This window comes from Euprymna scolopes, chromosome 1 (assembly GCF_053919585.1).
Source record: "Euprymna scolopes isolate OS-2025 chromosome 1, ASM5391958v1, whole genome shotgun sequence".
NCBI lineage: Eukaryota > Metazoa > Mollusca > Cephalopoda > Sepiida > Sepiolidae > Euprymna > Euprymna scolopes.
The window spans coordinates 191,113,794-191,252,522 of record NC_136482.1 but is presented as its reverse complement, the minus strand read 5'-3'; the positions used below and the strand labels follow the sequence as shown (position 1 = coordinate 191,252,522).

General features: G+C 33.1%; 1 protein-coding gene across 1 annotated transcript; it reads right to left on the bottom strand.

Moving 5' to 3' along the window:
* Positions 1 to 17,341: 17,341 nt before the first annotated feature.
* Positions 17,342 to 109,537, bottom strand: LOC145278333 (plasmanylethanolamine desaturase 1-like). Its single transcript, XM_080130628.1, has 6 exons — positions 109,341 to 109,537; positions 29,971 to 30,090; positions 28,220 to 28,311; positions 22,578 to 22,796; positions 20,097 to 20,404; positions 17,342 to 17,940 (listed from the first exon to the last, which is right to left on the bottom strand). The coding sequence occupies exons 1-5, from the start codon at positions 109,489 to 109,491 to the stop codon at positions 20,144 to 20,146; spliced, it is 843 nt and encodes a 280-aa protein (XP_079986754.1). The 5' UTR covers positions 109,492 to 109,537; the 3' UTR covers positions 17,342 to 17,940; positions 20,097 to 20,143.
* Between the last annotated feature and the right edge of the window lie 29,192 nt (positions 109,538 to 138,729).

Here is a 138,729-nt window from a genome sequence, read left to right as displayed (position 1 = left end):
AAAACAATCGCGTAACCACAGAAAGGGGGGGGGGGTCACTAAAATTATAATAAAAATTCTTTTTTATAATATTCAACATTGTTTTTTTTTTTTTTTACTAATTTAACAAGAAACATTTTTCAATATAAACTGACAAATTTTAATATGAATGGGATTGTTAACTTTAAGACAGTGAAATAAAATATTTCAAACTTATGTTTAACGTTTCTTTTTCTTGTTTCATTTCTCAATTTCACATAAATTTATATGCACCTATACATATTGAACATATATTCACACACACACACATATATATATATAACATATATTCACACACACACACACACATAATATATATATATATATACAACACACACACACACACACAACACACACACACACACATATATAACAGGTATCACACACACACACACACACATATATATATATACACACACACACACACACATATATATATATAACATGTATACCCACACACACCACACATATATATATTAACATGTATACACACACAACACACATATATATATATAAATGTATAACACACACACATATATATATAACATGTTACTACACACACATATATATATAACATGTATACACACACACACACACATATATATATATATATTGTACATTTGCTTATTTTAATCATGCTTTTTTTTTTTTCTGTGAGACCTTTTATAAATAAATTAAAAAAAAAATTTTTATATTTCATGCTTAGCTGATGTTAATTTTTCAAAACAATAAACTTTTTTGCTGTATTAACTTATGTTTTTCTTTTATAAAAAATTTTGGTGGGTCGTGGAAAAAAAAAAAATTTCTTTGGGTCAAGGTGAAAAAATTTTGAAGAGCACTGATCTACTACTTCCACCAATGGAGATGATCGCAATTGTGGCCATGAAAGTTAAAGTTGAGGATACAGTGATATGAAAGCCTATTAAATTGATTGGAGCCAGATAAACACAGCTAGGTGGACAACCGCAACAATGACAAGAAAGCGAATCCTGTGGGTCAGTCATTAATTGACACTTAAAATGTAAGGTGGGTGGTTGGGGATAGGGACAAAGAAAAAAACTTAAGCAAACAACATGATCCCTATTTATTGGTCTCCCCATTAGGACACTATTAAACATGAGGGGGATATCTGGCTTGAAACAAAATGCTCCAGTTCATAAAAGAATTTCCCCTAGCTGAACAGATACTATACTTTGATCTTGGCTTGAAAGTCAGATAAAATAATCTTTCAGGCTTATCTCGTTTTTCTAACAAGATCTACACAAACATGCGCACATGAAATTCCTTACAGCTACATACCTAGAAAAATGGAGGTGTTAAGCCTGACAGTAATATGAGACAACAGGGAGAAAGTAGCAACCCTAGTTGAAGTAAGCTGAGAGAGAGAAGATAACGAAATACCAAGATCTTATGTACAAAAGGAAATTAAAATCTTAAGATCACCATTATAGAAGAAACTGGACTGATGAAAAAGAATTTCAAAAAACTATACCCGGTGAACCAAGTGCAAGAGAAATATGAACAATTGCACTCAAAGGAATGGTTAGAATCTTAAGATCTCTCGGTTGAAATGACTGAAATAGTTAGTGACTGATTGGCATCCAATAGAATGCCCCATTTCCAGAAAATCAAAATTAAAACAAGAGAAAATCCATTATGTCTCGTTGCCATCACTTTAATCTCATTTAAACTCGAAACAATTATATATATTTAAAGATTTATTATAAAAAATTGAGTCATATTTTCAAGAATATCCTAAAAGATGGTCTCCAAGAATAACAGAAAATCCGCAAACAATAGTGGATTCTCAAGAGAGAGGAATCACAATTAGAAAAATATTTTTAAATGTCCAGATTTAGCTCTCAGTTGAACATAAATAGAAAAACAAACTGGAATGTTCATATCTGAAGAATATTTTTGATGGTTTCATGTTTTTATTACCGTTTTTTTTTTGTCTGCTTAGTTACATATGTTTCCACTACCAGAATCAAATCAAATTAATGATCCGATAGTTTCTTCAGACTTGTCAGACTGAAGAAATATTATAAGGAAGTAGAGAGTGGAAACACAGGTAACTAAGCAGACAAAAAACGGTAATAAAAACATTTTGCTCTACAGTAGTACTGAGCATTTTTATTAGTTTTTTTTTACCATTTACTCAGTATATATATATATATATATATATATATATATATATATATATGCACACACATACACAAATCGTTTTAGATATTTCGGATAGACTCTAAAGAAACTCCTTGCAAATTTAGATTTATTATTATTTTGGAATTCATGCAGTTTATTCTTCAGAGGTTTATACCAATTCATATTATTGACTTGCAGAGTTCTTTCAAAACTACATAGTCTATTTCAAAAAAAAAAAAAAAAAAAAATTAGATGATTTAGTTTTTGTTTTAAATTTTAAAAAAAAAAAAAAATATATTTCTCACAAAAAATTTGTTAAGATAAGCCTAATCACTCCAGATGTTATAGAACTGAGAAAACTGGTCGGAGAGTATTTAAAACAGTGTTTCTCAACCTTTTTCATCACTGTGGAACTCATGAAATAGTTTTCATGTCTCATGGAAACCTCATATAAAAATTATAAATAGCTATTCATGAAAATCACGTTTGATGTAGCAAATTATTTAAGAAAATTAAATTATTTAAGTTAGGAAGTTCAAAATAACTTCATCTATATAAATAAAACAGTAGATGTATGCATATCTGTGTGTGTGTGTGTGTGTGTAAATATTTAACTGATAAACTCTTAAACTACTGATCACATAACACTGAAACTAATAGCTAATAGTAATCATACATCAAGGATGGTTTATACTGCGTAAAATCTTTGTTTGGATGGATGAATAACACATATAGAAATATATTGGCAAGTTGAAATGCAATCTGGTCATTTCAACTTGCCGACATTTTTACTTCTTTCTGCGCATGCCAAAATTCAATTAATTTTTACAAGTCGTTTAAAATTAAATTTTGATTATTTATTAATAGTCACATTGGTAATCATAGCAGCTGGAGCATGAAACGTTTTGGTTTCAATTCTAGCTGATGGCACCTAAGTCATTTTTTTTTTTTAACTTTTGAAATCACTACTATATATTATGTAATATATAGCATTCAATAGAGAATTGCCTCTATAATAATACGAAATCTGTATGAATTAAAATGTATTTAAGTGTATTTTATGACCCGACAAGGCAATGGACCCCCAGCTAGTTAAAAAATAAAAAAATAATTTGTGATATCTCTTGTTTACGCTTGCCTTAAAAACTGCTGCAGTATATTGCATAGTCGTTTTGTTATATTTTTCCTATATCTGGATATTTAATTTATTTTCATGTTCCATTTTAAGCATGTGTGTTTCGTTAAGTTAATAAGTGTTGGATGGAAGAAGGCTATAAAATGGTTCTTTCAACTTTTTGTCAACTTTTTAAAACACTGTTAGCTTGAGGAGAGCTATTAAAAAAGCTGCATACTATATTAAAAAAAATATTAATTTGAAGATGTTAATAAAAACATTATCATGAACAAAAAAAAAACAAAAACAACAAATAACATCAGTTTTGAATTTTTTTAGATGAGGAACGATTATATTATTAAGATTAATAGAACTAATGTTCTCATCTTAAGTGTTATTTGCACAAGATTTTGGTTGATGTAACTTCTGATGTTTTTCAGGTGTACAAGTCACAATGTTTGATATAGAGAAATATTAAACATGGTGACATACACCTGAAGAAGGATGAAGCTTACATCGACCAAAATGTTGTGCAATTAACACTCAAGATGAGAACATTACACCAATTAATCCAAATAACAAACTTTAAAAAATTAAATCAGTTTCACAGACATTTGATTTGTTTTGATAGAATTCCACTATGGAAGAGACCCTATTTTCATCGATGCCTCTAAGCTGTTGAGAATTATCTTCCAAATAATATTCAAAATTCATGCAAGAAGCTAAATGAATCGAGAGTGCAGCTTCAAGAAATCAACTTTTGAAAATAGCATCGCATCAAATCATCAAAATAATAGTTTATATGCGTGTGTATGTGTGTGTAAGAATTAAAGTTAAATTCTGTAGATTAAAATATACCTAAAAATATATTCAAGTTAAGCATTGTTTGTTACAGATCTATTCAACACATGCTATTTTCTCATCTAGCATGCTTTGAATAGATCTGTAACATCCACCATTTGACAAAGGGGCTTCCCTGAAACATATCATGGAATACTGTCACACATGGTAGACCTCTTCAAGTAAGACATATCTATACATAACATTTGATTTGCAAATTGTCACTAGTTTTCATCTTTCTTCCTCAAAACCGACTACATTCCATTCCTTGTATTGTGATAGGCTTCTAAATCCTCTATCTCACACAATGCTTTAAGCAAACTACACATATATATATATATGATTCCTGTTCAAAATTGAATTGCGATTGAATAGAGATTGTGATAAACTGTTTTCCAGTCATTGCTTCGAGCATAGCAGTTAAAGCTACATGAAGTATTACAATTTAGGCAGTTGGTGTTTAATGTTTATTGATGCCTGGCAAGGCACTAAAGCTCTGATAAATGATAAAAATATTAAAAGTGGTTTTAAACTAATTTCTAACAAATAATGAAAACAACTGTTCCTCCATTATTAATATCTCTTACAGCAAAGATTTTTCCTCACAGATAAATAGTAAAGAAAAAAACAAAAACTTCAATACTGACTTGACTAAGTAAATTTACGATCATTATAATTTTAATGTAGACAAAATGGTTGAAGGCTTTACTGTAATAAGCAAGGATTTTCAAACATGATAGTGGATGTGCATAGTAAAATTACAAATATAAAAAGAATTGTTAACAATCGCAATATTATTGTTTATATTCTCATGGAATCTCTACTAGCTGCAGAACTGTAGGATTTTTTTTGGAATACTGTTTGAGAAACATTGTATTAAAAGAGGTTAAATTTTTACCCCCTCCCCATGTTGTCAACAGAAAAATAAAAATGCAATTCCAATTTTTTGTGAAATTACAAATCAGCCTGATAATGTCGGGGGGGGGGAGGAGCAAAATGAAAAGAAAAATAATAAAAATCTAAAATATGCTAGTAGTTCCAAGATTTAAAATTATTTTTAAAATGGTTATTCGTTCTGTCCTACTCTATGTAACCAAGAACTGGGTGACACAATGCTTTTTGGCCAGTAAGTGATTTATTATTATTATTCTATATTTACATATAGCAAACATTAATTTTTTTTTTTTTTTTTTTTTTTTAGTTTAAAAACATCTTTTTCAGATAATTCAAAGATGAATGATGAGTTACATGGAGAAAAAAATGATTCTTATTAAAAATTAACTATTTTAAAAAAGTAAATTGCAAAATAATCTTTCAGATGTATGCACTTGTCATGAAACAAAGATGTCGTATTAAAAAAAATCACAGATTGATTAAGCATTATTTGATATATAGAAAATTATTTTTATTTTGTTTTACAATTTTTAGCAATTTTATTAGGAAATTGTAGCCATTATAAAGCTGGTTTTGATCTTGATAGTTTGAATTAAGTTGTTTCCTCTTTATTCATAAAACATGGCGGATGAAAACGATGCCTTGCTCAATCACAAGATCTGATTTTCTTTTAAAAATAAATCAGGACCCCCCCCCCAAAAAAAAACACACTATTATTTGATCAATTTACATGATTTTTGGAATATGACATCTTCATTCCATTACCAGTACATATATCAGTTTTTTAAAAGATATTTTTGCATTTTTGTTTTGGAAGTAGGTTTAATTCTAAATAAACACTAAAAATTCTTACTTATTTTTCCGTTGAAAGCACAGGGGCAAAGGGTAATATTTTACCAAAGAAAAATTATACATGTATAGATTTGTGAGATATGTTGAATGTCAGGTGAATCCTGATTAGGTGTTGATAAAAAAAAACAAAAAAAAAAAACAAATTAGATTACAAAAGTAAGAATTTACAAATATAATTGCTCACACACAAACTGATTTGGTGACAGACTAAAAAAAAAAAAGAAAAAAGAAACTGTTGAATAGATAAAATTTTTGAGTTGGAGGGTGATAATGAATTATTAAAATTGAAGGCAGGATGTGAAAAGAGCGAGAGTTAATTCACCTCAAATTTAGTCATTTTTTAACATTTCTGAATTCATCCAATTCTGGAAATTTCCTATACCAAACTTAAGTAACTTGTTCAAAAATATATTACTCCATTTGCAATATATATATATATATATATATATATATGGCACAGAGATGTGTTGAAAAGAAATTAGTAAATTAGCTCGATTGCAAATGTGAGAGCTAAAACAGAGTATTCAAAAACTTATGTCACATATTTCAAAGAAAAGGTCAATCCACATTAATGGAATATGTAACAGTTATCAAATAATTATATATTTAATTTATACATAAGTCTAAAGTCTAAAAAAGTCTAAAAAAAAAACAAAAAAAAAACAAAAAAAAAACAAACAAAAAAAACAAACAAAAAAAAACTTGTCAAAAGTGTTCAATATATATGTACATCTTTTATAAGTATAATTACATAAATTAATTTTACTTAATTTATGTGGAGATTTACTTATTTTTAATCTTTCACATCAATAAATTACTAGCGTGAAGAAAAGTATTTAAAAAAAAAAGTTTTGATATTTAGAATTTCTCATAATTCGGAGATATCAGTTAAATCACTTTTCATTCTTTCCTCTTGTAAAGTAGTTAAACCTAAGGATGCGAAAGTATTTTTTTAAACAGATTTTTCTTTTTAATTCAGTCACGTTCCTTTGCATAAGGAGATTTAGGAACTAAAAAAGTAATCCTGGCTTGCTTCCTTTACAAAGATAGAAAAGTAGAAAACATTTTATTACATTAAGATTCATCAAAAACATGTTCCTATTTACAATGCCTCCCCACAGGACAGAGTTAGACACCAGGGTCGTTTTTTAATGTGGAGAAAAGGAACAAAAATAAAAATTGTCTCAGTCATGAAGGATAAAATTTTAAATATATTCCTAAAACTTTTCAAACGGTAAATGTTGAAAAAAAAAAAAAAAAAAAAAAAAAAAAAAAAAAAAAATTGAAAAAGAAAACGGAAATGTTTAAGTGACATTGAAGAGTTCCACATAAGGCAGACAAAAAGCTGATAATTGAGTGGCTTAATCATGCACATTTCTTTTGATTACACCATGTTGAATTCAGGTGTTTATTGCATAGTCACAAACAAAAAAGATGAAAAACAAATCATTTTTAAAAACAATGCATGAGATATGTTTGTTGACCAGTAAAGATGGAGTTGGAGTTTTTTTTTTATATAAAACAGTCAGACAAGTTATTGCCTAAAAATTCACATTCCAATGTAATTTTTTAAAACCTATTTTAGAAGTAAATTATAATTTTTAAACAGTTTTATCCAATAATGAGCATAATTCAATTAAATAAAACTCTGATTTAACAAAAAAAAAAAAAAAAATACTTTGTCTCATGTCTATTTGATAAAAAAAAAAAAAAAATTCCAAATATTTATCGAATATAAAAATTTTGATATTTTGTATGTCATGCTATGGATTTATTGCAAAATCTGATATTAATAAAGTATTCCTTTCCAAAAAATGTAAATATTTCCTTACAATTAAAAAGGAAAGAGGTAAGAGGCACAATGAGTAAAGGACAAAAAATTTGGAGAAGCGTATTCAAAAGCTACATCCACGTTAGGAAGAAATGGAGGTCATTTTTGTAGGCAACTTTTATTTACGAATCAAGAAAAGCAAATGTGGACAACACAAAAATGTTGAAATATTTCAAAGAATGTTTTTGGTGCTTGTTTAGATTCATGATCTTTTAAACCAACGCATTTCAGGTGAAAACATTCTGTACTTACATGTCATGGCAAAATTAATATAAATTCCAAAAATTCTCCAAAACGGATCCAGTAGATGTGCTACATGTATTTAAAAAAAAAAAAAAAAAAAAAAAATCCACAACTGTGTTCGGTTTGAAAATGGTGAACCTTTAATTTAATTCAAGGGAGATAAGTCAGTTTGTCATACTAAATTGGTTGCACAACTTTTCCACATTAAAAACATGCGATACAACTAAATATTTCAATAAATTCAATTTTTACTTGTAATTATTTTTCTACTGGATATATTTTGTAATTTGTACTAATTTCACTGTGACATGCAAATACATAGTTTTCACTTGAAATGCGTTCGCTGAATAGATCACCGATGTAAATAAGCACTGATAATTTTTTTTCAACAACTTTCTTTGATCTTTGTGAAAGATGCCTTCTTGTTAACTCATATACTTATAGAGCTCCAGATCTACGTTGCAAGAAGATATAATTCTCATGAATGTTATGCAAGCATAATTTTATAATAAAGGATAATCAATTATACTTTAGTGCCAGTCATGCTAAACATTAGATTTCAAATGATTGTAATGCCATTAAACTGCAATAACATGTGAAACTAAATGCCATTAAACTGCAATAACATGTGAAACTAAATGCCATTAAACTGCAATAACATGTGAAACTAAATGCCATTAAACTGCAATAACATGTGAAACTATATGCAATTTATTATTTATCGATATAACTAGCTTCAGCTCTTCTTAATTCAATTCTGTTCAGATTTTGAGGTTGGTTTTTCATATATCTGGATAACTATAGAAGACTCCCTCTTCTTGGGTAGAGCACTTTGGTCAAATGATTTTCTCCGCTGTTTATTTAGCATAATGCGAAGCTCTTTGCTTGTAAATAAACAAACAAATGGAACATTTTAAAACTAACATTCAAATGTTTATATAAAGAAATTTGAAGGTATCATTTATGCGTGCCGATCCCATAGGTGAGATAGAACTAGATGGTTGTATGTTTGATTCCCGGCTCAGGATTTTTGCTAATCTAGCCACACTAATGAGCTGTGATACAGCGAAACAGTCTGTGGGTAACTATACATACATAACCGTCAGTTAAACTTTAGAGATTAGAGAACTGTTTATAAAGGAAAGTGTGTGTATCAGGGTTTAAAAGCCAACAAAGAACAAATCATTTCCACGTCTCTACATGCACTGTACTAAAACAGATACACTGCATACAAATGTGAAGTTGCTTAAGTGCTACTGGTACAACGAAATACAATATTAATTGCTGCAACTGACTTACCATCCCAAAACACACACACATACCAGATGTGAAACTCACCAACCAACAGAGCCCACAACATTCTAGAAGATAAAATGTTAATGTGTTTGGTGGTGCTGAACAGCTGATTCATCAATGAATTGAAGCAGTAATAGAGATACAAGTCAGTTGGGTTTCTTTTTGCCATGGGACTTTGCATGATCCCCCCCCCCCCGGAATTTTTTGTGAAAAGAGACAAAGAAATTCTTGATGCCAATCCAAGAAAAGAAAAATTTCTTTAGAATTAAAAGATAAAAAGTATTTGTTTCCAAAGTTGAACAGTTTGATTTTTGTGATCTGTCTGAAAAGGATTAAAGTTATTACAAAAAAATTTTAAAAATCTTGATTTCATTTGCTTAAAAAGGTCAAATGTTTCAACAGTTATTTCTAACTCCAAATTAAAATTTAGCACCAAACAATTTTAGCATTTCATCGCATTTGAGAAGGGAAATTTGGAAAAAAAACTTGTTTTTAATTATTCCTATATGAGAGAAAAAAACAATTTGTGCTTTTTCTATAAAAACCTAAAAAAATTATGGGGAAGTGCTGCATGTATGGTGAGAACATTTTTAGTGCTTATTTAGAATTAAACTTATTTTTAAAAAAATAAATTGTAGAAAAATCTTTGTGCTTACCTATCGCAGAATGAAGGTGTCATATTCCAAAAATTACGTCAATTAATTAAGTACTTTTTTAATATAGAGAATCATTTTTTAATGATTTTTAGTGATTTTAATAGTAAATCGTATCCATTACAAGGCTGATTTTAATAGTTTATAAGATATGGTGGATCAAAAGCTTTCTGATAAAATTTGAGTTTCTTTTTTATTAGATCAATTAACGTAAATTTCAGAATATGACGTCTTTATACCATAACAGGCACGAGCATCATATTTTTGTTTTGAAAAAAAAGTTTAATTCTAAATAAACACAAATTCTCTGTTATAGCTAGACAGTCTTATCATTTTGGACTCCGATAACCACTTCCAGCTGGTCTAGTAAAATAACTGCTTCCAGACATTCAAAGTTTCTATAGAAATGGGAAACAATATCTCTTTGTCCAAATTATATATGACAATGTGGTTATAGTCTACTAATGTACTTATTTCCAGCATGGCTGCTACTGGAAGCACTGACAAGGCAAATCAGTTACTTTATCTTTATTGTTCTTCAGTATTTCTATTGTGAAGTGATTCATTGAAATAAAATAGAAGAAAAGAACATTAGAAAAGTATACAATAAAAATTAACAAAATTATAAAAAGATAAAAATAACACAATTAGTCTTTATTTGCACTTTTAATAACAAAATTAAAAAATAAAAGTTTTTATTTGAAATTTTATAAAAATGTTTATGAAACTATAAAAATACGTTTTTTTTTTTAATTTAAAAATAAGTTTTTATTTGAATTTATATAATAAATATATGTTTATGAAAGTATAAAAATAAAATCATTGAAATCAAAATAACAAATTTTCAAACATCATAAAAAAAAAACGTATCCAATACATAATACTCCCAAAATAGTTTTAAAAGATTTTAAAAAGCGTTTTCAATAATTTAAAAAAAAACAACTAATTTCAATAATTCTTAATTAAAATAAGACTGAAAAACTTTTTAATAAGTATTAAATAAAAAAAGAACGGTCAAAAAAACATAAAAAGAAAGTACATGTACCGGGGAGATATAAGCATGAGAAAAAGTGATTTGCCTTGTCACCGTTTTCAGTAGCAGCCACGCTGGAAGTTAGGAAGTATGTTAGCTGACTATAACCGACATTGTTTATAAAGTAGAAAAAAAATGTAAAACAAAGAAAGAAAGAAAACTGTTGGCAAATTTTAAATAAATATTGATTAAGCTGTCAAAACTAAGCAGAAAAAAGTTGATAAGGTCGATTAAAAAAAAAAAAAAAGGTGTAAAGAGATTGAATAGGCTTAAACAAAAAAACAACATATTTTAAAAAATTTTTAGTTGGATGGAGTTGGTGTTTAAAATACAGTTCAATATAACACTAAGATAAAATCATCAATTTTTCAGCTAAGAGTGTGTGAAAATAGTTTGGTGGTTTTTCTTTTTGTTCACAAAATAATTAAAAAGGATGAGGTTTTGGAGAACCAATTTTACTAAAAAACAAAACTAATAAGCAAAACAATACAAAACGCATCCAGGTCAATTTTTTTTTATTTTAGCCTGTGTAGCTCAAAAAGTCAGTAATATGCCCCCCTCCTCCCCCCATTCAAAAACTTTGGAAATGCCTGACATAAGATGAAAATAATAAGGTGTGTGTGTGTGTGTGTGATAGATTTTATATATATATATATATATATATATGATGAACTCTCCTGTCGATTTCGACGTATGAGGTTTGGACAACCCATATTTTTAAAACTCATTTATGCTTTTGCCTCTGATGACTTTTTAGTCCAGCAAGGGACTCTTGCAAACAAGGCCACAAATAGAACATGAATGTGGATTTAATGCTGCAGATATTGGTGCGGCTTGTAGTCGTTTTGCTCTTACTCTGTTTTCTTTCAGTTGCCTTAAGCTTTCAGATTGAAACCTCTGGAGACCTTCAAAACACCTTGATCTCCATCCTTTTCGGTCATTCACCTCATCTTCAAGACTCCTGTATGGTATGTTCACTACAGACAAGTTACTCTTCAACTTGTCCTTTTACCTAAGCCAAGGACGTCCGACAATTCTTTTACCACCAAAAAAATTGACTGTACATCGCAATTTTTGGAATTCTGTCATCGGGCATTCTCAATACATGACCAGCCCACCGCAATTGCGATTGAATAAGGAATGATTCAATGCCAGATATTTTGCATTTTGTAATAATTCGGCATTTGATACCTTGTCGCAGAGGCTAAGACCACATATGGAGCGTAGACAGCTTTTGTGGAAAACGTCCAGCTGATTAATGTGATGTCTGTATGGGGTCCATGACTCAGATCCATAAAGAAGAATGGAAAGAACAACAGCACGGTAGACAAGGATTTTTGTGTCTAGTCGAATACCCCTTTCGTTCCACAAGCGATGACGAAGATTTCCAAAGGCAGAAGTTGCCTTAGCAATCCTGTTGACAATTTCATCATCAAGAGAACCGCCCTGGTTCACCTTGCTACACAGGTAAGGAAAGGACTTGACATAATTGATATCATGACCGTCGACTTTCAGCTTGCGCGCAGGAAATCTATACTCTAGTGGATTTTGCTTTACGCCTTCAACTTGTTTTGGAGTAGGGTGTGGCTGATGCACTACCTCAGTCTTCCTTATGCTAATTGTCAGGCCAAAGGCCTTGCACGCGGCTGAAAATCGATCAAGAAGAACCTGGGCTTCTTCAAAGGATGTGGCTACCAGTGCGGCATCGTCAGCGAAGAGCAAGTCGCGAATAATTTCAGTGCGAAGAAGAGTCTTGGCCTTAAACCGTTGATGGTTAAATAAGCCACCGGATGACCGAAATTGAAACTTGACACCAGTGTCCAAATCATCAAATGCATGTTTCAGCATTAGTGAAAAGAAGAGCGCAAAGAGAACTGGCGCCATTACACATCCCTATTTGGTCCCATTCGTAACATCAAATGGATCAGACATCATACCATCTGAGACAACATTGGCCTTCATCCCCTCGTGAAAGGAAATGATCACGTTCAGCATGTTTTCTGGAATACCAAGCCTTCTTAAAACTTGCCAAAGAGCATCGCGATTCACAGTGTCGAAGGCCTTCGTCAGGTCAACAAACACCATATACAATATATATATATATATATATATATATATACACACACTGTGTGTGCAAAATCAAGACTTCAAGACAAGGTGTTGATGGCAACAAAAAGTGTATTTCATTTTACGTTACAATTGTTTCAATGTCTAATTCGACAATTTCAAGCATTATATCATTTGAACATTTTCAAAACCCAGCATTTCTTCAGACTTTATGAATAAACACGCATTAGGCAATGCAGCATTTTTTGAATAGAAAGAAAATAAGGTGGGGGGGGGGGAGGAAATTCCTAATGGGAAAAGCATTAAAAAAATGCTACATTGCCTAAAGTGCGTTTATTCATAAAGTCTGAAGAAATGCTGGTTTTTGAAAATTTTCAAACTGGACATCGAAACAATTGTAACATAAAATGAAATACACTTTTTGTTGCCATCAACACCTTGTCTTGAAGTCTTGATTTTGCACACACAGTATATTAATGCTCAATTATGAAATGTGATAATTTTGTAGCTTAATCCTTAAGTCAACCATTTTTGGCTTAAAACCTATTGGTATATCGAAATTTACTGAATTACACGAACTCAGTATATTACATATAAGTTTATATATATACACACACACACTATCATATATTATACTATCATAAAATTATATTATACTATTAAAATAAAAATTCTCCAATTTTGTATTCAATTATAGATATTAATAACAAAGTTCATTACGATAACTCGATAGTGCAATACTAGAGCTATATCCTAAACTATCTACAGGTCAATGTGACTTTTATTGTTGTTTTATGCATGTTTATCGATGCTTGCTGATATAATAAAAACATGCATAGAACTATATATAAAAACATTAATAAATGGCTGAAACAATGGTATGCTTGTATATTTGATAAAACTGAATCTTTTTAAAACATACATAAAAATGAGTTCCAGTTTCAAGTGAAGTAGTATATATATATATATATATATATATATATATATATATGAGAGAGATAGAGAAAGAGGGAGGGAGAGAGAGAATATTTTTCTAAAAATAAAATCATAAAAAATGCCTTCCACTTTTTTGTTAAGATATTTTGGTGCTTCTTTGTTATAATAGCGAAAAATCAAAATATTGAATTTCAAGTAAAACCAATCATATCTACTTAATTGTAATATCACAGTCATGAAATTATCAAAAAATTAACAAAAATGATGAGATAGAAGATTAAATTTTAGGACAGTTTTCAAAGACAATTAGCGAAAATTGAGTTTTGCTAAATTGGCATACAATTTTGAAAGTTTTTAGAAAATAATCACCTCTCTTGTTACAATTTGAATTCTCTTGTTTCTATATTTAGCAAAACTTAATTTTTGCTAATTGTTTTCAAAAACTACTTTTATTAATTTTCTATCTTATCGGTTTTTGTAATTTTTAGATATGTTCATTACTGCGACATGGCAATTAAGTAGATACCATTGGTTTTGTTTCTGTTGCCTATGATTATTTTTTTTTTAAATAAAAATGTGTTCAGTGTTTTTACTTGTGTATTCTTTTAATTTTTTTTCTTTACATCAAAAAGGCATCAGTGACAAGAAAGAGGTTTTGGAGGCTATAAAAACATCCATCACAGAGGAAACAGAATGATAGCGACTTTAAAATACTAAAATTCTTCAAATTAAGATCTTTTTGTTTTTAATCTATTAATATTTAAATGTCCATTTAAGGCAGTCAGAATTCCATCTGAGTAAAAGCATTTAATAAATAGTTCATGAGGCAATGCGAAATGAGTGTTAACCTCCCCACAACAAAAAACAAAGCAAATTATTAAATGTTAAGTACAATGAAATAATAAAAAAAAAAGGTTTATTAAAATTCAGTTTACATGATTGTATCCTAAAATACACTTTCAACATTTCAGTGAAGTGAGAGATGAACTCTTCTTTAAAATCTTTAGCCATCTTTCATCACTTTTCCATTTTGAAGTTATGGAGGCAATTTATACTTCTCGTAAACAAAAGTGATTTGTTTATTCTCTTACAGTGTCATGGATAAATGCAGACCATGCATGACATTCCACAGCAGCCAACATAGTGATTGGCAGCCAGTCTTGGGACCAGCACCAAACATCAGACCTGTTGACTGGAGTCAGCTTTGATGGTGCTTAACCACGTCTTCAGCTGGCCTACCAGGAATCCATCATTTTATTATTCTCAATTATTTTTTTTATTCACTCCGTTCCCCGACTTCCTTTATCATTTTACCCTTTGTGATTTCATCCATTTTCAAATATATACATATATTTCTTTATGCACACAATGACAAGATATCAAGCCAGTAAAAAAGGTTCAGAGTTTTAATAGTATATTAGACTCTCAGAGTTTGAGAGCCAAAGCGTCGCATCTTGTTTCGATAAAACATCATAAAAGAATCCCACTCTTTGGTTTGATAGATAATATCATCCTTATGGTGACATCATTCACTATACACGATTATCCCCATTTGTTTTATTGAATGACGTCATCCAGTGTGTATATATAAAACAAACAAGATTCAGAATTTTAGTAGAATATAATGTAAAAACAAATTATTACCAAGATTTTGTCTTTCTTCAGAATTGAAACAAAATGAGAACAAAAGTTAAAAATTATTTTTGCTTTTCAAGAAAAAAATTTGAAAAAAGCCCATCAATTCTTATTTTCTTAGGAAAATGAGCTTACACGTAACATTTTGGAAACTCTTATCATTGCAGTTGTGGAAGATGATCAGATTTTTGTAGAAAATTTTTTTTCTTCTATTTCTTAAGAAATTTTAAATTTATAAATATAAACTTAAAAAAAAACAAAAAAACTGAGTTAATGAATATAGAAGACCAAGACTTTTTACTTCCAAGCACAAATACGGACGGACGCTCTATGGTGAATTGTAATTTTTAAAGGAACAAAAACAAAAAAACAAACAAATAAGGAGGAATAAAAGAAAAAGATTATTTTTATCGTATGAGAAATATTGACATGAATTTTATTTATTTTGTCATTCCAAAAATTATGTCAGTGAAAATTGCTTTTAAATGAAGCTTCGACTTGCAAGAGGGTTGTTGGTGGGAGGAGAGAAGCAAGTTTTGAGGAAGCAAAGAGACAAGGAAAAGAAAAATTTATTACAAAGTTTTTCATGTCAGAAAGAATTTGCAAAAATATTATCATGTAACCAGAGAATATTTTGAAACCTTAAACTAAAAAAACAAAAAAAAACACAATCTTTCAGTGTTAATAAAATATCAGACACAAAAAGATTATTTTGATATTATTTTAGGCACAATATATTTGATTCTTATGAAACTATCAAGATTTATACAATTGAAAAAAAAAAAGAATTCTTTCCTGGAAGGATTTGGATTGGCATCTTTGTGGTACACTCATAATCAATGGGGTAGGGGGTAGAAGAAAGAAAGAAAGGAGATATGAAGTAGACGTTTTCTTTTTTTGCATGGGCAGACAACTCTTATGTTCATACACAATGGCAGTTTGATGAATTGTTCATTTTTGTTTTTTCTTTTGTTTTATATCGTGTTTTAGCCAAACAAGACTCATTTCCCCATTAAAAAATCCCCCCCGGGTTAATTGATCTAAACAGAAACAAGTTTTATCTACTTCAAAATCTATTTGTTCTAAAAGCAATCATTATAACAGGTTCACTCATTCATATTACATATATATATATATATATATATATAATTCAAATGTATCATTGATATCAAATATATATGTATGCTCCTAAAATAGTTTTTTTTTTTTTTTTATTTAGTTGCCAGAAAAAAGCACAAAGTATTTACAATAAAAAAATTCGTTTTTTAAGAAATTAAAGAAATAAAAAAGAAAAAGAAAATCAAAGTGTTCGTCTGTGATGCTTTTTTAATATCACGGACGAAGGTTGAAAAATTGATATAAAAAAACAAAAACAAAAAAAAAAAACGTGTCATGCTTTTTCTTGATAAGTAAATAAAAAATAATTTTATCTTTTATATAATAATAAAATACAAATATATAGACAAGCCATTTTGCGGCTCAGACATTTTATTCAAGGAAACATTCTTGAATTTGATGAACCGTATTTAAAACTTGTTTTTTCATTAAAGACAACGTATCAAATTCAAGAATGTTCTATCAGATAATGCATGCATGTAATTATATAAATATAACAATAGTAAATTGGTTTAATGCTAACACTTTACTGCAGTTTCAGGATACATCCCAATCATCACAAATATATTATAATTCTTGTGGTTTTTATAAATTTGAATATAAATTCCAATAAACTATAACACATTTTTTTACCCCCCCCATCCCAACGTAAACAGTGTGACACCAGATTTCTGATTTTTTTTTTTCAATTACAAAGACAACACATGCATGACGCGGTAATATTCATAGTTATATTTCAACATATAAAAACCATTAGAACTTTAGCAATATATTTCTGAGGATTGGAATAAAACTTTATCAGAAACATTACCGAACCCTTTAGTCTACCGTCTTGGACAGGCTCTGTTCCGATTTTGTCAAGTTTTCATGTTATATAAAAGCTCTCAAGAAGCAGTTGGTTTTTACAGTGTGTTTACATGTTGGTTTCCTAAATTCTGTACATTTTTATCATGGTTGAAAATGTTTTTGTTTTTTTTTTTGATTTTGGACAACTAGGTAGCAATAGAAAAAAAGACTTTGAAATTATTTGGGTTTTCTAATTGGTTTCTTAAAGGAGGCAGGCATTTGATAAATGTGCACTTGATGTCATCTTTATTTAGAGATGAGGATGCTGGTGTGACATGATGGGTTATTAACAGTAAATCTATTGGAACATTACAAAAAGATGACAATCATCCTGCAGTCATTTCCTCCTCACGAGCCAAAAGTCTTTTTGAGGAAAAAAAAAAAAAAAAAAAAAAAATGGCTTGAACCCAGACAGATGTTTCTGCAAAGAAAAAGATTGGAAAACAAAAATAAAAACTTGAGAAATTTGAATGTAAGAAAATAAATTTAATTTATTGGATTTATGCATTTATTCAAGAGATTTTTTTTTTTGAAAAAAGACATTTAAAAAAAAAAAAAAATGTTGATCCTTATCCAAAATTCCCTCCAATCTAAAAACAAAAATATAGAAAAATCTGTAAAATGTGCATACCGTGACGAAGCAAAAAATATCATATTCCAAAAGTTACATAAATTGATCAAGTAATTTTATTTTTTAAATAAGATAACTTTAAGTGATTAATGGAAATTCATAGGCATTATAACAAAAATCTTACAAATTTGAATTGTCCAGTTATCTCCCATCGTTCAGACTGTTTTCAAAAATGGCACCACAAGGCAGTAACTCCTTGGTTATTCATAAAATTTGATTTTTTTTACAAATAAAACCACTGAATCAATTTAAGTGATTTTTGGAATATGATATTTTCATTTCGTCACAGATTTTTCTTTATCTTTGTTTTTTAATATAGGAAGAATTCTAGACAAGAACCAATGCATCCGCTGAATTTGTATGTTTATCCATAAAGATGATATTTAAAATAGACAATAGCATTTTCATTGATTTATCACATTGAAACTCCATCATTGTGTCAATATATTGAACCACTTTCGAATTATCTCTCTCTTGAATTATACAAGCAATGAGTGAGAATGACTCTTCAAAATTGAAATGCAAAATAAATTCAAACATTTATGATGCAAGATTCAAACTTGAAGTTTGATCCTTTTCTTGGTTGAAGGCGAGCCAACATATCTGATAGGCTTTCTGTTTTTATGATGCTGATGCTACCTGATCAAATCTTGCTTTTGTGCACTAAAACAAAACTCCCAGACAATTGATCATTTCAGAACAATCTCTTCCTACTGGTCGTAGCATTTCTGTGATTACAATACCACCTATCAATCCATGTTTTGACTGTGTGTATTATGTTAGGGATTATGTAATGTTCACAACCTTTTATGGATCATTTGTATTTGAAAACCTTTGGTACTTCTATAGAAATTCGGACTGTGCTATTTTTTTTTGATAGGAGTTTAAAGTTAAACTCAATTTTTATGGCACCTTTCATTTATATTGTAAGGTAAAAACACAGAATAGTTACAAAACACTCTTCCCTCTCAATGTTAAAAATGTGTTCGTAAATTCTTTCAGCAGGGTCCATATTCTGCATACTAAATACCAAACCTCCTACGCAAGGCATATATATATATATATATATATATATATATATATACACACACACATATATACACATACTTCAGAATAAAATTATCTAACCATTGCCAGGGGTGCTGCAAGGAAGGTGGGCTCTCTCTACCGTGCTAGAAAACTACTAACACCCGAAAGTACCTCTATAAGGCCACCATTCGGCCATATATGGAGTATTGCTGTCATATTTAGGCTGGTGCATCTGCTACTAGTCTCTCGCTCCTTAACAAGGTTCAAAAGAGAGTCGCAAATCTGATAGGCCCTGAAGTGGTATCTAAGCTTCAGCCTCTGTCCCATCCACGAAATGTTGCATCCCTCTGCCTGTTCTACAAGTATTTTAATGGTGAATGCTCTGACGAACTGCAAGCACCTGTGCCCCCACGACGTGAACACCCTTGACAAACCCGACAGGCTGCTAAATCCCACTCCTACACTGTAGAGATCCCTAGATGTAAAAGATATTTCTGCTCCAGTCCAGTAGTTTCTTCCCCAGAACTGCTAGATTTTGGAATTCCATTCCAGGTCCTTGCTTCCCCAACTGTACTGACGTGCAGAAGTTCAAGTGCAATGTGAACCGACATCTTGCTGCCTAAATCTCTACATAGTACCCCAGTAGTTGTTGCCCCTGATAGTAGCCCCCTACACCAAAGTGACAATGTGCCTTGTTTGGGGTGAAAATGTAATTAAAAAAAAAAAAGTGGCATTATGCCTTGTTTGGGATGAACAAGAGTCTAAATAAATAAATGAATGAACTTTACTTTATGTTGTAAGAGAATGTCGAGACATAAAGAATATTTTTTGAGTTAGATCCATCATTTAAAAGAAAATCCAATTTTGAAAAAAAAACAAACAAAATCAAACAAAGAATATCATGTTAATGTTTTCACCTGAAATTCTTTTTCTCTCTTCAGGTGAAAGAATTCTGAAATCAAAGTCAATCAACTTTCTTGGCCCATTTCATGTCATCATCACGTGGTTTATAGCCTGTCGCCTTCTCGATGAGATACTCCAGAATGGTCCAGAAATGGATTTTCTCTAATGTGTAATTCAGCCAACCAGTTGTAATGCAGAAATAGGTTTCATGTGGGGCGACATGATGGATACGATGATGTTTGCAGGGCAAAATAATGTGATACTTTTGAAGCAATTTTATGTACCAAGGTAAACCAAAGTAAGTGTGTGACCATTTATGGAACTAAAAAGAAAAGAAACAAGAAATGAATTTAAAACAAAAATAGTTTTAGTTGTAAATCCATTTCAAATTTGTTAGAATTTGAACAAAAAAGTTTACAACAAGAAAAACAAATCTGGAAATTATGACATTTAGCCAAATGTTTATTAATGTTTGGAAAATGCTCAAAAAGATTTACTGACAGTTGTATTAAAATGTTCAGGGAAAATAAATACGAAATGAAAAGGAAAAATGAAAAGGAAAGAAAAGAAACAGGGGAAAAAAAAAAAAAAAACGGGAAACAGAATAGAAACAGAAAAAGGAAACAAATGGGAAAAGGAAACAGAAACGGGAAAAGGAAACAGAAAGAAACAGAAAAAGGAAACAGAAAGAAATGGAAGAAGGAAACAAAGAAAAACGAAAAAAAAAAAAAATTATCTGCAAATTCTAGTTATATGATTTTGAAATGTTTCTATTTTAAGCAGCAAATGTCCAATTTATGCGTTCCAGGTCAAAAGAAATTCTAGCTTGAACATGATAGAAGACTCTTCTTGAAGTCAATCATACTTTTTCTCAAAGCCATCATAGTTTTATTTGGTGTGTGTAACCACATACTCTCTTCCTTGACAACAATTGCTGATCTCAATGCTGTTTCTATAGTCTTCTATTTCGGCTTCTCTTCTGTCAATGTCTGCCAAGGGGGAGTACAGTATTTCACAAGCATGAATAAAAAAAAAATGCAAGAGAAAATACAGAAAAGACAAACTCTGACACATTCTTTATATTTCAGTTGTACTCTGGGCGTGTGTGACATCATCAAGCTTATAAATGCTAACGTTCGCATCTAAGTTTACCGTAAGTTGATGCCAGCTCATCTTGATCTGCTCCAAGCCATAACCTGCGTTCAACCGTCTCCAATTGGAAACGGTCTGGAAACTGTTCCAAAACTAACTCTAAATATATCAACCTCAATGTTCTTTCTTTTGTCCTAGTCACTTTTCACATCTTGATTAATAATCCTATTTCATATTTATTTTGTATTCCTTGTTGAACAACTTCTTCTCCAATTCAACTTCTTATATTTTTGTTCTAATGATAAACTGAATTTTTTTTCTTTTGTTTTCACTTCCTAACACATTTTTTTTTTTTGGGGGGGGGGGGGGTCAATAGTATCACACATGTTAAATAGCTAATCGACTATTAGTGGATAATATTTTGTGCCAAAGGTATACAAAATTTTGTACTTGTTTAATGGTACTGCAGTTGATAGTGAGAATAAGATTGCCATGTAGATTGGTCATCATACATTTTGTTTTTTGTTGTCACACTAATATACTAAAAGCCCGAAACAAACTCAAAAGTCAATTACATTCAATAGTAAACTGTTCATATAGTATTCGTTGATTTCATGAAGAGTTTTGATAGCATAAAGTTATCAACTGTGGAACATCCGTGAGCCAACAAATATAAGCACATAATACATTCAGATCCTAAAACCTATGACGATTCCACTGCACAAAGACTGATCTTGTAATCAGCAGGTCATTTGAAATTTTTTAAAGGAATCAAGCAAGGAGACATTCTTTCAGCATTGCTCTTCTGCATTTCTAATAGCCACATGCATGTCAGAGTTCACTAACGATGCCCAACTAATTTCAAATTTCAATTGTGCTGATGACATTGTGCGAACAATTCTCAAACAATTTAATTTTAAATAAAGAAAAAAAATATATAAATTAAAAATTTTTAAAAAATTTTTTAAATTAAAATAAAACAAGGATAAGCAAAAAGAAAAGGAAAAAAAGGAAAAATAAAGAGGAAAATAAAAAATCGAAAAGAAAAAAAAAACTAAAAATAAAAGAAAATAAAAAGAAAAAAGAAATAAAAAGAGAAAGGAATAAATAAAAAAGAAAAAGAAAGAAATAAAAGGAAAAAGAAAAAGAAAAGAAATAAAAATAAAAAGGAAAAAAAAGGAAAGGAAAAAAGGAAAGGAAAAAAAAGGAAAGGAAAAAAAGGAAAGGAAAAAAAGGAAAGGAAAAAAAGGAAAGGAAAAAAAAAAAAAAAAAAGGAGGCCTATTTAATTCCTTCAATTCTACCTTAAAATGCTTCAATGTTATTGGCGAAAAAGGAAAGAAAAATATTTGGGCTTTTTTCATAAAATCCAAACAGATTAATCCAACAGAACAACAAATCTTACCTGATTTGTCATGCTAACAAATATTGCAAGTAAAAATATATAACATTCCCAGTTGTAAGTGTCTCTTATTTGGTCATTGGTGAAATAGCAAAACTTATACGAAGAGTATAACATGAAAGGAATTGTGACGGCAAATGTGTCACCATTGGTTTCAATAAAATCATGTCTGGTGATTGATGTTGGGTCAATATGATGCTCTCGGAATGGGCGGATAAAGGCCTACAAAAGAACAGAAAGACATACAAATGCTATTAAGGGTTCTTCAAAAAACAAAATAAAGGATATCAAAGTCAAAGATTAATTACATTTTCTTTTTAATAGAATATTGTTTGATAAAATTCTGGTCTGAAAAATGAGAAGTCTACAAGTGATCCCATAATAATTAGATAATGTTATTGGTAGCAATCTAAATATTTTGAAGAATGAACCAGTCCTGTTGATGAATTCTGCCAAATCTCAGAAGTAGAGTAACCATATAAAACTTGACGATCACTTCTATCGATTCTCTTCAGTATCAGCAAGAAGGAAATAACTTGTTTTAAACTGTCAAGCTTTCAAAATGAGGTGAAAAATAATTTGAAATGAAACTTAAGATACACAAAACTGAGATGAATGATGTGTCTATTAGTATAAGAAATGTCTTGCAAACAAACGTGTTTGAAGCCAACTTATCTGACACTGTTTGTTTAAATAATACTGTTTGTTTAAATAACATTTATGAAAGAATTTTCGATTTAATATCACAGTGGTAGCTCCGTAGAAGTGTCCCGTATGTACTAAAACTATTTCAAAAGATGACACAAATTAAGCTTTTTCGCTTTTATCATATTAAAATTAAATACCTGGTGATTACTCTTACCCAATCAACTGTTTCTTCTTTAAAATATTAATTTAAAAGATAATTTAATACAATAGATAAGGGGAGATAATCTGTGGCAAGAGACAAGGGCGGTAATTTATTTATTAAAAGGTTATCAATTTATTAAAAAACAACAAAAAACAAAACTGACAATTCTATGAAGAGTCAAGATTTTTATTTAAATACTAGTGAGATACTCGACCTTACCCGGTCGTAAAATACGCTTAAATATATTTTAATTCATGCAGACTTCATATTTATTATTACAGAGCCAATTCTCTATTGGATATTATATAGTATAGCTTTCAAAAGTTTATAAGAAAAAGAAAATGACTTGGGTGATATCAAGTAGAATCGAAATCAAAACATTTAGGGTTCTAGCCGCATTCCCTACCATCTGAATTATCGATACATAAGATTTAAAATTGAACCACTTCAATGAATGACTTTGCACATGCACAAAAAGAAGTAACAATATGTCAACAAGTTGAAATGAACATTTTGCATTTCAACTTGTCCACATATTTCTGTGCGCATTATTCATCCAAACAAAGATTTTACTCATTATAAACCATCCTTGGTGTATGATTACTATTTCCTGTTAATTTCAGTGTTATGCGGCCAGTAGTTTAAGAGTTTATCGATTAAATAGTTACATACAGACACACAAATACATTATATTATTCATACAAATTAACAACAAATTAAAATATAGCTATCCGATCATTACAATGAGCTAAAAAATAAATAAAAAAATAAAATAAAATAAATAAATAAATAAAAAAGGGAATAAGAAACTCTAAGAGAGCAGAATACTAATTTCAGCGTTCATAGTATGTGCTGAAGAGGATATGTCATAAGGCAGAGAAGATGATGTCTTTACATGAGATATTCTAAGTAGCAAATAGACAAACCAAATTCATTCTGGAATGCTTATATCAAACCTCTTCACTACTTCAATTCCGTTACTGTTGCATAGACCATACCCGAACATATATTTGTCAATTCAAATTATGAACAGGACCATCTATACTCTGATTCATGTGAGAAGATGTAATAAGCTCACTAGGAGTTAAGGAACCACAGTCTTTTTCAAGACATCTCTTAAAAGATTGTTGCTCTGCTGAGCATGATATCTGAAGTACTCTACACATCTAGTCTCCATATTGTTAGCGAGAAGATGAGGAACTTAAAAAAAATAAAAAATAAAAGACAAAAATATTGAAGCTCCTCAAAATTTAATTGAAGATTGGCAAATAACAATCAGATATCTATGTCGATAGACATTTCCTATGGGTCGGTAAATTAAGTTCTTCATAATTTGGGATTTAGCAAGCTTTCAGCTTACCGATGGGTTCCAAAAGTGTTTCAGCCTGATCAACAGAATCTCCGAAATGATCGCGCTTCAGTATTATTAAACCAAACTGAAAAACAATTTCTGGTGAAAATGATCAATTGAGATGAAACTTGGACACGCTAGTATGATACAGAGTCCAGAAAAAAAAACAAAAAAACAGTAAAAACAACTGCTCTCATACGACTCTTCAGGATCGATCAAGTTTCAATCTCATAGTGATGAACATGTTTTTCTGGGATTCATTCATAAATTAGCTTGAAAATCCAAGAACAGTAACAGAAGTTTACTATGTTGAGGTTTTAAAGAAGTTAAAGGATGCTTGGATAAAAAAAAAAAAAAAAACGAACAGGAAACTTTATGGTGGGGTAATTTCATCATGACGATGACGATGCATTCTTCAAGGATTGCATGAAATAGATTTGAGAATTTCTATGGGAAGTGCTTCCTCACCCACCATATCATACATATTTAACATCATCAGACTTCTTTCTTTTCTAAAACTCAAAAGGAACCCATTTTTATGACATAGATGAAGTAAAACGCTACAACTACTCCAGAATTCTTCAAATATCCCCAGAAGCGCATTGATCTAAATGGCAACTATATCAAAAAATAAGCTCATGTATATATGACGATTTTGTCGAATAAATTAATTTCTTTGAAAATTTCAAAATTTTTGGTCCACTCTCGTGTAATATATATATATGATGAACATTCCAAAAAGCACTGTGTGTGAGAGTTTGTTCCCTATGGACTCGAAAATGGCTGGGCTGATTTTTACAAAGGTACTTTATGTGCCTGGCAGTGTTCTTAGATAGGTTTTGTATCGGAATGACTTCAATAATTATTGATAATTGAATAATTCAATAAAAGAAGGAACAGGCAATTTTGACCAAAGTTAACACCTTACACAGCCTAACATCACAAGTGCATTTGAGAAGCTTTATTAGCACACAAGCCAAAAGACTGACATAAAATCAACAGTAGACTCTTTGATATGACAGGGGTGCATTCAAAATGAATGTTTCTGTTTAGAGCACAACTGCACCATGATATTTGACATTTTCATTTTTAAATCTAAATTCAAGCTATATATATATATATATATATATATATATATATATATAAATATAATTTCATAAAATCAACAGTAGGTTCTCTACAGTGCAATGTAGATTACAATGTATTATGGACTAAGTCACTGAGGAGAGGCATGTGAAGCTTCCTCCCAGTGCATCACAATGGGTCTCTAACTAGAGCAGGCAATTAATCAATTTGATTGAAAAATGGGCAATGTCATGTCTCCCTGTTAGTGTGTGTGTGTGTGTGTGTGTGTGTGTATATATATATATATATATATATATATATATATATATATATATAAAATGAGGGCCTTCCAAAAGTAATGCTTTCTATTTTATTCTATGTAGAAAAATAAATTCTGGAGCACAAAGGCAACTTGTTTTAATGGCACCAGTCATGTCTTTGTAGGTCTTGAACTTTTTAAGTTAAAAAATAGGCAGCTTTACTTTTGGAACAACTCTTGTATAATTAATGAAAATTTTATTTTTTATTAAAAATAACATTTTTTTTTTTTTTTTTTTTCAATTTATTAGTGAGAAAAAATGTATGAAGCAAAATCATGTAACAAACAAACAAATAAAACGTAAATAAATTGTTGCTTTTTAACATAACTTTGGTATATTTACATTTTACCTCATTGTTTTAAGGAATTTCTATATAAACGAACTTAAATCAACACCATTTGATGAACGCTTTTGATAATACATCTATAATTGTGCAGCCAATTACTTTTATGGTGTGGCTGTAGTCTTCCGTGCACTTTTGTTATCGAAACTTGTAATTGTAGCAGAACTGGGATGAAAAAAATATTAGAATTGTTCCATCACCAATATATATTTTTAATGTTTCTTAATATATACTTTCTTTGTTTTAAATCTGAATGTTATTAAACCAACTTTTATACTTTGTATTTTCTCTCCATTATATCTTCTTTTCTTATTGAGCTGATGATATAAAGTTATCTCATTTTTTTTATTCCTGATCTTTTATTTAATATATATGATAGTAGACGGAAAAATAGTTAAGATCTGCCGTATGGAGAGTTCTATTTCTTCATTTCAAAACATATACAAGTTGCAAGGAAAAACTCAATGAAAGGCATTTGTAGTAGTCATGAATAGTTGACGAGAAAAAAAAAGTTGTCAATCTAATATATCCCACTTTATCAACTAAACTCCAACCCCTGTCCCATGTTGCATCCCTGTGCCTGTTTTACAAATTTTTTTAATGTGTTCTGATGAACTCGTTTCACTTGTACCCTCTCGACCTACATATCCCCGACAAACCTGCTTAGCAATAAGATCTCACCTCTTCACTGTTGATATCCCTGAATGCCAGAAAGCTTTCTATTCTAATAGTTTCTTCCCTCGAACAGCTAGACTTTGGAATTCTCTTTCTGTTGCCTGTTTTGCTGGCTGTACTGATATGCAGAAGTTTAAATGTAAACTAAACAAATATCTTGTTAATCTTTCCTAGACATGGCCCCAAATAGTTGCCCCTTACGTCCAAGTGGCGATATGCTTTGTAAGGGGTGAACATAAGTAAAAAAAAAAAAAAAGAAAAAAAAGAAAAAAAAAAAAAAGAAAAAAGAAAAAAAAAAGACTATAGTTAGGAATTTAATCTTAAGAATACCAGCTATTATTTTGGAAAATTTATACAATCAATTTATAACAGCGCAAACCTAAACAAGAGAAAAAAAAATTATAAAAATATTTTTCCTATCTTTTTCATTAGATTATTTCCCTCATTCTATGCCATGCACACCATTTTTTTTGTTTTGAGACAATGAATGTTTTTGTTAATAGACTTTATTTTGCACGAGTGAATGAGTAGAACTTGATAAAAGAATGAAGGAAGGAGAGCTCCATTATTCAATAAGACAGGCAGAATTATTTCCCCTAAGACACATGGCTGCCTTCAGCAAAGGTAAAGATTTATAGATAACACAGAAATATGACTTAACTCTTCATGCGTTAGAATTTTTATACAATTAAAACATGAATAAAATAAATCTATCAATTGTAGTCAAGGGACTCCCAAAAGCTCCTCTTTTCATTAGCTACTACACTGAAATCTAGGGGAGATCACCACTCCTGGATTGACCCATCTCCCCACTTACCTTTGATCTTTACTTTGTAATGCCGAGTGCTTAGAGGTATTAAATATCTGTTTTTGAGTCTTTTGTATGCTTTTGCCTAGGATTGCCCTTCCAGTTCATTAGTGAACACAGTAACTATTACGCCAAATTATACAATCAGAAGTTTCGGTTAATTTAAAAAAAAAATTAAAAAAAAGATTTGAATATTAAATTAGAATTTTCAAAGAAAAGAAGAATGCACTTACTTTTCCAATAATGGGTAATTGTACACTTCCCCAGGAATCTGCACACCAGTGTACCAGACCACTGGCAAAGTCGGCTGTCAATATGCCAAAAACTGAGGAAGGAAAAGAATGAAGACGATCTTATTATTTCAGGAGATTTTGGCCTACATTCAAGGCATTTGGAACATAATTTACTTCTTTCTTGTAAAAAGAAGACAAATTACTTTCAAAAAAGATCAGCCGATAACTTATCACTTAAAACGAAAGAAAAAAAAGTTTAGTTTTTTTTGTAGATTTTAAAAGTACAGGGCTTTAGATTGTAACATTAAGTTAGCAAAACATGCTTTTGGTTGGTAAGCATAGGCGGTTAGGAAGTGTGATTGACAAGGCTTAACCACAGGGTCAACACAACCAGATATATGATAGCAAGTCACATGATTAGATAGATTTGGACATAAGTCGTGACTCATTAGTAAATGTTAAAAAAAAAAAATGATCACTGATGTTTTTGCCCTATTCAATTTCAATTATTCAGTAAATTTTTTACTTTTAGATTATTTATTAGCAGACATGTACAACTCTAAAATTGCTTATAATTAAAAAAAAATTTTTTTCTTTTTAAAATTCTTGAAATCAAGCATCGAGTTTTTTTTCAATAATTAAAGATTATTTTAAATATTAAGTGAGGGGGGGGGAAGAAAGCTTTGCAGTTTCATATAAAATGAGCTTTTTATTTCATTTTTTTGTTATTTAGCTAAAAAAAAAAAAAAAAAAAAAAAAAAATATCTATATTTTTCAGAATTTATAGATAAGACCTAAGAAATTTACATAGCAAATGAAAACTCCTTCCAAAAATTGGATGGTAAGCTTTTCAAATTTTCTTAATAAATCTGAAGATTTGTTTCACAAAAATTAGACAATGATTTTTAAAAGCTGAAGAAATGCTTCAACAATAAAATAACTACAATCACATCAGCACAAAGATTTCCATAAAATGACTGAACTAATGTTGATCTAGGACTTTGGTAAGACCAGGTATTATACCTAACAAAAAATTCCTTCAAAGCAATCTACAAAACAACCTTATATACAAATTGAATTTTGGCATAAAATGACTCAACGATGGTCAACATAATGTAAAAAACAGTGATAATTTGCTTATGAATAATTCTTTAAAAAATTTCAGAAAAAACTTTTTTATATTCTGAAAAACTGCTAAAAAAATTTTCAGAATAGAAATTTAGAAAGGAGGAGGGAATGCTGTACATGTCAAGAGAAAGAGAAAAGGATGAGGAGGAGGTGAGAAGGAGAAAAGGAAAAGAAGGGGAAACAGAGGAGGAAAAAGAAGAGAGGAAAAGAAATTTTAGTTAATTTTTGTATTTATAGAGACTTTAGCAAAACATGTTACAAATGTTTTTTTGCCCCTTTTTTATACCAGCTGATGTTCGTTTGATAACCGACTTGATCCATCAGAATCCCTATCTGAGATGGAGGTATGATTCAGCTTAGTCCTAGGAAGTGCCCCCTCGCCGTAATCATTTTTTTGTCACTGGAGAATGCAGACAGAGCCGTTCTCGGATATTTTTGTACCCAATCAGAGAATTATTTGGAGGAGCTGGTTTATTCCACCTTCCGACTGAGTGACATTTTGGTTCTGATGGCAAGCAACATAAATAGAGTTGTGAATGCTCTTCACAAAATGAGGCCGTAAGCAAAGGCATCTGTGAGATTGAGAGATTACTGCAATGGAGAAAAAAAAAGTTTGAACTTACTTGAAGATAAAGCAATGAAGTATAAATTATCAACTCTGAAGTATTTGACCAAATTAACAAAGTTGAAGATGAACAAGCAGATGGCAACCAGCATAGAAATTATTTCTTGAATTCGTTTGCCTGAAAAAAAAAAAAAAAATTTTAATTAAACAAGGAAACAAATCTGAGGTGGTGGTCATAAAAATCAATGAAAAGTGAAATTGAAAAAATTAAACATTTCTACAAGTTGCTCTCTCTCAATCAGCCAAGTCAATTAATTTCAGTTTTTAAATCTTATTTTTTAATATGTCATTGCTACAAGAGTGTGGACAGCTGAAATAGTCAGATTGAATCTCACTTTTACGGTAGGCAGGTATTGTGAGAGTCATGCGTATTGTTCACTTCTTTCTTTTCTTTGTGGGGAGTTTTTCCCTAATAAGCAGCTGGAATCTTATTTCAATGATTCAATGACTCGTTGGATCATCCATTGAACTTGAGTTAGAATGTTTGAATCTGGGAAAAAGTGAAAGTGCTTGTGCAGAATAGTGGATTTTGAGACAAATGTATTTCAGGTGAAAACATTCAGTATTTATGCATATCAAACATTCAGTCATGTCAAAATTAGTATAAATTTAAAAAATTATAAAAATGATCCAATAAAAGATATGCTAAATCCAGTTTTTACAAAAAATCATGCACAATAATGGTCCAACATTTTGTATTTTAAAAATGGTAGATTGTCAAATGGATAGATTACAATTACTTCCCCTGGATTTTGAAACCATTTCCACATGAAAACATGATAAAACTTGATACATTAAATAATCCACTTAACAATTTTCGATTTCTGAAAATACTGAACACGCCATTAATGATGTTTATGCAGAGAAGGTACTCTGCTACTTTATCGATTGTATTTTTTAGGTTTAATTAAAGTTTTATGGTAAGTTTTGTTAGGTAAATTGTTAGGTGAAAGTACAGAATAGTTACAAAACATTCACCTCTTCCTATGTTAAGAATTGATTTTTAAATAATAAAGATATTACTTCTACATAACTTCTCTGCACAAGAACATTTTATCATATGTGTTCATATAATCATACTGTATGTTTTTGGGGGAGGTTTCATCTATATATATAAAAGCGAAAATGTGTTGTGTGTGTGTGTGTGTGTGTATGCTTTTTTTGTATGTCTGGCAAAGACTTTTTTTGCAGAGGAGAGGGGGGCGAGCACACTAATTCTTACAGCTTTTTATATACTCCCTAGATTATAATATCTCCAATTTACAAAACAAGATCGTGTCTATCTTTTATTTGAGCGACTTTTATATGCTATTTTCGCGCTATTCCTTACTATCTGCGTGTTTGTTTGGCTTTTTCCTATAAAAAAGCAAAACTGAATTTGGAGAAAATGTATCGCCCTGGCACTCGTGCAGGGACGTCCAGAAAGCAATGAGCTTTGATCAATGCGGGGAAAACTGTGGCTACCGGGAGTAACTGGTTGACTGGTTGTTTCTGTTTTACGGCATATCAACCCTTTTCAGGTTATTTAATGCCAAATCCAAAGATTTTGAAAAAAAAAATTTTAATAGAATATATTTGTTTATTTTAAGTCGGTTTCTATTTAACCCATAGTTGTGACCCTAACAGGTATTAACCACTCCGGGTCAGAGTGGACTTAGTAGCAATGGCAATTAAAGGGTGTCTCCACACTCCCCAAAGCATGCAAGCTGAGGCCTCATTATCGGATATAGTTTAAGGTCATATCCAGGACCTACCGAGAGTAAGAAGAAGTCCGATGCACATGATAACATAACGTCACTTCCTGATTAATTTGTCGGTATAGACAGCTCCCAGTATTCAACCACGTGGTCAGGCTAACAGGCATAAAAAATATAGCTACCAATGCGTTACCGATTGTCCATGTATGTTCTAAAGAGAAAGAACAATTCTCCATTCGGATAATTATTATAATTGCACATTTGGGATAATTTTAATCAAAATATCATAAGTGAACACGTGTTTGAACTTATTTTTATCGGAGAAAGTCGAATATTTCATTTTATTTTTTTTTTCCTGCAAAACAAACAATCTTTATATAATATTTTTCAGTCTGTTCTTTTAATAATAAATAAAACTTTTCACTGAATATTTTCAAATATTTTAAAGTTAGCATTTTTCACAGCAGTTTATTTATTTATTTTTTGCACATTGGGATAATTTTAATCTAACAAAATATAAGTGAACTAGTTTTTGAACCTTTAATTTCTATTGGAGAAAGTCGAATATTTCATTTTATTTATTTATTTTTTCCTGAAAAACAAACAATTTTTATATATTTTTCAGTCCGCTCTTTTAATAATAAATAAAACTTTTCACTGAGTATTTCGAAATATTTTAAAGTTAGCATTTTTCACAGCAGTTTATTTATTTATTTTTTGCACATTGGGATAATTTTAATCTAACAAAATTTAAGTGAACTAGTTTTTGAACCTTTAATTTCTATTGGAGAAAGTCGAATATTTCATTTTATTTATTTATTTTTTCCTGAAAAACAAACAATTTTTATATATTTTTCAGTCCGCTCTTTTAATAATAAATAAAACTTTTCACTGAGTATTTCGAAATATTTTAAAGTTAGCATTTTTCACAGCAATGTTTTTTTTTTTTTAACGATCAGTGAATTTTCAATATTTTAGCACCGGGCGTAATTTATTTCTTTGAAATATATTTAAAACTTCAAGTTTTTGTTTTTTTATAACATTTTAACTGTGAATAATTTACATGACAGGTTTGTATTACTATATACATAGATTCGAAAAAGTTGTCAAAAAACAAATATAACAAATAAATGTTATCAAAGGCAAGATAAGTTACTTTTCTACCAAACATGGCAACATTTTTCTTTTTAAAATATATCGATAAACATTGTATGATTTTCGAAGCGAAAACACGTTTTAAAGGGAGTAAAACCACTAAAAACCTTTCCAGTGTTATTTAAGCCATTTTTCACGTAACGTTCATTTTTCTGTTTTTTTTTTTTTTTACTTCACTTATCCACCCCCGACCACACACCCAAAAACACCCGGGTACCCACCAAATTTTTTAATTTTAATATCGAAACAGGCTAAATAAGCCTGTTTCGATATTTAAATTTAAAAATTTGGTGGGTACCATTTTTCACATGTTTTTTTTTAATGGTTTTAACGTTCGTTTTTCTGTTTTCTTTTTTTGATTTTTACATTTAACATCGTTCGTTTGCCTTACGTTAGTTTTTTTTTTTTTTCGATGTTTCATTAACAAGCACACACACCTCCAAACACCCGGGCAACGCCGGGTGCTTCCCGCTAGTTTATAATATAAATCTCACTTGTCTGTTTTAATGTATGTATGTCTGCCTAAAGCTTTTGGCAGAGGCGATGGATTTTCACAAGATCAGTATCGTTTTGAAGCTTGACCCTTTGGATAACAAATATTGAAAAATTGGCTAAAAACATGTATTTCTTCACCCTCAACTGGGCACTTTTCTACAAACAAGGGGTTACTTTTTTTTCACCGATAGTTTTTAAAGTCATCCCCGCTTTTCGATTGACTAGCCTTAATTTAAACCTACGCCACTTCTGGTTTGACGATAGACGCAACGGCAAATACATCACATTTTTTTTCATGTTTTTTTCCTCCTTCGCGATACGGGTTTGAGCCTGCCTACTACTGCATTTTTTTTTTTTTTTTTGCTTAACACACACCGCCAAACACCTGGGCAATGCCGGGCACCCAGGCTAGTTGATTTATAAAAATTATTTTATTCAAAAGATTTTTCTTTTATCTATTTCACAAAAAACAGTATTTATACTATTCTGTAATTTCACATAAAACTTCAGTGAACAAAAATACAGTTAACAAATAAAGTTTGTTGTGTAGTAGTATACTAGTTTTGTATTCAATTTACTTTCAGTCACATTCCATTTTGTTTGTGTAGGCGGAAAGTGTTAACATTATCATATATAATTTTTTTTACTTCATTCGTAAGTTTATATATATATGTTTCATTTTCTCAATCTTATATATTGATTTGTTAATAGTTAAGATAGTCCCCTCCCTCATTCATGTTAAGAACGACGATCTACGTAATAAGATTATCAGTTCATCACAGACACTTAAAAGATTATTTATTAAGCCATTCTTAACATAGGCAGTTTCACCCAACAATTATCAAACCACAAGAGTAGTTGGGAGTTATTCCATTATGCACCATCATCATCATCATCATCATCGTTGTTGTAAGTGATGATTTTCGTCTTATTGCTGATACTTTTAGTTATATTTGGATTTTCTACATGATTCATGTTTTTTTACATGGAGGTCATCACTTATCAAGGCCCAGAAGCCACTCGGGGATAAGGGTTATTGTGTGTACAGTAATCAATGGGATAGTATCGTAGTAATAGTCAGTATTGGAGATTTGATAAAGTGTCATTACTTAAGGGGGGGGCGGTTCATCAGGAATTTGTTTGTGTTGGACTCGAAGACATCTAAGTTGAAGTCGAGAGGGAAACAGGCAAGCGTCAGAGAGTTCCACAGGCGTGCAGTTCTAAGAAAGAAGCTTTTTTCATGGAATCTACGTTTTGATTTAGGCACGGATAAAGAGTGGGGAAAATTATTGATAGTGGTTTCAGCTAGGCGGGTGTTTTTCGTGAAAGATTGGCAAGGGGGGGACCAGAGAATGGAGTTCAGACGTTGTTGTTATTTTGATTTATTATCATTGTTAGTAGTAGTATTTGTAGTAGTAGTAGTAGTAGTAGTAATAGTATTCTTTGTTCTATTATTACTATTCTTATTTGTACTATTCTCGATATTACTGTTACAGTTATTTGTATTGTTATCAATGTTATTCTTGTAATGGTTTCATTTATTACCCTTCTATTTAGTATTTTATTTCTTTTATTAGTTTATGGTACTATTTTATTGCTATGGTTAGTTTTATTAGTATCATTATGAATGTTGTTATATTTTCATTTGTATTATATTTTTCTCAGTATTACTATTATCAGTAACATTAGTAGTAATAAAATAGTAGTATTACAATTTCATCACTTAATCTAAGTTCCCAGACAATGCCAGGACACGGGTAAGCTAGTTTTATATAATTTTGATTCAGCCTCTATAGTTCAGACTATAATTAACCAAAGAGATATCTACCTTTATACGGAGTAACATGACTATCATACTAACTGCTAACCTAACATGTCACTACATACAATTCTTATTGTTAAAAGTTTTGCCCGTCGCACAAAAGTTTGACAACATTTTCATTTATAACAACATAGATTGAATGGACGTACCTTAATTGATTCATTTTTTAAATTTTTTATTCAGAACACCTCAATCTGGTGTAATCATTCTATCACTAAAAAGTTACTACTTATCCTCAAGTGGCCTTTAGCCTTGATAAAGGTTTTTTTTTTACATGGGGGTCATCACTTATCAAGGCCTGGAAGCCACTCAGGGATAAGGGTTATTGCGTGTACAGTAATCAATGAGATAGAATTGTAGTAATCATTAGTATTGGATATTTGATAGGGTGTCTTACTTAAGAGGGCGGTTTGTCAGGAGTTTGTTTATGTTGGATTTGAAGACATCCAAGTTGTAGTCAGGTGGGAAACAGACAAACGGAACAGAGTTCCACAGGCGTGCACTTCTGAGAAAGAAGCTTTGCTCATGGAATCTACGTTTGGATTTAGGCACAGATAAAGAGTGGGGAAAATTATTGACAGTAGTTTCAGTCAGACGGGTGTTTCTCGTGAAAGATTGGCGAGGGGGTGGATGAGAGATTGGAGCTCAGACGAGCACTTGCCATGGAAATAACGATAAAACAAGGATAGACTCGCAACGTCTCTTCTGTGGGAGAGAGGTTGCAGGGAAGAGAAAAGGGCATCCCCACTAAGCCACAAAGTCTATTTTGTACTCTGTCAAGGCAGGATAGGCTGTTTTTAGCAGCTCCTGCCCAGATATGGTAGCAGTATTCCATCCTTGGACGCACTTGGCTTTTATATAGATAGAGAATTGCATCAGTAGTGAGATATCTTCTGGAGCGGTAGAAGGATCCCACCATCTTTCCAACGACCTTGGCAACAGACTTGATGTACGTGTTCCATTTCAGATCAGGAGTAAAGGTCAAACCCAGAAGCTTGTCAAAACATGGAGCCTCCTCAAGACGCGAGCCATCCATTTCAATTGATGCCGGATGGGGATTTGGGAGATCATTGATGTAGATCAGGAAGAGAGTTGGACCCAGGATGGACCCCTGGGGGACTCCAGCATTAATACTGTGGGCCTCTGATTTCTGCCCATCAACCACTACTCTTATGAACCTATCAGAGAGAAATGATTTAATGATTGAGAAAACATTTCCAGTAATACCGTAGCTGGAAATCTTGTGAAGTAGGCCCTTATGCCATACCTTATCAAAGGCCTTCGATATGTCAAGAGCAATTGCCCTGGAAAGAAAACCTTTGTTAAGAGATTCACTAATCCTATGTAATATAACCGTTAGCACATCTGCTGTAGATCTTGCAGAGCGGAAACCATATTGTGCATCACTAAGAAGGTTGTTTCTGTTGAGGTGGTTGACTACTTCTTTATTTAATACTAGCAATCAGTGCCCGGCGTTGCCCAGGTGTTTTGAGGTTAATGCTGAGAAAAAAAAAAAAAAACGGTCAATTTTTTAAAACTTTGACCCCTATTATGACCTCTTAACATTTATTGTTTAGGGATCAAGTAAAGTTAATAAGTTAGATCCATGTCCAAGGAATCTATATCTAAAATATCACGTGTTTACTGTTTAGACCCAAAATTGTAGGAGTTTGGTAGAGTTCTCAAAGGTCAAATCGTTGAATATTGACCACTTAATCGCCAAATTTCTGTCGAAAACCTATCACATCGATTTTCCCAAATCTCAGTACCCTGTATATCAAATTTCGAATCTCTAGGCTTAAAATTGACAGAGTTTTAGCGTAGGGAAATGCACACAGACACACACAGACACTTAACATGTGTGTGGCATCCGTCAGTCGAAACGACTATGGATCAGCAGCGCCGTATTAAAATGTTGTTATAAACATAAACATCATATATATTAGGATAATAGTACGCCATATATATAACAAAAGACCATTATTTACTCAAGTGAAAGGAAAACCCGGGGGAACTTTACCCAAAAATAAATCTATATTTTTTTTTGTGTGTAATGATAGTCTTATAAGCGAGTAATTAATAATTCAGCCATCTTGATTCTTAACCAAACAGAAAGTTCAAGTAGGGGGAGTTCCCTTTTTTTTGATAGCGAGGCCAAATTTCGCGAATTTGGCCTTTTTTTAAAGCAGTTTGGCCTTCAAAATTTCTGTTTGGCCTTTTTCTTCACCGATGAAATCTGGAGACGCAACGGGAATTTTCGGCAAAGAAATGTTGTTACTATGCACATCTATGTAATGAAATACAATTTGTGGCAAAATTTCAGGAAAAACTAATGGATGGTTATCTCCCAATAGTCCGGACAATTCGCTAAATTATCTCGTCAAAACCTTAAATCTCGAATTTTTGTGCATTTTTTTTGGGGGGGAGGGGGGCTAATTTGGCATAATAGTGTCCATTTAATAGTATTATCTTGAAAAAATAAAAAAATAAGGAAAATTACCAAAAAAAACAAACAAGAACAACAAAAGTGTGCCGTATTTTTAAAAGTTTTATTGCGTTGTTTTTATTTGCTTTTTTTATTTCATCGGTGAAGAAAATGGCCAAACAGAAATTTTGAAGGCCAAACTGCTTTAAAAAAGGCCAAATTCGCGAAATTTGGCCTCGCTATAAAAAAAAAAAAGGGAAATCCCCCTACTTGAACTTTCTGTTTAATTTCGCTTGTAGCGTTGATTTTTTTCTTTTTTCGCTATAAAAAAATAACTACTTGATGAAATTACGTGATTTTTTCTGTAGGAAAACTTTATCCCATGACGAGTACGTACAATATATTTTTTTTTTTAAATATTTCCATTTTTTAATGTCAATGGAAAACTGCACAAGTACCCAAACCCGAAATGTAAAGACCACGAGTGAACGCGCGTTTTTTTTTTTTTTTAAGTTTAGTTTCATAATGGCGGCCGTGATGTCGGAGGTTCGATTGTTAGATTGTAAGTTAGTTTCGTATTTTTGTAATTTGTAAATCGCAAGTTAGGAAAAAATTAAACCCTTCCAAGATGGACAATAAATAAAGCCATAATATTTTACGGTAAGGTTAAGAGCCTACGAACCATAGTTTTTTAGGAGATGTGATTATTGGATTAACCAATCAGAAATCGTCTGTGGCACACACATCTGTTTTTATAGATATATAGATATAGATAGATAGATATAGATAGATATAGATATAGATAGATTCCAGCAACTTACTCATGACACACAGGAGACTTATTGGTCTGTACTTAGAGGGAGATGACTTTTCACCTGAATTCTTAAATACAGGGCATACTGATAAGGTTTTCCAGGGTGTTGGAAAGCACTTCTCCTTAAGGCAATGCTTAAACAGCTTTGTAAGTATGGGGGCAAGTTCTGGATGGAGTTCTTTCAGCACTATAACTGGAATGCCGTCAGGGCCAGTTGCTTTACTGGAATCAAGGTTCTTGATTAGCTTGGCGACCTCACGCACAGATATTTGTATGTTGCATAGCGTGTTATCTGTTATAGGACGAAATACAGGGAGTTGATGGCCATTGTCGCATAGGGTAGAATTAGCTGCAAAGTTCTTGGCAAATAGCCTGGCCTGGTCTGATGCTGATGAGATGACTTCAGGTCCATTGATGATGGTTGGAATAGAATGCACGCTTCTATTCAAGATCCTGTTTGCTATTTGCCAGAACTGGTGGGAACAGGTTAATAATGATGCAAAAGTCATCTCCCTCTAAGTACAGACCAATAAGTCTCCTGTATGTCATGAGTAAGTTGTTGGTATCTATATTAAATAAAGAAGCAGTCAACCACCTCAACAAAAACAACCTTCTTAGTGATGCATAATATGGTTTCAGTTTTATGATGAATATCTTGAGGATTGAATGAAATGAATAAAATAGGATAACTTAGGTCACTTTGACATATTTACGGACATTGAATGTAAAGATGACCATGTTGTATTCCTCAGGGAAGCAATCATGTAGCAAAGTATTCTACAGATATGTCCTTGAAAGAAACGCTACATGAAATTCTTAACCGAAATGAAACATTGTTAGAAAGTTTAAACAGCTACAAAGATGTGCATTCAAAAAGGCGAAAATTTTGATTTTCTTGAAAGATTGGTAGGTTTTAGTAAGGAAAGCACTTCAAAAAGAATAACCAATATCCTCTACATTTTGTACTTTTACGATTAGTAAGAAAAGAGAAGAGAAAAAAAAAAGATCTATCTTTCAGTGTGTGAGAGGTGAAAAGGAATAAGGTTGGAACATTTTCACTCACTTTGTCACTCTGCAGAGAATATCAAGCTAAAATAATTATATATCACACAATACCATGGGGCTGCTTCCCAGCTGACTATAACAATGCCATTTTCAAGTCCAATGAGTTCAATTGTTGAGCTGTTCTTGTTAAGCAGTTTTTGTTGAGCAGTTCACTTAAATAGTCAGTTTCTGATTAGTTACAACCATCGCTAGTAACCCCTTCAATGTGCCACTGTCTATATACAAACTCAATAACCTTTGTTCTTGGATGACCCCTGGGAGACTTAATAAGCAGTGATTCGTTTGTAAACAAATCTTGCCACAAACATAGTCAATGTCAGCTGAGGAGAAGTCTAGTTATAGATTGTGCAACGCTTGCTTTACTGTAAGCCTTTCAGGGTATATCCATTGTTTCTAGAGACAAGAGGCCAACAAAAGATTAATATCAAAATGTCTGACCAATCTGTTGATTAGGACTAAACATGACAGCATGACCAGAAAGAAATAAAAAAAAATTTAAAAAAAAAAAAAATATTTAAAAAATAAAGCAATGGAGAACTATTGTTGGGAGAGGGAACAGGATAAGGTATAAGCAGGAGAGTAAAAGAGGTGGACAGATTTAGGAAGCAATCATGGGCAAATTATGGGACTGCAAGTTTTTTTTTGTTTTTTTTTTGTATGGTATGCTTAATTTTACAAGGGAAGTGATATATCTAAAAATTTATTTTTTTAAATTTATTCTTTATGAAGTAAAAAAAAAAATCTAACAATTTGTAAATTTATGAATTTTAACTTAATCTTTGAATTAAAAAGTACTAAAATTAAATAATCAGATGATAAATATGCATGTGTAATTTGGAGTAAATAGTTTGAACAAAAATTTGATTTAGATTATGAAAAGGCTCAATTTTTATTTTTGATTCACAAATCAATTCAGTGATTTTTTTTTTTTTTTTTTTTTTACAAGGTGGTCACCACTTATCAAGGGCCGGAGACGTTCATTTTCCCCTTTTAATTATAAGGAGAGCATTAATGACATTGATATCAGTGATAACTGATACAAAGATTTCAGAGTCACCACTTAACAAGATTAAAAGCCACTCAAGGATAAGTGTTAACGAGATTGAAAACGAATCAAACAGAATTTGACTTCATAAGAGGACAGCTCAACAAGTATTTAATATTGTACTTGAAGACAACCATGTTATCTGTAGGAAAGCATTCCAGTGATATTGTGTTCCATAGATAGGAAGTTTTAAGAAAAAAAAAAGTAAAAAAAAATCTTGTTTTATGTACACAAAAGAAAGGAAAATTTTTTCCAGTTGTGGCAGGAGGACGAGTTTTTGCTGTAAATGTTTTACAGGAAGGAACCTACTGATCTTTTGTAGTCAAAATGGTTAAAATAATTTCAATGAAATGAATTGTGTGGTTTTATGATTAAGCAGATCTTATGTAGACTACAAAATAAATAAAAAATTTATATCTAGAAATTCTTTATAGAAATGCAAGGTCTTTTTATGGAATGCAAACATTGGAAATATTTTAACAAAACAAAATCTAATGTAATTCTATGAGGATGAGCTTATGAAGTTACCTGAAAGATGCCAAGAGAAATGAAAACATGAGAATTATAATTAAAAAAATGAATACCTTTTTATGATGTGTCCATTTAATTTGCACATTTAGTGATGAAAATATTTCACGTGTGACAGAAAAAAACAAAGCTTCTTCTAAAGATGCATAGACACATCTAATAAAAACGTTTAATATTACCCAATAAATCTAACAAACTTACCTAAACAATCGAGAAATCTTTCTGTGATTTGATCCAATTAAATTTTAAATACTTTAACTTTCTACAACTAATTAAGTGGATTGGGGCAATTCTAACAATCAAGATTTGTAAAAATCCAGAGAAAAACTAAAAAGGAATTCTGAATTTGACAGGTCATTGGCAGCCAGTCTGGTTGGCAAAGATTATAGCAAACTATCAAGGATAATAATACGTGTCGTTGGGAAACCAACATTAAGACTGAGTTTTGCATATTACTCTTTGTATTTTTAAATGGTCACCCATACATAGTGACAACATAAGCAGTTAATCCGAATGAAGAAAGACGCGTGCACACGAGAGAGAGAGAGAAAGAGATAAAGAGACAGGGGGGGGGGGCACGCATGATAGACAGAGGGTGGGGGGCGCGAAAGAGAGACGAGAGAGAGAGAGGCTAGTGAGAGAGAGAGAGGCTAGTGAGAGAGAGAGAGGCTAGAGAGAGACAGGCTAGCTAGAGAGAGACAGGCTAGCGAGAGACAGGCTGGCTAGAGAGAGAGAGAGAGAGAGAGAGAGAGACTAACAAGAGAGAGAGGCGAGCGAGAGATGAGAGAGAGTATAATTTATTTTAAGGCAGATAAACTTTTCAAATGAGAAAATATTATATTGAAAACAATTTAGGTTTGTTTTGCAATACACATTTGTACAAATTGGTCAAAACACAAAGTTGTTTATGTTTTTACTTACTTTAAAACGTTTATTCAGTTTGAAAAACTAGTGGTATTTAGCGTCATGTGAAAATAAAAAAAATGGCTGCAATTTGACAATGACTTTAAAAAAAAGAAAAAGAAAAAAAAGGCCTGTTAGAAACTCACTCAATAAATGTTACTGTGACATTTAGGTTACATTGAGTTAAAATATGAGATACGCAAAGAGGCATATCAAATATAATAAGCTAGCAGGACACTTGTACTGGCGTTACCCAATGGAAGTATATCACAAAATCAGAACTTATTTGATTTGAGAAAACTGAGGAGTAAATGCAGTATTATGGTGATTGATGATTCTAGTGAAGAGTAAGATAAACATTTTCTAGTCATGGTGACAAAGGATCATCAACAACACCCACTTTCCCCACACTTTTGAATGGCGTTGTGCCTAATTTGTTCAAATGTTTAAAACCTTCTGCAAATAAATATTTCAAAGCAGGGTTGTGAAGTCAGCTGGTAAAAGTCCAAGTCCGGCAATTCCTGGGATGCTGAATCAGACTTTTTTTTACAGTGGTCACCACTTATCAAGGCCCGGAAGCCACTCAGGGATAAGGGTTATTGCAAGTACATTACGTTAGTGTGGAGATTTGATGAAGTGTTTATTTAAGGGGGCGGTTCACTAGGAATTTGTTAATGTTGGACTTGAAGACATCCAAGTTGTAGTCAGGTGGGAAGCAGGCAGACGGAACAGAGTTCCACAGGCGTGCAGTTCTAAGAAAGAAGCTTTGTTCATGGAATCCACGTTTTGATTTAGGCACAGATAAAGAGTGGGGTAAATTTTTCACAGTGGATTCGGCTAGACGGGTGTTTTTTGTGAAAGATTGGCGAGGGTGGACGAGAGATTGGAGTTCAGACGAGCACCTGCCATGGAAATAACGATAAAACAAGGATAGACTCGCAACGTCTCTTCTGTGGGAGAGAGGTTGCAGGGAAGAGAAAAGGGCATCCCCACTAAGCCACAAAGTCTATTTTGTACTCTGTCAAGGCAGGATAGGCTGTTTTTAGCAGCTCCTGCCCAGATATGGTAGCAGTATTCCATCCTTGGACGCACTTGGCTTTTATATAGATAGAGAATTGCATCAGTAGTGAGATATCTTCTGGAGCGGTAGAAGGATCCCACCATCTTTCCAACGACCTTGGCAACAGACTTGATGTACGTGTTCCATTTCAGATCAGGAGTAAAGGTCAAACCCAGAAGCTTGTCAAAACACGGGGCCTCTCCCAGACGATTGATGCCAGATGGGGATCAGAGCATTGATGATGTAATGATAGGAGTTTGGTTTTAGATGCATTAAAGGTAACCAGCCACGTCTCCCCCCACTGAACCACGCGCTCAAAATCAGAGGAGAGAGAATCAGAGAGAACTTTGTCATTTATAGCTTTGATGTGTTGCCGTAAATGGTCGTGTCATCAGCATAGATGTCAACGAATGATTTAAGTATGTGTTTAGGGAGGTCATTGATGTAGATCAGGAAGAGAGTTGGGCCCAGGATTGACCCTTGAGGGACTCCAGCATTAATACTGCAGGCCTCTGATTTTTGTCCATCGACCACTACTCTTATGAGCCTATCGGAGAGAAATGATTTAATGATTGAGAAAACATTTCCAGTTATACCGTAGCTGGAAATCTTGTGAAGTAGACCCTTATGCCATACCTTGTCGAAAGCTTTTGATATGTCAAGAGCAATTGCTCTAGAAAGGAAGCCTTTGTCAAGAGATTCACTAATCCTGTGAGATATAACCGTCAGCACATCTGCGGTAAATCTTGCAGAGCAGAAACCATATTGTGTGTGTCACTAAGAAGGTTGTTTCTGCTGAGGTAGTTGACTATTTCTCTATTTAATATGGATTCCAGCAACTTACTCATAACACACAGGAGACTTATTGGTCTGTACTGAGAGGGAGATGACTTATCACCTGAATTCTTAAATACAGGGCAAACTGATGAGATCTTCCAGGGAGTCGGAAAGCACTTCTCCTTAAGGCAGCGCTTAAACAGTTTCGTAAGTATGGGAGCAAGTTCTGGTTGAAGCTTTTTTAACACTATAATTGGGATGCCATCAGGGCCAGTTGCTTTACTGGAATCTAGGTTCTTGATTAGCTTGGCGACCTCATGCACGGATATTTGTATGTTACCTAGCGTGTTCTGTGTTATAGGAGGAAATATGGGGAGTTGATGGCCTTCGTCGCATAGGGTAGAATTAGCTGCAAAGTTCTTTGCAAATAGTTTGGCCTTGTCTGACGCTGACGAGATGACCTCTGGTCCATTGAAAATGGTTGGGATAGAATGCACACTTCTGTTCAGGATCCTATTTGTTATTTGCCAAAACTGGTGGGAACCAAGCCACTGATCAGCTACCTTGGATTTAACAGACTGGGCATATAGCTCTCTTGCATTTTTTATTACTCTTTTACAGTGGTTGCTGGCAGTCCTGAAAGCAGCTTTTGTCTCAGTGCATCTATTATGTTGGTAGCTATGGAAAAAGTGATTTCTGTGCGCGATAGCAGCAGCACATACTGGGGAGAAACTCCTTTGATATCTTCGACTCCGACTCAACTCCCGACTCCTTGACCCCTATGTGGAAATCTATTCTGCAGATCCATATATCAGCCTCCCACACCTATTCAGCAAGTATTTTATAAATACTTTTCATGTATATTATGTTTAACATTCACTTGTATGATAAATATACTCACATATTCTCTAAAGCTAGTTGAGTGTATAAGATAATAAAGGGATAAAAAAATTTACAATTAAATTTTATTACACTTTTTTTTTTTTTTTTTTTTTTTTTTTTTTTTACATGGGGATCACCACTTATCAAGGCCCGGAAGCCACTCGAGGATAAGGGTTATTTTGTGTACAATAATCAATGGGATAATATCATAGTAATAATTGGTATTAGAGATTTGATAAAGTGTCTTACTTAAGGGGCGATTAAGCAGGAATTTGTTTATGTTTAAGACGTCCAAGTTGTAGTCAGGTGGGAAACAGGTAAACGGAACAGAATTCCGCAGGCGTGCTGCAGTTCTCAGAAAAAAGCTATGTTCATGGAATCTACGTTTTGATTGAGGCACAGATAAAGAGTGGGGGAAATTACTGACAGTGGCTTTAGCTAGACGGGTGTTTATCATGAAGGATTGGCGAGGGGGGACCAGAGATTGGAGCTCGGACAAACACTTGCCAGTTCAAAAGGGAATGCAGTAGTTAGGGATAAGGAAACCTCTTTAGGCCATGACATTTCGAAACCAAACGCTTCTTATCAGAAGAGGGAAGTAAAAAGACATATACAGAAAAGAAATTTTTTAAAAGATAATATTGCTTTTATGGAAAGAGGATCCTAGGAAAAACAGGAAAAAGCTATAAAGAGTTATAGTAGCATGAGTCGCTTATTATTGATTTAGGCCAGTTTTTTTTTTTTTTCAGAAAGATTGTAATTCCGGATCGATCTAGGAATAATCAAATTGCCAAATTCCATTTGATTCAGGAACTGGATAACTTTCAGATTACAATCCGATTGTTATCTAATGTAATCCACAATGATCTCACTCAAAGACAGAATTGTCATTGATCCTGTATGATGTCACTGATAAGACGAACACAGGATTTGCAGGGATCCGATGGACCGAAATATCTTGAAGTGGAAGCATTGTAGTACAGTACAAAATATATCTCCAAAAATAAAAGAAAAACCATACAAAAACTGGTAAATTGTGCAACTGGTAAAACCAAACAGGAAAACCATGTAAAAAAAAAAAAAAAAAAAAAAAATGTATTGGACTTAAGGAGTCAGAGTCAGATAAAAAATTCTGACTCCAACTCCTAGAAATTCGGCTCCAGCTAAAACCCCCGACTCCCTCTGACTCCATAACTCTGTTTCAAAGTATAGTATCTGTTCTGTCACAATCACAAGTAGCAAATAGTTCCCTAGTTTTAGACTTTTTTGTTTGTTTGTTGCAATCCAGAAGACCCCTTTAAGATCCAAATTCAAAGTGACTTATATAGCCTTTAGTAACATTTGCTATATATATATATATATTTTTTTTTTACCAATCTTTGAATCTCTGGATTGTAAAACAAACTTGGTATTTTTATCTTTACTTTTATGTAAATTACCTTGGTTGATAGTTTCAAAACAACTACAAATTTAAAATCTTAACAAAAAATATGATAACACTAGCAAAATTATACCTGTGCGTTGTGCAGAACTTTACTGTAAGCTTGGGTACCCGCTTCTTGGCCACCCTTGAAGTAAGTGGATGTTGTAAGAGCCCCATAAATATGACCTCAATCTTTGACCTTGATCTTGAAAAATGGTGTGCACCATCTTTAGGCGGGGGACCATCATCATGCCAGATTTGGTCATGATCGGTACAGTGATGTGGACTTTAGGAGAGTGTATGTATATATATATATATATATATATATATATATATATATATATATATATACTAGCGGGGGGGGGGTATCCCGCGTTGCCCTGGTTTTTAGAGGCGTGTGTGGTTGGGGGGGGGGGTAAAATGAAAACAAAGTGAAGTCATAACCCTGTTTAAATATTATAAAAACAAACAATTGTAAAACTATTTTTAAAAAAATTGTGTAAAAAAACAGTTAAAAAAATGAACGTGATGCAATACGAACAGTCCGGCGGTGCCCGTGTGTTTGAAAAATCCCAAAAAAGTTTGAAGGGAGGGGGGCTCGAAGTCGAATCATTGAGGCGGAAGCGCCAAAGAAGAAAAAAAAAAAAACGTGATGAATTAACTAAAAAGTGAATTAGGTCAAATATCAATTCTGCAGTGAAGTTTGTTTTGGTTTAGTTTCAGTAATCACATCACACTCGAATTCTAAATTAATTTTTTGTTTTCTCGAATTCTAAATGAATTTATTTGTTTTAATTTTAATGTAAGTGTAATGCAAGTGAAGTCACGATATCGTTGCGTTGTAATCTTTGTGTAAAAATAAATGTTGAGTTGCAAGTACTAATAAATAAAGGTCGTAGTTAGATTTCACGGTTAGAGTCGTTAAAACCGGAAGTAAAATCCGGTTAGTCTCGCAGATTGCGTCTTACACTAACGAAAAAAAGGAAAAAAGAAAAAGAAAACAATAATAGTAATCGCGTTTTCACGATTTTTGTTAAAAATTTTTTTTAGTTCTATTTTATTATGGAAAAAACAGAAAGCATAAGTCAGGGTAAAAAGATTAAAAAAAAAAAAAAAAAAAAAAAAAACGGTATCAGTAACCTAGTACGATTCCAAACCGGTGTGTTTCCTTGTAGTGTTCCTTGTGAGCGCATCTGCTGTGGTGTAAATGGGGAGAAGGGAAAGGAGGAATCTAATAGAGAGAAAAGATGTTGCAACTTCCATTGAATCTAAGCGATTTTGGCAGTGGACTCTCACCGGAAAAAATATAGGAATGTACCATTGTCGAGGAACTGTAGAGGTAATAGGCCTATAGCACATCTCAGATAATGTGCTACAGTTTGTACGCATTACATTTGTATGTTATCTCATGATTTTTAATCCTATTAAGGTCAAAGTCGGAGGGGAAAAAAATGAGTTCATTTTATTTATTTATTATTATTTATTATATATATATATATATATATATATATATAAGATAGATATAGATAGAAGAAAAATAGATAGAAGATAGATAGATGATAGATAGATAGAAGATGATAGAAGAGAAAAAGATAGAAGATAGATAGAAGAAAGAAAAAGAAGATAGAAGAGAAGATAGAGGCTAGAGTAGAGATTATATATATATATATATATATATATATATATATATATGCTATGACCTTGAACATTGACCATTACCTTGAAAAATTGTGTGCACCATCATCAAGATGCCAGATTTAGTCATGATTGGTCCAGTGGTACAGGCTGTAAGAGAGTTACAAACAGACACACACACACACACACACACACGATCGCTACTACTTTATATATAGAGATTAATATCCAATTCCAACACTCATTCTTAGGATTTTAAACAGGAAGCCACCCGAACTTTATGACCCCTATATGATAGTCAAATCTGCAAAGGATTATATTAATATGTTAAAAAAAAGGAAACAGCCTAATAACATTTCCGACAAAGTATAATGATTGTTTAGTTATTTAATGCACTAACAACACAAAATCGAGTTCAATGGAATTAGTTGATGTGCGATTAGAGATGAACGAAGTTGTAGACTTATCAGGAACAAAACTCAATTGGCTTAGATCTGGATTAACTCGATTATGGATTAGGCCAGTCTTTTGCCGACTTAGATCAAAATACATTAATCCTTTGTTATGTCATAAATGGAGTTACCCACAGTGCAGAAACTCACAACTGAACAAAATGCAAGCTTTATGTTATTGACCTTGCGACAATTGTTTTTATGTGATGCCTTTTCGGGCTTTCAAAACAACGTTTCATTATTTTATACAGAATTTTGAACAATGAAATTTAATTGTAAGAAAGGCGCATCTGCAAAATAACCTAAAACAATAAGGAAATTGCTGTAAAGCAATACGATATATTATTTAGAATAAGGCTATTTTTGTTAATTACCACAGAGAAAAACATAAGAGAATGATTTGGTTTCCGATTTGCAAGGAATCATGGCATAACGGATAAAGTACTAAGTAAAGTCAGTTTTAAGTTAAACTTATCTGGAGGTTGAAGGTTCAATCCTTAGTGTGGGCAATATGAAAAATACAACAGCAAATTACTCAAGACTTCTGCCTGATCATGACTAATAGAACGAGAGTGTGCTATCTCCATGGATTAAATAAAGAGTCCGTTTGAAATTCCATGCCAATTTGACAGAAAAATTCTTGAGTTCAACCAGATAGACCTGAAGGTTGGAGGTTTCCAAATAATACAGATTTAATTTTATTTGTTTTACGGCATATCTACCCTTTTCGGTAGATTAAATTTCAGAGTGTATGATTGATTGCAGACAAGTTGCTATTTTTTTTTACACAAAACTGTCAGAACGACAAATTCATACCTTTCCTAACTGTATTAGTGTGTAAACATAGGATCACCCCCCCCCTCTCCTTAACCAAGCACTTTTAAATTAATTAATAAACTTTCTTGGTTTGGTCACATTGCGTGCCATAACACGGGAGAGTTCATTCACGGAACAATAGCTCTAGAATCACTCCAAGATTGTTGATAATGCCTGGGAGGTCAGCTGAAAACATCTTTACACATCATTAAAGCTAACATTGAATCTACCTCCAATTTACAAGTCTTTGGCCTTCACTGTTGATCCCAGGACTGGCCGCCCATTCATCCAGGACAATGTGCGTTCTACAAGAGAAATTGACTTAACACATTCTGGGTGAATGTTGTGAAATCATTATAATATAAATTGAGCACAATAGATCAGATAGGATTTGAACATGGCATAGCAGGTTCCATAGGTCATGTGGTATTCATTACGCCAATCCCACACCCCCTCCTGAATAGAGGTTTGCTATAGTAAAAAAAAAAAAATTCATTCAGATGTTAATGAACCTCCCCTCCCTCAATTAAAATGATTTGTTTTGTAATGGTTGCTGGCATGAACTGTCAGGCCTGACACATTTTGTTGGCGTTACTGCCTCATTTTCATTAGTATCATTGAGAAAAGTATGAATCCATTCTATATGATAGATTCACAGCATTGTTTTCAGTTATAACTCCACCTCACTGTGTAAAACATCCACAAGAATAACTCGTTTAGCTACCACCACTATTAATAAATTTCCTCTCCTTTTATGTACCTAGAACTAAACAAAGTTTCTTTTTCTGAATATACCAATCACGCATCCTTTCCCATTTGTAGATTAGGCAGTTGTAGTGGGAAGTTTGTAGACTGTTACAAAACGTACCATTAAATTAATGCAAGTAACCTGTGATTGGTTGGTTGTTAGATGATGAGCCCCAGGGATTGATTAAGTAGTTTCTACTAATCTTTCTCTTACATCATTTTGAACAGGTTTCAAACTATTGTATTAAAAAATTTTTTTTTTTACTCTTTTTCAATATATATTGCCACTCGGAACGTAAGGGACTACTATTTGGAATCATGCCTAACAGAACTGTGGGGAGTTGAGCAGCTAGATGCCTGTTCACATTACATTTAAACTTTAGCAGTTTAGTACAGTCAGGTAAGGAGGAAACAAAGAGGGAATTCTGAATTCTAGACTGCTAGAATAGAAGGCTTTCCGGCATCCAGAGACCTCAACAGTGACGGGGTTGGATATTGCTGCTTTTCAGGTTAGTTGGGAGTATTTTACAAAAAACTTTACAAATTATTACACAAAGAAGCACTTAGGAGGTGTTCTATGTCTTGCCGAAACTTTGTTTCTAGCCATGCATGGAAATTTCGTAGAACTTGAATTCTACTTAAAGTTGGAGCAAAGAATTAACGAGAAGTATTAGAAGTTAATGAACTGTCTTGTAAACACATTTGAAACAAAAGTCATACAATAGTCAGTTATTCAATTCAAAAGTACTAGTGAACAACTATGAAAAACGAGTCAAAATAACTCAGATTTGTCATGAGAATTAGCAGTAATCTATATATTAATACGTAACAATTACATGTTTGTAAATACGTTATCTCCAACTTATTTTCAAAAAAGTTGTGATCACTCAATTGCCAAAGCTATAATGCAAAAAAAAAAATAATAATTTCATATGTTGTGTTGAATGATACTTTCCTTGCCTTCAAGATAGGATCAAAGTGCAGTATCTCTTCTGTCCATAAATAATACAATAATTTTGTGAGATCTGCACCAAACATCAATAGAATGGAAATGTGTCAAGCTCCTACAAGGGTTTTGGAAATAGATACTCACAAGGAAAATAATACAAGTGGAATTTCAATGGGTCCTGATAGTTGAATTAGGTTCAACAAGTAAAAATAACAGAGTTGTCTACTCTTGAATAATTTCATATTTAGAGAAATAATATTCAGAATGGTGGCGCTAGTATATAATTCGTATCGCAGTGACTGGTGATGTAAGCTCAGTTCTAGGACATCTGGACATGAATATGAAGACAATCAACAACTGGTAGCAGAGTATACAATATCGTATTATGAAGCCTTTTTCAGAAGAAAAAGATAAAATTATCTAGAATTAAAGCATTTTAAGTTGTTGATTATCATCACATCTAGCTTTTTAAACTTCTTTAAGATAAAATTGCATATCAACTGCAACTTTTGTTGGCATTTAAAAATTGTTTATACTTTTATTTCCTGATATTTAACTGAATGGCAGCAATGAATGTTTACAGTTAAACTGTACTAGGATTGGTTAGAAAATTTACTTCCGGAAATGTGTACACCAATTTGATGAGAATATATCAGATGGTTGTACAATTTTAAACTCCATATTCATTATTTATTTTTTTGAATCTTTTGAAATGAAGCTTCATAATTTGTGCAGCCATTTTGTGAAACAACAACCATGATGATGAGGATAACAGTCTGCAAAAAAGAATTCATCTATTCATATTACAAATCGGTGGGATGAGGGATCAATTTTTTTTTTTTAGAGTCTCAGAATCATATTTTTGAACATTTTTTTTGTCTTCATATAATCTTATAACTAGCAACATCTACCTGGCGATGCCAGGAAGTCATTTTAAGTGTTAGTTTTTATTTGCACATTTATACACGTTAATACCGTTTTCAAAATTAAGGACCTTTTCGCCTCTCTACTTCTTTTTTACAGAAGAAATGTTGAGTCTTCCCCATCATTAATTTCTCGACTGAGCTCCAATCTACAGTCCCTTTTTACAAAACGTTTGCAACAAATACTTATCTAGCTACTACAACTGTCAACAACTTCCATCATTTCTATTTGTGCCTAAAACTAAACGAAAATTCTATAAGCAGTTTTTATTTAATCAATTTTTGTGAGACAATTCTGTACTTTCACCTAACAATTTCATAAACGAAACAAACCCCAAAATATGACAAATTCAATTTTTTTTTTGGGGGGGGGAGGAGGTTACATTAGAAACAAAATAACGAAAAATTTAATTCCAATTGTTTTTGGAATTAATTTTTGGTAGATCTTCATTTTTCTTAGGGGTTAAACAATGCTGGGTTACATGGAAAAAAATACTACAGAATCTTTGACTGCTTCAAATTCAAACTTAAGTTTGAATTCGAAGCACACACTTTTAAAAGCAAAAAGGCTCCCCTCCACCTCAAAGAAAAAAAAGCCCTCCCTCAAAAAAAAAAAAAAAGTCAAAAATTTTCTTAATTTGTAAAAAAAAAAAAAGCCAGTTAAAAAAGTGCCCTTACAAAAAAATAAAATAAAATAAAAGCAAACGCGTGCGTTAATGTTTATAAACGTTATTTTTGTTAGGTTCACAAAATCGTGAGTTTTCTTAGGACAGTAAACAAAACAGTTCCCAAGTTACCCTTTTCCCTTGGCTAATTTTTTTTTTTGCGCGCGCGATCGCACGGGCATTCGCTTTTTTTCTTTTTTCAAGTTGTAAGGATTTATTTTTAATTATTTATTTGTTTTTTTTTTTTTTGGAGGGGGGGGGGGTCTTTCCGGTGCTCAATATTCAGAGAATAGTTTCTTCTCTTTGTATGCCTTCTGCCGAAATATCTGGTGGAGAGGGTATCAGGTTAATTTTTTTTTTTTTTTTTTTTTTTTTTACATATTTTTATCCGTTCTTTTATTTTTGAAATTGTTGTGGGAATATCCACGTTGCCCATGATGAAAATGATTATTATAGTAGGTGTGTTCCAAACGGAACTTCATGTCAATCCAGCCAATGCCAGGTACCCATGCTAGTAATATATAGTTCTTAAATGCACTTGTGATGTTAGGTTGTATAAAAGTGTCATCGGACTTCTTTCTCTCATTGAATTTTTTTCATTATCGATTCTCAATACAAAACCTACCGCCGTAAGAACACTCTCAGACACATCAAGTACCTTCATATGAAGAAAAAAAAAAAAAATAAATCGGTTGTTTCCGAGTCCATAAGGAGTGAACTCTCACAAAGTTCCTTATATATATATATATATATATATATATATATATATATATATATAGTGTGTATTGATATTCATATTAAAAACCCTTTTTTCTATTTATTTAAAAAGAAAATACAACTGTTATATATGGGTCATGGGATTGCATTCATCTGCAAAAGATCTAGCTAATTTGCATATTCATTTAAACATTCATTTTAATTAATTCCCTACTAGTTTTTTCGGTTTTCTTATGGTCATCTTCAGTTAACTATTACGTGTAATTATATTCATACAGATATTCTACATGATTTATACTTGTGTAATATTTGCATAAATGTTATAAACACAAACCTCTTTATTCGTTTAAAAAATTTTGCCTACCAAACTCCTGTCAGTTTTTTATCTATAAACATGAAACTTAATATATAGGGTATTCAAACCCATGCAAAATTTCATATATGGTTTTAGCCGGGAAAAAATTGGTGCAAAAGTGTGAAAATTAAAAAAAATGGAATTTTGCCATTACGAATATGCATGCATAACGTAATAGCTATTTGTTCAGGTTTTAATTTTTAGCCTTGCAGCAAAAATGTCTTCATAACTCTGGCATTAACATCAAAGGAAAAAGTAAATCATAAGCTAAACGTGTTGGTTCTCAGTGATGGGGCATTAGTCATTTGTTTTTTAAACTTTTAAATCATTACTATATATTGGTCCAATATATATAATAAATACGAAATCTGCATTAATCAAAATATGATATTTAAGTATATTTTACGACCGGGCAATGCCGAGCGGCTTGCTAATATATATGTACATGTATATATATAATATCTTTGTTGATTTGAACAAAGTAACAAAAAACTTAGCATGCAATTGCTAAATTACTTTTGTTCAAACCACTCAATACTATTACTAGCAGTGTCAGAAATTGCCATTAAAAATGCGTGATAGAAACTTAATTAGACTTACTATTTTTCAAAGCTTATAACTACTTGAAAAATGTAATTTAAACCCTAATTTTTTTTTTTTGCAATAAAAAGAGCAAAGACCAAATTTTAAAATAACAGGTTTCCCATCTCCCTGGAAAATCTCATCAGTATGCCCTGTATTTAAGAATTCAGGTGATCGCTCATCCCCCTCTCAGTACAGGCCAATAAGTCTCCTGTGCGTCATGAGTAAGTTGCTAGAATCTGTGTTAAATACAGAAGTAATCAAACATCTCAACAAAAATAACCTTCTTAGTGACACTCAATATGGTTTCCGTTCTGCTAGATCTACAGCAGATGTCCTTACAGTTATATCGCATAGGATTAGCAAATCTCTCGACGGTGGCAATCTTTCTAGGGCAATTGCTCTTGACATATCTAAAGCCTTTGATAGGGTATGGCATAAAGGTTTACTTCATAAGATCGCTAGCTATGGTATAGCTGGAAAAGTCTTCTCAATTATTAAATCATTTCTTTCTGATAGGTTCATAAGAGTAGTAGTTGAGGGGCAAAAATCAGAAGCTCACAGTATTAATGCAGGTGTCCCTCAGGGATCCATCCTGGGCCCAACTCTTTTCTTGATCTACATTAATGATCTTCCAAATCATATCCTTACATCATTTGTAGACATTTATGCTGACGACACTACCATTTATGGTACCACATCTAAGACAGTAAACGAGCAAGTACTCTCCAATTCTCTCTCCTCTGATCTTGAGCATGTAGTACAATGGGGAAAGGAGTGGCTGGTTACTTTTAATGCATCTAAAACCAAGCTTCTCTCTTTACATCATCAACATTTTAATCCACATTTGTCATCAATTGAAATGAATGGCTCTCGTCTTCAGGAGGCCTCAAGTTTTGACAAGCTTCTGGGCTTGACCATTACTCCTGATCTTAAATGGAACACGTATATCAAATCTGTTGCCAAGGCCGCTGGAAAAATGGTGGGATCTTTCTATCGATCCAGTAGATATCTCACTGCTGATGCTATTCTCTATCTATATAAGAGCCAGGTACGTCCAAGGATGGAATACTGTTGCCACATCTGGGCAGGAGCTGCTAGAAAGGACTTGTCCTGCCTTGATAGAGTTCAAAATAGACTTCGTAGCCTCGTAGGAGATGTCCTTTTCTCCTCCTTACAACCTCTATCTCACAGAAGAGATGTTGCGAGTTTGTCTCTGATGTATCGTTATTTTCATGGAAAGTGTTCAACTGAGCTTCAATCTATGGTCCCCCCTCGCCAAACTTTCACAAGAAACACTCGTCTAGCTGTAAACACTATCAATAATTTCCCCCACTCTTTATCTGTGCCTAAACCTAAACATAGATTCCATGAACAAAGCTTCTTTCTTAGAACTGCACGCCTGTGGAATTGTCTTCCGTTTTCCTGCTTTCCGGCTGACTACAATATGGTTGTGTTCAAGTCTAAGGTAAATAAGTTCTTGATGAGCCGTTCCATATAAGTTATTAAATTTACCAAATTTTCATTACTAATGATTACTATATTGACCAACTTCTACTGTACACTCTTTAACCCTTATCCTTGAGTGGCCTCTGAGCCTTGATAATGTGGTGATGCCTTTGTAAAAAAAAAAAAAAAAAAAAATAGCAAAATATGCAATATTTGTTTTTTTAAATCTGTTTTCTTTAAAGAAGATTTCAAGAAAATCCTCGAATTTTAACTTACTTCGAATATAATATATATATATATTTTTTTTTAAATAAAATCACTTACCTATAAAAAATACTAATCAATGGGTACTTCCATTCTTCATTGTTAAGAATTTAACAATATTTATATTTTATATTCCATGTACTTTTTAAATAAAATAATTTTTTAAACAAGGATTCAAAAATACCGCGATATCAGATGATCACAATTGGAAGAAAGGGGAGACAAACGTCTCCCTTTCTTCCAGTTGAGAACTTTGGTGGTCTAAATGCGTCAGAATTAATCTCCCCTTTCTATTTCTTACATGTGCTTGCTGTAAACAAAAATTTACAAATATGGGCTATCGTAGGTGGAAAATGATCACATTTCACTTATCAGTTTTTGCGGTTTAAAAAAAATTCCACTCGACCAATTTTCCATTTTTTTTTTAATTCTCTTAAAGAAAAAAATGAGTTTTTGATTTAATATATTTTATTTCTTCTTTATGGAGTGATTTTTTTTTAAATCTAAAAAAACATTAAAGCAGAAAAATTGTTGTAGGTATTCAATCTTTTCAGGACAAAATTTAAAAAATGTGAGGTTTCACTTTAAAGAAAATCGTGGTTAAAAAAAAAGGTTTTAAACTTTTGATTTTACAGGTAAATTTGCACAAAACTATTCTTTTTTGTTTTAAATTAGATTATTTTATTTATTGATCTTTTATCTTCAATTTGTGATATATAAATCTGAGGTGAGAAAATTAATTCTTTTCATTTTAATAGACATTTAATAACGGAGGGGATGGGGTGAATTTAAAAAAAATAAAAAAACGTTTGTCTAGAATATTATATTCGGTTTATTGGAAAGAGCATAAAATTTCACATTAAACCTGCAAATATTGTAAAAATTGAACCACTAGAAAAATTTTGATAGATTTTTAAATTCAAAAAAAATAGAGAAAAAAAATTTAACTTGTAAAATTCAATTCATTTTATTGCGTAGAAAAAAATGACTGCATGAGCACGCGCAGGCACTCTGTAAACACCTTTTAAAAAATAAAAAATAATATTTCTATTATTTTTCAAAAAACTTTAATAGTTTATTTTGGAAGTATATTCTATAAAGAAATTAAAAAAAACACTTTAAAAAGAGAAATTACGAGTTTTGTATATTTTATTCATAGTTTTGTTAAGGGTGTCAAAAATTCCCAAAATTCTGACACACATACACTATCACATCTTTATAAAATCAAGTATGTATAATTTATATATATATATATATATATAGATATATATACTAGGTGATGGCGTAACCGGCGTTGCCCAGGTGTGGTGAGGTGGGGGGGGGGGTAAATCAAAACAATAAAATGGAAAACAAAGAATAAGCAAACAAAATAACACTGTTTAAATGGTAAAACTTTAAAAATCGGGGTGAGGAGTGAACGTAATGGAAAAATAAAGAATAAACGAACAAAAAAAAAAAAATGGTATAAATATCAAAACTTTAAAAAAATAAATGTCCCATATGTCAGCGCGAACGTGCGATCGTAGAGTAGTGGTTATAGTGACAACGACGTTGTCACTATAACCACTACTCTACAATTGCGTTTTTTTTCTTTCCTATTTAAACTAATTCAAGAAAGAATGTATGTTTGGTTAAATTGTTATGAAGGAACGATTTTTTGCTATCCTCCTTCATTGTGAACGTCTATTTTTATAGGAAATAATTGACCGTTTTTTCTAATTTTCGCATAGTATTCAACCAAGACATCACCCTTTCAGACGAAACCGGTTTCGACCCGGTCCAATGCCACTGAGAAAAGTTTTAGACATACATACATTTAAACAGACAGGTGAGATTTATATAATAGATATATATAAATATATGTCTATATAAAAGATTCACTTCTAAACTAATTAATCAAGTATTTTATGAATTTTTGGAACAGAGCTGCTAGGTGTAAGGGTGGGTAATACGGGCTATATTTAGTTTAATTTTTTGCAAAGGGGGGTAAAATCCCAACTGTAAATTCACCCATTTCAGATTTTTTTATGAAACTTTAATATGAATTAAACATCAATAAATATTCCCCAAATTTCAAGAATATTTTGAATGATTATTTTTTGGGGGTGGGGGGTATAGTGTGAGCACAATCTTGTTTAAAAAATTCAAACCGTAACATTACTTGGCCTTTGGGTCAAGATCAAATTGTAGTATCTGTTCTTCAGATGCTGCACTTCAATTTCTTGTTCTGTCAGTGGAGGAGAAATCCTTCACGACTGAGACAATTTTTATTTTTGTTCTTTTTCTCCACATTAAAAAACGACTCTGGTGTCTAACTCTGTCCCGTGGGGAGACATTGTAAATAGGAACCTTAACATTAACCTCTAATTTCAGATTCGTATTCAATTCATAATCATTAGACACAAATTATGCAAGATTTTTTACTCCCGTTTTAAAAGTGCCCTTTTCAGAGGAATGCATGCTAGACCTGCCTGCACTCCACCGAGACACTTTTTTTTTTTTTCACTTGAGCACCTGCCCTGAAAAAGTTCTTTGCACATCACTGCTGGGATTTGTATTCAAGTTATAAGAAAATACAAAAACGTACGTTTGAAGAAACAAATCGCTTAAGCTAGTTGATGAGGAATTATTTCTAACATGGATATGTGAGGATAGTCAAGTTGCAGGGATTGTGAAGTCGAAAAGGCAGACATTTTTATTTTTTCCTGCAAAATAGGCTGATCAAAAGTGAAAATTGCAGTCAACAAATTATCTGATTTGTAAGGTCATAAACTAGTTTCAATTATGGACTTTAAATCCATAGGAGCCTTCAAAGTTTAGTGTTATCTTTATTATAGAAACTAGATTTATAAGGTAGGAAAGAAAAAGGAAAGAAAAACTCAAAATAAATCTATTTTCTCTAAAAGTTATTTTAGTTATAATCCAGTGAAAAGGCATTCCTATCATGCTTTCGGTTTCCTCTACTTTTCTGGAGTAACAAAAGGAAAAGCGAGCAGAGTTATTTAAAGGATTAAATAATCTATAGGTTTTGCTTTGTGTATACAGGAATTTGAGAGGATAAGTGCAGAGAGGGAGAGAGGGAGAGAGATGTGAAACACACCTGCTGTATCTGGTCACTCAAGCTCTGATCAGATTTAGTCAGGCAGTGCTCTTCAAATATCTCAGCTACATTTTGCTTCAAGGAAACATTGAGAGATGGAAGGCAGGGAGAAAATGGGGTGGTGGTAGATGCAATAAAGATTGGCTGACTTTCAACACTTAGGATTGGCTTCCTGTTATTGGAGGGACAGGAGAGGAGAAGAGAAATGAGAGTTTTACCTTTTAAGAAAATAATAATAAAAATAATAATAATAAACAACATTGGATCATTTCAGCAGTGAAAAAAAAAATAGATGTTAGAAATGGAAGAAACGAACTTCATTTAAAGAAAATGTCTATAGTCAAATATTGTTTGCAGGTGTCTAATAATTCATATGTAGAATTACAGCAAGAGTTAAATTACAAAACAAATAAAATAAAGCATCAAACACATGGGGTTTTCAATTTCTAATAAAAAAAAAAAAAAAATTTAAAAAAAAAAAAAAACCCACAACATGAAAATCAGAAATGTAATAAAAATAAGAAATGCAATCCCATGGTGATAAAAAAAAAAAAAAAAAATCTCGTTTCAAATTTCTGTCTGACCATCAACCAAATGGGGGGGGGGTATTTAAAACATAACTGTGATAAAAAGCTTATTTCAAACATTGTTTTGTGAGAAGCTCAGTAAAAAAAACAAAAAAAAAAAAACAGCTTGGAAAAAATTGGGTACATATTCAGATTGACACTTATAGTGGCAATTAAAAGTAAAGAAAATACGTTTGTATGATGTATGTACTAGTCACGGAACGAAGATGAAATATTCCAAAAATCACGTAATTTGATAAAGCATTTTTTTTTTTTTTTTTAATTCAAGAAAATCAAATTTTACTCAGTGTTAATGGGAGGGGGCACAACGACCATTAGGGAATCAAGGGCAGACAACTGACTTTGATTCTAAATTTTTTATTTTTTATAATGTCGAAAAGACAACCGAAATATGAGAATTAAAACCAAACAATAATTTATTAACATAATGTGTATTTATTTTTTATTTATTTTTCAGAAAATAAAATTTTCAAATTATGAAAATATTTTGTTTTTAGAAAGGTCAAGTTAAAAATGGCTTCAACTTTCACTTATTGGTGAAAACAGCAAATTTATTTAAAAAAGGATAAATTTTTGTGATTTTTGGAATATACCATCTCCATTCCATGACAAATAGAGACACAATAAAAGTTTTTCTTCATTTTCGTTTATCGCCATAAGTGCCAATCTGAATAAGCACCAAATATTCATATTGAAAATTTATATTTCATTACAAACATTTACAAATTATAATTTTCAAAATGTGCATCAACAGTGATAATAATGCGAACTAGAAACCCACGTTTATGTAGGAAAAAAGTTTTTATCAACCGGCGTTGCCCGGTTGGATATTATTGCTCATTGGAAATTTCTAATATAGTCACGTTTACAATGTTTGCCTTGAAAGAAAAGCCAAACTGTTAGCATAGTGGTGCTCTAACAATTAGAAAACTATTACTAAAATAAAATAAACAAAAATCATATTTATGTTTGTAATAAATAAAACTTAGTGTGGTGGTGTTACAAAAAATGTTTTTTTATAGACATAAAAAATAGCAAATGAATTTAACAAATTTAAATGGATTGAACTATTTAAAAATCAAATTATTTAAAAAATTTAAATATTTAAACCATTTTTTTAAATACATTTTTCACTGAAATATTCTTTCTTTAAATCTATTTTGTTTTGTGATACGAGAAAATATTAAAAAAAAAAAATGCGAATTTCATATTTTATTAGTTATTTTATGGAGCTAATCGAGAATTGCCCCTAGTAACCCCAGGTGAAATATTCCTTGAAAAATTTAACCCTTATGGGAACTTATTTAAATGTTTTGTTTGACATATCGATTTCTGTGACAAAAAATATTTGATCTGTGACACGACAATGACTAGTTGATAATAACTAGGGCTATGACAACAACATTCTTTTCATTGTTTTAAGTATATAAAAGCATATAAGATATCAACGGATACACACTCGAGAGTCAAAACAATGAAAAGAATATCTTGTCATAATCCTAATAATAACACACGTGCATAGCACACATACATACGCGCATAACACACACACATAACAGGTATAACACACACACACATATTTCATACACAAACACACACACACACATATATATATATATAGCCCCCACACACAAATATATGCTCCTACATCTTTATGAAGCACTATGTGCAATAAAATTATCAATTGTCCTTAGCGATAATGCAAAGTTATTTGTAAAAAGAAACAGAGCACCTTTGACTGCTGATATTGTTTATATCAAAAGTAAGTTTCCCTTTCTTGCTTGTGCTAATAGCGTAGTGGATAAAGGCTCAGACTGTCAACAAAATGAGCACATTTCAATCTCTGAAGCACGTGCGTGTTTAGCCATATTTATGAGATGCGATACTATCTGCAGACGACACATACACATAATTAAACCTTGATTGAAGCGGATCCCTTCCTTAAAAGTTGTTTTCCTACTGAGGTCATTTTTTAAATCTTTACATCAAATAACCTTTTGCATTTACTCAAAATTTCTAAACAGTTACAGCTAACTTAATACCAATGGACACACTATTGCCAACACACACACACATTTATAGGATACCCACTTTGCATGGACATCCCATGCATACATTTCGCCACCCAAACGCTAATATTACAACACACACATTTACTGAATATTTGACATTATCATATCCTAAGTGCATAAAGGAAGTTTTTTATATTTAATTTGAGAATGTTTGATCTTTTGAAAGAAAAATTTAATTTTGGTGTATCCTTGCATGTATATGATGCACTTATTTAATAAATAACATTTTCACTGCTAAATGTACATATTGAATGAATACATCTGTAGAATATCCGTTCTTGTTTATTAAACGTTTTCTTTTTTGTATCAGAATTTTTTGAGATGAGGATTGATAATTCTAATTATTCTGACTACAGTTCTCATCTTCACGTTCTAGCAGATGCTGCTTCTGACTTCCAAGTGCATCTTTTCTTCTAATTGGATTCAGATATCAAAGTTCCTTTAGATTAAAAATTAAAAACATCTTCTATATAACATTATGATTGCAGAAATTCCCCTCTGAACCAAAGTACAATAGGTTTGCAACAATAGATGCCAAATACAAATTTACTATGTCTAGACTTATTAGCTACTATCTTATGTAACTTTAGAACGATATTATAGACACAGTCGTTATAATAAAATCCTACATTTCATTCTAGGAGTAACACCATCACAATCGCAGCATCTTTAGAGGAAGTAGTTCCAATTTTTCCCTTTAAATCTAAAGTCCTCCAACTGCCTCCAGTCATCACTGGGAAAAAATATACACATACATATATTGTCATGGCACCTTTTTTAAGTAGATTATAAACTCATAGACATAACATCTTTCCATTTCCCAATTCAAAAATAATAAATTCTCCCATCTCAAATTCTGCCATTTCTCATTGGCTGAGAGCTGACAAATCCATTATTCTGGATTACACATCTTATTTCATAAAGGAACACTCAACACCTTTTCAAATATGGTGTTTCTCACTACACAAGATAATGATTTTATAAATATTAAACCAAATACAAAAATATTAACTGCTCATAATCAGAAATTTAGATACTGATACCCTTACGGTTACCTACGTACACATTATTACCACGCAACTACCCCCCCCCTACAAAAAAAAAAAAAAAAAAACAATCCCTGAAACAAAAAAAAAGATAACATTTTTTTTTCGCTTTCAATTCTCCTCCATGAACAGACAACGATGCTATTTTTTTTTCTTTTACCTTGTTTTATAACGGGGCGTTTCTGTTCTTTTATTTTTCCTATACTTATGCAAACCTTAACATCACGCAGATATCCCCCCCCAAAAAAATACTTGAAACATAACATTAATATTTATAGGTAGCATTTTTTTTTTTCAATTTAGATTCTCATTAACCAACCGACAATGATGCTGTTTTTTGTTTTTTCTTTTACTTTGGGCGTTTCTTTGTTTTTTTAATTTTATTTTTTTCTATACTTATACATACATTAACATCACAGATATCTCCCCCCTCCTCGCTAAAAAAAAAAAAATCAAAAACTCTGAAACATAACATTAGTATTTACAAACGAAATTGTCTATTTTTTACATTAACCACTTAGAATTAAGTTGATGCCCCATCATTTTATGCAGGTATGTATTAAACTAAATTAGTTTGCCTACGAGACCACTTATTTGTTATCTGATTATAGACCAATTGAGCTTTTTTTTTTTTAATAAATTTTTACCATAATTCTACCTACACACTTTTCTTTAAAGGTTTTCTAGTATGCTGATTAAGAAAATCTAATTTTTATTTGACGGATACAAGTACTTTCAGAGATATAAAGCCCTGTATTATGCACTTTAAAACAATGGCAGCCAGATTAGTACACACGGGCAAAGAACAAATCTACTTCTATCCGACCTGCCACCCCCCCTTTTTGGGGGGGGGTGTTTCATAGTATTTGCGTGTGAGGATCTTGACAGCAATTATTAAGGTTAAATTTGAGGCAAATATTTTGACCTTCCCCCCCCTCACAAAATGGGGTGAGTATTCTAAAGCCATTCTTAACTTGATCCTATGGGTGATCATTCCGAAAGCCGTTCTTGAACAACAACAACCATACTTTACTTTTTTTACAAGAGCGGGTGCATGCTTCCACTGGGAAACGCCGGTTAACGAGTCCTACTAGTTTCATATAATTTGTATATTATTTGGAAAATAGTTTTTTTAGTGTAAGGAATTGTACTTCATTATATACTAGCATGGCTATCCGGCTTTTCCCAGGTGGGAAGAGGTGATATACTAAGGCTATTGAGCAACCAACCCCCAGAGAAAATGTTTAAATTAAAATAGCAGCAAGTATCTGTGCGAGCGCAAAAAAGAATAAAAATTAGCCGCAGTAGGCAGGCAGGCTTGAACTTGTGACGCGAAAGAGGAAAAGGGGGTGAAAAAAGCTAACACACTAGCTGTCTCGGTCATGGCGGCTTATGACATCACGGACCTTCGAAATAACGTTTTATAAACATACGTTCAGATTAGTAGATATAGGACTTGCAAAAAATGTTGACGCAAAAAAATGAGACGAAAATTAGGTTCCCAACTTCAAACAACTAACTCAGTGTTAGATAAAGAACTTTAATGGAACATTCGAGTATCTATGTATCTTGTATAGAGTTAAAGTGTTAGTCGTAGGTAGACGACCCTTGATTTCTGAGAACATCGACTGGAGGAAAATGAAAAAGAGAAGACGGTGGATCTTGGGATTACTTTCTGCAGCCTTGTAACTCACTTCCCTTTTTGTTTCTTTAATCCTCACATTCCATGAGCAATGTTTCTGACAAAGAAGGAAGAATTACTGTTTTCTAGGTCAGAATCTGTTCCAGCTAACACTTATAATTAGCAAGTTTTTAATCTTGTAGTAGTATTTGGTTTTTTAGCTCCTTACATCAAGTGGCTTCATGCCTTGTCTGGAGTGATTTCGATAAAACAAAGAATGCCCAGATGTAATATTCCCGATGTCAAACACATGAAAAAGGTTATTTCCAACTTAAGCATAACACATCTCATTCAATATGTGCGTTTTGAATTGAAAAGGCTATTTCATAACTTAAAGATACCAGATTAAAGAAAACTAATCTCAAAACTCTCAAGTCAATCAAACCTATATATTCAGGGCCTTTGACATAATAGATCTATCGAATTTCTTTATTAAAGTTTAAAAAGAAAAAAAAAGAAAGAAAAAGAAAAAGAAAAAGAAAAGAAAAAAAGAAAAAAGAAAAAGAAAAAGAAAAAGAAAAGAAAAAAAGAAAAAGAAAAGAAAAAAAGAAAAAGAAAAGAAAAAAAGAAAAAGAAAAGAAAAAAAGAAAAAGAAAAGAAAAAAAGAAAAAGAAAAGAAAAAAAGAAAAAGAAAAAGAAAAGAAAAAGAAAAAGAAAAGAAAAAGAAAAGAAAAGAAAAAGAAAAGAAAAGAAAAAGAAAAGAAAAAGAAAAGAAAAAGAAAAGAAAAAGAAAAGAAAAAGAAAAGAAAAAGAAAAGAAAAAGAAAAAAGAAAAGAAAAAGAAAAAAGAAAAGAAAAAGAAAAAAGAAAAAGAAAAAAAAAAGAAAAAAAAAGAAAAAAGAAAAAGAAAAAAAAAAAGAAAAGAAAAAAGAAAAGAAAAAAGAAAAAAAAAGAAAAGAAAAGAAAAAAGAAAAAAAAAAGACACCACCTATTGCTTGTAAAATTTGAAAAAGAACAAATGCATTCTTGATTATGTCTCAATGGAGACAGAATTCAGCAGATTCCGATGCCAAAAATATCACCTGGCACCAATAAGATTGTGCAGTGATTAAAAAACACAAAATTACTACTTGATAAACTATTATTAAACCCTAGAGAGAAAATAAGATTATTTTATGTCAACATGAAAGTGATGCGTTGTAATAAAAATATGAGCATTTGATCCCAAAAGATCAGCAAAAGACACTCTTACAATTCTGTTCCATCATTTTGACGTATTATACTCATAACATCTGATCTCGCAACGTCTCAAATTTTATCCCCAAAAGATGATTTCATCAACCATCTTATATATCATGCACTTTCCATTTTCTGTCAGCTAAGATTCACATCTGGAAATATATTTAAATCATTCAAATACACAAATTAAAATTTACATCTCAAATAGTTGTTGAAAAGTGAATGCGTGCTTGAAAACCGACAATAGATTTGAAATTTAACAGTTTTGTATTTTAAATTGCTTTGTTTAGTTTGTCTTTTTGTGGCATAGCAAACTATTGGGGGGAGGGGGTTAGATAGTTTACCGAAACAATACTTGTTGGAAATGACACGATATTATTTCAACTATAAATGAGAGACGTGTTCACAAGGCTTTACATTGCGAATGAAACAGTCGCATTTGCGAGTGATTTTTTTCCAATTGGCGACTAGAAATAATAAAACGCTTATCTTTTGGTGATTGTGTTTTTTTTCAATGACAATCTTTCAAAACTCAGTGAAAAATATCTTTTCAACCATTATCTTTTTTAATAAAACGAGCAAAGCAAAATTATTTAAACAATAAAAGGTTTAATAGAACAATATACTTTTTTTTTAACAAAGACTGTTTAAAAAAAACACCTAAAGAAATTCAAATGTTTATACTTTCAAGTCTCAGCATAAAATTTGGTGTATATTTAGAATTAAACTTATTTAAAAAAAAAATCTTTATGATGTACATACTCATTATGGAATGAAGATGTCATGTTCCAAAAATCATGTGGGTTTGGCTAGTAACTTTTCTATTTAGCTAGTAAACGAAAATATTTAGTTGTCAAGGTCAACTAAAGATAAATTTGTTCGTAGAGCCTGGTTTCATACCCTTCAAATGGTATTTTAACTATAACTGAGAAAGAGGTGTTCATAACCTTTCCAATAGTATTGTAGTGTAAATGAATGCAATAGATCTAACTGGATTTGAACTCGGCATAGCAGACTCCATAATGTGTTACTATTCATTTACACCATATTCTTCATCTAAATACCTTGGATTATTAACCGTAGTTACAATTAAAGATTTTTTGTCTATTACATAAATATCACATGTCTGTTTAAATGTATGTATGTATGTCCCCCTAAAACTTTCGACAGAGGCGACAGATTCTTACGTGATCAGTATCATTTTGAAGCTCGACCTTTCAGACAACAAATATCGAAAAATTGGCTAAAAACATTAATTCCTTCACCCACAACTGGGCACTTTTCTACAGGGAGGGGTCGCTTTTTTTCAGATATTTTTTAAAGTCATTCCATCTTTTCGATTGACTAGCCTTAATTTAAACCTTTGCTACTTCTGGTTTAGCAGTAGACACAACGGTAAAGACGTCACTTTTTTTTCCATGATCTTTTCTTCCTTTGCGGTACTGGTTCGAGCCTGCCTGCCTACTACCACTTTTTTTTTTTCTTTGCTCAACACACACTTCCAAAAACCCAGGCAACGCCGGGCATCCAGACTAGTTTCATATAAAACATGAAACCGTGTTTAAAGAGATAGGAATCAGACATTGTACAAACTTTGAAGTGAAACATATTGTTAAACATTTAGCTGATTGATATGGAACGTGCTGATGGCATGATCATTGATAAAAATGACAAGGTCCAGTTTAAACTTCTACATATCCAGAAGCTGACATCGAAGACGCTTGGAGATCAATGTGGACAAGATAAAAGTAATGTCAGTAGGTATACAAATGGCCAGCTACAGCCCAATCACATTAGAGGCAGTGGGAATGTGAAAATATCTGGGATCTATGGTTACCTTAATGGGGCAAATCAAGAAATCAAAAAGTCCAAATTGCTTTTTGGCATATGAAACCTCCCCTGTGGTCAAAAAGATATGTCAATAAACTAAAATTTAGATCCATCAACTAAACAGGTCAACCTTATTGAACAGATATGAGACCTGAATATTTTACCGCATCTGATCTTCAAAGGATATAAGTTTGATCAAGATGTGTTCTCTGAATTAAGCAACAGGATCAGCACAGGAACATTGTTTAACAGAAAAAAGAAACTTTCTTCTGATCAGAAAAGACAATCAGAAAGCGAATTTGCTGGTTGAGTCAATGTAATTTGTCACTACACATGTGACCTGGAACAACATGACAAAAAAAAAAAAAAAAAAAAAAAAAAAAAAGAGAGGACGTTTTGCTAAAGATGTGGGACATTTTGTTTGCAGAAATGTTTCAATAAAAAATTTCTACAGTCATGAATAGGTACATTTAAAGAGTTTCTACACAAGCAATAACTATAAACCTATGTTTAAATTTTCAATTATGGTAAAACTTAAATACACACAATATGAAAGTTTTAAAAAAATAAATAAATAAAATAACCTTGATTATAAGTATAAACATTTAAATTTGATGAACAGATTTTTTTAGAACTCTATAATTAGCGATGTCCGTTGACTGGTTGGTCAACCTTAACCTTGCCCATAAAATTAATTTTTTCAATTAACAGTATGACAAATGATAACATTGATCTGAGAGAAAATTAAGCAAAGGTGAAGTTATGGGCTTGATTAAGGAAAGAGGGGGAATGATTAGCTGATGGACATCGATAATTAGAAAAATATCTGTTGATCAGATTCAATGTTTTCTTTCTGGAACAAACTGTTTAGTAAATTTTTAACTGAGCAATGATTCACTAAATAATAAATTGTAAACAGTGTTTCATATTTTTTACCGGTTTTTTTTGGGGGGGGGTGTGGATTCTTCGGATTACTGTTCTGATCTAAAGTATTATTTACATAACGTTTCTATCAATTTAACTTCCGACCTTCTTCAGGCGCATCTTGTTAAACTCAGAAATCTTTGTCAAACTCAAGAATTTTCATGGAATTTTGAACGGAAGTTTTATTTAATCCAAAAGTATAGCATAATGTTCTCATTCCATCAATTATGACTTAGAAATCCTAAGTAATTCACAATTGTATTTTAACTGTCGCCAGTACCAAGGATTGGACCATTAACATCCAGAAAAGTGTAACTTTTACAACTGAATTATATCAAGTACTCTATCAACTGTGCCACGGGTATAGTTCGTTATTAATGACACAGAGTTTTGGTGAGGGATCATTCCTGCATTATCCTCAAGGATGTGGGAAGGTGATTACTTTGGATTTGAATCTTTCAAACGTTTCTTTTAAGAAATTTCTCTAATGGGTCATTGTCATTTACTGATTAAAATAGGTGAAACTTATTTGTGTTTTTTTTTAGTTTAAATAAAATACAAATTTTATTTTAAGTTTATAACAGACACATTCATGTAAATAATAAAAACTTTAAGAGAATGGAGTCTTATCAATTATTTTTGTTGCCAGCTGTTTTGAGAAGAGCCATGCAACCTAAATATTCCTTATAGTGTACTGAATTCTACTTCAAATCATAGATATATATATATATACCGTTACTATATTCTATATTGAGTAGATACATTTTATTTTCTTTCTTATCGTCTTAAATATTCAGAGTTCGTGCATCAAATTTTGTTTTAATTCCTATTATCAATTAAATCATCTTATTCCTAAACATATAAACAATATTTTTAACCATATATTAACTCCTCTCTCTCAAACCAACCAGTTGCAAATTTAATTGCTTCCACCGCATGAACTTTTACTTACCCCTTTTCCAGTAACAACTGGAAAAAAAAAAAAAAAAATGAAAAAAAATTATGGAGTTTACCGAACTACATCTTCTTGAGTGCAGACATAAAATGATAGTATTTTTTTTTTTTAATTCTAAAAAAGCTTATGAACTTTTATAAAATAGCTGTTTGTAATTTAATAAAAAAAAAAACAAAGGTTTTAATTCATTAGATTAAAAAATCTTTTTAAATTGTTTCACTGATTTAATTTCAGGATAATTAATATTGTTATTTAAGACAGAGAGAAAAAAAATACCCCCCCCCAAAAAAAAAAACAAAAAAACTTAAGTTTTCTACAATTTAATGCTAAAATTTATTAAGAACTTAGTCAAAACACCATTCATTCTTGGTGGTGGGATACATTAAAAATCTACTTATGGATTATATTACGCTTAACTTATTTTCAATAATAAGTTGAGAGTCATGCTTGTGATATGCAAAGAGGAAATCATTTTCAAATGTTTATAATACAAAGCGAATTGTATTCTCTAAAGATTCGACTAACGATTTAACTTCCCACAACAATGAAAAATAGTTTTTAGTTCAAAAATATCTGTGTTGCTCTCCACCAAACAATAGTTTTTTTTCAGGAACACTCCTAATCAAGAATTAGCCAACTAGTTGCGTGTAGCACATCCAGACCACATTCCACCAAGAGCTTTGTCATCATAGGGGAGGGGTTGCATTAGATGCCATACAAAAATCAAAATGAGAATAAATGAATTCTTTAACAGCAAAATGGTCAAAAAAGATTTATTGTTATTCCGAATAATCTAAAAACAAATTCCTTCATTAAAAAAAAAAAAAAAAAAAAAAAAAAAAACAAGGCCATTCAACAAAAGCAAAATATTCTGGACAATAGTTTAACTTTCATTTCTTCCCCCCCGCATGCGTTACACATTCTCACAAGATTGTTTCCCTTCTAATCAAATGCCAATAAACATTCGTCATAAACCATTCGTATAAATAAACTTTTATTTCATTATTTTCAATCTTCTGATAATATTTATCATGGATCAACCGACAATCCATCTCATTAACTCTTATCCTCGGGTAGCTTTTAGCCGTGATAGATGGCAACTCAACAAATAAAAAATTGTATTATTTGGATTATCTAAACCACTGTTTCTAAATTTGTTTACATGAGGATTGATTATGTGTTTCTTTTTTCTCACGTTCACCCCCTAACAAGGCATATAGCCACTTGCACGTAAGGGGCTACTATTTAGAACCATGCCTAGGAATGATTAACAAAATGTTGGTTTACATTACATTTAAACTTCTGCATATCAGTACAGTCAGGGAAGCAGGTAGCAGGAAAGGAATTCCAAAGTCAAGCTGTTTGAGGGAAGAAGCTATTAGAGTAGAAAGCTTTCTGACATTTAGGGACCTCAACAGTGAAGGGGCAAGATTTTGTTGCTAAGTGGGCTTGTAGAGGATATGTACGTTGAAGTGCAACAAGTTCATCAGAGCACATTTCATTAAAATATTTGTAAAATAGGCACAGAAATGCACAAGTGTTGGAGTTTAGTTGATGAAGTGAGACCTATTAGATTGAAGACTCTTTTTTTTTGGACCCTATCCAAGAGATAGAGACTAGTGGTAGATGCACCAGCCTAGATGTAGCAACAATACTTCATGCATGGGCGAAAGTGGTTCTTGTAGAGGTACAAGATACTCTCAGGTGCGAGTAGTTTTCTAGCATGATAGAGGGAACCCACCTTCCTTGCAGCAATGTCCTTAATGTATTTGTTCAAGTTCATATTGCCCGTGAATGTTAGGCCAAGGTGTTTGAAGGAAGAATTCTCAGGTAGGGTGTTATTTGTCATGGATAGCGGTGGTTGGAGACGTGTCTTGTAATTGTTAAAGGAGAGCAGCTTAGTCTAACTAGCATTAAATGTTATCATCCATTTACGACCCCCCTTCCACTGCGGTCTAAGTCATTTTCTAATGATTCTGCCATTGCCTTAGATTTGTGTACATTGGTTCTTCCCTCATGCATGTTATAATGTTGTCTCATCAGCAAATATACTCATCAGACAACTATTCTCATTTTTCAGAGTTCGAAAAGCTACACCTGAAGAAGGCCAGAGGTTACATCAATTTAAACGTGAAAATGACACTCAAGATGAGAACAGTAGTTTGATGAATCTAAATACGAATTCAGACTACTATTCTCATAGTGGATGTTTTTTTTCTCACATTTTGGCTGACATAACCTCCAGCCTTCTTCAGGGGTATATTTTTCATTCAAAAATGTGTTTATAAAATGGATATGTTTAGATGCATCAATACATTTTGAATTCTAACAACTATAGTTTGTTGGAAAAAAGAAAACACTCTTTATCTCTCACCAATAAGAGCCATGCTCAAGTTAGACCTGAAGCAGGTCGGAGGTTATATTGGCCGAAATGTAAAATAACATCCACGATAAGAACACTAGTCTGAACAATACTAATAATACATACTAATACGGAATGAGAAATATATTCAATCAAAAAATTATGTTTTGATTAATATTGGGACGATTAATCGAAATTGGAAAAATAGGAGCTTTTTGGGATATCAGAATCGGTATTCGAAGAATTTGTGCCTATTTTCCGATGCCAAAACTGATTCCTTTAATAATCTTTTTTATTTGATTTAAGAAACATCTTCCACTGCTTGTAGTAATAAAATAAATATTTACTGATATAAACTTCCAGTAAGACTTAAATCTCTAGATCACCCCCTCACAAGTGTGTTTCTACATCTGAGAAAATATATTCACATTTAGGATTTGTTTTACAGTAATAGGGACAAAATAACACTTTTATAGATAAATATTTAGAGATTTATAAAGAATCGGAATCGGTAATTGTATCGAAATCAGGAAAAATATTGGAATCGCCCCATCACTAGTTTTGATAAGGTTGATATTTTTCTGGATAGTGCAAAAAAATAATTTTTTGGACAGAAAAATCACAAGCACACACCAAATATAAATTTATTAACATTTCTATGAAAATAGTGTTGATTCTATTTTAAATATAAACCGACTCTAATGAGATCAATAAATACTCAGAAAGTAACATTCTGCTACATAGTTCAATGATAAAATCGCATTGTAAGAGGTAATCTTTAATTTACTCCTGACATCCAGCACCTCTTGGCAGACAATGCTCATTTTTTTTGTCCTGTTTCTTTCGAATGTTCCCTTTTATTTTTTTTTACATAATGTTTCACTGACGTCTTTCTTCGGGGAAAACTTCTGTCGAAATTACAACTCTTTCCTATATTATTACACCAATGATCATGTACAAGGCTACATAAAATGGAGATAACTCTCATATACTTTTAAAGCCAAATTTTGCGAGTTTGGCTTCTTTTTTGGGGGGGAAGCAGTTTAGCTTTCAAAACATTTTTCAAAGAATAAAGTATGGACCAATTAAGGAACAAACAGAATATTATAGATTATCAATCCTCATCCAAAAAATTCAGAAAAAGAGAAAAACTCAAAATGTAGGTTTAATACTAAAGTTGGCAAATTATTTGAGGATTTTAAACAATTAAGTTTTATTTGAATAACGGTTTTAACAATAAGTGAATATTCCTAAGTCCTGACTATTCACTGAGCAAATTTATGTATAACAGACCAAGTAATAGAGCTTCTGATTGAAAGGTCTTGAGGCATTTACAAATAATTATAGAAATATAAGCTGCCAAGGCTCACAAATTTTTTTTTAATAAATATTTAAAAAGGATCAATCAGCCTTTGGAAATATGAACACTTTAAAATTATGGCTCAACATTCAATAACAAAAAACAAATATTCCTGATAAAATAATAAAATTTGATATTGTTGATGAATATCATGTATCTTGTGTTATGGGGTGAAAATCAATTAAAAAATTTGTACATCTCCAATGTGTATGAGCCTGATCTCACCCCTGCTATGCTAATTACGAAATCTTCAGCTAAGCTAACTAGCCCCCCCCCCCTCCCCAACAAACTCAACAACAAATGCTTTACTGAATCTTGCTTCCCTAATAGCCTGAAAACTGCCTCTGTGGTACCAGTGTACAAGAATTCTACTGAAAGAACTGACTCGCACAATTATCTTGGAATCATCTATATATATATATATATATATATATATATATATATATATATATATATATATATAAAAGGCAAAAAGTTTTTGTATGTCCAATAAAGGCTTGTTCTCGGGAGGGGGGGGGTACTATCGCTTAGAACTTCTTATATACTGTTTAGATCATAATATGTACAAATTGCGAATGCGCGTTGCAGCTAGATTTATTTGTGTCGACTTTTACACAGTTTTTGCTATTTCCGCTCCTCTTGTGTTGATTCGGCTTTTTTGTATAAAAGCGAAACGAAGGTGTGGTTCACAGCCTACGGGTCGAGAGCGTCCAAAAAGCAAATAGACGTTTGGTCAATGTCGGCTTTACCGTCATATCTGACAATTGCTTTCATTTGGACACTCCCCTAATAAAGGGGGAGCTGGTTTCCCCCAACATGTTGGGAAAACAAAACTAGACAAAACTGGCTAAAAAACTAACTCAAAAGAACTACCCCGCAGTTAAAATTAAATGCAGAATTTACTTTCCTTTGAAATAATTAGATTCGCCATGCACCTGCCATTTATAAATGTTAAATTGAAATTGTTTTCAGTTACTTTCCTTTCGTGTGCGAGCAGGTAACTTACCAAGTTTTTCGCCTCAATGTTCTGGGTTCGATCCTACCTACCTACCAAAACTTTTTTTAATTTTTTTCTTCTTTTTACATCAAGTTCGCTGTTTTTTTTTTTGTTTTTCCAATTTTTTAAAAAGTTGGACATGGATTTGGATCTACCCCCCCCCCTCAACACACACCTACAAAAAAACTTTATTGCTGTTTTTTTTTTGTTTTTGTTCATTTTTTTAAATATTTGTTTTCGATCCTACCTTCCTACCAAAACCTTTTTCTTTCTTAATCTACCCCACCCCCAACACACACAACTACAAAACACCCGGGGCAACGCCCGGTACCCCTGCTAGTCTATATATATAAAAAGCAAAATGTGTGTTAGTGGTGCATTTTTTGTGTATGTCTGGCAAAGGCTTTTTTCGGGGTGGTTCTAGGGTTGGTCGCTCATTCTTATAACTTTATATGCTAATATGCTACACAAATCACAATATCTAAGATTTATGAAACGACTCGGCGTGTATCTTTAATTTGGGAAACTTTTACGCACGATTTTAGCCATATTTATGTATGTACTCATCGTTGACTGGGTTCAAAAAGAGCTTAAAAAAAATGAACTGATTTATATAACAATGAACCGATTTATACAGGGTGACCCCCTCCCCCCAAAAAACGGGCCCCAACTCTAATTAGGCCCTGTTTCTTAGGGTTTTGTCAGAATGAAATGAAACTTTGGTCATAACTAGTTTATTATATTCAAAACATCACATCAAAACACAAAGGTCTTTGGCCTTTTTTTTTCTCCGTTCTACACCATATGTTCTAGATGGCCTTCATTTAGCTTTTGCCTTTTTTGGGTCACCCTGTATAAAAATGGACTGATTTATATAACAATGAATTAATTTATATAACAATGTAAATAACTTCTAAATTCTTTTAATCTGATATTTATTTTCTACATACGTTTTGTATTTTACAATTCCTTTTGTCCTATAGATGTACAGACAGACACACAGAAGTTGAGCTTTATTACATCGTCCTATAGACAGACAAACCCAGCATTGCTCGGATAATCTTAGTGGGGGGGGGGGTAACTGCTCAATATGCACCCCCTCAAACGAAAATGAGGGGGTAATAGTGGGAATCTTTGACACAAACATATGAACACTAATCAGGGTTCCCATTATAAGTGACCTCCACGGGGCTCCAACAGGGTCGGTGACAGTACAACCAGTCAAAACCTCCCCCACTCCATGGTGGGTTATCCTGCCATATTTTGTAACTATGAGTGTATATTAAGCAGTGTGAGTGTGCACAGGGTTTCCAGTTATAAGTGACCCCCTCCCCCCTGATGATGATGATGAGCTATGTAACCCGTCAAAACTTCCTCCTCCCCATGGTGGGTTATCCTGACAAATTTAGTACCTTTACATGAAATGGTATGAGGGTTCCATTGGGACCCCACCCTCATTGGTGGGAGGGACTTTATCATACCTATTTCAGATCGTTGATACAGCTATCATTGTATGCGGTCAGTTTAGTATAATAGTAAACCATATGGGAGCCTATTCGTGTATAGATAATGTTGAACTTTATTATATAGATATACTTAATTATAAAATTAGTTTATCTTTTTAAAAGTCACAGTCAATTATTAAAACACAATTGCTGACTCTATAAGCAGAGGTTATCTCTTGTTGAATAACCAAGCTAAAAGCGTGATCAATCTGTCACGTTTAAATGTGAAACATTTTCTTTGCTAAACAGGCAAACTGAATGGACACAATTTATGAATAGCTGTTTTCAACTTTGTTGCATGAAAGCGTTTTTCATCCGAGTGCAGAGAGAGAGAGAGAGAGAGAGAGAGAGAGAGAGAGAGTTCATTTCAGTATTTATAGGGTGAAGGATATAACAAACCCAGTTGACCTCAATGTGAAATTAGAAAAAAAAAAAAAAAAAAACTGAATGTATCACAGCATTGAGTGCGTCCCAGGCAATTTAATAAAGTTAATGAATATACAAAAAAAATAAAAAATAAAAATAAAGATAACGCATGCTCCAAGTAAAGACATGTGAATCTACTTCTTGAGTTTCGATGAGGTAGAATAGCGTCTACTGCTGAGTGGTTGCCAATGAAAACGTTTGGTTGGTGCGGTAGTAATGCACCAGTGGAGACAATTCATTCACAAACCTCACGTTAGAAGCCCATGTGGGTGGTACAATCATGCATACAGTTGGATGCACAGAAAACTAAAGCAGCAATGCAATAGTCGGCCACACCAAAGGCTAAGAAAGTAGAAAGAGGGGGGGGATAGAGGAGGTGACTTTCGAGCTCATCCCCACCTCCAATCCCTCCCCCACAGAAAAAAAAAAGAAAACTACTTTTCATATAAGGAGTAACCCTTTTCCAATAATATGCTGACATTTTTTTGAAATAATTCAACAAAAATAATTAAATAAGAGCACAGCGAGGACGGTGAGTTTAACAACTAATAAGGAGTAAGAGTTTTGTTGGGGCCCACTACATCAGGCTGACTAATACATTTGGGAAAAGTAGGAATTCATGTACTCTCTCCTCCCAGTAAAATAGGATGAACGAGACTGCATTATTATTGACATTGTGCAGGACACATGCAGCTGAAAATTATGCAAGCTGTGCTTCAATATAAACACATTTCTAAGGCACCCTTTCACACAGTATGTATCAAACTAACCATTGGGTCAACCTAGTTTTGTTAAATCTTAATTTGAATGAGCTTTAAAAAAAAAAGAAGACATTTTGGAAATGATATGGTTTTCAAAATTTAAATTAGTTTAAAATGTTAAAAATTAACAGAATCTACAGAGTCTATGTCCTCTCTAAAGAAACAATTTTGAAGATGGAAGAAAATTAAGATAAGTTTTGAATTTAACTTGGGGCAAGGCAGAATGGACAAACGGGGGAGGGGTAAAACTAGGGCAAAGCAGAACGAACAGTCTGTCTCACCAGTTTCAAACGGTATTGCCGTATATTTTGTCATGACTAAAGTTGGAATATTTTTATGTTTCTAAATTTTTTAGAAAAGAGTTTTGTTTTTTTTTATAAAGGAATCACCACTTATCAAGGCCTAGAGGTCACTCCAGGATGAGGGTTAATGAGTGTACAGTAGTCAAGGGGAAAATATCGTAGTAATTGTTAGTAACGGAAATTTGGTAAATTGGGGATGGTTCATCAAGAACTTGTTCACATTGGACTTGAAGACAACCATATTGTAGTCAGTTGGAAAGCAAGAAAACGGAACATAGTTCCACAAGCGTGCAGTTCTAAGAAAGAAGCTTTGTTCATGGAATCTACGTTTAGGTACAGATAAAGAGTGGGGAAAATTATTGATAGTGGTTTCAGCTAGATGAATGTTTTTCGTGAAAGTCAGGACAAGGGAGATCATAGATTGGAGCTCAGACGAGCACTTGCCATGAAAATAATGATAAAGCAAACACACGCTTGCAATGTCTCTTCTGTGGGAAAGAGGTTGCAGGGAAGAGAAAAGGGTATAACCCACTAGGCTATGAAGTCTATTTTTAACTCTGTCAAGGCAGAATAAAGTCTTTCTAGCAGCTCCTGGCCAGATATGGCAACAGTACTCCATCCTTGAACATACTTTGCTCTTATACAAGTAGAGAATTGCATCAGAAATGAGATATCTACTGCAGTGGTAGAACGATCCCACCATTTTTCCAGCAGCCTTGGCAACAGATTTGATGTATGTGTTCCATTTCAGATTAGGAGTAAAGATTAGACCCAGAAGCTTGTCAAAACATGGAGCCTCCCCAAGAGCCATTCATTTCAATGGATGCCAAACAGGGATGGTGTAAAGATAGAAGTTTGGTTTTAGACGCATTAGAATTAACCTGCCACCTCTTTCCCCATTGCACCACGTGTTCAAGATCCAAGGAGAGAGAATCAGAGAAAACTTGGTCGTTTACAACCTTTGAAGTGTTGCCATAGATGGTAGTGTCGTCAGCATAAATGTCTATGAATGATTTTAGGATGTGATTTGGGAGATTGATGATGTAGATCAGGAATAGAGTTGGGCCGAGGATAGAACCTGGAGGGACTCCAGTATTAATACTGTAACCTTCTGATTTCTGCCCATCAACTACTACTCTTATGAACCTATCAGAGAAATGATTTAATAATTGAGAAAACATTTCCAGCTATACCGTAGCTGGAGATTTTGTGGAGTAGACCTTTATGCCATACCCTTTGATGTCAAGGGCAATTGCCCTAGAAAGGAAGCCTCCATCGAGAGATTCGTTAATCCTATGAGATAACTGCAAATCTGCTGTAGATCTAGCAGAATGAAAACCATATTGCATGTCACTGGGGAGGTTATTTTTGCAGAGATGGTTGACTACTTCTCTATTTAACACAGATTCCAGTAACTTATTCATGATGCACAGGAGATTGATTGGTCTGTATTAAGAGGAAGATAACCGATCACTTGAATTTTTAAATACAGGACATGAGGTTTTCCAGGGTGTTGGGAAGCAATTCTCCTTAAGACAATGTTTAAACAACTTTGTAAGTATGGGAGCTAGTTCTAGTTGAAGCTTTTTCAGCACTATAATAGGAATGCCGTCAGGGCCGGTTGCTTTACTGGAATCAAGATTTTTGATTAGCTTGGCAACATCACGCATGGATATTTGTCTGTCACATATTGTTTTCAGACACAGGAAGAAATACAGAGGCTTGGCAGCCCTGATTACATAGGGTAGAATTAGCTGCAAAGAGTTTTTTTTGATGATGGTTGGGATAGAGCACATGCTTCTGTTCAGGACCCTTTTTGTTATTTGCCAAAACTGGTGGAACCAAGCTGCTCCTGCTCAGCTACTTTGGACTTGACAGACTGACCATACAACTTTCTTGCATTCTTTATTAGTCTTTTACAGTGGTTGCTGGCAGTCTTGTAGGCGCCTTTAGTCTTAGTACATCTATTACGTTGGAAGCAATGGAAATAGTGATTTTTGTGCACAATAGCAGCAGCACATTCTGGAGAGAACCATGGCTGGCTGTTAGGTTTTTGCTAGAATTTTTTAGAGGGTATGAAGCTGTCTATACCTACAATTAATCATTCCATCAGGTATGATACTATAGAGGATACTTTTATTTTTTTTTTTTGAACATGGAATGCAGAGGTAGATCTGATATAAATGTACGAAAGCTATCCCAGTCAGCCATAGAGTATCGATATACTGTAGGATGGAGAGGTATATCAAAGGACTTGGTTAGAGCAGGGCAGAGAGGGAAAGTAAGGGGGGGAAAAAAAAGAAGTGAAGAAAATATTTTTTTTTGTAAACCATAAGGTAAAGCCATAACAATTAACCACTAATATGGCATAGAGAAGCCCCACCAGAAGCAACTACATGGTCCAGAATCCAGTCATCAAATGGCAATACAGCAGCCCCAGTACTTTGCACTTGCTGATAGGAGGGCCTCCTCAGTGGTTTGTCCAAAATTCGGGTCTCTGTCTATCAGTCGGATAATGTCAGTCCAGTAAAACGTTTAACTCCAGCATCCTTATTAGTGACATGGTTACAAGAATAGAAACAGAAAATTTCCAACATCTCAGGCGACAGCTCACGCAAAAATACTACGGACTTAGAATACAACTTTTTCTTCTCCCTTTGTCTGAAAAATCACTTGTTCTAAACGAGGACCGAGAGACAAATTAAGAAAAGCGAGAGTTATAGGAGCTGCTGATAATGCATCCACAATGCATTGTCTACTTTCTATTAATAAAAAAAAAAAAAAAAATTAAATATTCTCCTTAATTTGGGTTTAATTGACCTGTTTAGGGGAAAGTATGGCGATAGGTTCCCCTCTCACTAACTGAAATAAAGAAAGAATTCAGTTGGCAAAATTAATGTTATTCTTGAGAAAATCGGCTAATTTCCTAGAGTCATTCCAAAATTGATTTGACTGGAAATTGTCTACCCCTTTTGCTAACATTTGGCACTAGGCAGCACATCTATTAGTATGACTATTTGAAAAGTATACTAAAATTCATATTATTTGGATTTATCAGATTATTCATCTTGAATGTTATTTTCACAACATTTTGGTCAATGTATCTTGTCGAACTTGAGAATTTGGATGAAATTTCGAACAGAACCCTTTATTTACTTCATAGTCCAAAGACTCCAAATAATATGAAATATTTTGTCAATAAATGCTACTTATTAACACATATTGTTTATTGCAAAACAACAATGACAGTGATAATATAACAAAAAATATGAAAACATTGTTATCTATAAACTCATTCAACGTGAGCAAACAAAACCAAAGATATTTATTAATACACCCATAAACAAAAGTAAATCAATAACTATACAACCTGAGGAGTTTAGATGTCGAAGTAGAGATTTTATATTTAAAGTGGAATGATTTGAAATATTCTTTACAAAAGTTACATGTCAGTCATGAAATTATCAAAAACCTACTGCATACAAACTCGTTTTATGTGAGTTATGCGCTGTTGTAAAAAAAAAAAAAAAAAAAAAAAAGACTCTTCAAGTAAGTGACGACAACTCAAAAGAGCAATGCGACAGACCCACCTGATCACAGGTGTTATGTTGGAGTTTTCTTACCCCCAAGGCTTCAGAGTCAAGTCTATTTCACTCATAGTTAGAAGAAGTATGATGTACAAGACATCAAGAAATAGCACCAACAGAGATCAAGCATGACGCAGTCAGCCAATACTACCATATTTTTGTGCAAAACAAAGAAAACCAGTGAAATATTGATATATTTTACATGATTTTCAAGTTTTATTTTGACTTGCAGAACAATATGAAAAATCTATATGAAAAGATAGAAAAGCTTGGAATGAAGTCACAAGCAATTGACAATATTAACAAGTGAAATGATGAGAAAGTTGACAAAATTAGCTTTTTTTTTCTTTTTTTTTTTTTTTTTACACAGTGATCATCACTTATCAAGGCCCGGAAGGCACTCAGGGATAAGGGTTATTGCAAGTACAGTATGTTAGTGTGGAGATTTGATGAAGTGTTTACTTAAGGGGGCAGTTCATTAGGAATTTGTTAACGTTGGACTTGAAGACATCCAAGTTGTAGTCCGGTGGGAAGCAGACAGACGGAACAGAGTTCCACAGGCGTGCAGTTCTAAGAAGCTTTGTTCATGGAATCCACCTTTTGATTTAGGCACAGATATAGAGTGGGGGAAATTTTTTACAATGGATTCAGCTAGACGGGTGTTTTTCGTGAAAGATTGGCGAGGGGGGACCAGAGATTGGAGTTCATTTAGTTGAGGTTGATATGACATGGATACCCCCCCCCCAAAAAAAACTTTAAATATGCACTGTATGGTCTACTTTGTCACCCTTCAACACGTATAATGGTCATTCAGGCCATGGTTCGGAAGTTTCTTGAACATCAATCTACAGAACCTATAACTGCCGTGTTAATTAGGCGGAAAACAAAATTCATGTTTTTTTTTCCTCACTTTTCTTATCAATTTATTCAAGCTGGGGATGGGGAATTCTACTGGATGCGAGACATTCACCCGCCATCTCATATTCCAACCAAGAGATCTTATTAAGTTTCTAACTGTCCCTTTAATTGCAATTGGTTGAATCTTTCTTGCACTTGGTTCATTGGGTATATTTTCCATGTAGTTTTTGAAATTCTTTTTCATGAGTTCAGTTGCTCCTATAATTACTGGAATAGAAATCTTCCTAAGATTCCAGTTTCTTTTTATATCATACATAAGACCTTGGTATTTTGTTATCTTTTACCTTTGAGCTCTATTTAACCCAGCATCATCCAAGTTGGAAACGGAAATCACACATTAAAGACAGCCATTACTTGACCTAAATTGACAGCATACAAATAAAGTATTTGCTTTGGCAATCTTTAATATGGCAGGTGTCGCATTGTTACTAAAACTATATTCTGAGATTGCCATTTGTGTGAACAGGTAATGAAACATTCAGGATGTACATGACAGTATATGTTAGAGATTACAAAGGTGCCTAAAAAAGCATAAAATACATCACTGCAAGACAACACACTTAACTTTAACATTTTACTTATGAGGTTTGGCTGTATTGAAATACTTGTATTATGAGTAACAATAAAAATATCCTTCATAACCGATATGGTCTTCCTTGCATTTGTGGCAGTATCCAGTCTTAGGCACCATTTATGGGTTAAAATAAAAAACTTGAGGTAAGATTAGGGTTCCTTCTCTTAATAACCCCAAAATAAACTTTTTTCATAGCAAATGTGCTATTATGTTTAAAAGTGACTGGAACGATTGGTCCATGCAGTCAATGAAATGCTGTGTTGTGTTAAAAATATCCGACCAGGCTTGGACGAATACTCAATAACAAATAAAGATGATAACCCCTATTATGGTAGTGGCAATAACTGACATTGACATGCTTAATGTATGCCTGGCAATGATTGAAATTAAGAAAAACGAGCTCCTTGTCCTAAGAATTTTCTGACACTGAAACCCGTTAACATAAATGGGACGTGTTGTAGTGGCAATAGAGTTGGTTATGGCGAGGAGTGCACAACTCGTACATGGTGGTGAATGCAGAAGTAGCCTCAAAACTTATGAGAGGTGGGAGTGGAAGGAAAAGGGACCAATATGACTCAATCAACAAAAACTGACATAATCGTTGTGAAAGGCATGAAGAAAGTGGTACACAAACTCTTGTAAGTGCAAGAATACAAGTCTGATTTTATATTTAAAAATATAAAATATTCCATTTTAAATATTATTATGTGCACAAAGTGGCAACAATTACGTTCAAGATAATCAAGATGATTGGTAGTCATACAAAATTTGACCAAGAAAAAAAAAAAAAAAAAAATGGAAGAAACTATTTTCCAAATGATTCAGAGTAAACTTTATTTAATAAAAATAAAACATAATGACATTATTTTTCAACTGTAACTAAGGTTAGTGTTTAAGTTAATGAAAGGCAAGTTTATTTCATTATTATTTCATCTTAAAAATATTTAATGCATGTGTTAGCCATATTTTAGAACTATGCGTATTAGAAACGTGTGGCAAGAGAAAATATTACAGTACATTTGATTGGCTAACAAAACAAATCATGGAATGCTTTCACTTGGGTTTCATCAATTGAAATTACACCTGCAAGATTGTTGTTTAAGTAACTTAAAATCATCAGGTTTCTATATTGGTTGATGGAGGACATTTTAATTTGTGTTTCCTTCTCTAAAGTATTCATATTGCTTTATCAAACACAAGATAACTGTAACCCTTTTGAAAGGTCACACAACCATTCTATGACTGCCTAGGTATCTTTCTTTCTAATCAAATTATAGTACATAGGAAGGGGTACAGGGGACAACAGAATAGATTCTTAAAAATATCAATTCTATCAGAGTTGAGCTCACAGGTGAAAATGTTATTTCAAACATACATGTTGCATATAAAGATATTTGGGGGGGGGAATCAGCAGAAATATTAGTTTTACTCCTTTCCATCTGCATAATTAACAGCAAAAATCATTAGTGCTTCTTTGTTATTAGAGTGAATATTAAAATATTAAATTTCAAGTAAAAAAGTATCTACTTAAATGTTGTGTCGCAGTAATGAACATATCTAAAAATTATGAACAAGATAAAAAATTAATTATTAACACAAATAGTTTCCGAAGACAAGTAGCGAAAATTGTGTTTTGCTAAATTGACTTAAGATTATCAAAGTTTACAGAAAATAACTAACTCTCGTTATGATTTGAACGCTCTTATTTTTTTAGCAGAAAATTTTGCTAAATTTCTTTGTAAACTGTTTTCATTAATAAGTAATTTTTTTTTGCATTTTTTCAAAATTTTTAAATATGTTCATTACTGTGGCATGACAAGTAGATACCATTAATTTTACTCAAAATTCAATATTTTGAATTTCACCTTAATAATGATAAAAGCACCAAATTATTTGTTCAGAACGGACATAAAACTAAAAAAATTCGAAAGCAGCAATGGCGGATCATGTAATTACCACTTTCTTTGGATTTATTAAACTCTTTACTAGTGGCATTTGTACGATGTTTAAAAATTGCAGTAAGAAATAGACAGCAACCTAATCCAATTAGTTTTGGTTTGATTTTAGGGCATATCAACTTTTTTAGAGTTATTTAATGCTGATCTTTTTGGTAAAAGGTTTTATGTTTTAATTTGTGTTAATAGCGTTAATAAGTTTTGAATAACGTCAAAGTGATTTCATATAGATCACATGACTTTAGTGCAACGGTCTTATATTTATGTAGAGTAGGTTAGCATGCCTGAATTGCACAGAACTACATCTCAGCTTGACAAATAAAAGGCTACCTAACTCAAATGGCTCAAACTCCATCTGACTCTGCCATGGAATTATAAAAATATAGAAATAGAAATTAACATTTGAGGCTAGTTTTGTTACATTCAACATTTGTTTTTGTTTGTAATTTTGAATATAATTTGCTTTTGAACATATGTTACCAAACAGAACAAATGGTATTTAATGAAAAAGTTTCTGAAATGGTCATAACACGATGAAAATAATGACTGTAAAAAATTGAACACAAGGTCAACTTTGGGGTGACTCTCTCCCACCCTGTCATGTGAAAAATTAACTCAACACAAAGAATTAAAAAACATATCTAGACAGTCTCAAGAAGACCAAAAATGGATAACAGTTTTAAAAGAGAAAGTAAGTCTCTGAAACACCCAATATAATGTACCTATTTACTATGCCTCCCCACGGGACAGAGTTAGATACCAGGGTCGTTTTTTAACGTGGAGAAAAGGTACAAAAATAAAAATTGTCTCAGTCGTGAAGGATTTCTCCTCCACCGAAAGAGAACAAGAAAATGAAGTGCAGCATCTGAAGAACAGATACTACACTTACCCAATATAATGTAACCGATAGAGAAATCAACTGTTAACTCCAGAAGATGGGGCAATCACCAAGAAAAAAAAAAAAAAAAAAGATTATGTTTTCTGAACATTTTGTGTTTCTGAATTTTCTTGTGAGACAAGGTTGAAACGATTGTATGTCATTTGAAAAATTACTTAAACAAAATACTTAGAAGTAATCTAGTTATAGCAAGATTACCCTGGTTGAAATCCGGGGGGGGGGGGTTACATCACTTTGAGACAGAACCGCAGTGTGGCATCTGTTCTGGTGCTGCACTTCGTCTTTTCTGTCCTCGGTCGGTGGAGAGGAGGGTCCTTCATGACCGAGACAATTTTTATTTTTGTTCTCATCCAGGGTGCCCCTTTTTTCAGGAGCTGGATTTTCCCAACATTAAAAACCGACCTTATATCTACTCGAGAAAGGGGAGGGGAGAGTAAATAGGAACATCACATGCAACACTTAAAGACCAAGAAATAATCTTTATGGGTACATTTAATTTAAAAATAAGTGGGGTTTTTACTTCCATCATTCCACTCAACAAATAAATGCAGAGAGAGGAGGGATGAACTTATCTTCTGCCCTTTTCATTCAGGAATAAAGTGGTTGATGGAATACAGATATTTTTGTTTCCATCAAGTGTACTCCTTTCTGAGAAGTGTTATTTTGCTCATCTTAAAAACCTATGTTATACAAGTATGAAAGAGACTGTCCAACTCATTCATGCCCACTCATAGTTTAATGTCATATTAAAAAAAAAAAAAAAAAAAAAAAAAAAAAAAGGAACGGAAAGAGAGAGAAAAAAAAAGAGGAACGGAAAGAGAGAAAAAAAAAAAAGAGGAACGGAAAGAGAGAAAAAAAAATGAGGAACGGAAAGAGAGAAAAAAAAATGAGGAACGGAAAGAGAGAAAAAAAAATGAGGAACGGAAAGAGAGAAAAAAAAATGAGGAACGGAAAGAGAGAAAAAAAAATGAGGAACGGAAAGAGAGAAAAAAAATGAGGAACGGAAAGAGAGAAAAAAAAATGAGGAACGGAAAGAGAGAAAAAAAAATGAGGAACGGAAAGAGAGAAAAAAAAATGAGGAACGGAAAGAGAGAAAAAAAATGAGGAACGGAAAGAGAGAAAAAAAAATGAGGAACGGAAAGAGAGAAAAAAAAATGAGGAACGGAAAGAGAGAAAAAAAAATGAGGAACGGAAAGAGAGAAAAAAAAATGAGGAACGGAAAGAGAGAAAAAAAAATGAGGAACGGAAAGAGAGAAAAAAAAATGAGGAACGGAAAGAGAGAAAAAAAAATGAGGAACGGAAAGAGAGAAAAAAAAATGAGGAACGGAAAGAGAGAAAAAAAAATGAGGAACGGAAAGAGAGAAAAAAAAATGAGGAACGGAAAGAGAGAAAAAAAAATGAGGAACGGAAAGAGAGAAAAAAAAATGAGGAACGGAAAGAGAGAAAAAAAATGAGGAACGGAAAGAGAGAAAAAAAAATGAGGAACGGAAAGAGAGAAAAAAAAATGAGGAACGGAAAGAGAGAAAAAAAATGAGGAACGGAAAGAGAGAAAAAAAAATGAGGAACGGAAAGAGAGAAAAAAAAATGAGGAACGGAAAGAGAGAAAAAAAAATGAGGAACGGAAAGAGAGAAAAAAAAATGAGGAACGGAAAGAGAGAAAAAAAAATGAGGAACGGAAAGAGAGAAAAAAAAATGAGGAACGGAAAGAGAGAAAAAAAAAATGAGGAACGGAAAGAGAGAAAAAAAAAATGAGGAACGGAAAGAGAGAAAAAAAAATGAGGAACGGAAAGAGAGAAAAAAAAATGAGGAACGGAAAGAGAGAAAAAAAATGAGGAACGGAAAAAGAGAAAAAAAAAGAGGAACGGAAAGAGAGAAAAAAAGAGGAACGGAAAGAGAAAAAAAAAAGAGGAACGGAAAGAGAAAAAAAAAAGAGGAACGGAAAGAGAAAAAAAAAAGAGGAACGGAAAGAGAAAAAAAAAAGAGGAACGGAAAGAGAAAAAAAAAAGAGGAACGGAAAGAGAGAAAAAAAAGAGGAACGGAAAGAGAGAAAAAAAAGAGGAACGGAAAGAGAGAAAAAAAAGAGGAACGGAAAGAGAGAAAAAAAAGAGGAACGGAAAGAGAGAAAAAAAAGAGGAACGGAAAGAGAGAAAAAAAAGAGGAACGGAAAGAGAGAAAAAAAAGAGGAACGGAAAGAGAGAAAAAAAAAGAGGAACGGAAAGAGAGAAAAAAAAGAGGAACGGAAAGAGAGAAAAAAAAGAGGAACGGAAAGAGAGAAAAAAAAGAGGAACGGAAAGAGAGAAAAAAAAGAGGAACGGAAAGAGAGAAAAAAAAGAGGAACGGAAAGAGAGAAAAAAAAGAGGAACGGAAAGAGAAAAAAGAATGGAAAAAGAAAAACAGAATAGAAAAAAAAAACCAGAATGGAAAGAGAAAAAAAAAAAACAGAATGGAAAGAGAAAAAAAAAACAGAATGGAAAGAGAAAAAAAAAACAGAATGGAAAGAGAAAAAAAAAAAACAGAATGGAAAGAGAAAAAAAACAGAATGGAAAGAGAAAAAAAAACAGAATGGAAAGAGAAAAAAAAAAACAGAATGGAAAGAGAAAAAAAAAAAACAGAATGGAAAGAGAAAAAAAAAAAACAGAATGGAAAGAGAAAAAAAAAAAAACAGAATGGAAAGAGAAAAAAAAAAAAACAGAATGGAAAGAGAAAAAAAAAAAACAGAATGGAAAGAGAAAAAAAAAAAACAGAATGGAAAGAGAAAAAAAAAAAACAGAATGGAAAGAGAAAAAAAAAACAGAATGGAAAGAAAAAAAAAAAACAGAATGGAAAGAGAAAAAAAAAACAGAATGGAAAGAGAAAAAAAAAAAACAGAATGGAAAGAGAAAAAAAAAAAAAACAGAATGGAAAGAGAAAAAAAAAAAACAGAATGGAAAGAGAAAAAAAAAAAAACAGAATGGAAAGAGAAAAAAAAAACAGAATGGAAAGAGAAAAAAAAAAAACAGAATGGAAAGAGAAAAAAAAAAACAGAATGGAAAGAGAAAAAAAAAAAAACAGAATGGAAAGAGAAAAAAAAACAGAATGGAAAGAGAAAAAAAAACAGAATGGAAAGAGAAAAAAAAACAGAATGGAAAGAGAAAAAAACAGAATGGAAAGAGAAAAAAAAGAATGGAAAGAGAAAAAAAAAAGAATGGAAAGAGAAAAAAAAGAATAGAAAGAGAAAAAAAAGAATGGAAAGAGAAAAAAAAGAATGGAAAGAGAAAAAAAGAATGGAAAGAGAAAAAAAGAACGGAAAGAGAAAAAAAAAAAAGAACGGAAAGAGAAAAAAAGAATGGAAAGAGATAAAAAAACAGAATGGAAAGAGAAAAAAAAAACAGAATGGAAAGAGAAAAAAAAAACAGAATGGAAAGAGAAAAAAAAAACAGAATGGAAAGAGAAAAAAAAAAACAGAATCGAAAGAGAAAAAAAAAAACAGAATCGAAAGAGAAAAAAAAAACAGAATCGAAAGAGAAAAAAAAACAGAATGGAAAGAGAAAAAAAAAAACAGAATGGAAAGAGAAAAAAAAACAGAATGGAAAGAGAAAAAAAAAACAGAATGGAAAGAGAAAAAAAAAGAATGGAAAGAGAAAAAAAAAGAATGGAAAGAGAAAAAAAAAAGAATGGAAAGAGAAAAAAAAAAGAATGGAAAGAGAAAAAAAAATGGAAAGAGAAAAAAAAGAATGGAAAGAGAAAAAAAGAATGGAAAGAGAAAAAAAGAATGGAAAGAGAAAAAAAAGAATGGAAAGAGAAAAAAAAGAATGGAAAGAGAAAAAAAAGAATGGAAACAGAAAAAAAGAATGGAAACAGAAAAAAAAGAATGGAAAGAGAAAAAAAAGAATGGAAAGAGAAAAAAAAAGAATGGAAAGAGAAAAAAAAAGAATGGAAAGAGAAAAAAAAACAGAATGGAAAGAGAAAAAAAAAGAATGGAAAGAGAAAAAAAAAGAATGGAAAGAGGAAAAAAAGAATGGAAAGAGAAAAAAAAAGAATGGAAAGAGAAAAAAAAAAGAATGGAAAGAGAAAAAAAGAATGGAAAGAGAAAAAAAGAATGGAAAGAGAAAAAAAGAATGGAAAGAGAAAAAAAAAAGAATGGAAAGAGAAAAAAAAAGAATGGAAAGAGAAAAAAAAAGAATGGAAAGAGAAAAAAAAAAAGAATGGAAAGAGAAAAAAAAAGAATGGAAAGAGAAAAAAAAGAATGGAAAGAGAAAAAAAGAATGGAAAGAGAAAAAAAGAACGGAAAGAGAAAAAAAGAACGGAAAGAGTTCTTGCTAACATCATGCTACAAGGGAAGAAAAAAAAAAACTTTCTATCCTGACAAAAGTGCCATGAACGCTGAAAATTAGATTTATAAAATAATGTTTATTCTTTAAAAACAAAATCTTGAGTTGGAAGCCATGTTTAGTTTCAGAACAGTTTCTGATGGTTAGTTGTTCTATACAAGTCCTGGAGATGACAAGTTCTCAGTAGACAGCTGTTCTGTACAGGTTCCGGATTTATAATTTTTGCAGCCAAAGAGCAAAAGATTCTTCCCGCGTTGACATGAAGAAAACACATGCAAGACTGCTAAATAAAGGTTTAATTTTTATGGAGCAACTCTGGTTTCTGATTGGTTGATAGCAGAACATGAATTTATTTGATTCGTCAGTTTCTAGCAGCAGTGTTTATAAATAGAATCTCCGAACTGTGAGGGGCCATACTCCCATTAGTAGTAAAAAATATTGCAACAATCTGCGTTAAATTGGCTTATTAATAGCATTTATAATACAATAAAGAGGCGACAATATGCAAAACAAAAGGAGACATAACTCCCTCATCGCTTAGAAAGAGAGATTAAAAACAAGCAGCAACATTTCAATACACAACAACCTGATATAGTGAAATGGAACAAAAAGGAGAAAGAAGCAACCTTAGTAGAAGTTAGTGTCCCCAATGATAATGGATCATTAAACAGAACAGAGTCGGCGTTGTTAAAAATACCAGTGGCAAGTAGAGGTTCAGTACGACTGGAAACAATGCTGAGATAAGCAGAGACCACATACGCTGAACCTGGCTAGTATCAGATGGATGACCATTTGAAAATTCTTGACTGTGCTCTCCGCTTATCTCGGCATTGTTTCCAGATGTCCTGAACCTCCACTTGCCACTGGTATTTAATCACGCAGACTCAGGAACGGTGTGGTTAGAGATTGTGCAACTCTTGCCACAAAAATTCCACGTGCAGGCACCATTACAGTGGGTATCCATAGTCTGTCAAGATTGAAGTAAGCTACAAAATATATTATATAAATATAGCATAATCATGTTCACACACTAGTTCTTGGCAGATCACTAAAGTTAAGCAACGATGAGTCTGGCCAGTACCAGATGGATGACCATTTAGGAATTCTAGGTGCTGTATGATCTCTCCACTTAGCATTGTTTCCAGTTGTCCTGAACCTCTACTTACCTCTGGCATTTAACAATGCGACTCAGAAGAGGTGTAGTTGGAGATTGCACAATTCTTGTCACAAAAAGTTTCACACACAAGTTACAGCATCATCAGTGATGTTCATGGTCTTTATCGACAATGATGGACAGTTTATATATATATATATATATATATATATATATACACACAAGCAGGAAGACCTGATGTTGTCGTGGACTGAATGATGATCAACGAATGTTTCACGCTGCTATATTTTCATTGTTATCGAAATTGGGGAAATTGCCCACCAAAACATGCTTAAAGTTGCATAATTTAATACTAGCAGAGACACCTGACGTCTGGAATTGAATGAGGATCAACAAACCTTCCATACTTTTATTGACATCGAAATCAGTGAAAGCGCCTATTTTTTTTTTTTTTTTTTTTTTAAATCAAATCGATTGATTGCCTGGTCTAGTTGGAAACCAACATCAGTGCACCAAGAGAAAGTTTCACATGACTTCCTGTAGTGACAGTCTATAATACAGTGTAGTCTACATTGCACTGTATAGAACCTAGTGCTGATTTTATAAAATCATTTTTATATAAATAGCTTTAATTAAAGTTTAAAATGCAAAAAGGATTCATTTCGAACATGCCCCTGTCATATCAAAGAACCTAATGTTGATTTTTATATGCAGGCCATTTCTGCTTGGATGGTGATAAAACTTCTCAAATGCACTTGTGATGTTAGGCTGTATCAGAGTGTTTACTTTGGTCAAAATCACCTGTTTTGTTTTTTATTGGAATTTTTCGATTATCGATGCTTATCAAAAATATTCTCGTAAAAAACCTATTTAGCAACACTGCCAGACATAGAAAATACAGCTGTGTGAAATTTGAAAAAAAAAAAATAAATAAAAAAAAAGAGGAATGAACTAACACACAACATGCCTTTTATATAACACCAGTTCTCTGAGGCGAAGACGTTAACCTTAATATATCGTTTAAAAAAAAAAATTAAAAAAAAAATCAACAACAAAACCATGTAAACAGATAAACGATAAAAACGAAGTAGTAAATCGTCTATGACATCATAGCGTAATGGATTAGGGCGCTGGACTAAAATATATAAGGTTCGAATCCTAACAGCAGTCAAGCTATGCTGAAGAGGAGTAGGGCTCCAAAACACGTGTGTCCGTAGATTACCGTTTTTAAAAAAATAAATAAATAAATATATATATATATATATATATATATATATATATATATATATATAAATATATATATATATATATATATATATATATATAAATATATATATATATATATATATATATATAAACTACTAAATGGCATATAAATGTCAATTTTCATGGGAAAAATAATAATAAAAACAAAAGAACAGCTGGTACAAGTAATTTTGTCTTAATCGTGAGAAATAAAAAAAGTATTTTATAATTTTTATTTGATACAAAAAGTTTATGAAATAAAAAAGTCTTTCTTCTGAGGAATGATAAGTCATATATGTTGTGCATATGGCATTGCATAATGTCAGAGGTAGAGTACCTATTTCAAAGAGTTCTTCTCACGACCGCAAGTGTAGCAATTGCGTTGTAGTTTCAATTCTTGAACAATTTACCTTAGAATGAACTTATCCAATGAACAATGTTTTTTTCAAATTTTTGAATCAATGATTTAAAATACCTCCAAAATGGTGACTTATATTTTCAGCATATATCAATTTAATAAGCAGAGTATACATTTTTATAGTATAATAATGCTGACACACCAGTTCTCATTAGATTAAAGTCAAGAAATATTGAATTTGGTCATTACCAGATGGATGGTGACCATTTTGGAATATTAGGCGCTGTAAGTAAGCCCCCCATCCCCATAAAAGTAGATTATCTATATATATAAAAATGTAAAGTTGGTTCGTTCTAAACAAATAAAACCATGTTTATACGTTACCAATTTATTTGAAATTTTCAGACAACCCATTTTTAGAGTCGAGGTATGTTTTTATGGTATTAAAATAAATTTACCTAATTAAAATTAAAATATTAAATAAAATAAATATATTTATTTAATCGTTTCTGCGAATCTGTTCTGTTGATAAAACTGAACTTCCGGTTCGATTCATTTCACAGCCACGAATTGACGAAAGGTTTCATTTTCTGTTAACTCGATAAGTAAAAAAAAAACAAAAAAAAAACATATTTCATTTGTTTATCTTCCAAATTTTTTAATTTACACATCTTTTCTTTATTATATAAGGCCAAAAAAAAAAAAAAAGTTTGTTGCTTGCTTTTGAGGTTTTTTTTTGTTTTTCTATATAAGATTACTCATGCAGAGAGTGATCCGTGCTGAAATAATGTTATTATTTAAAAAGTCATTCTTAACATGGGGAGGTAAGGATATTTTGTACCTATTCTGTACTTTAACCTTACAATTGAATAAATAAAAAAAAAAAACATCGTAAAACGTTATTTAAACGTGGAAATATGATTTAAAAAATAGCGCGGATCGCTCTCTGCATTAGCACCATTTTTATTTATTGCGGACTATTATTCTCATCTTTATTAGTTGTTGTTTCACGAATTTTCGGCCAACTATTCCTCTGGCCTTCATGAAAAGAAGTCCTTTTATAAATGTTCAGTAACTTTTTCCTTTTATTATTCTTAAAGAGTAAAACTTTTCTTATTCATGAAAGGAGTTAAGCCTACGTAAATAAATAAATGTTTGTACACGTGACAAATTATCAATAAATGGTTTAGTTACTTTTTTAAAAAAAGGTTTGTAAAAGTGCGAAAGGCGACGTTGTTGTATACTCCCATGCTTAATTTCTATACTTATAGGTTTTTGGAATTTTTTTTCACTGGATTATTATTGATTGGACACTAATTAAACAGATTATTAAAAAAAAAAAAAAATGTAAAAAAGAAATCATTATTTCGACATTTGAAAGTGGTGCTCACTTTTTAGTTACAACGTTCTGATAAATCAGTCACCCATTTTGTAAGCAATAAAAATGCGGTATATCAAAACCATAGAAAGTAAAAATAATGAGTCTCTACCGCATTTGTAAGTCAGAAATATATTTGTTTCTCAAAGAAAAAAAAAATAGAGAGAACAGGACTTTTTTTATTGTTTTCATGAAAATAAAGTTTCGAGATTTTTAATTATTTTTTTTTTTTACTTAGTCAGTTTGTGTTTTTTTTTTTTTTAAATTGTTTTTGTGAAAGGTGAGTTTTTTTTCAAAACTTTTGTTTTGTTTCTTTTTAATTTTTTTAAAGTATTATAAATTTCACTAACATGCTGGAGAAATGTTTAATAATTTGGTATTTTTTTAGATTAGGTCCACCTCCACAATTTTCCTTTCAATGACGACATTTATAGGTTTCCGAGTATGCTGAACACGCAAATTGCATTGAAATTTTGCGGAAATAAATAGTTGTATTATGCATTGTATTCTTCGGCTGCCATCTTTTTACGTGCACACGCGCCATAAACAAATACACACACGTAAAAAAGATGGCCGCCAAAGATTACAATGCATAATACAACTTTTTATATCTTGATAACTACTTATTTCTGCAAAATTTCGATGCGATTTTCGTATTCAGCATAGTCGAAAACCATTTCAAGTCATTTAAAAGAAAATTGAGGAGGTGGACCTAATCTAAAAATTTACCAATAATTTTTAATCCCGTACGCCTCCCGATACATTGCTTCGTCAACATGCGACCATTTTATATCTCCCGAAGACACTTCCGTATTTAGAAAAAAAATAAATAAATAAAAAGTGACCGATTTACCAGAACGTGGTAACTAAAAAGTGAGTATCCCTTTCAAATGTTGAAATGATTTTTTTTTTTTTTTTCAATTTTTTTTCATAATCTGGTTAGTGTTCAATCAATAATAATCCAGTGAAAAAATTTCAAAAAACCTATCAGTATAGAAACTCCACCACGTAAGTAAATAAATAAAAAATGTTACGTGCGCATGCGTTAGCCTTGACTAGGGGGGTACTAAGGGAACGACCATTAAATAATTCTGCGGGTCGCCATGGAACTCAACGCCCAAGGAGTATCAAAATAGTTTTCATGATCTGAAGAAATTTTTTTTTTCCGAAAAGTGGGTGATCACTTTTCCATCTAAATTTAACTTAAAATGAGCACCCACTTTCTGGCCACCTGAGGAAGGGGCATTATATTTCGTGTTTATTGGCTTAAAGGTTTTTTTGACAAGGCAGTTTGGTACGCGAATGCATATTTAACAGTTTTCGTTTATGCTCACGCATAGCATAAACAAAGGCTACGTCTGTGAAATGGAAAATAGTCCCAGAGTTCAGGGGTTAATACCATGCAAAAGAAATCAAACAAAAAGACTTTTTAGCCAAGAAACACACAGAAAGAAAAAAAAAATAGCTTCCATTTTTTTTCTATCGAATTCATTTGCTGTTTTTATTGAAAACTATTTTCCCCCGGATTTTTGATATAATTTTCCATTAAGGGCTGTGCGTCTCACATTCGTAAATAACAAAATTTTTTTTGAAGATTTTGGTGTGCTAAAAACGAATCTGCAAACCGTTTCCGTCGCAAAAAAATAGTTTTTATGATATGAAGAAATTACTTTTTCGAAAAAGTGGCGATCACTTTTCCATGTAAATTTAACTTAAAATGAGCACCCACTTTCTAGCCACCTGAGAGAGGGGGGATTTTTTCTCATGTTTATTTGCTAAACAGCTTTCGTTTATGCTTACGCATAGCGTAAACGAAGGCTACGGCTGTTAAATGGAAAATAGTCCCAGAGTTCAGGGGTTATTACCATGCAAAAGAAATCAAACAAAAAACTTTTTAGCCAAGAAACAGAAAAATGCCCCTCTCTCAGGTGGCCAGAAAGTGGGTGCTCATTCTAAGTTAAATTTACATTGAAAAGTGATCACCCACTTTTCGAAAAAGTAATTTCATGAATGTCATGAAAACTTTTTTTTTTGCTACGTAAACGGTTTGCAGATTCATTTTTAGCACACCGAAATCTACAATAAAATATTTCGTTATATATGAACATGAAACGGGCCTTAAAGTAAAATAATACCAGATTTTTTTAAGCAGATTTGCCGTTTAGTTGTACAAATATCCTCAAACCAGGTAATCACTAAAAGGGATTTTTAAAAGTCGTCACCTGTATCGAGCAAAAGTTTAAAACCACCGATTATATGCCAGCCTACATCATGGTAACATATATTGAGCGAGTTCCTAACAGTATTTTTAGTTTAAACTCATTTTCCCAAAATTTCCCCAAACTTAACATGTTCGATACAGTCTGCCGCCATTTGTATTTTTCAGATATACCGATAAACATTGAATGTTTTTGAACCGATTATACATTACATAAAAACACTAAAATCTTATCCAGTTAGGTAGAACACTTACTTTTCTTGCCTTTGATAACATTTATTTGTTATATATTTATTTTTTGACAACTTCTTTGTATCTGTGTTTAGTAATATAAACCCTTTTCATTTAATGTAACGTTTAGTCGGCTCGAAAAACAGTGTTTATTGGTGTATTTGAAAGCTACAAATGGTGGTGGACACTGTTGATTACTTTAAGTTAGAGAAAGTGAGTTAAAACTAAAAGAACTATACAAAATACTGTCAGAAACCTACCGATTATGCCAGCCTATGTCATGGTAACATATGTTCGGTGAGTTTCAGACACTGTTTGTATAGTTTTTAGTTTTCAACTTACTTCCCCAAACTTAACGTATTCAACAAAATTCGCGACCATTTCTGTTTTTTGAGCCAATTAAACATTTTACATTACATAAAAACACTAAACAATTATCCAATTAGGTAGAAACGTAAATTTCCTTACCTTTGCTTTCATTTATTTGTTTTTGGACGACTTTTTCGAATCTGTGTATAGTAACCCCCCCTCCCCCCACCATCAACCAAATATTAATTACTAAATCACATTTTTTAAAACAACAACAAAAAAAAAAAGCATTTAGCGTTTCAACATTTTTGCTACGTTCGGCTTCATCCACTGATTGTTGGTAAAGTCCAAAACATGAATGATTGACAGAAACTCTCGAGGATCCAGATCAAATTCTGCAAGAGTACCATTTTTTTCAGTTTCGCCTTCTTTTTCACTTTTTGCAGTGGATTGCTGTACTAATATAAGAAACATGCATTTTCTCTTTTATTAAATTTTTCCATTACATCAAATTGAGCCACTGCAACGCGTGGCAGGGTACAGCTAGTATATATATAGATATATATATATATATTAAATAAAAACCGTGAAGAGGCCTTTAGATAGTTCTTGAGTATAATCTGTTAATCCATAAGTACAGACACAACGGAACAATTTTTGTTCTCAATCATGCTAATGCATCAAACTAAATCATTACCACATGCTGGTGTAAATATTTATTTTTTTGAAATTACTTTTAGAAAAAAAGTTCAATTTCAAATTGACAAAAGCTTGCAAACAGCCTCAATTTGTGCAATGATCTATGAAGATGTCTGGATGCCAATGTTTGGGGTCCTGGATATGACCTTAAACTATATCCAGTAGTGAGGCCCCAGCTTGCGGGCTTTGGGGAGTGTGGATCCACCCTTTAATTGCCATTGCTCCCAGGTCCACTCTGACCCAGAGTGGTAGTACCTGTTAGGATCTCAACTATGGGTTAAATAGAAACCGACTTGAAAACAACAAATATATTCTATTAAAAAATTTTCTTCAAAATCTTTGGATTCGGCATTAAATAACCTGAAAAGGGTGGATATGCCATAAAACAAAAACAACCAACCGATCAATGTTTGGCCGCAACATGACATTACACTAAAATAACGGATTAATTAACTTTTTAAAGGAAATTATTCAAATGAGTAAAACAAATAAAAAAAACCCCCAAAAAACTGAAAAGCAGATATAGGTTTAGCTCAAAGGAATAAAGATTGTGTAGCACCGATCGTTCAAGTAAAAAAAAAAAAAAAAAAAAAAAAATAGTAGACGCTTACACATTCAAGTGGCAATATGCTTTGTTTGGGGGATGAAAAAAAAATGTATAAATTTCAAAGTTTTAAAATCTGACACACTTTTCCATACAACTTTAATTTATTGTCTGTATAAAAGTAAACACTATTAATATCCGTTTTTAAAAAAATATATGAAACTCAAGAAGAAAACAATCAAAAACAAAAAAAAAAATATATTACACTGCACTAAAATATTTCAGCAAAGTTGCGACAAGTTAGTTTCAGTGCTTCACAATAAGACCATGCATACATTTTCCTCCTACACTTAAAAATAAAAAGAAATAAAATTGGATAAAATTTGTAAACGTAGCACCCCAAGTCTACCCACCCCTCAAACAAAAACATGTTTATATCTAATAGTTTCCTAAAACGATTACACATCATTCAAACGCTATCTGGTCAGAAAGTGGGAGATCATCTTCCACACAGGATTATGCTAGTCTCAATGCAGCCAACAACTAGTAATATATGAAAATTATAAGAACACTAGCAGGGAGACCTGACGTTGCTCGGGATTGGATAAGAATCGATGAATGTGCCATACCATACTTACTGTCATTGCAATCGGTGAAATTGCCCATTTTTCAATCAAATCTATTGATTGCCTGCTCTAGTTGGGGACTCACTACAGTGCATCGGGAGGAAGCTTCACATGCCTCTCCATAGTAACTTAGTCCATAGTACATTGCAGTCTACATTACACTGTAGAGAACCTGCTGTTGATTTTATAAAATTATTTTTATTGGTTTGAAGTTTAAAATGCAAAAGTTAAGTATCATGTTTCAATTGCGCTTTAAACAGTCATTGCGAACATGCCCCGGCCATATCAAAGAACCTACTATTGATTTTATATGCTGGTCTCTTTTGCTTGTGTGATGATAAAACTTCTCAAATGCACTTGTCATGTTAGGCTATATAAGGGTGTTAACTGTGGTCAAAATTGGACTGTTCCTTCTTTAATCATATTTTTTCAATTATTGAGTTTCAATACTTATCAGAGATATTCAGATACAAAACCTCTCTGAGAGCACTCACAGACACAAAGTACATTTGTGTGAAATTAAAAAAAGTAAATAAAAACTCGGTCCAGCTATTTCAAAGTCCATAGTGAACGAACTCGCACACAAACAAAGTACATTTTATATACAAGTAGAAATATTTCTAGTTCTGTGTTCTGTTCAATAATTAAACCACTGACAACTGAACTAATTCATCTACACACGTCAGATACTAGTCTTTTTTTTCTGTCATTGGCATTGTGACATTTTTCATTATTTATTTGTGCCATTTTTACCGAGCACCATTACGCATAAAAAAAATTAAAAGTGCAAAATGAGCATTTTTTTTTTTCAATTTACCAGTTTATCTTTTCTCACATAAAAAAATGCAATGCTTTATCTCTTTTTTACATTTAGCCTTTTGTCTAAGATAAAAGTGTAATATCTGTTCTGATATTACACTTGATCTTTTCTGTCCTTAGTAAAGAAGTCCTTCTACAACACGGCAATTAAAATTGTTTTAAGAGTGCTCCTTTTTTTTTTTTTGGTGGGGGAGGAGGCTGAATTTTCTCCACATTAAAAACCGATCTTATGTCTGACTCTGCTCTCATGGGGAGGCAAATAAATAATGACCGAGAATTAAAAGTATATAAAAAAACTTTATTTCAATTTTAATAAACTTTGAACCTCATAGTCTATTTCTTTGTTAATAACTTTGTAAACACAATAAAAATAAAACGGCAATAAGAACTCTGATGTACAAACTGTACTGAAGTGGCACTCACTCCAGACAAGTTGAACTGGCTTTCTTGAAAGGAGGAAGTTTCATGGAAGTATGACATTCACAAGTAGACTCCAGTCGTATGTATACTTGTCAAGGGAGATGTTAGGTTTTTGCAGCAATTGCAAGGAGATGTCGACATCCTCCTACATACAGCGCCTGGTATTCCCAAATGGTCATCTATCTGCTACTGACCAGGCTCATTGTTGCTTAACTTTGGTGATTTAACGAGAATCGGTGAGCCATTGAGATTGCTTAGAAGTTTTGTTACCTTGACATCATTGCAACACAAATAATAGCAATTGTAAGAGTTAAGAGTGAATAAAGTTCAAGGAACTTTTGTCATTACTAACCAGCAGAGCGTTACCACTGTTAATAAGAGAGGTGTCTATCAGGTATGCATACACTGATGTAGGGAAGTTAGACCTGATAAGTGAGTTGAGGATATGTGTTGCATGGAAAGAAATGATATGTTGGGTGTGTAATGCAAGTCTTAAAAGCTATGATAACCTTGAGGAACTTTAAATCTGGACAGAATAGGAAAATGTATGCATAGCAAGAAACTTTGGTTGTTTTGAAAGAATGGGCAAGAGTTCTTGAGTCAGTAGACATAAAACAGTTGCAGTAGGAAAGTCCGTTGGCAGGGGAAGACCAAGGAAAATGTGATAAGGATAGACTTGAAAAAAAGAGGGATATATAAAGACCTGAGTAGAGATAAGTTAGTTTGGGAGTCAATTTTTAAAAGCCATTAATACATGCCAGCATATAAAGCAAATGTGAAATGATGACCATTTTTTGTTTTCCTTTTGTTGTCACGTTCACAAGCATTTCATTATATTTCTTTTACGATTTCTTTTTACTCAGATTCATCTCTAACTGGGACGTAACGAGTTACTATTTGGGACCATGCCTAGGAAAGATTAACAAGATGTTTGTTTACGTTACATTTAAACTTATGCATATCAGTACGGTCAGGGAAGCAGGTAGAAGGAAGGGAATTCCAAAGCCTAGCTGTTCGAGGGAAGAAACTATTAGAGTCGAAAATCAAAAGCTTTCTGACATTTAGAGACCTGAACAGTGAAGGGGTGTGATTTTGTTGCTAAACGGGTTTGTCGGGGATAAGTACGTCAAGGGGGAACAAGTGCAACGAATTCATCGGAGGACATTTCATTAAAATGTAAAACAGGCACAGGGATGCGACGTTGTGGCAATGAGAAAAGGGTTGGAGCTTAGTTGACAAAGTGGAACATATTAGATTGAAGACTCTTTTTTGGAACCTATCCAAGATGGAGAGAGTAGTGGTGAATGCACCAACCCAGATGTGGCAACAATATTAATGGAAATTGTGATACACCGAAAAACTGGTCATTTGATGACGTCTTTGACGAGTATCTTATCTTACCTCGCCTCCCCCAAATATGGACTGCGCCAAGAAATGTCAACTTAAGTAATAGAAGTTATTAATTGTTAATAACTCGGCATTCATTTAGATAAAAGCCTTTTTCGTCCAGCAAACCAGACGCATGTTACGGTCTATACACTTATTGATTGTCGACAAGGCACACACACACACATGCACACAAAGACAATCACGGGTCTAACCTCGTTAGATGTCATGATGACGACCCACAAAATGTCCAATGACTGCCCGTCCTATATTTGAGAAAGAGTTGCGACAGTTAAATTGTAAATATTTTCAAATGTTCATCGTTACAGAATCACGTTTCTTTCATAATTATGAATCACTTAATATAATATATATATATATATTTTAAAACGCATTAGTTTTTCAATTGGAAAAGTTAAATTCATGTAAGTTAGACATGCTACATTGCTACAGATAACAAAAAAAAAAAACAAAAAAAAAACATTCTATATTTTCAATTAGAGGAACACATCAGTTTTCTAGTTAAAAAAAAAAATAGAAAATTATGAAGATGTAAGAGAGAAAGAGATCAGAAAATATAATTGGACATTTGTTTCCAATTCGAGTCTTAAGGATTTTTTACTAACTCGACTTGATGTAATAATTTAACGAGAGTAAAAAGCGGATCTTGAGCTTATTTTCAGCAGCCTCATAACTCTCGTTTCCCTTATTTTTTTTCCTTTAATCCTCACATTCCAGGAACGATGTTTCTGGCAAAGAGGGAAGAATCGCTGTTTTCTGGGCCAGAATCTATTCTATCTAACAATTATCATTGGCAAGTCTTTTTTTACCTCGAAGTACTAATTTTAGCTCATATCAAGTGGCTTCATGCGTTGTATGGAGCGATGCCCCCCCCCCCATACTTATTTGCAGAACCAAAGGATAAATATCACGGTCAGATAACAATGCGAGAAAAATTCTGTATAAGTATTAAAAATCGTTTTATGTTGTTTTTGTTAAATATTATTAAAGAAGGAATCATTTTAATTAAAAATCCATTTAATATCACGCATGTAAAATTGAGGAAAGTACTTTTGGAATGTGTCAACATTATGTGAATAATCTAAATCAAAACAAAATTGAATTGATTAGATCTGATGTCGTGTTTCTCTAAAAAAATAATAATAATTACTCATTTAATATGTATTAAGGCGGCAGTCTACGAGAGAGGTGGTGGGGGGGGGGGCAAATCTCAGATTGCCCCCTCCCCCACCTCTAAATTCTACTATTTTCAACCCCCCTTTTTTAAAAACATTTTTCGGTTAATCTCATTAATTGTCAGATTTGAAAAATATTTTTATAACTTACCCTTGGGGATCAGTTATTAACGGTCAACTAAATTGAATACCCACTTTCTGGCAATCATCGAGAAAAAAAAAAAATTGCAACTCCCACTTGACTGGTGAATATTCCCATCTGAAGAAGGGATTACGAAATGAACTTTCTTAACCTCCTCCTCTTTCTAGATTTACCTATCTCTATCCAACTCCAGACTCAACCTATAAAATGACTTGTACAGGCTTTCGAGCATGTTGAAAACGAATATCATGATAATGTCCAATAGGACATTATCATGATATTCGTTAGTGCCAGAAAAAAAAATCAATTCAAACAAACAATAGAAAGTTTATTTGTATAAAATAAAGAAACGTTTTGGTTATAAGTAAAACATCTGACAATTCGACGCATCTAACTTTCAGAATTTCAATAAAATAATTTTTGAACTTGATATAAATAATATTTCTGTTTAAATTAAATTGGTTTAAATACGTTACTTTAAATAGTCACATTTTTCCGCCGTTAAAATAAGACATTACGAATGACATTTATATTTGAAGCAGACAAGTACTTTTCCGATTTGCTTTCAATTTACAACAAATAATTGTTACCAAAGGCAAGAAATAATTTATTAAAAAAAAAAAAAAATAGATGAGAGAAAGGGAAGAGGAGTTAAGAAAGTCCCCTTCGGAACTCACTTTTTTAGACGTTAATATTTACCAGTGACGTGAGAGTTACTATATTTCCTCGATGATGGCCAGAAAATGGGGGTTCAATTTAGTAGAACGTTATAATTGAAAACTGACCCCCGAGAATAAAAATCATATATATATATATATATATATATATATAAAAAACCTGAAAGTCTGTAATCGATGAGATTAACAGGAAAAAAGTTTTTTTTTTTTTTAAAGTTAAAATTGTGAAATTCAGAGGTAGGGGGCAATCTCGTAGATGTCCGCCTTTATTAATACTACTATAAATTAATAACATTTAACAAAATAACATAAAACCATTTTTTATGCCAATACAAAAATTTTCTAGAACAATTCGCTGACCAACACAAAATTAGATACAAGATTAGTTTCATATGGAGAATTCAGTTTCCTTAAAAAGCGAACTATCGTGCCCTCCTGAATGAGGACACTTAAAAGTCGATAGACAATAAGCCTTCTTCTCTGAAAGGAGGTAACGCTTAGGAAGATAACCTCCTAAAGCCGAATGCAAAAGATAAACGTATATAATGCGAAGTCCTTATATTTGCCTCCCCATGAAGACAAAATTAAACAAGATCGGTTTTCAGGTGGGATAAATCCAGCTTCCCTAAAATGGGTTAGTGTTGATTGGAAAGAGAAACACTGCTTATGTCAAGAATAATAACTGGGTTGGAAAAAAAAAAAAAAAAAGTCTGATAAGTTCTGTCGGCATTCCTCCATAAAACAGAGTGCCTGTTCTCCACAGAAACAATGCCAGATAATGTCCCCTGAGACGACAAGCATAAACACCTGTGGCAGGTACTCGGGTATCGTAATTAGATGTAGATAAATATAGACCGAGGGAATGCAAAATTATCTAATTGAGTCCCTGTACAATTTTTAGACAGGCATAAGTATGAGCAATTTTCTTCACGCATCAAAGAAAGCAGGCAATTTGATCACTCACCCACATAAACATTGGAATTAATCAACCGGAACAAAATGTTGGAGAACAAACAAGTGGAAATAGATGTGATTGCCAAAACGGATTGCAGTTTTCAGAAATGTTTACAAGAATCTGAATTTCAAGAATTAACATCGATGTTTAAAGAAATAGGAAATGTGAAAAAGGGGAAGTGGAACTAATATTTTTGATGCGTTTAGTATTTTTTTTTTAAATAATGTTAATACACAAAAAAAAAAAAAAAAAACTACTCATAACAATGGCCACCACTCCACCAGCGATTAAAAACCGACTTAAAAAAAAAACATACATTTTCAAAGACTTTAACAATTACAATATTCGTTTTCGTATCTCCTGGTTATGTCTCTCAAATTAGACACGAGATAGATTTTTGAATGTAAGGAAAACAAGAGGAAGTTTGCATTGGGTAAAAAAGTTTGGCTAGAATTAATTTATTAAACTCCTCACGAGGGTTGTCGGATGTGACAAAATCGAATTTGTGTCATGGGCACAGCCGGTATCGACTTATTCATAAAAATTGCCTGTCGGCATTCTCCGGTCGGTCACCTCAGGCGATAAACAAATTCTTTCTCCTAATGTTTGGGGGGGGGGAAGGTAATTTCTTCATGAGAGAGAGAGAGAGAGAGAGAGAGAGAGAGAGAGAGAGAGAGAGAGAGAGAGAGAGAGAAATGTTTTGTTTTTTTTACTAATGAATAATAAAAAGTAAAATTTATTGCCTTTGGTAACAGTTATTTGTTCAATAACTATTTGTCACCCACTTTTTTTTCTTGTGGCTATTCTTGACAATCGCCTTGTTGTCAGTTTAAAATAGACCAAATTCAAATATTTTTTTACCCAACAGGAATCTATTAACAATAACATCGCCTTTGAAGACGACCATGTTGTAATATGCAGGGAAGTAGTCTCGTGAAATAAATTTTTAAATGAACGCGCGTTTGAATAAAATGTAGTTCTCTTTCGTTCACCTCATAAAAAAATCAAATCCTATTGTTATTAAAAAATTCTTATCCGTGTAACTGGATTCTGAATTATCTTGAAGCGTTTGTTTTGGTGTAGAAACAAACCTATCGACACAATGCGACAAGACGAAGACGTTAAATATTGTCATCACACCAATAAATCACATTAAGAATTTTACAAAAAAAAAAAAAAAAAAAAAGTTTTTTTTTTACGCGTGTCACAGAGAATGTTTTATATTTTTATTTATTAATTTTTTTTTAATGCGGGGATCCAACTCCCCAAAAGGGTCACCCTGGATTGAAACAAATAAACAGTGTTTTAGTCTAAAATATCTCCTTCAATGACCGTTGGGCGTTGAGGAGACACTACAGTTTGCATTATTTGCCAAAAATATAAAATTACATATAGAACAAATCAGGCACAAGGCCATCAAATGTGGAGAAATTGGGCTTGGTTGTTTTAGAATTTCTTGTTTTGTTATTGTTGATCTCTATTTCTACTGAAAGCCATTAGAAATGACATTTGACATTAAAAAAAAAAAATACAAAATTTCGTTTTACACTGGCTGTATAAATAATTGCCAAAAAATGTTTTGATAATGTTGATAACATTATGACGCGTTTGCTTTTTTTGCAACGAAAAAAAGTTTTCACAAAATTCATTTTTTTTAAACAAAAAGAAATAATTTTCATATGAGTTTTTTTTTTTTCAACCCTTCAAAAAATATGCCGAATTATTTTTTTATTTTACAAGTTTGTTTTTTGTTTCATTATTAAACAACGAATGTTAGGAAAAAAACGAAAGATTTTCGCCAGTTATCTAAAATAACAATTTTTGTTTTAATTTTCACGCGTCGATAATTTTACTTTGTTCAAACAGATTTATAAATAAATTATTTATTAGCGATGTAAAAATCATTGACGCATCAAAAAATAAAACAAAAATTATTTTCGAAAACGTAAAATAACCTGCAATATTTTTCTTTTTTTTTTTATGACCAGAAAACGATGCAGGCTTTTATGAAATACAATATCGGTAATTAAATACAAATTTTAGCGCAGTTAAGTCGGTTAAATTTCGAATAAATAAATAATTTTGGCATAAATGGATACAAAAATAATCACTGTTAATTTTCTTCCCCACGAGGGCACAGGTCAGTATTATTGTAAGACACATTCAACTGCACATAAAAATAATAAATTGAGACAAAAATATCGTGCACTCCTGAATGAGCGCACTTACAAGTTTGACAAGTCGATAGACAAACCTTCCTCATTGAAAGGAGGTAATGCCTAGGAATATAACCTAAGGTCGAATGCAAAAGATCATAAAAACGCATTTAATGTGAAGTTTACTTGTCTCCCCACGAGGACAAAAGTAAACAAAATAGGTTTTTCAGATGGGAGCTCCCCTAAAAGTCTTGATTGAAAAGAGAAATACTCCAGTCATGAATAAATAGTACAGAACACTGAACAGATACTACACTTTCAAATAATATTTTTAAATATCTTAATAACCTCATTAGAAATTTGAAAATCAGAAGAAAAAGGTATTCGTCGTTAATCTGGCAATCGGGAAGTAAATTTTTAAACTTGAAAAAAGTTTAAAATAGTTTTAAAAATAAATTTCGTTTTAATTAAAATTTTTCAAAAAGTGCTTATGCTGAGAAGGTGCCGTGATTTATTATAAGTTAAATTCAAGTTTTACGATATCTTTTGTTTTTTAAATTGTTCCTATTTACAATGCCTCCACACGGGACAGAGTTAGACACCAGGGTCGTTTTTTTTTAACGTGGAGAAAAGGAACAAAAAATAAAAATTGTCTCAGTCGTGAAGGATTTCTCCTCCACTGACAGAGAACAAGAAATTGAAGTGCAGCATTTGAAGAACAGATACTACACTGTGATCTTGTCCCAAAGGCCAAATAGTTACAAAGCATCCTCCCTCCTCATGCTAAGAATGGATTTCTAAATAATGACATTTCAGCACGTTAATTTCTCAGCATAAGAAAAAAGTTTTAATATCAATGTTTCTGATTATTATTTTTATTAAAAAAAAAAAAATGCCGGAAGAATTTATTTCTGTTGAGATTGCATCGCCAAAATTGGATTTTAACACACACACACACACACACACACACACACAAAAAAAAAAAAAAAAGCGGGTAATGTTGGCAGCTGGTTTGGCTGTTCCATACCCAGCATTACAATCTTCAAAGGAATAAAAATAAAAATAAAAAAATAAGTAAAACTATTTTAAACAATATATGTAAGTTTTTGAAACCTTGAACATTGCGGTAAAGGAAGATAATTTGGTGTTTGTAAAGATATAGTCAGCAGATTGATTTTTATTTTATTTATTTAATATCGTTTTAAGCAAAAACAAATACGTATTTACTTAAATGACACGCCGAAAATAGTAATACATCCAAAAATTACGGTACTCATACAGAGAGTGATCCGTGCTGAAATAATAACGTTATTTAAAAAGCCATTCTTAACATGGGGAGGTGAGAGTGTATTGTACCTATTCTGTACTTTAACCTTACAATTCAATAATAAAAAAACAAACATAAAACTTTAATTAAACGTGGAAATACGATTTACGAAAATAGCGCGGACCACCACCACCACCACTCTCTGCATTAGCACCAAAATTATGAAAAGTAATCAAGTAGAAAGTTAAAACTCAATTTTTACAGAAAATTATGTAACATCGCATTTTTCTGGGACGTTATAAAGTAGACAGTAGGAGTCTACACGCAGGGGACATAACCCGAAACGAATATTTTAGATTACCTGTTCAATGTTCACGGCTGTAATATTTGATGCTTGTAGGGATAGACTTATTTTTACTAAAAACAGTTGTTCTATGAATTTTCATGATTTTTGGATATATTACTAGTTTCAATATGACAAGTAAAAAATCGGTTTGCTGGCTATATCTTAACAAATAGCGATTATTTTCATAAAATAATGTATTTAAGATTTCATGTCCTTAAATTAATTTATAAACAAATATGTTTAAAAATGAGCAGGTAATTTCGACAAGAAAAAAAAATGATTTCAAACTTGTGTTGCTTTTTTATCGAATCTAACACACACACACGCGCAGTAACAGATAAACACACACATAAAAACACAAACACGCACACATGTTAATGGGAAATAACTTTACAAACAATCAAATATCTTTTTACACAATTAAAACTAGATTTTTTGGCTTTAAGAGCACAAATGAATCGAAATACTCAACTTTTCTTTTCCAACCAGGAATTTAATTCCAAAAAGGGCAGCAGCACCTTTCATGCCCGCCACCAATGAAAATTAGGATTGTCTTAAGTGATTTATTTAAAAAAAAATATATTCCCAGCAGACGTTCTTTTTTCAATTTCAAATGATTTAAGGCACATGAGAAAAGAATCCCGAATATGATTGGTGGCAGACAGTGGCGGGCATAATAGTGCTGTCATTTCCAAAGCATTTGCCAAAAGGCCAAAGTGTGAACAATAGTAGCAGCTATTATTATTATTATTATTATTATTACTATTATTGTTATTATTATTGTTATTATTATTATTGTTATTATAGACCAACCAACTTATACACCCGGCATAACATTGGTGGAGATGATGAGAAAGGGGTAATAACAGACGAATTCCTCCGTGATTGTGCGAAATTTGAATCCTTAAAAACTATCAGTTCGAAACAAGACGTTCATAGTTCGAAAAATTTAAGGCTGTAATTAAATTTCCCGATAAAGCATTTTCGGTCGCGCTTCTATTCATATCAAAGATTTCATTTCTTTTGATATTTTGTCTACAGATGCAAGAAAAAGTTAACATGAATCATTAACGGATATTAGACGATTTAAAAACTCATTTTACAATTATATATATATATATATGAAAACAAATAAATAAATAAATAAATAAAAATGCTTCATGGGTTTTCATTTGAAGATAATTTATAACGAAATTATAAACCAAACTGTTTTTACCCAAAACTAACCATAACCTAATCCAAATTTTGTGCTTAGTTTGGCAAAAAGTCAGTTACGTTTGGTTCAAATTCTTAGAAGCACCAACTTTTAACAATCAAAAATAGTATAAACGGTTACTTGAAAAAGTTTTGCTAACGATTCATTTAAAAAAAGTTATCTTGAAAAAGTTTATTTTAAAAAAATATTTAAAATAAAAATGTTTTGGGGGCTAAATTTGATGATTGCACTTAATGCTATTTTTAAAAATAATATTTTCAAATTAAAGTTTCACGATATCTTTTTTATTGAATTGTTAGGTGAAAGTATAGAATAGTTGGTGCTAGTGCAGAGAGTGATCCGCGCTATTTTTTTAAAATCGTATTTCCAAGTTTAATTTAAGTTTTGACATGTTTTTTTTATTATTCAATTGTAAGGTTAAAGTATAGAATAGGTACAAAACACTCTCCCCCTCCCCATGTTAAGAATGGCCTTTTAAATAATAACTTTATTTACGTCCGGATCACTCTCTTTACTAGTACCGAATAGTTATAAAACACCCTCTCCTCCCCATGTTACGAATGGCTTTCTAAATAACATTTCAGCACGATAACAATAAGTACCCTAATTTTTTTTTACTTTAAAAAGTTTTAAATAGTTTGTTCTTTTTAATTAAAAGTAAAGAAAAAAGTTTTTGTTTGATACTAACGATTCCGTGTATTATTTTATGTAAAATAAATGTTTTTTTTTTTTTTTTGCAATTACATTAAGGTTTAAATACTAAATCACAATTAAACAAAGATGCTGGAAAAATTTATTTTTGTTGAGATCGACAAAATTGGATTTTCGTCATTTAAAAAAAGAAAAAAAAAGAACATCAAAAACACTGGTGTTTTTATCAAAAACAAATCTATTTTATGAAATACATATTTGATATGACATTAAAAACTAAAACTCGATTTTAAAGTTTTGACAAGTGATTCATTTGTCAATTTTTAGATTTTGTTCAAGAAAGGCGGAGAGAGAGAGAGAGAGAGAGAAAGAGAGACACACACAATAATAACCAAGCGAGAGCAGATGATAAAAGTTGGGAAGCTTTGCTCAAAATACTTGCCCTTCGTGTAAAGACTAGCTAATTCCTTTGCACCGGCATGTTGCGGTCCCCATCGAGGTTTACGCTCCTTTTCGGCGAACAGACTATTAGAATTGGGATCATCTTCCAACATTGAATAGCGTAATATTTGTTCCTCGGACTTAGCTGCCATCTTCGACTAACTCCTCCTCACCTGAAAATGAGACCGGAAGTGAGGATTAAAAAAAAACACAACAGTTCCGCAGTAAATTCCGATTATTTATTTTATTGGTCATTAAAAATATCTATTGGAAAAGTTTTGGATTTTAAAAATGATACAGAATTTTTGCTTCTGATTCTTTTTCTTTTGAAGCCAGCTTTTTATTTTCTTCGTTCGAAATTTTCCGTTGTAGCGAGCATTAAGGCCGCTTTAAAAATGTCATAACTTTGTTGCCTAGCAACGGCATAAACGATGGCGTGACTCTGGTCACACCACTTTCTACCGGTTCGTTGTCGGTTATCTGTTTTATTAAAAAAAAAAAAAAAGAAAAAAAGAAGAAAAACAAAAAATAATAATAACTTGATCGACAAATAATAAGAAGAATGATAAGAACTCGTAACGACTAAAAAAAATAATTTTGTACAAAGTTATCTTTTCTTGTTGTTTACTGTTTTGACGTTTGACGAACGAAAATGGGAGGAGGGGGTTAGAGATCAGTGACATTTTCTTTCTATCTTCTTCACTTTCGTTAATTAAATAAAAACTCGTAATTATTCACCTATTTTTCTTTCTCTTTTAATTATTTTGCTTATGCATTTTCATAAATTTCAAGCGTTAATGTTAACTTTAGGAGGAATCGTAAACAATGTCGTATTACACGATTTCAAAACACTTCATTATTTCATAGAACCACTATATTTTATGTTTGGTACACATTCAGAAAAGGCATTCGTAAAATTTCCGTACTTACGCCATTATTTCCGAATTTCACCGGAGACTTCCGAAACAGTCACGAACCTTAACGAAGAAACTCGAGAATAAAATGAACTTTTTTTTCTTTAGTGTACCTATTTACAATGCCTCCCCACGAGACAGAGTTCGACACCAGGGTCGTTTTTTAACTTGGAGAAAAGGTACAAAAAATAAAAATTGTCTCAGTCGTGAAGGATTTCTCCTCCACTGAAAGAGAACGAGAAATGGAAGTGCCGCATCTGAAGAACAGATACTAAACTTTGATCTTGGCCAAAAGGCCAAGTAGCATCCAGGAGAAATCCTTTATGACCGAGACAATTTCAATTTTTGCTTCTATCCAGAGTAAGAGTACCCCTTTTGACGTTTTTTTTAAGGAGTAACTAATATTAAAAAAACAAAAAAAAAATGGGGGGGGTTAAATAAATAAAATAAAACAGAGTGCTGGAGAATTTAAGCAAAATCTTGTAAATAAAGACAAAGCGACAATAAACAAAAGGGGAGGCAAAATATAAAAAAAGGGGGCAAATGAAAACCACACCCGAAAAGTATATCAATTTAGTCACGCTTTATTGAAAGAAAGAAAATGCTGAATTGCTTTTATTTCCCAAAGCCGGGGTTAACAATTAACCTCAAGTAAAAATTATAAAAAAAGAAAAAAAAAATAGAACATACGAAAAAAGGGATCTCTAATTGAGAGACTAATTCTGGAATTAATCCTATCGAATGGAAAGACAAAGTTAAATTTATCGTTCAAACGATAGTGACAAATAAAATGGAAAAATATATGGTGTCCCTTTTAAAATAATCATACAAATAGTTTTACTTGAATTGAAAAAACTGAAAGAAAAGAAGCATGCGAAAAGGGATCTTTAAAAATGTTTTTTTCCTTTTTTTTTTATCTTTTTATCTTCTTGAGAGGCACTCTCACAATCTTCTAGAACCTCTGGTTCTAATGTTTTATCTTCTTTTTTCTTTTAAAATAAAAATGTCCTGATGAGAAGGAAATTTCGGTAGAAATTTTCTTCCTGGACGGTCTCTTTCATGAAAAACATTTGAGTCAAATTTACCCATTCTGTCCTGTCAGGCCAGCAAATTAAATTTCTGTTTATTACAGCAAAATATAAAATAAAAAACAAAAACAAAAACAAAACAAAACAAAAAACAAATAAACAAACGGTTCCTCTATTAACCGTATAAGACTAATAGTTTTCCAGTTAATAAAACCTTGTTGCTTTTTAATTAACTAGAAATGAAATTAACGCTTTCCCCTAAAGAAAAAAAATACAGAACATAATGTTTAACATCAAAAACTTTTTTCTTGATGGAGTTATGATTTGCTCACCCTTCCCAGAGACCTGCGAACTTGAAACTGAGGAAAACGGGCACCCCCCCCCCGCTCCTCACGGGACAAGAGGAGATGACTGCTGGGATATTTGATGATGATGAGAGGCAAAGAATCTCAGTGCCATCACTACCGCCATCGCCAGTCACATCAAATCAACAATTAAAGACATTCTACTAACATAAGCAAAAAGAGGGTTGGATTTTCTCCCCATTAAAAACTGACCTTGTGTTTAACTCTGCCCTCATGGGGAGGTAAGTAAGGAACACTTATTTAATGAAAAAAGTATTTTTTTGTTTAAGTGTAGCTTTTAAATTTGTTCTTTTTTGTTATTAAGATATAAAAAAAAAGGACGTTTTCTTTTTTTTTAAGGTGTTTAACACAAAGTGTTCCTATTTTCTTGCTTGCGCAGATCAGGGTAATGATTTTTTGTTTGTGTGTGTTCCCTTTTAGATTAATCCAAGAAGTTTTTTTTTTTTTTGGGGGGGGGGGGTTAAACCTGCAAGGCAGAGTCCATAAAGGTTATTGCTATACAATTAAATTAGGGGGCGTTTAACGAGACAGACTCATTTGCCAGTTTGTTTCGTGGGCATCATTTTTAGTAATGCTTGAAGCAAAAGAGTAGCCAGAGCATAATCATTTAGTAATCAAAATTACAGTTTCTTTTATTTTTAGCAGGAGGGTGGGATAAAAACTTGCAAATTGATGAGAATTGTCTACAGAAGGCAAAATGATTGAATGTGAAAAAGCAAGTTTCATATTTAAATAGTAATGAATGAAATAAAGTAATATAGGAAATGTTTTTGCAATGTGAATAAATGTTACTTTAACTGGGAAATTATCGTTTGTTAAAATGTAAAAAACTGAAAAATTATCGTTTGCTAAAATGCAAAAAGCCTGGAAAAAAAATTATTTTACAATTTAAAGCGTCCCTTAAAATTTCCCTTAACCACAAGTTCGAGTGGCAAGCCTCCCCCAAATAACAACAAATAAAAAATAAACAAAGCTTATACATGTCTAGTTGCTGACTAGCACCGCTTGATCCAGCCATCTCTGCTTGCTGACTAATGATGATTGATCCAAAACTTTGTTTTTTATATAGTTCTTTTATTAATTAACCAGTTCTTACCAATATCCGGAATTCACTCAAGGATAGGGGTTAGTGAAACACAAAAACATGTCTATAAGGACTACTTGTAGCACTGAGAAGCACCACAGTCTAAGCAGAATGAGCTGCTACTGCCACTAGGTGTAGCACCTCATTTTGAGTATGTAGGGCAACTACATGTGCTGCCCTCTGTCCAGAAGCTGATCATCCAGTAAAGATAACTATTGATGATAATCTACTTGGTAAAAGTCTCAGTCAAGTTCAAATTGGCGCTCATGGCGATAAACAAAAATGGAGAAAAACATTTATCGTATACCTACTCTTTACAGGACATCATATTCCAAAAATCATATAAATCAATCAAGTAGTTTTTTTTTTAACTAAGAAAATCAAAATTTACGATTTTAGCGATTTTACTACTAAACTGCATTGAATATATGATTGATTTTTGAATCTTGACACTTGGATATGAGCTGTCTCCCTTTATTTATTTCATTGGATTCAGTAATGGCTGATAAAAACACTACGACTCACTTAATTGTAAAATTTGATTTTCTTGAATGAAAAAAAAAACACAACTTGATTAAATTATGTAATTTTTTGGAATATTTCATGTTCGTTCCGTGACTAGTATGTACATCATAGAAAAATTTCTGTATTTTCTTTATTTTTAAATGCCATCATAAGTGCCAATCTGAACTTGCTCCAAGTCTTCATTAGAGGATAAAGACTTCATATTCTCCACCCAGAGACTGATCTTTTAAATAGTGGGTAGGAAGAGGGGCTGCTTCGTTTTGCATAAAGAGATCTGTGGTTGTTGTTGTTGTTGTTGTTGTTGTTGTTGAACATCATTCATTTCATATGAATCACATTGTTGGCATTTGTTTACCCGATATCTTTCTAGTCAGCATTCTTTCTAGAAAGACATCAGTGCTTATAGGCGGGACCACATGAAGGTTGCCAACATCCCTAAGTTTTCAGTCCATGTTGCCATCCAACAGACCTCTGCTCTTTCTTCATTTTTATGTCACAATGTCTTGAATTGGAAGCCATGTTTAATTTCAAAAGAGTTTCCGATGGGTAGCTAATCTGTATAAGTCCTGGAGATGAGGAATTTTCAATAGGTAGCTGATATGTACGAGTCCTGGACTTTATAATTTTGCAGTCAAAGTTGCAAAAGATCTTTCTCTTGTTGACACAAAAAAAATTATGTGCTAGAATGCTAAAGATTCAATATTTTTATGGAACAACTCTGGTTTCTAATTGGTTGCTAGCAGAACATGGCTCCATTTGATTCGTCAGTTCCTATCACCAGCCTCTATAACTAGAACCTTCCAACTTTCGGTGATCATATCCTCATTGTCCCCAAAATATCGCAACACAATGCCTAATTTGTATAAATATCTGTGCAAATAAATATTATCAAAGTGTAGTATCTGTTCCTCTTTTTCTACAATGGAGTCACCATTTATGAAGGCCTGAAGGCCACTCAAGGTTAAAGGTAAATAATGAGTATTTGGTGGTCATAGAGCAACAGTGTAGTGATCATTAGTGATAGAAATTCAGTATAATTTGATTTTTAAGAGTACGTCTCAACAAGAAATTGTTTACATTGGACTTGAAGATAAGCATGTTGTAGTCATCTGGAAAGCAGATCAATGTTACAGAGTTCCACAGGCAGACAATTCTAGGAAAGAAGCTTTGTTCATGAAATTTGCATTTAGATTTAGGCACGGATAGAGAGTAAGGGAAATTGTTGATAGTAGTTGAAGCTAGATGAGTGTTTTTGCGGAAGTTTGGCATGGGATGACAATAGATTGGAGCTGAGATGAGCACTTGCCATGATAAGCAGAGACTTTCTTCTGTGGGAAAGAGGTTGCAAGGAGGAGAAAACGGCATCACCTACTAGGTTTCAAAGCCGGTTTTAAACTCTGTCAAAGCAGGATAGGTATTCCCAGTAGCTCCTACCCAGTGGTATTGTTACAGTATTTTTGCAGTATAATGGGGTAGATATTTATTTGCTGCCCACCTCAGCAAAATGTGGCACAAGGCCGGAAAGTGGGAACCCCGCAGGCTCCCCTAAAGGAGGGGCACTCCTGCAATTTTAAAAATTGCCCGAGTAACCCCGTCGGCATTCCCCGGTTGGGGCGCCTCAGGCAGCAAGCAATAAACTTGCCCCACCGGAAAGCCCGGTGGCAAGGCCTGGGAGGGTGGACCTCCTAGGTATTATCCAGGCGGTGTACCTCAGTCCAACAGGTGCTGGGCCGGTTCCCGACCCCTCACCTGTTGGGCTGAGTGTCAAGTGACGAATCCTTGACTTGTACTACCCTGTCTCCCTGCAGCCGAAGCCGCTAGGAGACACATCCCATTCTACCGGAGTATAATGGGGTATGATCCTGCACAGTCGGGAGATTCTATTTATAAATGATGCTGCTAGGAACTGACAAATCGAATTAATACACGTTCTGCTACCAACCAATCAGAAACCAGAATTGCTCCATGAATATTAAACCGTTTCTGTAGCAATTTTGTATGTTTTCTTCATGTCAACATAGGAAGAATCTTTTGCTGCTCTGTGGATTCCAACTTGAGAAATGTCTACTGGGAACCAGTCACCTCCCAGGACTTGTATAGAACAACAAACCATCGGAAACTGTTCTGAAACTAAACATGGCTTACACTTCTAGAGGTATAGTACTCAAAAAGATGCAACCAGAACTACCACTCAGTTTTGCAAAACTGTTCTGTCTACATTCCTTGTTCCTCATAAGCTCTTCAAATATCATTGACTAGCAGGGAGACCCAATGTTATCTGGGATTGAATGAGGATCAACAAATGTTCCACCCTCCCATACTTTTATTGTCATCGAAACCAGTGAACTCACCTAATTTTTAATCAAATCAATCGATTACTTGTTCTAGTTAGGGACCCCCCCCCCTACACAGTTTACCGGGAGGAAGCTTCACATGCCTCCCCACAATACATTCTAGTCTACATTGTACTGTTGATTTTATAAAATTATGTTTAAATAATGACTTTATTTAAAGTTTAAAATGCAAAAGTCAAGTATTATGGTTCCATTGTGCTCTAAATAAATACATTCATTTGAAACACCCCTCTGTCTTCTCAAAGAACCAATTGTTGATTTTATGAATTATTTTTACAGACCCTGTTTAAGAGTGAGAGACTAGTGTTAGATGCTCCAGCCTAGATGTGGCAACAATACTCCATGCATGGGTGAATTGTGGTTTTGTAGAAATAAAGAATACTAGGAGGTGTGGGTAGTGTTTTTAGCACGTTAGAGGGAGCCCACCTTTTTTGCAGCAGCTTTGGCAATGTCCTCAATGTATTTGTTCTAATTTATGTTGCCTATGGTTGGGTAGATCAATGTGTTTGTGTTTGTCATCTTTTTTTGCTATTGGTATTATTGTCCATTGTTTCTGATAAGTTATTAGACCGATTATGTCAAATTGTGGTTTCTGCAAAAAACAAAAAACAATTGGTTATTCACGTTTGTTTCTACGCCACTCCCTCTCTCAGGCTAATAATAATAAAATGCCAGCATTTCATGAAAGTTCACAGTTTTGTAATAATAAGAAAAAAAGAGTTTTTTTTTTCCACTAATGAACGCAACATTTAATCAGCCACACTTATCAGTTTTTATTGTTTAAATTTAACTATTACTCATAATTGGGGTATCATTTTTATTAAAAACAAACAAAACAAAACAAAACAAAAACAAACTAGTTTGAAATTAAATCTAACACCTGTGACTATGTTTACAAAAAAAAAAAAAAATGTCGTGAAATAAAAATATTTAATAAAGAAATCACCTACAATTATTTAGAGTGAAATGGTTTTATATTACTCCCAAACGACTTATAGTAAGTTTCATTGTACGTAAAATTAAAAAAATTAGACCCCGAAAGTATAGTCGCCATCTTTATGAACAAGTTGAGAAAGAGCATACCCAAGTAAGAACGATAATTCAAGTTAACGTTTCTTTAGTTAAAAGACAGGATTAAGAACTTGAGTTATCGTTCTTCCTTAGCTAGCCTCCTTTTCTTCTTCTCTAAAGACCCTAATTTACCTCATATGTGCTTCTGGGTTGCACTTGCTTACATCACCGCATTTATATTTGCTCTCTATCGCCCCCACAACAGCGGAATTACTATCTTTAAGAGTATATCGGAGAAAATTGGCCACATCCTGTCTGCTTATCCTTCGGCTAACATTCACATTTGCGGTAACTTCAATGTCCACAATGTGGAATAGCTGGCCCACTCAAATATGACTGATGATGAGGGGAGGTTCTGTCATGATTTTGCCATTGCCTATGACCTCATTCAGATTGTTTGCAAGCCCACCTGTGTGCCAGATACTACCGGTCAGTACGCAAGCCTTCTAGACCTTTTTCTCACAACTTCCTCTGAGCTATGCTCATGTGCCGTTCTATCTCCTCTGGGATCCTCCGACCACTCCATTGTATCAGTTAAGATAAAAATGAAATATAATAAGTCTACAGATGTACCTCTCCACCATACTGTATACTGATACTCTATGGCTGACTGGGATAGCTTCCGTACATTCGTATCTGATCTACCTCTCCATTCCATGTTTAAAAAGGATGTATCCTCTATAGTATCAGACCTGATCGAATGGTTAATTGTAGGCATAGACCAATTCATACCATCCAAAAAATTCCAACAAAAACCTAACAGCCAGCCATGGTTCTACCCTGAATGTGCTGCTGCCATTGCGCACAGAAATCACTTTTTCCATAGCTACCAACGTAATAGATGCACTGAGACTAGAGCTGCTTTTAGGACCACCAGCAACCACTGTAAAAGAGTAATAAAAAACGCAAGAGAGCTATATGCTCAATCCGTTTAATCCAAAGTAGCTGAGCAGTGGCTTGGTTCCCACCAGTTCTGGCAAATAGCAAATAGGATCCTGAACAGAAGCGTGCGTTCTATCCCAACAATCATCAATGGACCTGAGGTCATCTGGTCAGCATCAGACAAGGCCAAACTATTTGCCAAGAACTTTGCAGCAAATTCTACCCTATGCGATGAAGACCATCAATTCTCCGTATTTCCTCCTACAACACACAACATGCTAGGTAACATACAAATATCTGTGTGTGAGGTCGCCAAGCTAATTAAGAACCTTAATTCCAGTAAAGCAACTGGCCCTGACGGTATTCCAATTATAGTGTTAAAAAAGCTACAACCAGAACTTGCCCTCATACTTACCAAACTGTTTAAGCATTGCCTTAAGTAGAAGTGCTTTCCAACACCCTGGAAAACGTCATCAGTATGCCCTGTATTTAAGAATTCAGGTGATAAGTCAGCTTCCTCTCAATACAGACCAATAAGTCTCCTGTGTGTCATGAGTAAGTTGCTGGAATCCATATTAAATAGAGAAGTAGTCAACCACCTCAGCAGAAATAACCTTCTTAGTGACACGCAATACGGTTTCTATTCTGCTAGATCTACAGCAGATGCGCTAACGGTTATATCTCACAGGATTAGTGAATCTCTCGACAAAGGCTTAATTTCTAGGGCAATTGCTCTTGACATATAAAAAGCCTTCGATAAGTTGTGGCATAAAGGCTTACTTCACAAGATTTCCAGCAACGGTATAACTGGAAATGTTTTCTCAATCATTAAATCATTTCTCTCTGATAGGCTCATAAGAATAGTGGTTGATGGGCAGAAATCAGAGGCCCACAGTATTAATGCTGGAGTCCCTCAGGAGTCCATCCTGGGCCCAACTCTTTTCTTGATCTACATCAATGATCTCCCAAAACACATACTAAAATCATTCGTTGACATCTATGCTGATGACACGACCATCTATGGCAACATATCAAAGGTCGTAAATGACAATGTTCTCTCTGATTCTCTCTCCTCAGATCTTGAGCGCATGGTACAGTAGGGGAAGAGGTGGCTGGTTACCTTTAATGCATCTAAGATCAAGCGCCTATCATTACACCATAAACGCTCTGATCCCCATCTGGCATCGATTGAAATGAATGGCTCTCGTCTAGGGGAGGCCCCATGTTTTGATAAGCTTCTGGGTTTGACCTTTACTCCTGATCTGAAATGGAACACATACATCAAGTCTGTGGCCAAGGTCGCTGGGAAAGTGGTAGGATTCTTCTACCGCTCCAGAAGATATCTCACTAATGATGCAATTCTCTATCCATATAAAAGCCAAGTACGTCCAAGGATGGAGTACTGCTGCCACATCTGGGCAGGAGCTGCTAAAAACAGCCTATCCTTCCTTGAAAGAGTACAAAATAGACTTTGTGGCTTGGTGAGGGATGCCCTTTTCTCTTCCTTGCAACCTCTCTTCCACAGAAGAGACGTTGCGAGCCTGTCTCTGTTTTATCGTTATTTCCATGGCAAGTGCTCGTCTGAACTCCAATCTCTGGTCCACCCTCACCAATCTTTCACGAAAAACACCCGACCAGCTGAAACCACTGTCAATAATTTTCCCCACTCTTTATCCATGCCTAAATCAAAACGTAGATTCCATGAACAAAGCTTCTTTCTTAGAAGTGCACGCCTGTGGAACTCTCTGCCGCTTGCCTGTTTTCCCCTGCTCGACTTCAACTTGGATGTCTTCAAGTCCAACACAAACAAATTCCTGATGAACCGCCTCCTTAAGTAATGAAACTTTATCAAATCTCCAATACTAACTATTACTACAATACCTTCCCATTGATTACTGTACACGCAATAACCCTAATCCCTGAGTGGCTTCTGGGCCTTGATAAGTGGTGACCTCCATGTAAAAAAAAAAAAAAAATTTCCTGTGTAGGATGAAACTTGCTACAATTTTATGTTTTATTTATTTATTTATTTATTTATTATAAAAATATCGTTTAAGTAAAAATAACTGATTTGAGAGTAATTGCCCAAACCATAAATGAATTTTTAAAAAAGCAAATAAACAAAAAACTGTCTTTTTGTCATTTGTTTTCGTTAGAGTCAGAATGAGGGACGAGGAGGGGTTCGACCTTTTTAAGACTTACTGAAACAATGAACGATTTTGTGTAATGGACGGCCCCTAAATGTTAACGCCTTGCACCATAGTTTGTATGTAATGAAAAATCTCTAAACGTTGACGATGCTAGACTACAAAAATATTTCGCAACTTTTTCATTTAGTAGCCCCAAATTAAAAATGGATACCTTATAAACTTTTATGGAAACAGAAAACATTTTAAAAACTTTGTAACGAAAATTAACATTATCATGATCGATGAAAAAAAAAAAAAAAAAATTAAGATAACAATCAAATGTCTTTATATAAACTAGCGGAACCTATCGAAATTCCACAACGGCATCTTTCATATGTAATATATTACTGCTAGGCATTCTGTGGACGTTCAGCCTGAATGGAAACCCCGCGATATTATTATAGCCCTTTTGTTAAAACTGTAAAAGTATTTATCTAAGTAGTCTGGTTAATGTAGTGTCAGAATATATCTGGTTATTACGGTTTATGTCCAATATCCTTATAGGAGTTTGTGACACATTTTCATTGTATGGACGTCCAACATGAATGGAAACACGACGATATCATTATACCATCTTTAGACAGAATAGATGCTACCCTTGGATCCTAGCCAAAAGACCAAGAAGATATATTTTAGTGTCACATACTATAAAAAACCAACATTATTTAAAAAAATTTTTTTTTTTTTTAACATTGCATCTTCGGTGATCGGGAGATCCTATTTATTAAAAAGGAGAATAGAAGGCGATGACATACTATGGACATTAAATTAATGTATCTTTATACTAATTTAATGTTCGCAGTATGTTATCACTAGGGCTATGACAACAGCATATTCTTTTCATTGTTTTGAGTCTCGAGTATATATCCGACACAGTTAGACACAGTTAACCACATCACTCTATATAACAGCATATAAGACATCAACGGATGTTGTCCTAGCCCTAGTTATCACCTTCTATCCTCCTTTTTAATAAATAGGGTCTCCCGATCGAATAATTTATAATCTGGAAACCCTGACACATGTACTTACGTACGTTAAAGGTAGTATGATATCAATCTCTATATTTCTATCTCTACTTATTATATGAAAGCCACTTTTATGTGTGTGTGTGTGTGCGCGCGTGTGTGTGTGTGTGTGTGCTTGTGCGTGAGTTCTTTCCTTATAGGTTCTGAAACGGTTGAGCCTATCTTTTTCAAATTTCACACAAAAGGTTATTTATATGCCTGATAGTGTTCTTAGATATGTTTTGTACAGAAATTCATCCGCCAAGTATCGAAAATCGAAAAAATCTGATCTTATAATAGCTTTTCTCTCTTATAGATAGAAGATAATTTTTTTAGGGGAATATTTTACATTACAACGGTCAAGGGAGTTAATAAAATTCCAGCAAATCAGTTCTTTTCAAAAAACAAATTTATTATAATTTAGAGATATAGCACAGTAATAGAGCATTCAACTACAGATCGAATGATCCCCTGTTCAAGCCCGGGTGTATTTCACCATTTTATTTTAATTTTTTTTCTTAATAATGAAGTTAATGAGTTCAATTTATGATAAAAGAAGAGGTACCATTTAAAATCGCCGCAAATCATTTCTTCATTTGCATATTTTAAAACTAAACATTAACCAGAAGTGACTTTTTCAGGGCATTAATTGTCAAGCCCAAATATCAGCTGAGGTGAAATTATAAATAAGCACAGACGGAATTTGATGAACGACATTATCATTATTATTTTTTTAATTTTTTTATGAATCTGTCCACCGGGTAAATTATTCCTCGTAATATATAAATAATCAATAGCAGACTGATTCCATAATAATTTATACGCAATCTGCATAAATTTAAATATCATGTTTAAGCGTATTGTACGACTGGGCAACGCCGGGTTGCCAGTTAATTAATATATAGATGAACACGGTTTTTTTTAGAATTGTGGAATTGAGATTTTAACATTTAGAATAACTTTATTGAGTTGTCCTCATTAACATACAAATCAAAGGAGAAACACAAGAGAAGAATGTTAGTAATGGAATACGCCCATGAATATGGACGAAAACAAAAGGTTAAAAATTCACGGGGTGTTAAATTAATGTCACAGTAGTAGGAAAAAGAAAATGAGCGATGAATGCCTTGTTGGTAAAGAACAGAACGGAAAATCGTTCACGTATGAAGAATGTCCGTATATATATATTTATATAAAATAAAAATTACAATTAAATTTACCAAAATGATCCAAGATGGTAAATCTAAAGTATATTATGAATATTAAAGAATTAATATTTATAAAGTAATCTCAACCAGATGTAAACGTTCGATAAAACCAAATAGGAGATAGAGCTTATAATAACTTTCCATTCCCACAAGTAAAATCCAATTTAATTAACTTTCTTGGATTTGCAGTTTTGGATTTTACCTTTCACCAGACTATCCATTCACGTGAAATCACATTTTTCTTCACGATATTCCCTCTGCTTCACTTTTTGTTATCAAGTAAGATCTTTGACTCCTTGCAGATATAACCGTTAGCACATCTGCTGTAGATATATTGCGTGTCACTAAGAATGTTATTTCTGCTGATGTGGTTGACTACTTCTCTATTTAATACTAGCATGGGTGCCCGGCGTTGCCCGGGTGTTTGGAGGTGTATGCTGAGCAAAAAAAAGGGGGTAATTTTTTAAACTTTGACCCCTATTATAACCCCTGAAAATTTATTGTTTTGGGCTCAAATTAAGTTATTAAGTTAGATCCATGTCCACGGAAGCTGTATCTAAAATTTCAAGTGTGTAGACCCAAAATTGTCGGAGAAGTTTGGTAGAGTTCTCAAAGCTCAAATCGTTGAACTTTGACCCCTTAATCGCCAAATTTCTGGCTAAAAACCGATCACATAGATTTTTACAAATCTCAGTACCCTGTATATCAAATTTCGAGTCTGTAGACTAAAAATTGACAGTTATTTCGTAGGGAAATGTACACACACACACACACACACACACACACACACACACACACACACACACTTTCAATTTTTTAGATATATAGATTTAAAATTTGAGTCTGACAGAATGACATAATTATATTGCAAACCGATATATTAAACAAACGAACTTCAAAGAGACAAATGAACACATAAGTAAAAACAATTTGTATTAGAAAACATTTATTATTCCACGTCTTTTTTTACAGACCTGACGACTGAGGTTCGCTCTTAATAAAAATTGTTTTTTATAGTCTTAATTTTGACTTCCTTTTTCATAAAAAGCTAAAAAAAAATCAAGAAAGAAAAAAAATTTAATTTTATTTTTTCATTAATTTCTTTCTGTGCAAAGCAATTCTTTCAAACTTACTCTGTTTCCAAAATGTTTTTATTTTATTCCCCTCCCCCTTCATTCATTTTCCTCCGCATCCTGGCAAGTATTAAAATAAACCATTTATAATATTTATTTATGGATTTATTTACTTATCATTTCTTTTCTATCGGTAAATGAATTCCATTTAAAAAAAAAACTGTAAAAGTCACGTTAAAGGTGATTAAGTTGGAAAGTAAGTAAAAATTTACCCTTTTTACTTTTATACGATTTCTGGTCACTTTGAAAAAGGTGTGTGTGTGTTTTAAAAATGTTTTTTAACTGCTATAATCTCATTTATATATATATATATATATATATATATATATATATATATATATATATATATAACAACGTGAGTATTCATATCGTGGGTTTGTATTACTGTACACATAGATTCGAAAAAATAGTCAAAAACAAATATATAAATAAATGTTATCAAAGGCAAGATAAGTTACTTTTCTACCTAACTGGATATATTTTTTGTGTTTTTATTCAATGTAATATATTTATTCAGCTCGAAAAACATACAGTGTTTACCGATGTGTTGGAAAATTCAAGATGGCGTCTCACACCCTCTTTAACACCGTAAGTTTGGGAAAAGGTGTTATAAATATAAAAAACTATACAAAATACTAATAAAAACCCGCCGAATATATGGCAACCTATGTCACGGTAACATATATTGAGCGAGTTTTTAACAGTATTTTAACAGGGCACATCGTAAAAACTGACCCATTAATTTTCCTGAAGTAAAAACTATATAGTTTTTAAACTTTTAAAACTGTACATTATAAAAAGAAAACTGTTCGAGTGATTTTTTTTTTTTTACATGGGTGTCACCACTTATCAAGGCCCAGAGGCCACTCAAGGATAAGGGTTAATAGGTATACATTAGTCATTGTGATTTTAGCATAGTAATCAGTGGGAATTCTGTAACTTGGATTACTTGAAAAAGAAAACTGGTCGAATGATTGAAAATGAAAACAAAATAACAATGTAAATATATTGATAAGAAAAAAACAAAAACAAACGAAGTTTCCGTTTCAGGAACCCGAGTTTAATTTTATGTCGTAATCATTCAACTCGTTAGCGGTTTTATTCAGCGATTAGGGATAACCATACGACATATCTAAATACCAAAGCGATTTAAAAAAAAAATTTTTTTTTATTAAAACTAAACCTGTTTAGGTTTAATGAACCAATTTTTTTAAAGCCAACACTTTAGTTATTTTGAGAGCGTGCAACTGCACCCGAAAGGTTGATTAGGAAACTCCAAATCCTTTTATGACTCGAAAAAAAAAGGGCTTTTTATCGGCTTAAATGATAAACTAATGTTAAATATTAGTATTTAATATAATGAGATATCAATCTACACAATTTGCCATCGATTCTGAAATAAAATGAAATCCTGACATTGTGATCAATTTTGCAGGTGTTATGTGCCAAATATTGAAATAAGAATGTTTAAATTCAATTATTGTAATTTAAGTCTTTAATTTTAAAGTCGATTTTATTTATAAAATATCTTTTTAGAAATCAATCTCAAAAACAATCTGAACAATAAATCTCTTTTGTTATGGCTAAGTTTTTGTCAAGGGTAGAAATTATAATAGACAAGTATTCATCCATGATGACATTTTACCGATTTCCTGGTTTACAGGTATTCTTGCTAAATTTCTTCGAAAGAATTGACATAAACAATACTTCAACTAAATACGTATATTTTATGCAATAATGACTTTTGTTTCTTCTGACTTTTCCTAAACTAAACATAAAACATCGGGTAGGGTTAGTTTAACATTCTATAAAAGTACCTTCCGTTTTTTTTAATTTTTTTTTTGTACTTCTGCAGAGAAGGTAAAAAAACCGATAAAAACTGGATATATTTTTCGTGTTTTTATTCAATTTAACACGTTTATTCAGCTCGAAAAGAATACAGTGTTTACCGATGTGTTGGAAAATTCAAGATGGCGTCTCACACATTCTTTAACACCGTAAGTTTGGGAAAAGGTGTTATAAATAAAAAACTATACAAAATACTATTAAAAACCCGCCGAATATATGTCAACCTATGTCACGGTAACATATATTGAGCGAGTTTTTAACAGTATTTTAACCGGTTTTTTATTTATTACACCTTTTTCCAAACTTACCGTGTTAAAGAGAGAATCGGCCGTCATCTTGAATTTTCCAATACATCGGTAAACACTGTATGCTTTTCGAGCTGAATAAACATGTTAAATTGAATAAAAACACGAAAAATATATCCAGTTTGGTAGAAAAGTAATTTATCTTGCCTTTGATAACATTTATTTGTTATATATTTGTTTTTTGGCAACTTATTCGAATCTATGTGTACAGTAATACAAACCCGAAATGAATTTAAGACCACGAGTGAAATGAGAAAATGAAGAAAATCACATTTACTGTGTGTGTTTACTGTTTAGTTAAGTCAGCGGGTTTGGTTGCCATAACAACGTGATGGTAGTGAACGTGTGTGTGCGCGTGTGTGCGCGTTTCGTGTAGTTTAGTTTCGTATAATAGTTTCGTATAATAGTTTCGTATTTTTTTAATTTGTAAATAACAAGTTATTAAAAAATTAAACCCTTCCAAGATGGACAATAAATAAAGCCATAATATTTTATGGTAAAGGTAAGAGCGTAGAAACGATTGTTTTTTAGATGTGATTATTGGATTAACCAATCAGAAATCGTCTGTGGCACACACATCTCTGTTTTTATAGATATATATAGGTCGAGGTAATTAGTTAAAGAAATTTAATATAATGTGATATATAGATAGATAGATTAAATGTTAAATAGATTTTGTAAATAGTACAGTTGAAATGATTAGAATATTTCCAATATGTAATAAGGTCGAGGTAATTAGTTAAAGAGATTTAATATAATGTGATATGCAAATGAGCATAAGTCATTCGATATGGGGGTGGTTTGGAGAATAGTATATAAAGAAATTAGGCAAAGATTCTTATGTCTCCTATAACAGAAACATCCTAAAATGGGTTCTAATGTTTCTCTACCAGGAGAGATCTACCCTCTTACCTCCTTTATATTTCGTTGATGATGGAGAGCTGTACACACAGACAGAAACACACGAACCCTATTACTTTATAAAAATATAGATATAGATGGATTCCAACAACTTACTCATGACACATAGGAGACTTATTGATCTGTACTGAGAGGGAGACGGCTTATCACCTGAATTCTGAAATACAGGGCATACTGATGAGGTTTTCCAGGGTGTTGGAAAGCACTTCTTAAGGCAACGCTTAAACAGTTTTGTAAGCATGGGGGCAAGTACTGGTTAAAGTTTTTTCAGCACTCTAATTGGAATACCGTCAGGGCCAGTTGCTTTACTGGAATCAAGGTTCTTGATTAGCTTGGCGACCTCACACACAGATATTTCTATGTTGCATAGCATGCTGTCTGTTATAGGAGGAAATACGGGGAGTTGATGGCCTTCGTTGCATAGGGTAGAATTTGCTGCAAAGTTCTTGGTAAATAGTTTGGCTTTGTCTGATGCTGACGAGATGTCCATTGATGATGGTTGGGATAGAACACACGCTTCTGTTCAAGATCCTGTTTCCTATTTTCCAAAACTGGTGGGAACCAAGCCGCTGCTCAGCTACTTTGGATTTAACTGACTGAGCATATAGCTCTCTTGCATTTCTTATTACTCTTTTACAGTGGTTGCTGGCAGTCCTGAAAGCAGCTCTAGTCTCAACGCATCTATTACGTTGGTAGCTATGGAAAAAGTGATTTATGTGTGCAATGGCAGCAGCACATTCTGAAGAGAACCATGGCTGGTTGTTAGGTTTTTCTTGGAATTTTTTGGAGGGTATGAATCGGTCCATGCCTACAATTAACCATTCTGTCAGGTCTGATACCATATAGGATATATCCTTTTTTAAACAGGGAATGCAGGGGTAGGTCAGATATGAATGTACGAAAGCTATCCCAGTCAGCCGTAGAGTATTGATATACAGTACAGTGGAGAGGTACGTCTGAAGACTTATTACATTTCGTTTTTATCTTAACTGATACAACCGAGTGGTTGGAAGATCCCAAAAGAGACAGAACGGAACATGAACATAGCTCAGGGGAAGTTGTGAGGAAAAGGTCTAGAAGGCTTGCATATTGATCGGGTATATCGGGCACACGGGTGGGTTCATGAACAATCTGAGTGAGGTCATAGGCAATAGCAAAATCATAACAGAACCTCCCCTCATCATCTGTTTTATTTGAGTGGGTCAGCCATTCCCCATTGTGGACATTGAAGTCCCCACAAATGTGAATGTTAGCCGACGGATGAGCAGACAGGATGTGGTCAATTTTCTCAGATATACTCTTAAAGATAGTAACTCCGCTGTTGTGGGGGCGATAGAGAGCAAATATAAATGCAGTGGTGTAAGCAAGTGCAACCCGGAAGCACATATGAGGTAAATTAGGGTCTTCACTGGAGATATCCCTACCACATGGAAAGCCATCTTTAATGTAGTCACATATACCTTCCCATGGCGATCTTGGGGGTCAGATTTAGATGTTAAGTTAGAGCATCCTTTAATTATGAACTCGTCTAGGGAGGTGGTCAGCCCTATTCCAGTTTGGCTTAGGAAGAATATGTCCGGTTTAGTCTCCTGTAATTGGGTTTCAACCTCCAAAAGGTTGGAACGTAGACCCCTGATGTTGGAGAAGGAGACATGGTAGTAGGGATCTACATTGGACGATGGGGTTCTAAGTTTATTCGTGTTTTTTTTTTTTGTGGAGATATTTCATGTTGAGGATTTAGGATTTGTGGAACAGGTCGTCAGACTTGGTTAGAGCAGGACAGAGAGGGAAAGTAAGAGAGAAAAAGACAGGAAATTTTTTTTTTGTAGCAGATGATAAGGTAAAGCCGTAACAATTACCCACTAGTATGGCATCGAAGGCCCCACCAGAAACTACTGCATGGTCCAGAATCCATTCACCAGATGGCAAAACAGCAGCTCTAGTACTTTGCACCTGCTGATAGGACAGCCTCCTTAGTGGTTAATCCAAGGTTCGGGTCCCTGACTATCAGCCTAGATAAAATGTTTACCTCCAGCACCCTTACTAGTGACATGGCCACAATGATAGACATAGAAACAGAAAATTTCCGACATCTTAGGCTAAACACAGATTTCATGGACAAAGCTTCTTTTCTAGAACCGCCCACTTGTGGAATTCTGTTCTGCTGGCCTGCTTTCTGGCTGACCACCATATGATCGCCTTCAACTCCAATGTGCACAAGATTAAGATGGGCTCTCTCTACCGTGCTAGAAAGCTACTTATGCCTGATAGTATCCTGTATCTCTACAAGGTCAGCATTAGCCTATGTATGGAGTATTGTTGTAACAGTTGAGCTGGTGTATCTTCTACTAGTCTCCCGCTCCTGAACAGGGTTCAAAAGAGAGTCGCCAAACTGATAGGTCCTGAACTGTCATCAAAGCTTCAACCTTGGTCCCATCGATAAAATGTTGCATCCCACTGCTGGTTCTACAAGTATTTTAATTGTAAATGCACCGACGAACTACAAGCCCTTATACCCCTTTCGATGTAAATACCCCCGACAAACCTGACAAGCAGCAAAATCCCACCCCTACACAGTAGAGATCCCTAGTTGTAAGAAAGCCTTCTACTCTAATAGTTTCTTCCTCAGAACTGCTAAACTTTAGAACTCTCTTCTGGGTTCCTGCTTTCCCAACTGTACTGACATGCAGAAGTTCAAGTGTAATGTGAGCAGACATCTTGCTGCTCAAGTCCCTACATAGTATCCCTGCAACTTATGTCCCCGATAGTAGCCCCCTACTTCAAAGTGGCACTGTGCCTTGTTTGGGGTGAAAATGGAATAATAAATAAAAATAATCAAATTCTACACAATTTCCACCACCAACGATTACTATGCTATTGTCCTGGTGACTACAATACATTCATTGACCCTTATCCTCGAGTGTCTATCGGGCCTTGATAAGTAGTGACTCACTTGTAAAAAAAAAAGGGGGGTAAAAATGCTAAAACTCTTCCAGCAACTGAAGCTAAGGCAAATCCTGAACATCTCTTGGGAGAGCTATACCACCAGCAGAGAAGTGAGCAGCATTGAGGCTACCGTCATTCACCACTGCCTCTGCTGGGCAGGACACATTAACAGGATGGATCTTTCCAGGCTCCCCAAGAATATCCTATATAGTGAGCTGGCAATCAGAACCAGACTACGAGGAACACCTAAAATGACTAATTAAAATGCATTCTGACACCAACATCAGCTCGTCCTCATAGGAAGAAACTGACAGGGACCAAATGACATGGAAAAGATCAGTACACGATGGCACCACGAACTTTGAAAAAATAGGAGGGAGAAGGAAGACGATGAAGAAGAAGAGAGTGCTAGAAAACGACCCCGACCTCCCCCTCCCCCCTGTGAACACTGTTTGTGGCTATTCCACTATTGACTATACCTCACCAATCACGTCAAACATAAACATCAATCATGAAGATAGGACTCAGAACAGAAGCTGATACTCGGACACGAGTGAGAGCTGTCGCCACTAGTATATGTCAATGGATGAAACTTTGTGTGTTCTTGTGGAATCAAAGCCAGGATCAGAGACCCCGGGGGCGGTGGCTTGTCCTGTTGAATTCTAAGAGAGAAGTTTGTGGGTTGTCTGAACAATGTGATTAGTTATTGTCAGTACCGTGTCCTGGCAAAGAAAAGAGAGAGAAACAAGCTAGTACTCCCTTTTATCATCTCATGTTGTGTACTCAGCTAGCCTGAGAGATGACTTCTGATTGGGCAACCCAGAAAAGACGTTAAATGCTTGCACTAAGCAATGCCAAGCTTAGAAATTAAGCATAGTTTGAAGTCTATTTAAGTTCTTTATCTCTCAAACACTGAGTTAGTAAAGAAATTGAGAACATAATTTTCCTCTCCCCAATTAACCATTTTTATACATTGTAGTATATCTTTCATTTTGGTGTCTTGGTCTTACTGGATTCTATGACAAGAATTTATCTAGTCTGGTGGAGCATCCAGCTTCATGCTATTACTTGAGGTAATATCACTTGGAGAAGGTGCACCATTCCTCGTAAAAGCTAATGTGGGTTAGCCATACCAAGGAGATCTTATTTAGGCTGCAAATACTATGTGATTTTGAATATTTGATCAGGGTTTACTTCTATAGAAAAATTATCCTCATGGCAGGTTGTTCTAACAAACCCCTGTACAGAGAGACTTTAAACATTCGAGGATAGTGTCTAGTAGGCATTAAAGTTCTTTCCATTAGGTATTCAAGTTTATCTCCAGTACGCGTTTGCATGTGTAGCAACATATGTTCTTTCTGTGCAAAAGAAGAACCACATTCATGACATGAACTTAAGATTACTGCTACAATTAATGAAGTGCATGTTCCATATAAGTGTACAGAAAAATGGTAAAATACCTGCGAGTATCAAATCGTAAATTAAACGATAAAACAACAGTTTTCGATTATGGATTAAAGTAAAACCATTTCATCAACATCCAATAAGATAAAGAGAAGACATTCAAACGTTTATTTTAAAATGTAGTGAACCGATTCTGTTAGTACATTGGTTAAAACCAATGCACTGCTAACTGTCTTCCCTTGGTTGTGGGACCAGAGGGTATTAAGATTTAACTATCTCCTGTGGAGCTCCCACAAAATGAAGAATCTATGTCTCACAATAAGCAATTCTCCTATCTGAAAGGTAGAGTAAGAAGTAAATATCTTTTATGTACTTTTATTGCTTTGTCTAATGTACGTTGCTTGTCAGTCATAATTGTCAGTAAATGTGTTAACCATACCTTGGTCTTAACCTTTCGGTCTGATGATGGATATGTTTAATACATGCGCTGCGAAATAAAATAACATTTATACAATAACAAATATTTCCCAAACTACTGTAATACAATCAGAATCAACATAATATAATGAATCGGAAAAGTCTGAGTCCCACGACGATGTTCACTCTACACAGGTCTGAACGCTTCTTTCTTACCCACCTATCGAACACTGTTCTGTTGGCTTGCTTCTTGACCGACTACAATATCGTTGCCCCCAAGTCCAATGTAAACAAATTCGGAAAAGTTTGAAGATGTTCACTCTACACAGATCTGAACGCTTCTGGTTTTATGGTGTCTGGGTACACCTCAAAATCACGTGTGAGAAGCGATTTTTCGAGACCTGTTTGAGACCATGGACATTAAAAGATCACGGTCACCATCTTGAATCTTTTCATTTTCCATTCTCAGCCTGCATAACAGACAGATACGAGCACGTTTTTGCAGTAATCCTTTTCTATTTTCCCCACCTATAATATACAGTAACTAAACAATTTAGTCAAGATATTAATGTAATGTTTACTAGTAATTGTCTGTATTTTTGAGATGAGTTGTTTTTATTGATTGAGATTGTCGGACTGACTTCCTGATCTTGGTTGTTATTGTCACAACGTTTCGGCTGTTTTGCCCTCCGGCCTTCGTCAGGTGAACAGTTTGTTAGGAGTCTCGAACCCAACCCTTTATTATTATTACGGGGGTACCGTGTTCGGACTCCAGCTAGGCTTTGGGACATAGTTGCTGATTCTCTGTTTTTCAATGTTACTTTTTCACTGCCTTCGTTCAGGATTGAACTCAGCACCTTTGGGTAACTGTAAACTTTGATACAACGTCTAGGACCACTCGGCCATATGTCACTAGGACAATTCTTAGTTGGTTTTTGTTAATGTTAAACCTATGTTGTTATTCAAGGTTTTCTCTCTCTATCAGAGGTGTCCAAATTGCATTCAGCTCTATGCTTGGTTTGCTCAGTAGGTTGTTATGTCCGAGCATGTGAGCTGTTTCTTTAAGTTTTCTCACTTTCCAGTGGGTCTCTCTGTTTATTATTTTTACTTCATCCCATAGGGGGCGATGATCCCCCCTCTCCATCCAGACATGGTTGGCTATACCCGATTTTTCCGTCTCCCGTTTAGTTACCGCTTTTCGGTGTTCTTCCACCCTTACTTTAAGGGGGCGGCATGTTTCACCCTTGTAAACCTTTCTGCAACTGCATGGGATGGAGTATATGCAGTTTTTGGTCATGTTCTCATCCATGCGGGGCTTCACTCGTACCAGGTGTCGTCTGAGTGTTGACTCGCTTTTGAATACCGTCCTGATGTTGTAGGGGGCACATATTCTCTGAATCTTTTCGGAGATGCCTCGTATGTATGGTAGGCAGACCGGTTCAGCTCCCTTAAAGATACGTTGATGACACCTTCATACTCTGGCCCCATCAGGAAGACATCCAGGCTCTCCTAGATCATGTGAACTCAAAAAGACCATCGATACAGTTCACAATGGAGAAAGAAAAAGATAACCAACTGGCCTTCCTTGATATACTCATATCACGCACAGAGCATGGGTTTAAGACATCCGTATATCGCAAGCCTACCTTCACCGGACAATACCTAAACTTAAACTCCCATCACCCATACAGTATCAAACATGGAATCGCATGCTGCTTACAACATCGAGCAGAGACAATAAGTAGCGACACCATTACATACCACCAAGAAATGGACAGGTTGAAGAATACTCTCCGCCGTAACAACTACCCCGATAGCATACTATCCACCAGACGTGTTAATAGTATAAGAGAGGAGAATGAAACCCAAAAACCTCCAACGGTCTGCCTACCATACATACGAGGCATCTCCGAAAAGATTCAGAGAATATGTGCCCCCTACAACATCAGGACGGTATTCAAAAGCGAGTCAACACTCAGACGACACCTGGTACGAGTGAAGCCCCGCATGGATGAGAACATGACCAAAAACTGCATATACTCCATCCCATGCAGTTGCAGAAAGGTTTACAAGGGTGAAACATGCCGCCCCCTTAAAGCAAGGGTGGAAGAACACCGAAAAGCGGTAACTAAACGGGAGACGGAAAAATCGGGTATAGCCAACCATGTCTGGATGGAGAGGGGGGATCATCGCCCCCTATGGGATGAAGTAAAAATAATAAACAGAGAGACCCACTGGAAAGTGAGAAAACTTAAAGAAACAGCTCACATGCTCGGGCATAACAACCTACTGAGCAAACCAAGCATAGAGCTGAATGCAATTTGGACACCTCTGATAGAGAGAGAAAACCTTGAATAACAACATAGGTTTAACATTAACAAAAACCAACTAAGAATTGTTCCTAGTGACATATGGCCGAGTGGTCCTAGACGTTGTATCAAAGTTTACAGTTACCCAAAGGTGCTGAGTTCAATCCTGAACGAAGGCAGTGAAAAAGTAACATTGAAAAACAGAGAATCAGCAACTATGTCCCAAAGCCTAGCTGGAGTCCGAACACGGTACCCCCGTAATAATAATAAAGGGTTGGGTTCGAGACTCCTAACAAACCATTCACCTGACGAAGGCCGGAGGGCAAAACAGCCGAAACGTTGTGACAATAACAACCAGTAATGTTTACTATTTAAGGCATATTAAAGCAATATCATTGATCCAAACAAGTATTTACAATACTAGGATAATATTTTTCCAAACATAGTTTGGGAAATTTTATTTGAGAAAGTCGTTTGGAGTAGGGAAAGCTAACCTTTTGCTGCTGGCCATTGTTTGGATTTGAAGACCATACAATGATTATTTGTTCTCTTTGATTAATATTTCACACTGTATGTTCAGTAGATGTGAGTTTGAGTATCGCCATTAAAAAAAATCAGTTCATGTCAAATTGCTATGGAAGAAGAATGACTTCTTAGGCTTTCCCATGTATTTAAAAAATGTTTTTTTTTATTCCATTTTCACCCCAAACAAGGCACATCGCCACTTTGATGTAGGGGGCTATTATCAGGGACATAAGCTACAGGGGTACTATGTAGGGAGTTGGGCAGCAATATGTCGGTTCACGTTACACTTGAACTTCTGTATGTCAGTAAAGTTGGGGAAGCAGCATCTCAAAAGAGAATTCCAAAGTCTAGCGGTTCTGGGGAAGAAACTACTGGAGTAGAAGGCTCTCTTACATCTAGGGATCTCTACCATGAAAGGGTGGGATTTAGCTGCTTGTCAGGTCTGTCGGGGGTATTTGCATCGAGCGGGTACTAGTGCTTGCAGTTTGTCAGAGCATTCACTGTTAAAGTTAAAGGCAGAGGGATGCTATATTTCGTCGATGAGACAGAGGCTGAAGTTTAGATGACAGTTCAGAACCTATCAGGTTGGCGACTCTCTTTTGAATCTTGTCCAGGAGCGAGAGACTAGTAGCAGATGCACCAGCCCAAATATGACAACAATACTCCATACATGGGCGAATGGTGGCCTTATAAAGGTACAGGAAACTTTCAGGCGTTAATACCTTTCTAGCATGGTAGAGAGAACCTACCTTCTTCGCAGCGGTCCTGTCAATGCTCTCAATGTAATTGTTCCAACTCCTGTTTCCTGTGAACGTTAGGCCGAGGTGTTTAAAGGATGTACTTTCAGATAAAGAGTCTTTGGCCATTGCTATTGGTGGTAGAGAAGGTTTCTTGTAATTATTGAAGGAAACATGTTTAGTCTTGGCAGCATTGAATGTGACCACCCAGTTTTGTCCTCGTTCCACTACAGATCGGAAGACATCCTCTAGTGTTTCTGCCATTTCTTTAGATATGTGTTCATTTGTTTTCCTGTCATGTTTGTTATAGAGCGTAGTGTCATCAGCATATATACCCATCTCACAGACAATTTTGTCAGGGAGGTCATTTATGAATATTAGATATAACAGAGGTCTAAGAATAGACCCCTGAGGCACTCCCGCATTTTTATCATATTGTTTAGATGTACGACCATCGAGGACAACCTGGATTTTTCTCTTATCTAAGGATTTAATTATGTAAAGTATTTTCCCAGTGATACCGTATGATCCGTATGTATAAGAATACTTTTAATTCATGTTTCTTAGTTTACGGTTTTAATATTAAGATTTTCAGCAGAGATCTTTATAATTCAGCTTAGTTGCTGTTGGCAGATACTTAATTGTGATTTTTGTCTGTACTTTGTGTTTCTGCTATTTTTTTTTAAGTTGGTTTTCCTTCTTCAGACATGGCGCCTGCTTAAACCTTGTGGTAGTTTCTATTCTTTGTCTTTGGTTAATTTCTTTTTAAAATGGCGTCAACCGTTACTATTCTCCAGTTTAAGAAACAAAATATTCTCTATAATAATTGGATTCATTAAAGCTATGGAAAAATTTGGAAATAATTTGCTAAGAATGATCACAAAGATAGAATAATTGAGTTACCGCCCTTTGTTGATTTGCGAAATAAGCAGATAACAAATACACAGAAAATAGTGACGAAGAAGTTAAGGGTCGTAATTCGAGTGCAGCATTATATCATTATCATGCTCGATTAGATTTAAGAAAATCTGAAAGAAAAAAAAAATGAAGGTTATAGATCTTTTCTTGCGGTTGTGGAAATGTTGAATTTTTTCAATTGTTGCACCTCATTTGAAATTTCCAATTTTGTACCTGAAATGTTTAAAAAAGGACAAATTGGTCTACCTCAAGTTCAGTAAACAGTTTGAGAACTGTATCTTAAGCGTTGATATGAAGTTATTGCAAGAGATAATTCTGAAGAAACATCTGAAAGACTAAGTGATTTATTCATTTCGGTGTCAATTCTGATACAGCGATTGAGATTCTTGATCGAGAGATCATAGATTGAATTGTAGTTACCACTTGCAAGTCCATTACTTACTCTAAACATCTTAGTGATTAAGATTTTAATACTCTTAAAATTTTCCTGACAAGATTGAAAGCTCAGATCTAAAGCTTAAAAATCCCTTTGCTCGAGACGTTTTAGGGCAGGGTATCTTGGAAATAATTTTTTGGCATTGTCGATCATAAAATACACTTAAATATGTCATTTTAATTCATGTAAATTTCGTATTTATTATTATAGAGTCAATTCTCTATTGATTACTATATTGTACCCAATCTATAGAAGTGATTTTAAAAGTATAAAACAAATATGACTTGGGTGCCATCAGTTAGAATCGAAACTAAAACATTTAGTGTTCCAGCCTTGCTGTTACCATTTGAGTTATCGTCAGGAAGATAAAAAATAGCTTTAAAGTATAAATGGATATATTTATGCATGCGTACAAGAGCACCTTAAGTCGACTTACACCTGCCAATTTCCAATTTTTTTAAAATGTTGACTTCTTAGAAGCTATTTCTACAGGCTAAAAACTTATAAAACAACGGCCCACAAAAATGCAATCATTTGACCTGCCTCAGCGTGACCTTGCATCTTGGAGGAGATGCAGTTTGTAAAAATGGAGACAGACAGGCAGACATAGTGATTTTTATAAATTAGATTATTATTTTTTGAAAAACTACCAACATCGTTAAAGCGTAACTTTACTCAAGTAGTTGTTCAACCATTAAACAAATAATTAGACGTGAATCAACTAATTCCTTTAAGTATATCAGCAGAAATTCATGTGGGCAATATGTGCGTATTATTTCTTGACTCAGATGGATATAAATTCTTGCTTGCAGGTGAATGATACAAATTCATGTCAATTCTTTGACTGTGCAATGTTTGAATTTTTCACATTATATTGTCACACCCAAGTTAAAAGTTTTTTTTTTAAAGTTTACAGACAGACAAACTCGTTTACTCTATATTGAATTTGAGAACGATATCTTCAATGTTGATGTTCTTAAGTAAGTGTTTCGAGACAAGAAATGCATTGTACGTCACACAAAAATATTTTTATTATACAAATATGTACTTTAATTCAAACCCATTAGTGATTTAAAACACTTCCGGGATTCAAAATTTAGTTCTGTTAAAATGCTCCTGATTCGGCTGGAAAACTCAGATATTTGACCAAAATTGCCCAGGTATGTTTTGCAGCCAAGAGTGTTCCTCCTTGAGAACGCTGGATTTTCGATCCCACTTTCCGACCCTTGTGCCTCATTTTCTCACCGTGGAATGGAGATAAATGCTTTTATTAAATCCATCCTTTTTTTTCTGCAATTTTGCAACATTTGAATTTTTCCCCATTATATTGTTGCACCCAATGTCCGGTTTTTGACTGAAAAGTTTAGATAAGGACGGACTGATTCATGTCGACATCTACAAAGAGTTTGAGAATGATATCTTAAGTGTAGACGTTCTTAAGTGGGAGCTTCTATACAGAAAATGCATTTGCAGTTATATTCAAGTTGATTCGTGATTTAAAATTTAGTTGTTAAAAATGTTCCTGACTCAGCTGAAAAGGTTGGATATTTAACCTAAAGTATTCTTGTAAGTCTTTTAGCAGAAACTCAAATCTAGGAATATGGACGAGAAGCTGTCCTCATTGGAGATTTGTTTTGATAAAACAAATGCTTGTTTAATAGAAGTGCAATTTTTGTCGATGTAGTTATCATATGTCCTTCCACTACATGAAATATCCAATACTAAAAGACTGTTCACAGCAATGTAGGATACCTAGATTGTTTATCCATTTTATTAGCCCTTCTCATATGTTGTCTGAACATTTTCCTGATCCATCATTGTTAGAGATGCGCGTGAACATGTTGAGGCATTAATTCCTGACTTCACAATAGCATTGCATTCAATTTTAGGAAGCATCTTACACTAAAAGACTGTTTACAGCATTGCAGGATGATGTGTATCCATTGTACGTTTCTTATACACCTCAAGATTGTCATGGTAAAAGTGATCGCCTTCATCCTTGCTGGAGATGCACGACCTGTAAGCATGTGGATGCCTTATTTCCTGACTTGAAGAAATTGCAAATCAATACAAATCCTTGCTTGAAGGTGAGCGATATGAATCTTCCCATTTTACTGATATTATAAATTAAAGTTATTATTTGCAAGACTGAAAAGAGATTTGTCTTCTGTCTGGCTGCACGCAACCAAACCTCTTTTTTGATGTAGTACTTGATATTTTGCTTTGTTGTTCTCTTCCTATGCGAAAGAATTCGTCATTAAAGATTAATGACAACCTGAAATCGACCAACTGCTGCTTCAAGAAGAAAGAGAAAGAACAGAAAAAGAAATTGCTATCACACATGGCAGGATTGTCCCGAACAATTTCGTCCACATGACTTTCACGATCCTGAACAATTCCATCAATTTGAATTTGAATAACTCCATCAATTCGAATTTGAACAATTTTGTCAATCTGAACTTGAACAACTCTGTCAATTTGAACTTGAACAACTCTGTCAATTTGAACTTGAACAACTCTGTCAATTTGAACTTGAACAACTCTGTCAATTTGAACTTGAACAACTCCGTCAATTCGAATTTGAACAAATCCATTAATTTGAACTTGAACAACTCCGTCAATTCGAATTTGAACAACTCCGTCAATTTGAACTTGAACAACTCCGTCAATTTGAACTTGAACAACTCCGTCAATTTGAACTTGAACAACTCCGTCAATTCGAACTTGAACAACTCCGTCAATTTGAACTTGAACAACTCTGTTAATTTGAACTTGAACAACTCTGTCAATTTGAACTTGAACAACTCCGTCAATTCGAATTTGAACAACTCCGTCAATTTGAACTTGAACAACTCCATCAATTC

Coding starts and splice junctions, on each gene's coding strand:
- LOC145278333 (XM_080130628.1), bottom strand. CDS start 109,491: ATGGCAGCTAAGTCCGAGGAACAAATATTACGCTATTCAATGTTGGAA. Junction 28,312..29,970: donor CTTCATTGCTTTATCTTCAA/GTAAGTTCAAAC, acceptor TTCCTTCCTCAG/TTTTTGGCATATTGACAGCC. Junction 20,405..22,577: donor TTGTTAGCATGACAAATCAG/GTAAGATTTGTT, acceptor TTTTCTTTTTAG/TTCCATAAATGGTCACACAC.